The sequence below is a fragment of the Centroberyx gerrardi genome, chromosome 6, assembly GCF_048128805.1.
Source record: "Centroberyx gerrardi isolate f3 chromosome 6, fCenGer3.hap1.cur.20231027, whole genome shotgun sequence".
Lineage (NCBI taxonomy): Eukaryota > Metazoa > Chordata > Actinopteri > Beryciformes > Berycidae > Centroberyx > Centroberyx gerrardi.
In genome coordinates this window covers 4,854,269-4,958,867 of record NC_136002.1, presented here as the reverse complement: position 1 = coordinate 4,958,867, position 104,599 = coordinate 4,854,269, and the positions used below count along the sequence as shown (strand labels likewise).

Here is a 104,599-nt window from a genome sequence, read left to right as displayed (position 1 = left end):
TGTTGCTGAAGCAGCCTCCTAGGTTCTTTAGGCTATACCCCTTCACTAGTCTCATCTGCATTTCATTTTTAATAGCGCTGTAATCCTCCTCCTAGCTTTCCATAATCAAGTCGATTACTGTGTTTTTTCAGCCATAGAGTTGCTCACAAGGGGAAAGCCCTGTCATCACTGAAATTGTCTCTTCAATGATGTTGGGGACGTTTTGGGGCATGTACCATTTGCTGTGGGTGTGGCCAGTAGTGAGCTGGTTGTGGCTACCAAGGTGAGGCTTGCGGCCACAGAACAGGGAAGTCACAGCATCAACATTTGTGGAAAGCAGTAAGAAAATAAAGTACAAAATACTACAACATAAAACTACAAAATAATTAGACTTTTGCGCAGCATAAATCCTTGATAAAAACATGATGTTGTTTTCTTGGTCAAACACATGCCAGCCATGACCTGCTGCCAAGACACTACTGTTTCAGTTTCTGATTCTTGTGGTCTTTCTTTTGTTTTTGCCAATGCAGTTATACCTTATCTAACTTGCAACTTAACTTCATTCAACCTGATGACACAGCTTGCTGTTTTCAACTCACACACTACTGAGAGGCAGAACTACTGATGTTGGAGCCATGTCAAAGCACACACCAATCAAAACCTCAGTATTGTGGAGGCCTTGGCAAACTATAGAGGTAATTTTCATACAGAATATAGATCAGATTATGTCCTATGGCTGGTAGGAATGACAGTTGCCCACCACTGCCAAATTCTACCTGCATTTGGCAGGTTGGTTGGATTTGTCTAAGCCTTGCTGCTTCTCAAGGTTTTGGTATGATGGCAGCACATCATAGATTGCTCCACTAATGAATCTAATCCTACAGTAAACCAACATATTCCAAAATTCTTTTCAATTAAGCTTCTTCTTCTTTCCCCATTCATCCATTATCTGTGCTTAGCTTCAGAAACTGCTTCCTCCACTCCCAGCTTCCTCTCTTCTAATGGTTGTTTTGTACAGGTTTCAGGCTTGCTTATGCCAAGACCAAGGACCCACTTGCCCCACAACATTCCTGTGTCTACATGCCAATTGTGCTTGCCTACTGCTTCTTTAGTGGTTCATTTCCACCCATTTGCTGGAATAGGTGCTACAGTACTTATTGTTCTATCTTAAGCATCAACTCCAATCTTACTTTTGCGCATTTGAATTCCTTAGGCTAAAAGGAGGTAACTCAGGGACAACTTCCCATACAGTGCTGCACTGCCAAGAGAACACAGGACTCCTAGCCATTTCATATCAAAAGTGCTATTCCCTCTATTTTCACTAAACTGGCTATGAGTATCACGCCACCAATGGCTACTTCCAATTGTTGAATAACTTTACCACCAGAGTAGGTATCTGGGGGACATAGGCTCCTTGTTTCATATCATATTTTGTATCATCCACTATGACCACCAAGTTGAATACATCACTGGTTTTGAAAATGAGATTGTGGGGGCGTCCTGGTGGCTCAGTGGTCTAAGGCGCATACCCTTTAACCGCAACTTCCTGGGTTTGAATCCGGCCTGGGAACTTTGTTGCATGTCATCCCCATCTCTCTCCTGATCTTTCCTGTCTATCTCCACTGTCGAACAAAAAAAGGCAAGAATGCCACAATAAATCAATCTATAAAAAAAAAGAGAAAATGGGATTGTGATACAGTGAACAGGCTCTTAATGGTAAGAAGGACACTATAGGTCTTATTCTGTCTGTGCGTTTTATTTCGGCAGTCAACATAAAGTGATAGCAAACACACACTATGCACCAACAGTGCTGGCTATTGTCCTTGTTGAAAGGGAGAAACAGATAAGAGATAAGGAGCCTGCAGGAGTGGCCCCAACAAAAGACGTTTTATCACTCACAAAAGCCTGTTGGCACTGCTCCATCCACTAGACTGGATCTGAGGCAAGGAACTAGTCAATTCAGGAAAGGCCTGGTATAAACCACTTAGCCTGCCATCCCCAAAAACTGTCTCACCTCATTTTTGCCCTGTTGCACTTGCCCCACAACATTCCTGTGTCTACATGCCAACTGTGCTTGCCTACTGCTTCTTTCCACTGCCATCAGGCTTTAGCAGAAGCATGCTGGGGCTACATCAGTCATTGTGTGCAATCAATAGGGTAGAAGTGTCTTCATTTGGAGATTTTCGAACTTCTGGTCCTAGCTTATCTCTCTCAATTACTGTAGTAGCCAGAAAAACTGGGACCTCTTCAACCTAGAAGACTGAGATGGCAAATCTGTGGTGTATCGCCCCAGTCAGATTGCACTTCGTCATAATCAACATCCCATGGGCACCGTCACTCTTATGTGTCCTTTCCATACTGTATGTTCCCTCAGTACATTTTTGCTGGACTCATCAAGCCTATAACAACTCAGCACCACTCACCAAATTATAACTCAGTGGGTCTTTCTCAAAATACGTTCTTGTCGTTCTTGTGTCCTCCATGACGCATTTGATGTAATATCTGATGGCCGAAGTATGTTTCCGAAACAAAAGCATGGAAGGACAGAGGATGGATTTACTTGTCACCCGAGGATACGTCGGATGGTGACTTGACCAAGAGAATGAATGAGAAGCCCTGAGATTCATTGCAAGAACAAGGCATCACATCCTTTGGCATTCTTGGATTTGATATTCACCCACTCACTGAATTTTAACTTCATGTAGGACAAAGTTTACCTGCGACCACCAGAGAATGTCACTGAATGCAAAACACATATGGCCCCTCGGTCACTCAGTGAGTTGAAACTTTGCCAGTATGCCAGGCTATGGATCTAGGGTTAAGTGCATCCTGGTACCATGGTGGGGGCCACTAGAGGACACTGCTTTACTGCCAGTCACTGGGGTCTAACTGGACCAGGAAAAGATCTTTTGCCTCTCTCATCCCTTTGGTATCCTGTGGTGTAAAGTAATCACAGTTGATAGTTGACAGTTGATCGTAAATTTGGCACACATGAGCATTCAGATACTTCTGTCTGCAGTTTGGAGCTGCCAATGTGCAAACTTGCCTAGTGCAGTTTTAAAGGTCAACTTTGAAAGGCCATGGCTGCATCGCAAAGCTCCAAAAATCACTCCTCCACTTTACTCCACTACCTCTTCCATTCCACCATGACACAGAAACTGATGTTCATGCCACCATGTTGCTTGCTGTTCTAATAGTAGAAGAGCCGAGAGACGCTTCCTCCCCAGGAAGTCTGACCTCACTGTATATCATTGACAAAACTTGAAAACCCATAAGGGAAAGATAAGAGCGTAAGGGATTATGATGTGTAGGATGGGCCTATTTTAATTCTAACATCTCACAAAAGTGACATTTGCTGGAATTCGGCCCATTAAAAATTAATTCTATATTCTATTGATTCCTATGTTGTTTGCCAATTTGGGATGATGTTGTTTTTTTAACTGATTGTTGGAGCATGAAATGCAGGAAAGATTTTGGTGCAAACCAAATTCACTAATGTAGGCTGAGGAAAAAGGTTCATCCATGAATGTATGTTAAGACTACATAGACCTACTGTATAGACTATTTTAATTATCAAGTGAACATTGTCAGATGGCAGTGCATGCAAAATATGAATATTCTATTCATATTTTGTGGTAGGTGTGCATAAAAACTTCATCAAAAGCAGATGTCCATTTTTCAGTTTCCAAACAGCTGCTCCTTAGTGGCTCAAACTTTCACCCTTCCTCCAAGGCCTTAGCATCGTGTAGACCATCAAAGTTCCAGTAAAGTCTTTTTTTCCCAGAAATGCAGCTTTCGAAAGCTGTGTTTTTCAAATTTGACAATTTGACGTTTCTCAAATTCTTGCGTCGCAAGAAACGCCCCTTGTGTTGCCCTTTGCGTTGTTGCATGCGTTGTGCGGAAAAGTCAGCCCATAAACCGCCTCCCAATGCCGAGTCAGAGCCAAGTGCCCCGACACTGGGTTTGATGGAAACACAACAATTTATATTGGACTCCAACTAGCCCCAGTCATTGAACTCAACTGCTTCTGTATTGTTGGCCCAGTTCACTACAAGGTATATACTGCAGTTCGTTGTAGCCAAATTTTCAAACACTTCAAAAATTGCACTTTTCAAAAACATATTGCCTCCCGTTGCACCTATATCCATGGAACTTCCTCCAAATTTATATCTCCTCATACTGAGCAACTTTGTTCATTGTCCACCATTGTGAATTCCCATAGTTTTAAATGTTGTTGAAAATGCTTAGGGCCCTCCTGCTCCGATAAATTTGATTTGCATGGTCTTTGGATATGTCTTGAGGGCCACTCCAAAGGACAAGTTGCTATGTTAAAGTTTGAGCAGAACACAACAATTTAGATTTGGCCACAACTATTCACTACTCGTTTAGCTCGCAAGCAGGCTATGCATGGTGTTTTGACAATGCTTGCAGTCCATTTTGGCAATACAAGTTGCCACAACAAATTTTGGCTGAACAACAGCTATTTGTTTTTGGATACAAAAACATAACTGTCTCTGTGTTCCTCTGTGTCTGCCTAACCCGACTCCCCCTCCCATATACACACACTATGTCTTAGGAGTGCTGAAAGAACTGTAGGTTTGGAGATTTTCATACTGTCACTTTACACTTATTTTTGCCACTGTTTCTCTGAGTGTCTGTCTCACACAACAATGCAGTGGATTAAATAAATGGACATACACTTACAAATGCCAACAACAACAGAGTTCAAAATGCCCTCAAATTCACAAACCTGCCAAAAAACCTTGACTGGTTTAATAAAAAAACAAATTCAATCTCTCTCTTCTCTCTGTCTCTCATTCTCTTTTTCTCTGTCTTGCTCTCTCTCACTGACAAACTCTCTAGCAGTTTATATGCTTTTATCACATATGTGCAAATCAAATTATAATGATGCCCTTTCCCCACAGCCTAAAGAGCATACGCTAATGCTGCACCACAAATGGCTATATTACTGTACTCCTTAAATTGACAAGCAATAAGTTGACTATGTATATGTGTTTTGTATAACAGCTGTCCTCCATATTACAATGTTTGTGAGTTGACGTAAATGTCTACCTCTGTAGCATACTGTACCTGATCTGGGTTCATCAGAAGCTTGTTAATTATCAGATTAATAGAATCAGGGACATTACAGCACAGCATATGACATTCTTCAGAGCTCTGAAGAATGTCATATGTGGGCAAGTAGAAGATTGATGCACAGTTATTAACATATTTTCCAAAGTGTCAGTTATCTTGTCCAAGTTTGCCATGGGCAGGTGATAACCTAAAGGAAAAATAAAATAAAGATAAAAATAAATAGCAAATAAATAAGTTGTCAGGTCATGGGTAAACTGAAAATTAAATACATACATGTCTTATCACAGTGAGCATCAATGTGTTGATAAAGACTTGCTTTGGGTGCTTCTGGGGTTGATTTGTGGAGAGTCCATTGGCCTGTTGGGACTGTGTTGGAGAGCTGCACCCAGGCCAGCAAGTAAGCTGTATAGTGAAACAATTGATGAGATTTTGGTCTGAATCAATCAGTATGATGGAAAAAGAAGGGAAAATACGGTCCAGGTTCTTTTCCTTTCAGTGTCTTTGTTAGCACAATCCCTCTCCTGACAGTGACAGCCTGTATATATGAAAACATTTAGGAGTTGGTTAGAGGTTTTCTCTGTAGTCGTAGGCATAGCTACTATAGATTTGTAAAAGCCTGTGTTACCGTAATTTTACATTTATACTGTATAAACGAAAGGAAATAATTATTTCACTAGAGTAGGATCACAACACTAAATAGTATGAGGAATAATTTATTATATGCCATTGTAGCACATCATTCATATGGCAAAAGATTGTTCTTGATTCAATCTGGACTGGAAATGGTCTTGATCTTATTTTTAGTCTTGAATGTGGTGGTCTTGACGACAACACTCTGTCAGATTCTGTCTGAATGAAAGTCCAAATATTCAAGATCAGTATGATAAAAAGACCTGAGATTGTAAAGTGACTGGATTCTATAAGAAGCAACAGACCAAGTGGGGCAGAACCCAACAGTCCCAATAAAATGCTGGGGGAATTTGTACAACAGAATTCAAATCTTGCTTAGCGCTGTCACTACTCTCCTCTCTATCCTGTCTCTTTTCACTACACTGTCTCAATAAATAATACAAAGGTAAAGGAGGGTGGATTCCCTCCTCAAGCATAGGTAATATTGGACTATGGGAGCACAGGATTGAGTGAACATAGGAGCTGATTTCTTTTGAAATGCAAGATAACAGGGTTGACATTTTATGATCGTTACCATCAGTTAAACATTTTAAAACATTCAAGAACAGGCAAAATATAGCTGGGAAGCTTATTTTCCTTCTCACTGTTGTTTTTGCTTCATGAAAATGATGTCACTACCTGAAAATCATATTTTTCTTTTTTTCGTTTCATTGGAGTAACAGGGTTGACACAAATGTATTTAATCTTTTTTTATTATTATTCAAAATGCATTAATTATGATAAATTATATTATGAGAGAGACAGTACAATATTTATTCAAGTGTTATATTATTTGTAGAATTTTTTGGTTTTATTTCTATTAGAAGTTGAATGAACATACTGAGGGACATTGTAGAATGGCTTAGTTTCAATCAAAAAAAGTGGTTAGAATGAACAAAATACACTCTCAGGTAAAACAAATTGTGCTTTATTAAAGGAAATATGTAATAATTTAGAGCAAGCATTCTGAAGGTATGTCAGTAAACATTTTACACAATTATACTGAGATACAATGTACTGCTTTTGGCTGTGTATTGTCCAGATAGGGACTACTCTCTAGAATTTTGGTATTCAACTTAAATGCAACAAAAATATTGCATAATACTGGCTAGCTAACCCATTGCTCTTTCCTGGTGCATGACTACACCTTCATCCTAATATTCCAGTATCATGCTAATATTCAAATATCATTTCTATGAACTGGATTAAGTCCAGTGGGGCACTGTCTGGGCAAACTTGATAAATTCCAAACCTTTTATGCAGAACACAGTTCTGCTAGCTCAGTCCAGTTGTTACTGAAACATTAGGAACATGTAATTGAGGAAAAGAAACTTTGAATTTTGCGCACATGACAAAGCATTAAGTCCCACCCCATTAACCATAACCACAATTAGCCATAAATGGTTAATGAAACGCCCTTCGTGAATACTGATATGCATATAAATGTGCTTGTCATTTCGTCTTTGTGTGAGAAAATGGCAAAGTATGGAAAACTAAAAAGACAATGACAATACTAAGTCAGATATATGTCCTTTCAAATGCGTAGGTTCTTTTAACACACCAAGCTAAATTAAAAGACCTAAAAGAGAACAACCACAACCAGATATTTCGGGTTGGTGAAAGTATGAGTAATGTTGGGGAGTGGCTTCAATCAATGGGGCAAAGTCTCCCTCACTCAGCCAGGTTTCAGTTCAATCATAAATCATTAAGCATAATCATAAACCATTACTCATAAAAAAGTCTAGTAAATTGGGGGTAATGGCATTTTGGCAGAGACCTCATCCAGAGTTTACTGTTAAACAATTGGTGAAACACGCAGTGAACAACATATCAAAAGACAGCTACAATGTGAAATAGCTAAAAATAGGACGAAACCCACCAGAAGGCTCAATATAATAGTCAAATTTGCTATTATTCAGTGTAAACCGGCTTGAGAAGTGGCAGCCATTTTGCACTAGCGTCCTCTCCTTCCGGAAGTTGATAAGGAAGGGAAGCTGTTTTCGCAATATCGCTATGAGTCATTTTATCTTTCTGCTTGTGATTTAATGTTTTAAACTGTACTTTGCCTCATGCTGTGAAGCATCTTTGAGAATAGTTGAGCAATAGTTCACCCCAAAATGAAAATTCACTCATTATCTATTTAGTTGCTTTGGAGAAGGCTGACATTTAGCTGCGCTAGCTAACTCACTGTTTGTCATGTGAACATACAAACTTCACCGGTGTTTTGACTGACATGAGGGTTAGTAGATAATGACAGAATTTTCATTTTAGGGGGAACTATTCCTTTAAGCTGTGGCATATTCACAGTTTCTAATTAATAACATTAATAACATAATGGAATTCATTTGAATTCATGCTTACTTTCAGTGCTATGCAGATGATACACAGATTTATTTGCCTGTAAAACATAGTAATACACGTAGCCTTGATATATGAAGAGATTGATAAAACATTGCCTATCAGATACAACATTTTGTTTAGTATTTGTTTCTATGTATTTTATATATTTATTTTCTTTTTTCAAATAAAATGTATTATTATTATTATTATTATTATTATTATTATTATTATTATTATCATTATTATTATTATTATTTTGGATGTCTGGAAACATTATTCAATGTAATGATAATACATTTGAGTTTGTTATTTTTGAGTGATAGTTTGTCCGACTTGAAAGATAGTTTCAACTGGTTATGTCATTTAAGCCCCTCCCCCTTTCCTGATTGGCTGTATTGATCCTGAATTGTGAGATCATTGGCTGTTCTGATCATTAAGATGTGTGATTGTCCTTTTGTCTTGATCCCAGATGGACTCATCGGACAATGCTGAACCCACATTGAGATAGGTGGACTCAGAGGAAAGTTTCAATGCTACAAATTACTTTTTTTTCTTGCTGTTTTTCATCATCTATATCTATTGATCCCAAAGTTGCACTGACATGAGTGATGGCTCACCAGACTTGAGACAGACTGTTCTGTAGATTGGCAGATTGGTCATTCAAACCCCTCCCCCTTTCCTGATTGGCTGGTTTTCCATTGTTTATTTTTATTCATCCCAAAATCACATTGAGATGTGTGACAGCTCGTTGAACTCAGGAACTCCTGGTTGGCTGTTTTAATTATTCATTTCTGTTGATTCCACAGTCACATTGACATGACTGATGGCTTGATTGGCTGTTTCTTGATAATCTATATCTATTTATCCAAAAGTTGCATTGAAATCAGTGATGGCTTGTTGGACTCAGCAGAGCATTTCCTATTGATCAGTGATGTTTTTGATGACTCTCCCTCTTTCCTGATTGGCTGTTTTTCATTTTCTATATCTTTGATCCCATATTGATCCCAATTATATATTTATCCCAAAATTGCATGAATGATAACTATGATGAACCCAGTATGCTTGTGTATTTGGTTTCATAGAACCAAATAGGTTGCAGTTTATCACAAATTATGTGCTTGTTAAACTTGATAATTTATATAATACAGGCTACCAGAAATTTGGAAGTCACTTTTGATTCTGTCATAAATTACGAGAATCAAGTTAGTCTTGTTTCGTTTTGTTTCTATCATTTGAGAAAAATCACTAAAATCAGGTCATTTTTATCCTTGTATGACTTTGAGAAAATGATTGACTATTATATTGACTTTTCTAACTCTTTATTCTTGCCTCCACAATAAAGCTCTTTCTCATCTGCATTTGCAGCAACTATGCTTTTAACAAGCACTAAGAGGAGAGATAATATAATTCCTGTCTTAGCTACCTTACATTGGCTTCAAGTTGAATTTAGAATTGATTTTAAGATTTCATCAATTACTTCTGAACATTAACAGATTTATTCCAGCTGATATTACGGAGCGTTTAACTCCCTGTATAGGAAAGTCGTTTTTGATCTCTAAAGCTCATTTCACCATTCAAAACTCTAAATACCACTTCAAAACCTTGTGCATTCATTTAAGAAACAACTGAAAAACCTGTTTTCATAAACTTGCATTTAATTGGTAACTGTGCCAACTAAACCTTTCACTTTTTTAGCATAGGTCGCCCTAGTGGAAAAAGGACAAAAGCTTCTTATTTGCGACCTCTAAAATGCTCTGCACTCTTTTATCCTCTAAATTTCCTCATTCTCTGCAAATTCTTTCTCCCCCAAACATTCATTATCCTCTGCAACATCATTTGCATCTCCAAACCATTCAAGAAAAGACTGTTTCAGCATTTAGCCCTCCTGGACCCAACTGTCGTATATCAGTGTGCATGAAGAATTCATCTTCTTTTGAGGAAATCAGTGATCATAATGCTTACATTTTGTCCAGAGTGCCTGGAACCTGAATACCACTGAATTTCGGATTTGAAAGTTACTCTTATTTCCTCAGGCAGTTCAACCAATGCCAGTGAACATCAACCACTGTCTCCATATAGAAACAGGAGAGAAAAGTTTGTCCTTAACCCTGATCATGTCACATGCACAGCTCTAGAAGGACCAGGATAAGATGGACAGGGTGATTTTCTAGGCATAAGGGTACATTTCCTGGTTAATACTGCTATATTGCAAAGCTCATTTTTATGTAATATTTAGACAAAATTGAGTACACAAAGTCAGATTAGAGTCTTGGGTTTCAGGTGTCTAGCTCACAGTTAAAAATTATTCACTTTTAATTAACACTAAATGGGGCTCCATAAGAAAAATGTACACTATGTTGATTTTTAAATTGTTTGGTGTTCTCTCTTTGGGATTTTCCCATTAGAACCAAGGTTAATATTGGTAGACCTGACCATTTACTGTATTTGGCTATTGAGGCAGACATCAGTACAATACCTGATATTCTATAATTTCAACATTCCTAAAGAATCAGTGGAATGGAATCCCACCTCTTCCACCAGTTGAAGATCATTAAGTGGGATATACAGTATAACTTTGTGGTTTATGGGGGAGTGTATCTCACAGGAGCTAGTAGCCTATAGGTCACTTTGGACTGAATAACAGTAAAATATTACCTAGTTTATTGTGGCTTAAATGTTGTAGTTTGAATGATGTCATGTATTAAATTGTCTGGATTTATACATTCAGTGTATACACTGCCCATTAAAAGTTTGGGGACACCTCATTGAATGTACTATATCTTTTTCATGATCTTAAAGCCATTTTGATCTAAAGGCTTATGCTTAAATTGAAAATTGAAATTGAAATTGAATTGCTTGAAATTTGTTTCTTAGACAAATAGAAATAGTAAAGTTGATGCCTATGTGTGAATTTCTTTCCAAAGCCTTTGCCTTTCCATCAAGGCAAAGGGCAGCTACTTTAAAGAATCTAAAATATAAGATAGTTTTGATTTGTTTAACACTTTTTTGGTCACTGCATAATTCCATTTGTGTTATTTCATAGTTTTGATATCTTTACTATTATTCTAAAATGTGGAAAATAGTAAAAATAAAGAAAAATGTGGTGTGTCCAAACTTTTGACGGGCAGTGTACATTGTCATATTATTTCAGATACTCATGTCACTGCAGAACACAAATCAGAACACAATTTATAGCCATCCAAACTCACTACCAACAAAAAAACAATAAATGAACGAACAAGTGTCCAGGGCTTTTGTATTATAAAGTCCTAGATAGAGGAAATGAGTCAGTTTATTATTGATTTTACATTTATTGTAAAATAGATGGCATATCTTTATATTTCTTACTCCTTTTATTCCATTAGGTGTATTTTTGCTCAATCAGGAGGTATTAGAGTGACCTCCTGTGGTCACATTTCAACCTCACAACTCGACTCATTCAAACACAGTACAGAAGTAACTGAAAATGTCCCCTAAGTTTTAAAAGGACCATGGTACACCCTCAAAAAAGGGTATCCTTTTCTTAACCACCAAAATAACCACTCAGCTACCAAAGCACCAGAGTATATCTTTCACCAGAGGTTAAAGATCCAGATTCATTTTGATCACCATGAAAACAGATTCAATTTACAAATCATGATCCAAATCTCATTTTGAAAAGATGAAAACACCCTCATGGTGTTTGTTACAGCATGGAGAGCCACATATATTTAATGGAACAACTTGTCAAAACTTGTCAGAGGTCTTAGTTTTTCAGAATGGCATCTAGGATGTAATTTAGATGTTCAGGATGACATTTTAAATTTTTATAAGTGTTTGTTGCATATGGTTTCAGAAGTAATGTACATCAGCGTTGATGAATCAGGAATTAATGGCTACCAAATATCTCAGCCATACAGTAAGGCACCCAAGAACAGCTCTGAGGAATAAACTGCAAGTTAATAGCAAGAACTCATTTGACAGTATAAAATATACAGAAATCACTATGATTCAGTTCCATTAAAATACATGTGAACAAAACAAATTGTTTGTAAGATACCATGAAGGTTAAGGTTAAGAATTTAAATATGTCTTTGTACCCAATTTTAACGGAATATAAACCTTTCTAGCTATTAGGTACATAAAACTGTTCCATGAAAAAAGGAAAGTAAGGGTGACATTACAAATATTCAGAGCAAAAGAAAAAGATCTTCCCCTTTTCACAACACACTAGAAGCCAGTAAAAAATGAATCTGGTGTGGTATTCCAAATGTACAAGTTAAATCCATAAAGTTACTCTCTAGAAACATGTTTCTAAAAAAAGAGTTTCTGTCTTTAATGCAGTTAAAGAAAATGAATTAGAAGCCCATACATAATTCATGTGCCACAAATGAGTAAATATGCCATCTTAGAGTGCACTCTCTCAGTCCTTCTTCACAAATACTACTGCAGTACACAAAATGTGACTTTCATAACCAAGACTTCTTAGTCCGTCCTAGCTTGGCCATGTTGGCCAGCTTGACCTTCACTTTGTCCTCTGGACTCCGCTTGGAGGTGCACTCCACAGTAGAGTCCGTCTCAAAGGAGATCGCTGGGGCATGGGTGAGCAGAACTCCAGCTTTCTCCTGGGCCATGGGCGCTGGGGTCTGCAGAACCAGCCGGCCCCTCAGCGAATGCTTCAGCTGCAGCAGGAGGGGGTTGTGGTTCGAATACAGTCCCACCGTGTCCCTCTCCCGACTGCAGCAGGTGGAACAGGCTGAGCAGAGGACGCGGAAGATGTAGACCCAGCCCAGATAGTGGAGCTCTGCAATGTTGAGCACAAAGCAGCCCAGGCTGATGCTGAACATGAAGTTGAGGAAGATGGTCTTCTCAGTGGCACGCGACACAAAGCAGTCTGTGCGGGTGGGGCAGGGGTAGGTCTCGCAGCGGTACAGGTGAGGCACCTCGAACCCAAACAAGTAGTACTGGCCCACCAGAAAAGTGATCTCCATGACAGAGCGTAGTAATACATGAAGGATGTAGATAAGCAGAACCTGGCAGGACAGCTGGGTAGGATCCTCCCCTACCTCGCCATAGTCCTCCTCCAGGAGGCTTTGTTCCACTCCTTCTTTCTCCTTGGCATTCCATTCCTCGCTATACTGAGGACAGTAGGTGGGCATGCCAACCTCAAGGGCCTCCATGCCATCTCTCCTCAACTGTCCATAGCCCCTTCTGGGAGGCCTTTGGGCCAGCACCTGCCCCCTCTGGACCTCCAGCTTCTCGTCCTTAGCAATCTTATGCAGAACAAAAACAATGTAGAAGATGGAGGGGGTGGAGACGAGCACAATTTGGAAGACCCAGAAGCGTAGATGCGAAACGGGAGCGAAGGTGTCGTAACAGACGTTGTTGCATCCGGGCTGCTGGGTGTTGCAGGTGAACTTGGACTGCTCATCGCTGTAGACGGCGTCACCCACCAAGGTCACCAGCAGGATGCGGAAGATGAGCAGCATGGTGAGCCAGATCTTGCCTATCACCGTGGAGTGGTTCTGTACCTCAGACAGAAAACGACCAAGTATGGACCAGTCGCCCATAGCTTAACCTTAGTAAAAAAAGAAAACATTAGGGTCATGAGTTATGGTCTAGGATAATAATGACAAGGTAGAGAATGGGGTTTCTGCGTGCATTCTGATAAAGAGGCAAAAATTTGTATCTGATAAAACTATGATATTTAAAAAAATATTTGATGGATTAGACTTTCCTATATGGAACATTGTGAGCTTATAACTCCTCATTTGCAATCCTCATCCTCCTAAGACATTCTAGAAATGCATAACTCATTTGTATTGTATAGACATAGGGGAGTACGTACATAAAACTGAAGGGTAATGCAATGCAATTTCTAAAGCAGTAAGACAGTGAAAAGTCAACTCACCTCAGTATAATCTGCGTCTTTCCAAAGCAAATCTGGAGAAAGTAGTCTTTGCCATGCAATCTGCATGGCTATTTTTAATGTTGTAGCAGCTTGATGGATGAAATGAATCCTGCTGAGCGTGGTGTGGGAGAATAGGCTGACCACACATATTCAGCCACACTATCTGAAACTGGCATTGTGCTATGGGGCTACAAAGACAGGCAATATACAGTGCAACAAAGATTTAAAAACACAATGAGGGGTACCTTTTCTGAACAGCCGGGAATAGTCAAACAAAAACTGTATGGAACAAGCTGGAAAAGGGACACAATGCCGGTTTATGCAAAGGTTCTGTACTTAGCCTGTTTGAAAAGTACAACTTAGAGAGGAATAAATCATTCAATATTTCATACTGTTTCCAGATGATGCCTCAAACGTTTTAGAATGAAAAGGTGATATCAGAGCAGAGACTTGCAGTGGGCGAGCCCAGCAGCTTTCTGCTGGCCTCTCTGTAGTCCTCGGTCCAATCAACATACACTGGACCCAATTGAGTAACAACTTGTTTCAAACAGTTTCTTACATGAGTGTTCCAGTCCCAGGTAGATCGCACTGTACAATCATTCAAAATACATTAAGATTGTCTTCTGGAGACAATCATTGTTGGTAGTAAGTAGATTGCAGAAACGGCACATCCAGGAATCCAATCCAAGTCCAGAAACAGAAACCTTAGTATATATCCCCCAATACTTTGTCACTGATGGTCTTATCAAATCCTCTGAGTCTGTTCACCCACTTGAGCGATTATTGTCTCGTCAATTTCAGAATCTTCACCAACATCTGTACCACTGCTTCATCTGCAGCCCTTCAACTCTGCCACTAATGTACAGCGCACTGGTCTAGGACCATTCCCCTGCAGTTTGCTAGGGGCTGGAATTCAATTGTCACTCTATGCAGATGGAGTGAAAGGCTGGATTAGTTTCAGTGTGCAAGGTCATAAGTAAACACCACAGGGCAGCCAGACGTAATCCATACCTGAATAACTAATAGTCAAGCAGAATGAAATGAGAATATTGAGTAGTCTATCTTGATGAAATACACCTTGAGACTGTGGATTTTTGATGCTATATTTCTGTTTCACAGATCTGCTCTTTGTGTCTATGGGTTGGGTTTCTATGTTTCCCGACTCCATGGGACTACAGAAAAACAATGTTTTTGTCAGGGATGCAGGCCCATAGGGCTGAAACCCTATTTTTATCCTGGTGTTTAGTTCTTTTTCCTCCAAAATTACTTTTTTCTTTACTGTGACATGCTACACGCTAGAGAAATGAAACTTTACAACTCAACAGTTGGTGCCAGCACAATTACATATGCAGATGAGATTGCTATAATGGAATTGCAAATTTTAAATTATAAAAGGTTATCTCCCCCACACATTTGCATCTTGGACTGTCAGTGTCTGCCATGCTGGAATATTTTGAAAAACAATTATTTTCCCTGGCCTATGTTTTTTTTGTTCTTTGACCTAAAAACATCAAACTTTACACAGGGCATTTATTTGCAAATACACTAGCCTGAACAACAGGGCCACTACTATCAAATGAACTTGCAAGTGTGCATAGCCTATTACTAAATTGTATAGAGACTTACTTCAATCCATTTTTATTTGACAAATAAGGGCACCATACATGCAAAAAAAAAAACAACAAATAAAAAAAAGCCTATTAGTAAATACATAAAGTTTGTTTTTGATTGGGAAATGGGTTGTAGGCCTAATAGCTTGTAACTCAAAGTGGGAGAGCATGATCAGTTGGATACTTGGCAGGCATGTCAGCACCTTCATTTGAAGCATGCATGCTACATTTAATGCATATCCATCAAAAGTGGGACCAAATGGCAGCACAGCAAAGTTAAAAAGATAAATGTCCTAACTGTCACAATCTCATTAGATTGATGTCCCTATATTAAATTGCTTGTAGCTAAAGGCAATTTCATTACAGAATTCACTGTTGATGTGAATAAAATCCATATCAAGTGATTCAAATTAGTTATATAGTTATAAGTTATATAGGACTGACTTGGAACCTCAGAGTCATTTTATTATATAATTGGAGACCTTTGGGAGTTTGGGAACTGACAGTCAGACATAATGCCTAGTCCATGCAGCCATTAAGAATTTTATGGTGAAAAATTGTTGAGGGTTTTATGACTTAAAGCTGTTTAATATTAGTCTATTACTTTATTTTTGTAATACTGTAGACTGACAGACTTATTGAAATACTTAGGTTGGTTTATTGTAAAAATAAATCAAAAGCTTGTCTGTCACACAATGTTGCCAGGATGGGATATACAAGAAATTCAGTGGAACATTTTATCCAGATGCTACAAGTGTTGAGAAAGGCATTTTTGGAAACTTTTTAGACAGTAACTTGTTCACAAAACATTTAACATAAATTGTCAGCTTTTGCTTTTAAAATAGGCTTATCATGTACATGTTTTGGATCTTGATAAATACCTTGCCTAAAATTAAGTCAGATAGTATGTTCCATCTTTTCAAATATTTCAGACGACATAATTGGTAAGCTCAAATTATTTACATAATCAAAAACAGATTTTGACTTTCTTTTACTAGATCATTTAGGCGCAATATTCTTAGACATTTTTTTCTGTCTGTAAAAACACACTAAAAATATGTTTAGTAATTCACTAAATTTATTATCTGTATAAAAGAGCGCTATGCCTTTTTTGCTCAAATATAGTAGTTTTGTCTAACCGTAGTGTCTCTAGGAAAGGGATTTGGAATGTGATTTATTGTAAATTCCAGACGTCCTGAAAAAGTCCATTGGACATGGTTCAGCCCTGAGGGTTACAGGAAGTTGTAGCTGCCATGTTTAGCTGCTTTGTTGTAGATTCCTTGTAGGTTTCCTGCAGATTTTAAGTGTTGCAATGGAACCGAGCTGGAGTACGTTTTTATTCCAAGTAAGTGGCACAATTCGTAGGGAATTTGATAAACTGTATAGGCATTTTCGAAATTGTGTAAGCGTTGTTGGCCAAACAAATTGTACTTAGTGAAATGAAGTGGAGCTAGCCAAGCAAAACAATGGTGGTAGCGTTAGCCTGCTAGCTAGCTCGCTGTTTGGCTCGCTGAAGCAAACTGCTAGCCAGCTTTATCAAACCTGAGACCCCCGGCTGAGCCTGGTCTACCGAGACACTCCGTGGCTGCTTTCTTACCCTTCTTTTAATTATTTGCGTTGCGTATTATATTTTATTGCGACGTTTGTGCTAATCGGCACAATTATTCATAGTTGAAGCTAATTTCTGGTGTCAGAACAGTAACTGCTGTTGACGCGCGCGCTAGTAAATTAGCTAGTAGCTCGGGCTATTGCTGTGTTAGCTATGCTAAGCTAAGTGGCTAACGGGTTAGCTAACCAGGCTAGTTTCTTGTCTGGTACAGAACAATCCTCACTATACTACAGATAGCGATTATTGATGGGCAGTGATTTAATGGGATTTCCAAACTTAATTCTTTTTATGAAGATCAGTAATTGAAAGGGATTTGGCTACATCACCCCCTTAACGAGAACCTAGCTAACATTGTAAAATGTAGACTGCTTGGCACGCGGACAGGAGGGAATAAGCCGTACTTCCGACTCCAAACTTTCCTCCTTTACCAGAAATCTGGAGCCGCGGCTCGCAGGCAAGAATGTAAACTATGTTAAGCTGCAGTCAGCATAGACCCGATACGTTCCCTTTTCTGTATGGAGAGAACATTATGCCAAACCCCATTTAAAAATCTGGAAGTTTAACGCGGCCTTGCTTATTGGCAAACATAACATACCTTGTACAACTTGACTTAAGACCTTTTCTGAATCGTTAGGAGCCACTCTTCAAATCGACATGGGTCCAATACACTAAGTACAACTTTAATTTAGTAAAATGCCAACTTTTATAACTGTGTTGCCTGTTATTGCCACAATCCTCTGCCACCAAAATACACAGTGGTGGACGGTAGCGAACAGTGCGAGCCATTTCTAAAAGTTGAGATTTTATTGAAATTAAGTGCTACTTAGTGGATCATCTGTATGCCGAATTTACCAGAAGACCCGAACCATCCGTGAAATGTTCCATTAGGTGTATACCTTTGCCGATAAGCAAGCCAGTATGTAATTGTCAGATTTGCGAATGGACTCTTGCGTGACGTTCTCTACATACGAGAACTGCTCGTATGGGGCTACAGTCAATACAAACAGCTTGCCCGCTTAATGTAATAGTCAGGACCTTGCTGGAGCACTGCATGTCAGACTTTAGATAATTTCAAGAGTAACCCTGGTTTTTCACCATCAGTGGAAAGCCTAGACTTTAAAATTTGTGTCCTCTTCTATTTGAATTAGTCAGCATCAACAACAGCATCAGCAACAACTCAGTTTATATTGAATCTGTGCATACTCGAATTATTGGCATACAATGACAAAATTGTGCATCACAGTTCTCTGGGAAGGATAAACATTTTGAATGCAAGAACAGATTCTTCTGCATCTTGAAAGTCCTCCTTAGTTGGATTAAACACTGTGCGGGTTATTACTTAAGACACTCAAACAGTGTTGGCATATTCTTAAAATGTCAGAAATTAACATTTTTATGCTTTTACACTTCAGACTGTCAGTGTCACTGACTGTAAGATACAGGTTCAAAGCCTGTAGGCACTGCTGTGCCCACCTGAGTGGCCTAGCCATTGTTTTCTGCAACTTAGCTTCAGATGCCATGGTAATGGTGATAGTTGTATTGTTATGCCCCCCTCCATTGGAATGTATTGCAGGTACACTTGTAGGCTACTACTGTGTTCCTCTGCTGAAGTCAAAAGTGCATCTGTTCCTGGTTAATTGGCAAGAGCTGGATAGCACTTGTGATCGTTTTATTTCATGCAAACTTGGCCAAAATACCTGGAGCTGGTGCGTGAGAGAGTAGGAGACTTATTTAGGGTCCGTTTGGTTCACCTCATGTGATGAGGCATCTAATGAGGCTACATTCTAGTGAGCGTCACTTGTTATTGTTCTGTAGGCGTTGTTTTGATGGCATTTGAATGGGTGGGGGTTGCTGTCAGGCTATGCTACTGTGGGCTATCCCTCAATGTTGCTATTAATTTCTAGGGTCTAGTCACACTTGTATCGTCATTTTTTGTGATTTACGACAAGATATTTCTGAAGAGTTGAGATATTTGATTCTTTTACTGTATTTAACAAGCATCTTTGGAAGCATAATTCATATCTAAGCTATATTAATCAAATATGCACCACAATGTTCAAGACAAATACCTTGTTAAAACAAATCAAATTTTAAGATTTTAGGTTTTTAGTCATTTCTCCTGTCACCTTAAGTGCGGCGTATTTGATATAGTATCGGCTAATTTGGAGTGAATGTATACAGAACAATTGGAAGCCATCCCATAACCACCTCACTCAGGGACAGATTTGTAGACAGATTAACATTCTATTGAATGGGGCTCTCTATCACAGTGAATCCATGCCCCGCCTTGCAGTGAAAGAAACACAGAACGGGCTACTTTTATTTGCGCTGTGTTTCTTGTTATTTTCCACGCCCCCGACTCTGTTTCAGTACTATTTATCTTGGAAGGGACCTCAGCCTTCAGAGCGCATTTGTATCAAAATCATCAGAGCAGCGTGATGGCACAGCAGGCTGCTCTCCCTATGCCTCAGTGTCTGTGTGTCTGTGTGTGTGTGTGTGTGTGTGTGTGAGGGAGAGGGAGAGCGCACACACTTGGCTGTCACACACACACACACACACGCACACAGACACACAGAGACTACATACACATCCGCTAGAAGAAATGCTAATTGCAGTAACAATTCCAGTCTGAGTCCTGCTACAGTGTGGAGGATATAAAGGGGAGTCGACAACCTGTGACGGCCCCCAGCTTTTTCCACCATGCTAACACACAGTTCCACAGTGTGGCCGCCTGCACTAAGCAGGGACGCGGCCGGCAGCTGAACAGACCCCCCTGAGGGCCATAAGTGCATCAGCGCTTGGATTTGTGTCCTCCACAAAAGAACACACTGCAAAAAAAAAGGAGCAATTTGGGATCTTTGGCCCCCTCAGACCACGTTCCCTGCCTGGCTGACCGGGTTGGGATGCTTGGCTGAACCTGAAAAGCCATGGGTCAGGTCTTTAACCCTGCCCTATGGTGATTACAGAAAAGAACAAGGCCGTCTCAATCGCCATGTCTTTGGGCCGACCTGTTGTAAAGTTGTTGGTTACAATGTGAACCTCTGCTCACCCCCTGGCCAAAATATTCATACACCCCCTCCCCCTCTGTTCATCATATCCCTTTGGGGATCTGCCATGACCAATTGGACAATGCCAGCAGCTGCAGACTTAAGATGTCCTCCGCACGCTGATTTATTACCGCTGTTGGGTCATTTTTTGTGTGCCTGTCATTGCTTTATTTATTTAAAATGGTGCATTTTTCAATCCTCCATTGTCTACATTATTTTGGTAGTGGCAGAAGATTTTGGAGTTCTTTCAAAAGGATGATTATGTAGTTTTATGTACCCTTCTGAGAAACACCTGCTTCACCATCCTTATCCGAGTATGGGATAAGACAGTCTAGCCCCCATTTTGACTAAGTTATTGTTAAGAAAAACGATATTCTGACAGTAGGTTTGATTATCTGTATTTGACTTTTCTGGATTACAAGTGCAGTGATGAGAAATCGAGATGAAAACATGATCAAGAAAAAGACATTTGTCAATAAGATACCACCTAGATATGTCCCCAGTGTCAGTTTTTTCCCAGTACCATTTGTTGTTAGTGATGACTTAGTTGAGGGGGAATTTGAATGTGTGCTGAATGTGGTTAGGGAAATGACAGAAGTATGAAACAGTGACACTTGCGACAAGCTGCATGGCATGGTGTGAAGTCATCAAAAAGGACAAATTAACGGAAAAACCACATGAAAAAGGCCTTAACTTTGAAGTCAGTTACAAAGGCAGCTACTGTACACCGCAAGTTTGTTTGCTCCATGAGGCTTTGCACAAGTTCACCTTTTTGCATGGCACCATTATGAATCTCACCAGGTGTTTGAGAAATTAAACTCTGATGTCAAACTTCTCAAACTAACCTGTAGACTTGGAAGCTGCTAGCCTAACTTGTGCCATTAGTTCTCTAGCGTGTCTTGTCTCTGTTTCCAGGTTGGGGAACCAGTTTAGTTCTCTGACGTGTATATGGAAGATTATACAAGGCTTAGTTCAAAAGTCTCTCACTGAATGGCTAATGTCCACTCTTGGCCATCCTGAAATATGAACTATACCATGAATCAAGCATATGCACATGAATCTCTGAAAGGTTTGATGTGCGTAGGGGTGCAATCACACTTAAAGTTGGTTCTCTTTGGTCCAAACCATAGTGGAAAAGTTTACTTTGTTGCATTTTTTTGGTTCATTTAGGTTCACACTTACCAATTCCGAGTGAATCAGGACTTATTGTAAACAAAAGTGCTTTGAGTTTTAGTAACCTGCCATCCCGCAGCCAGGTTAGAGATTTTGATAGTGGGAGAGTCAAAACAAATCTGATTCAGTCTCTTTTAACTTAAGCTAAGCATGATGGACTCGTCTGCCTTCTTCTTGCGTTTTGGGGTTGTTTCCTGTAGTTGATTCGGATTATGCTATCACTCCTAATGAACCGCACCGCAGTTCATTTGGAAGAGGACTGAGGCTTGCATTTTCAGTAGTCTTGATGAAGTTATTTGGTGTCAGCTGAGTTTGAATGACATTGTTCTCACCTGGCCAAAGGAAACTAAAGGAGTAAAAGCTCCCGGAGTTTGACTAAACCACTCCAAACATGCTTGCTGTGAACACACCCTAGGTAGAGCTACTGCACAGGTTGTGCTCTTCTCTGCTTTCCCAGAACGCACTGTGCCAGACGACGACTGGTCACATGAAGAAACGGCTCCATCACCATGGCAGATCGCCTTACATGCTACAAATTTAGATTGTGGAATAGGGGCAAGGAGCTGAGTGTGTCCTCTGGACCAGAGTGCAAGTCTGCTTCAACACAGGGCTTTCAGTTACTCTCAGCTGTAGTTGGGCTTAGGTGAATATTGTGCACCATAACACGTTATCATTGAACAGCATGACACACCTTGTTGGGATTTCACATAGTATACAAGAGACAAAAACCGTCAAAGTAACCAGAGAATGCTAGCATGAAGAGGAGATAATAAGACCATTTATTTTGTTCATATTGCATTCTGGGTTTATGTGACTGACCTTACATCATCACACTGAGCTCACAGAAAACTTTCCCTCTGTCTCCTGTGTCTTATTAGTCATTCGGCACCTTGCTGAACAGCTGCCTTCTAAACCCCCCTGCGAGAGCTGCATTCACGGCTGCTCTTGTTGTACGAGTCACCCGTGCCCAGGAAATGAGTCACTTTCTATTTCAGATAAATTAAAGGCTATGTTAAAAGTGAGGGCTTGCTCGTAGTATACATCGATTTCATCAGTCAGGGGTATTTGGTGGTTTAGTGGCCTGATTGTGATTTGCAGGAGAAAGATCTCTGAAAGACATGAATCTTACAGACTCAAGATGAAATAATTGTTTTTGTGGTCTGTATTATATGATGTGATCATTGAACTGGGTTCCTCAGCATGTAACCGAACATACTCACATTTCAATGTTCATTTCTAAAACTGATTTATATTTTTGTTGAAATCGTGCTTTTTTCAGTGGGAAGTTGGCAAATTTAAAATATGTCTGTCAGATACATTTAGACTGTGTTGGATTAAGACTTGTGGAATACTTAAGGAATACACAAAATTCTTCTCAAGAAAAGTAAAAAAAAAAAAATTCTAGCAGACTGCCAAGTATGCTTTTAAAAAGTGTGATCTAAGAAATGAGTTAAGCTGTTGCTCCTCCGACAAGATTGATGCCACCTTCATCCCCTTTGCCAAATTAGAGAGCATATCTTAGATGCAGTAGTTCTGCTGACATGGCAGCCCATTATAACTCTCTGGAGCAGAAACATGTATCCCTCTCCACTCTCTCTTTGTCTTTGCTTTGCTTCATGTTGTGGCAAAAGCTTTGAGGATGTGTACTGATTTGTTTTTCTGTGGCTGTGTCTTGTCACCACAGCAGGCCAATGAGGCCCTGCATCACCAGCACCAAGTGGCTGGGAACAGCCTCCTGCCTCTCCTCAACTCTGGAACAGAGCCGCCTGATCAGAAACCAGTGCTGCCCATACCCTTGGACCAGAAGCCCCCAGTCAGCGCCGCGGAGCTCCTTAAAGACAATGTGGCCAGCGGGACCGGGGGAGGGGGCGGAGGGCCTCCTATTGCTGTGGTCAAGAAGGAGCCTAAATCCAAGACGCCCTTCATCTGCGGCTACTGCAACAAGGCCTTCCGGGACAGCTACCACCTGCGGCGGCACGAGTCCTGCCACACCGGCATCAAGATGGTGTCGCGGCCCAAGAAGACACAAACAGCCCCCACCATGGTGCCGCTCATCTCCACCGTACCACGGGAGAACAGCGGCAACCCCTCGTACATCTCTACTGTGGCCGGCATCCTGACTACAGCCACCACCTCCACATCCACGGGCACTAGCATCATGACCCCTATGCAGCACCAGCAGCAGCAGAGCATCCCTAAGAAGCCCCCCAAGCCGGTGAAAAAGAATCACGGGTGCGACATGTGTGGTAAGGCCTTCCGCGACGTCTACCACCTCAACCGCCACAAGCTGTCGCACTCTGACGAGAAGCCGTTCGAGTGTCCGATCTGCCAGCAGAGGTTCAAGAGGAAGGATCGCATGACGTACCATGTCCGCTCCCATGATGGCGGCGTTCACAAGCCTTACATCTGCTCTGTTTGTGGGAAGGGGTTCTCCAGGTATGTGGACATCATTTCTGAATCTGTCTTATTGTACATGAATATATCTACAATTTTCCATTTCCAATAATTGACATTTTTAAAATGTAAAAAAAAGTTTTACTTTTACTTTATTAGGAGAGCAAAGAACAACCACCTTTGGACAATGGTGGCTTTTAATCACTGCTTTAATCTCAATGGGCTCCAAAATTTTAATTTTACAAAAGAAGCGAAACAAGAATTTGTGAAACAACTTTGCTAAATATATTTTTACACTGGCACAGAAAGTATTCTCTGTTGCAGAGCTAAGTTGGCAACTCTGTAGAGGAATAGTTTCTTTTTCAAGCTGTAGTTTCTGACCCACTGAACACGTACGCCTGGGTCATAAGGCCAGGATAGCACCTTGTTGTCACTTGGTAATGTGGGCTTTGAGCCGATTGCAATGAACAACTACGATTAAAATCAATTGCAAATCACTTAGTCACTATTGGGCTTTTCACACTGGTGGCAGCCAGAGACCAAGTTTTTGGACGGAAAAATCCGTTCAAGATAGACTGGGTTAAAATAACCCTAGGCCAAGCATGTGCTGTTTGAAAGGCCTTTGAGATTATCCAAGGTAAATGCTAAAACCTGTCTTTTATGTATAACTGGTGGTTTGGCTAAAAAAAGAATGACTCAGTGGCTGCATCAGACAATCTGAAAACAAGCTTGTAAACAACAGTATCCCATCTCTCCTAATTGAGACGCTGTAGAGTCGCCCTATTTGCCCAAATGAAATTCTGGTGTCAGTATGGTCACTGGTGGGAAATCTTCTCCACACAGGAAGTGACGAATCAAAACTTAAGAGTGAAATACAAACTGTCACCTAAATAGCAGTGAGCGATGACTTTATCCACAGAAAGCTGGATTCACCAACTTGGCAACCGTGTGTCATGGAGGGCTAAGAGTATGCAGGTTTTCATTCCAACCAAAGACTACACTAGGTGATTTCACCGCCAATGTGTGATTTTGCCCTAGTGCAGCTTTAAAGTTGAAGTAAACCACACAATATTTCATTGAGGAAATGTGAAGTGTTTAAAGGACATCACCTGGTTCTTAGTAATGTATAACTCTGCATAGAAGAGCTCTTACTCTTGAGTTCCAGTAACCGCGGCATTCATTTGCAGGGTTGGTAGTTTCGAAAGAGGTTATCCGTTGCGTCTTAAATGAAACAAGGAACCATGAGTGGGAGGGGGATGTGAGCTTTTCAGCTCCACTGCACTCCTGAGAAGATGGGATCAGACGCCTGCTTGCCATCGTGAAAAGCCCTGCCAGTGTGAAATGGCCTTCTTACAGATATTTTGCGCCACTCTCTTGTTGGAGGGAAAATCTCTGGCATGTCCATTTGGCGCTCGGTGCAGTCAGCCAAGGCAGAACTGATAACTGCTGTTGTGCCAAGATGTCTCAGCATGTAGTCCAGGATCATGGAGAGCAGACATATGATTTTATTTAATATGAGCTGTCTCTATATTTAATATGACGGAACTGACTTGAAATTGAGTCTGAAAGTCTAAATGTAGATGGGACACAAATCAGTGATTTCAGAGACTTCCTGCTGCCTAAAATATGTAGCAAATATTTGCTACACAAATGTTTTTGCTAGTAGTTGATATTATGTGACTAGGTCAAATGATCTCTGGGACTGGATTTGAATGTTTGCTTTACTTGGGTGCTATTTTCTTTTAATTAGAAATGGAACTGTGAAGGGACAAGGTTTGTGTTTAACCATTTTCCATCACAAAGAGGATTTGGACAATGTCACCCTTTGTGACAAAACACAATTTTGAGTTTTCATATATACATATACGTATATATAATTGAAAATTTAATCGTGGACAGCTCAGAAAAATTGATGGCATTCAACTCTTGAATAGAATAGACATGCCACATTAAAGCTTTTGTTTGGTGTGATAAGATTCTTTGCGGAAAGAATCCCCTTTCTGTTTTTCCACAGCCCTATTGAGCTTGCAAATATAACATTGTTGATGTAATGTGTGCCTATCTGGTAATTGTGTGAGTGAAACTCCACTACTACTAAGACTTGCGCCCTCCTAAGTTTAAGCTTTTCCATTATCTTCTGTGTCCTCTCACCCTGTAGACCTGACCACCTAAGCTGTCACGTCAAGCATGTTCATTCCTCAGAGAGGCCATTCAAGTGCCAAGTAACGGTAAGAGTTCTGACCCAAAATATCGTCCTCTCAATTGCATTTTATTTTCATGTTCAGTCTCCGTTTTAAGATAATCCATATATGCCAGGAGGAATATCATTCAGACTCAAACAAACATGCAAGAAAGCTTAGTACTCACCGTGTCAAGTAGCTTTCATGTTGAATGTATGAAGACACCCTTCGTTCTAGAGGGAACATGTTTTATTCCTACCTTTTTCATTATTGAAAACCAATATGTGGTAACAACAAACTTTTTGTTATGAAAACGGATATTCTGTTGACTTGCATAATGGAGAGATTTTTTTGTTTGCAATTTGCAATCCCATAAACCAGTGCTGAGATTTGTGTTTTTGTCACTTTTGGCTATTTTAGCGTTCTGTTAACAAAGCAGAGTTTTGAAAAATGCAAATTATCCGCCATCCATTGGCAAGCGGAACAGACAGCCACTAGGGAAGCTAATCCCTTTCTGACCGTCAAAATATTAACAGTTGTTATGCTTAGATTTGTGTTTGGTCGTTGTGCTCGTCATGCGTTAAAAGAACGAACGCCAATGATCACTGCTTGTCTGCCTCAGGCCTGTACCTCGGCCTTCGCCACCAAAGACCGTCTGCGCTCCCACATGATCAGGCATGAGGGCAAAGTGACCTGCAACATCTGCGGCAAGATGCTGAGCGCTGCCTACATCACCAGTCACCTCAAGACGCACGGCCAGGCCAGCTTCAACAGCCCATGTAATAATAAAGGTAGGCCACGCGTCTCCTTTTAACTCCATCCCTCCTTTGCTTCTCCGTTTTACTTACCACATTTTCTTTTCATCCTCCACTCTTACCTCCTTCCTGCCCCAACTAGCTTTCAGCTCTGTCTTAACATGAGGTGTATATAGAAGGCTTCAACTGATATGGGTTTTTGAAGGCCAATACTGATATTCGCTGATATTTTGTGCCAATATCTTTGAATTTGACCATTTGCCTGCCAAAAAATTGCAAGTATTCAGTGTTTCCCCCAGATATTTAGTCCTGTAAGGATGGAAAAGCCTCTGAAATGACATTTAGACCACGGGACACTAAAACTCTCCATTGAACCCCAGGATGACAGTAATGATAAAACACATCCATACATACTTTTGTGGAATCTGATCAAAAGGTTAAGGGCTTCCCATAGACAACCAGTGTAGTATTGATCAATTCTACAGTAAACATGTAATCAATCAAACTGCATCATATCCATTATATCAGTGGTAGACTACACTGACTGTACCAGATCCCATTTTTAATAAACTGCAAATATTGGCCCCATGTATCAGTCTAACCCGATTATACAGGCCTACAGACGAAAGGGGGCATCGTCTGCCTGCAGCTGTGACCTGGAGTTCAGGCTTCAGTCAGGAGCAGGTTATCATGCAGTGTGTCATTGCTGCAGTACTTTCATTGTTTATGAGAGGTTTGCAGATTTACCATCTTACTCACCAACTAAGTCACAGGAAATGAGTCGGTGCAGCATTAGCCACCAAGATGTAGGCTACCTTAGAAGGATTGTTCAGTTCAGAAAGTGACACAGAGTTGAATGGTCTTTAAAGGAAGGTGACACCAGGAGAGTTGATGGACATAAACGGGCTTAACCATGCCTATATATTCCGTAACAGTCTGGATTGTGCACCGTTTTTTTTAGAAACTGTGCGAAGAAAGTGGGAGACAGAGTAGCCACTTTACTGAAATTGTTTAGATATTGAAGTGCAGATAGGTTGCAATGTGAAGGCAATTTGCACATTTTTTTGCACCTCGGTTGCTTGAGCTAAGAGCAAGTTTTCGTTGTAATTAACTAGGAAATTTATGCAAACCAAGATGTGGGATAAAATGTGGTTGAAACACACATGAATGTTGTCGTCCATAAAATTTTCGGCAATGGCATTCCTCTCTGCAGCCACAGTTCCCTTGCCTTTTGAGCAGAGTTCACTTGCTAACTGCCTAATATGTGAACCTGCAACAAGTGATTTTCTAAGGTTTTGTGCACTCCCATAACAAACAACCCCTCCCCTGAGAGGCAGGAGGGCTGGAGCCGACAGAGAGCCATCCCCTAACAGTTGTAGTTTTCAACATCACTGTGCTAGGATTCATGACCCAATTTTGACATAACAAATCCTGAAACCCAGACTTAGGAAAACAAAAATACCAGGCGAGCACAGTTGGTATTTCCATTCAGAAGCACTGACACTCCGATGTTAACCTAAGGAAATATTAAATTAGATATATGTTATATTGTTTTGTTGTCTTTGTTTAATATGCCTGCTTCTAATGGCAGCTTTCAGTGAATGGCAATAGAGGGCTGTATGCATCATAATCCCCAGGCAGCCGGGAACCAAATCCAATCCTGTGCGTTTTCAATAAGAGAAGTGCAAGGCTAGCCATGATTTAATATCACAGGTCTCAGCTACTTTATCCTGGATGATTTCAATCTTACTTGTCCTATGAAGGTTGCATCAAGTTTTGCATCAAAACTGAATCACTGGACACTTCAATATATATTTTTGTAAGCATTCATTACCTATCAAATTGAAACACTGCAGCATTCCTCAGCTTGCAGCAGTGACAGTTGTTTGCTGCAGCAATCGGGTGTTAGCATTGTTTTGTCCTTGTCTGGGTGATGAGTATAAGCTGACGAAACAGAAGAGGACAAAAAGATGCAGATCCCAATCTTCCATCTTAACTGAATCCAAAATGGACTATTTTGTTCTTTGACAAAACAGATCTGATGACAAAAGACATCTGCTTTAAAATTAAAGGGCCTTGCACATTGAATACATTTGACACACGTTGCAAACTGGTAGTAATGCAAGCTACCAAAAGCTGCTGCGATTTGACTCTAAGGATAAAAACTATCCCCTCCATTGATAGTGCTGATTTGTCTCAGTGTGTTTTGTTTCTTGTGTCTGGAGTCGGGCTTTCACATCCCTTTTTAGATGCAAAGCACCTCTTGGATCCAGAAAGTAACTCGCTCACATATGCATTCATTCACTCACTCAGCCTATCTGCCCCTAGTGGCTGTTAGCAGGCATGGATGCTGAGAATCACTGGTCTGCAGTACTGCTGAACTGTGCAGGGTGCTTCACGTCTATGACACTGTGTCAACGTAACAAAAGCAATCTCCACACTTACTAGAAAAGGCTTAATGCACAGCAGCAGGCGGAAACATGAGTATTTCAGAATTTTCTTGATGAAAGTCAGGTGCAAATATACATTTCTTTATGACTGCTGCTGTGCAGTAAAAACCACTGAAACTTACTTTTGTAAGTGCAGACATTCGTTCTGTTCCAGATTATGTGTCTCGTCAGTGATTCAACTCACTTCAGCGCCTCTGGGAGTTGGATTCCAGTTGTAGCTACCAAAGACAGAGAACTTTGTTTTTGTTTTCCTGACAGCACTGGATGCAGTAAAACCTATGAAAAGATGTCTAAAAGTATATTCCCGTACCCACTCCCCACCCCTCCTTCCCTCACACACACACAAACACACACACACACACACACACACACACACACAGCTCCTCTACCCCAACTGTTGAAGCTGATGGCCAGATGATGGCACTGCTGCCCTGTGCTCTTGTAACCCCCTATGTGTCTGTATTTCTGAATAGGCATAAGTGACTGGCAGTGGAACCACTCAGGGCCACGAAAAGGTAATCCAGTAGCTAGTAGCAGAAACCCCCAAACCTTCAAATTTGACGTGTACAAAGCCATAAAGCATAAGTGGCCAATTCTTGTTCATATTATGCCATTGCATTCAAGTACAGAAGCCTTTAAATTCAATGAGGACTGGTGCCTTAATTGAGCTTCTGTATTTACTGTTGTGCTGACATGTATAGTTTTGCTTATGTGTAGTGGCAAGGGTTAAATTTCATGAAGCAGGATCAATTAATTAATCAGATAACAGCCTTGAACATAGTTAATAGTGTTCAAAAAAGCCACAACCTAAACTGTAACACACAGGCCAACACAGATCTTGAAATGCCCATGATAGCATGTTAAGGATTAAAAGTAATGTTTTGAATAGAAATAAATGTAGAATAATGAGGAAGGTTAGCTGGTTAGTCTGTTGATCCTGCTTTTTGAATTTACCCCTCAGGTGAGTTGACGGTAGGAGAGATTTTAAATAACTCCTTCCAAGTCCTAATTGACAACTCTCGCATCCAAGGTAGGTTTCTTTAACAGTACTACCACAGTTGACATGATGTATTAATGCTGTATTGACCTTTTCAGTGACCCAGCTAAGCAACCAAAACCAAAGGAGCTGAGTGGGATATTGGCTTTCCTTGTTTAGGTAGTACATTCATACTCCCAGCCTCGAAATTCACTCGTCTCATTCTTTCTACTCTCCGTCTTTGTCTTTCTTTTCAACCCAGATGCCAACAATGTGCACAACTCGGCCTCCGCGACGCCGGTCACCAACTCAGCGGCCATCACCTCGGCCGTAAACCGCGGCATCGCCAGCAACCCGGTCACCATCGCCGCTCAGATGAACATCACCACCAGCACGGTCAACATCACCTCGCCGGTCAACCTGCAGCACCCGGTCACCATCACCGGCCCCGTGAACCTGGCCTCGGTCAACATCCCCACGACGGCACACATGAATATCGCCCATCCGGTGGCCATCACCACCCCCATGCCCATGAATATCACCGGGCCGCTCAACATCGCCATGAGGCCCATGGAGAGCATGCCTTTTCTATCCCAAGTCCTGCCTTCCTCCCCCCCTTGGTAGAGCCTTTGTAGCCCCTGTAGGTACTGATAACGTAATAACTGCCTGATAATGGAAGAACTTGTCAAATTGTAATAAAACGTCCTTCTAAATCGGTTGAAAATGCAGTCAAAGCTGTTAAGGTGATACATTTCCAGATAATGTAATAACATCATTATTACATTATATATAATGTAATAATGATATGATGATATATTTATTATTAGGATTTTACGCATATGGGTTTTTGAAGGCTGATAATGATAGCTGATATTTTATGCTAATATTCAGTATCTTCCACCTATTTCCCCCCAGAATTTTATGCTGGTCGGGATGGAAAAGCCTCTGAAACGGCATTTAGACCATCATGGGACACTAAAACTCTCCACTGAAACCCAGACTGATGACATTTTTTTAAGGCAAGGAGAGCCCTCCACCTGTTCAATGGTAGGAGAACTCTGGGATACATTAGGCGCTCACGTAAAGAATTATTTCACCAAAACATAATTGAACAATTCAATGAATAAATAAAACGTGTAGATAATGTGTTTTTGTGTAGCTGTGGTCAGGGAGGTACCTTCATATCAGAGGTGGACGACAGGGCTGCACGATATAGGGAAAATACGCGATAATGATATAGGATATTTCAATGGCAATATGAAACTCAATAAAAAATATTTGAGCGAGGGAGAGGGGGGCGTGGACTAACAATGTCGGTCTGACCGCGTCTGACACTTCATATCGCAGTCCTTTGTGATGTGTTTATCATGGAAATTCATATCGCAATGACAATAAAAATACAATATATCGTGCAGCCCTCGTGCAGATATCAAATATTTAATAAAAGGCCAATATCGGCCCCATGTATCGGTCTAACTTGAATTGTGACCTAATATTGAGTTATTACATTCTTCTTACTCTTATGAGTTACTAAATTACTATTACATCATAAGATAAAAATGTGTTACACAGTAATAATTGCAGGTTAATGCATACACCTGTTTTATTACATTTTCAACCCATGTAGAGGGATATTTCATTACATTTTGACAAGTTCAAACCGTTTCCGGCCGTAACACCTATCAGCTCCTACAGCCCCTTACATAGTGTCCACCCGTTTAGTTCCTATTTCTCCCCACCCACCCGTTCCAGCTTCAGTAGTTTATGTTGTAGTACTACAGATAGTAGAGGGTGAGCCGGCTCATTGCAGCAGTGAACGCGACATGAGATGTGGAGTGGCGAGCCCTTTAGATCTCTTTTTTCTGATTCTTTAGTTTCTCTCTAGCCGCTGAAGGACAGTGTCAGGCTCGTAGAAGTGACCAGTTGAAAACGATTCGTCAACTCGGACGTCTGACTTCAAACATGGGTGACGCGTGACAACTTACTGTACCATAGGCATTGGAAACGAAATCGAAAAACGGAAGGGCGTTGCTGGTATTGTTCTTAAATGCTCTCCTATAGAGCAGATTTTGTTTTATATTCTTTTTTTTTCTATTTGTTATTTTAGCTGACTTATCAGTATTTAATAGTTTTATGTATTTTAAAGACTAAAAGTACAACAAAAGGGACAAAGGCTTCCATTTCCGGGGAGGGGGAGTGATATTTTGGAAAACAATATTTTGCTGATGGGGAGATGGTTCAGAGGCCATTTGGATGTATCGTACACAAATGCTTTTGACCCACCCACCCTCCCCATGTCTTTTCTCCATTTTAAAATTGCTGGAAAACAGACACTCCTCACTGCTGGATACTGTATACTGTATTTTTGATTTTCTGTGAGATTTGTTTTGGAATTTTTTGTATGTATTTAAATGAGGACATAACAGATCAAGGTACAGGAAAAACAAGGAGGAAATGTCTTGTACTGAAAGCATGTCCCCTTGGCTATGCCCTGAAAATGGCAGTATTATCAAAGGTCAAATAATTTTAAGTTTTGATTACTGAAGACGTTTTTTTTTTTTTTTTTTATGTAGAGGTCAAGAGAGCCACCTAGTGGCTTAGAAGACACTATGCTATAAAAGCGGTCCCAAAGTACACTTTTGTGATATGTTATGTTGGTTAGATGTTTTAGTTTTGTTAGAATAATTTATCCCCTTTGGTCTCTTATTGCAGGTATAGGATCCCATCGCTGTCAGTCTCGACTCAGGAAGCTTACTGAGAATAGTCTTTTAAAAGCAAGTTCACCAATTTACACACTTTGACCCTTTCTTTGTAAATATTAAACACTATTTTATTGCCTTTACCTGTGGGAGAGGGAACCTAGCTATCTGCCACAGGTTAGCAATGCAAGTACTTTATCACCACTGATGTGGCCGTCCATCCCTAAGAGGAGAGCGAAATGATCTGACATACTTTAAGCTGAGTTTTCTCCGTAGATCTCACTAGTATAGTAGCTCTGGGTGTTTTTTATCCTGGCAGCTTTTCATTACTGGACAAATAAGGCTGTAATCAGATAGGATGTTTTTTTTCTCTCCTGCTGAAATGCAAAGCTCAGCCGTAAGCATCACTAGTAACATAGGGAGCAAGAGCTCAAAGGGCAAGAGGAGTGTTACATCATTGAAAACACAAACTTTGACAAATTGTAAGTTAGCGAATTAGCTTTAGCTAGCTAACCTGAAGTAACAGAAGGGAAAACCTTGTTGAAAATAAAAATGGACAAGAGAAAGTTACGTCCACCTAGGAACAACCGACCACCGACAGGTTTATCATCTCCAAGAGCTCCACCTAGATAGAGCTATTTTATCATTGACCTAATGTGGCTAAAGTTGAGACATGTTTGACTTGGAGCGCCACAAAACGCTCCGTGTCCAATAGCGCCTGTCACAACCAAACCATTGAGAGTACTTGGGAAAAAAAGGTGCAGGCACATTCAAAAAAAGCGTCCTATGTGATCACAGCCTAAAACTGTTCCTGTGCCCAGGTTCCCAAACAGTCACGGAGTTTCCTGGCTTTGTGCGTCTTGGGAAACAGAACTAAATAAGAATGAAATGTAGAGCGGGGGGCATCGTCCAAATGCACCAGATGAAAGTCATAGTTTCTAGATGTGAAGCCTGTTTTCAGTAAAGGGCCTTTCTCAGTTCAGGGACTCCGAAGCACTTGCAGCAAACTGTAGTACGTGCACACTGCAGAAGAGTGGTACTCGGCGGGGCATTTCAGTTTGGTGGAATGAGAGAATGATGGGTGTTGAAGATATCTGGCCTTACGGTTCACCTGCCCACGTCTGCATTCTGGCAGCCGAGGTGTTTGAGGCCTTTGGTAGTATTGTATGCATGCCAACACTGTCATCCAAGGGAATTGCTCAAACGTGGAATGGCATTATGATCTTGGAAATGGATTCCCTTCCCATCAGTTTTTTAATGTTGCATGTGGACGACTGAGCTCGTCCAGTATAGGATTGAGTTCAAAAACTGTCATTAGAAGGCTAGTGACTTTTTTTTTTTTTTTATTGAAACAAAACACTAAAAAAAAAATTAGGTCGAAAGAAAGCGTGTGGTGTCATTTGTCCTTCTCCAGTGGCCGAAACAAGTGTGCCTGAACTACTTTGCAAGACTTTTCCACACTTCGATGCTTCCTCCTCTAGATGTGCTGTGATGGAGTTGTTTTGTGAAGGAAGCCTTCATCAATTCAGACGGCCGCAGGCCCGACGGGCCTGGCAACCAAACTATGTTCTGATTAGTTTGTTTTGTTCGGTAGTTTGTTTTTATCTCATGGTCGTGAAGTGATTCTATTCTACTTTCTAAACCGGCATCGTGATCGCGAACAACCTAGAAACATAAATTGGTTACTTTTTTTTTTTTTTTTGTAATACATGTATTATTGACATTTAACCATGTGCTTTAATTTGACTGCAACCTAATGTGAAAAACAAAACATTTCTTTGGCCAAATTATGCTTTGGAAGATGATTTTTTTTTTTTTTTAAAGCAATCTTCCCTGTATTTTTCATGATGAATTTGGCAGATATTGTGAAGGCAAATGAATGTATATCTTTGTACAAACCATTTAGTTCAGAGGACGTGTTAGTTATGATAGACACATGCAAGGAAAAAAAACAAGATAACCTTTTATAAATCTTTTTGTATTAGAACATTAACAATGGTAATTTTTTGTATATACGAAGACTAGGCTTTCTGATTAGCAGAAAGGTAAAACATTCCTACATTTTTTTTTAAATGTACGTCTGTCGAGAATAATTATGTAAACATGCGCAATGTTTTATGTGCCTTTTATTTGGGTTTGTCTAAATAAAAGAAAACGATAAAACATGATTGTGGACTGTCCATGCTGAGTCCCAGATTTAGGAGGAAAGTCAATACTGTATGCCTCATCCAACACTTGGAAAATAAATCTCCATTTTGACCCCCTGCACCCAAGACACTCCTCTAGATCAGAAAGGATGTGATAGTTTCTCACATTGGTTTTAGATGCTTTTTCTAGTTTTAGTTGACTTTTTTTTTTTTTCTTTTTTTTTGGAAAGCTGATCCGGTTAGTAAAGTCCCCGGTCTGTCTAGTTGTTTCTGATCTACAGGCTCCTCAGTGTCTTCACTGGCTCGCTGACTCACAGTTGGCCTGCTGACTATAGAAGTGCCTCTGTGACTGTTTGCATATTGGAGAGGATTGTGGGGTATTTTTGTGCCAAACCATGCTCTGTATGTGACAACAAAAAAAATATTTGGGTGTTTTTTCATTCTTTTACTTTAACTATTAAACTTGGAAACTTTGACGGGCTGCGTGAAGTTGTCTCTTTGCATGACATTTAGTGGGTTTTGCTTGGAATGCAAGATGAAACTTTATTGATCACCCTGGGGAAATACGATAGAAGCACACAACTAGAATATAAAAATAGCATGAAATAAAACATAAGAAATAAAATAGTATTTGAACAATTGTGGAGTTATGGAAAGGTATGCTGCTGCCAATTTCAACAGTAGGTTGTAAACCCATACGTATGGGAGAGAAATGGATTACTAACATTTATGGATTTAAAGGATAAGTTTGTACATTTTGGACCCATATATAATTTGTCTCTTACATACCTGTAGTACTTGGACCCGCAGAGAATATTGGCCCTAGAGTCAGTTGTCTGTTGAAACAGCGAGCTCCGTTGCCTCTTGCTGCTAATAATGAGTCCAAATGGGGTTTGTCAAAATATCTAAAAAAACAAGCACAGATCCTGCACAGACCCACGGCACCTGTGTTCAATTCAATGCACTGAAGCATTACGACACTGGTATCGGTTAAATAATTCCACTAACGTCACTTAAATACCACAGGAAATAACGTTACCTAACGTTAAAGTTTATAGGGCAACGTGGAGAGGATGTGGATGTATGTAAATTAACGGCAGAGAAGCAGGGCCCAGTGTGTGCGGGAGCAATGCTCGGCGCGAGACGTTTATCAATTAAATTACCTATTCCACCAATGTCACATACCACAGGTAATAACGTTACCCAATGTTAAGGTTTGCAGGACAGCAGAAGATGTGGATGTCTGTAAATTGACGGCGAAGATTGAGGCTCGTGTGAGATCCAGTATGGCATTATTAGTATGGGAGTCAATGTGGGATTTAGCCCGTAGGCAAGAGGCCATCTCTTACGGCCCTGCTCCACTACAGCCATCGGGCATCAGGCATTGCCATCAGCCGTCAGCCATCGAAGGAATAATTCCTTTACCAGCACTGAAAGATGCTCCACTGCTCGCTTTGTGTTGCGTTGCGTCCGATGGCTGCGTCCAAGCTAAAAAATCGCCCAGGTTCAATTCTCAATGGCTGACGCACGCGTTCTCCCTCATTGAAATAAAGTTGAATTGATTGTTTTCTGGTGTATCCATTCAAAAGTCAACACGCTCTGTGGAGCAGGAAGAACGTCACATTGGCGCAACGCTGATGGCAACGCAACGCTGGTAGTGGAGCTCTAACGTTCTCACGAAGCGTTACTTGACTGACTGACTGACTGGCTGACCTGAATTTGCCTCGTGATAAACTCTGCTGCGCTGTGGGAAAAAACAGTCTGTGATAACGATATTGCGACCAACTGATGTATTTATATCCACAGCCTGGAAAACAGCAGCACTGCACCATTTCCACTCAGTAGATAGTTTCCTACCAAACTCTACTGTTTACAATCTGACCTGATCGTTTTCAAAACTAGATCACTCCGCCAGTAATGCACTTTCACCCCACAGCAGTCTGCGCTGCAGCACAGGAAAATAGTGCTGTGATTTCTTGATTAGTGAAAGTGTGCGTAATGGTGGAATTATGTCATGTTTACTCTCAACTCCCCTGTGGAGCCTACAAATGGCTTTTTTTGAGATATTTTGACAAACAGTTTGGACTCATTGTTAGCAGCAAGAGGCAACAGAGCTCGCTGTTTCAACCGACAGCTGACTCTGGAGCCAATATTGTCTGTGGGTCCAAGTACTACAGGTATGTAAGAGACAAATTATATATAGGTCCAAAATTGCCAAACTTATCCTTTAACATGTTACTAATACCTGTGATGTAAGTATGACGTTTCTGTCATGTGCTGTTCTTGAGATATTATGTTCCCAAGAATGTTAGACGCCACCGTGACGACATGATGTCCTGCATACCTTGTAGGCTACATAAAAAAAAAAGTTTTGTTATAGACTTAATTTAAAATGGATTGAATTTATTTTATTTATTTTTTTTCTAATCTACACACAATACCCCATAATGACAAAGCCAAAACACGTTTTGATTTTTTTTTGTGTAAATTTATTAAAAATAAAAAACTGAAACATCTCATTTATATAAGAATTGTATTCAGACCCTTTGCTGTGACACTCCAAAAGTCCACCTGTGGCAAATTCAATTGATTGAACATGATTTAGAAAGGCACACACCTGTCTATATAAAGCCCCAAACATCACAGTGCATGTCAGAGCAAAAACTAAGCCATAGGCTGATTATCAATATGCGTTCTTGTGCATTCTTGTGTCCTCCATGATGTGTTTTACGTAATATATAACCGCCGAAGTGTGATTCCAAAACAAAAGAACGATAGATGACTAATAGAAAACCCAGAAGTTTCCTGGCCAACCTCAAAATATCGAGGATGCATCAGATGGTGACTTGACCAACGAGAACGCATTGAAAGACCCAAGATTCATTGCGACAACGGCGCATCACGTCCGAGCAGTAAGAGACCTCCAAGATAGAATTGTGTCGAGGCATAGATCTGGGAAAGGGTATAAAATAATTTCTAAAGCATTTAAAGTTCCCATCATTGTGAAATGGAAGACGTTTGGAACCACCAAGACTCTTCCTAGAGCTGGCCGTGGGCCTTGGTCAGGGATGTGACCAAGAATCCAGTGGCCACTCCAACAGAGCTTCAGAGTTCCTGTGCAGAGATGGGAGAACCTGTCATAAGGACAACCATCTCTGCAGCACTCCATCAGTCATGTCTTTATGGTAGAGTGGCTAGTAGACAAAAGCCACTCCTGAGTAAAAGACATATGAAAGCCTGCCTAGAGTTCGCCAAAGGCACTTAAAGGACTCGGAGAGCATGACGAAAAGATTCTCTGGTCTTATGAGATAAAGATTTAACTCTGGCCTGACTGCAAAGAGCTACGTCTGGTGAAAACCAGGTACCGCTCATCCCCTAATACTATCCATAGGGTGAAGCATGGTGGTGGCAGCATCATGCCAGAAAACCTGCTCCAGAACACACACAACCTCAAACTGAGGTGAAGACCAAGCTGGAGTTTGCGAGGACCTGCGAGGAAGAATCCAATTCCAGGTGTGCAAAGCTGGTAGAGGCATACCCAAGAAGACTCAAGTCTGCAATTGCTGCCAAAGGCTCTTCTTGAGATTATGCTGCAATCCATTGTACTCGGAACTCGGAGAAAAGCGACTTGCGACACGGAGAAGTGCAACAGAACGGTCGTTCAAGTCGGAGTTCCCAGTCGGATATTCAGGCAAGATTCATTCCAACCTAGTTCTCCCACATAAACACAGCTGACGTCACAGCAGTATGGCGGGACACACGGTGAAAAGTAAACTGAATTCCCTTTGCATCAATTTGTACTTAATAAAACTTGATTTTACTTGATATGATTAGTTTTTGTGTTATGAAAACGTGTTGTAACAACTTTGTACTTTCCATTTGTAACGTAATTCAGTTGACTTGTGCTTTGTTACTAGATTGCTATAGAGCATTGCGAGATAGCTAACGTTAACATTAGTAGGCAAAGGGTGTTGCATCGATGTTTTCCTGAGCAGACACACTAGAACGTATTTAGATCGGAAGCCGGTAATTCCAACTCGGAACTATCGACTTCCGACTTCCAATGGAATGCAGCATTAGCATGGAATTTTTACAACCACTAGAGGGTGACAGAAACCGCAACATATTTGTAAACACACACAGCAAAGCTACTGGGCGACGGAAGCCCTTAAGGACAAACCGTGCATAAAGGCTAATGGCTAAAATAAATGTACCTACGGAGAAGTGTTGCCGCTCACCAGACTCGCTTTGCCAGATTTTTCTCCCGCTGAAGGTTACATGTCCCACAATGACAAGTGAAGAGGTAGGTAGCAAGTTTACAAGTTTAACAAGTTTACTCGCTCGCTTCATCGATTCTGCCATTACGAGAATTTTTTTTCAGGGATGGGAGGGGGAGAGCGCCGCTGTTAAACAGCAAGGACAAGCTAGAGAGAGAGCAAGAGACAAGCAAGAGACAAGCTAGTTTTTAAAAAAGGAAAAGCTACTGGATGGGTCGGGAGGAGCTTCGATTCGGTCCGACTTTGACAACAAGCTTTAGAAAAGAGGTGAAAACAACAACACAGCTGGCCCGAGTGTGTGGCTATTTGTTTATATCATTACGTCTCAAAAAAATCTCCACATAGCACACTTAGCTTCAGGATTGGTTATAGGGTCTGAAATCGCTTATTGCAGGTTTAATCTAATACAAGTTCTATAATTTTAAGTTCAACACTATCAGTGCTAATGTAAGTATAAACTTGGTTCAAAAAAATGACTTTCTTACCTGAAAATCTGTTTTTTCATGGTGCAGATGAGATCAGGAAGGAAGTGGGTGTGTACAGTAGTATGTGACTATCTTATCCCTGATTGGTGGAACTGGTGTTGTTACCCCATGTTACAACCATCCCTGGTCTCCCCTATATGCCGAAAGTGTGTAGCATGTAGACTAGGCCTATGCCCATAATCCTTAATGTTGGTCTTGGGGTTTTGGACCAAACAGTTGAATTAAGCCTAATTTCTAAACAGACAGAGATTGAAATTCTCTGGTTCTGTTTAAATGATATTAGCCTCATCATATCTATAGGTAGAGAACCGTTGTAAGAAGGTTGTTTACAGCAGTGGTACAAGCCTAAAGAACCGTTTTCTGTTGCTATAAAGTTAACTAAATAAAATAAAATAATGCTACACTGGCACTATATAGTCCGTGATGTAATGAGAAATTAAAAGGTTGTATGACCTCCAGTCGCAATCATCAGAAGGCAAAACAACAACAACAAAAAACACCAGTATGTACAAAATCAATTCGGCTATGTTTTCAGAAAAGCACAATTGCTTTTTTTTTAATGTTATCTTCAAAGGCCATTAGTTTGGTACTATCTGGTATGATGTCAGCCTACAAAGGTGGTAAACTGAGTTTAGGTGGGTTTACCCTCCACTAGATTTCTGTACGCTATAGCCTATGCTATCTAAATAACTATTTATTTAACATATTCGTCTCTCAGAGGAAAATAAAAAGCCTTTAAAATGAGGTGCTGCAGATTAAAATCCATGTCATTTTTTCCAATTTCCCATCCATTTGAGGCCAGACTGATACCGCTTGTCTCGGTGTATTTCATTCATCTGCTGGACGGCTGTTTAAAGGACCTGGTAGGCCTCTGAAGCTGCGTCAAGCTTGACACACTTAGACACAGTAACACCGGAACTAAGACGATTTGGTCTTCAAAATAAAAGCGCAAAATTTGTCTCACTGAAAAAACAAGAAAAGTGATGTAGTGTACATAACAAAATTCGTATTAAAATACTCAGTGTATTTTAATTACATCAAATATGGAGTGAAACTAATTGTTAAATAGATTTGTTTTGTTTTGCAAAATGTCATTTTTACAGTATTTTCAACAGGACATTTTTCTGTACTGGATACCTGTCCAGATTGTAGATAATTATCACAACCATATTAGAGACTATTTAAGTCCAAGGTATTAATTGAGAGAGTAAGTTAAATTCTACCTACTGGCAGCAAAATGGCGGCCGGGACCAGCTTAGCCATTTAGTATTGAGGAAAAAAAGTAAAAAGTAAAGAACAGGTGGATGCAGTGTAAACATTTCCCCTCAAGTGGCGGGCTTTGTTGCCATACAAGGCTGATTCAATGTGTGATGGTCAGTGGTGGGAAGAGTACTAGAATGTCCCACTCAAGTAGCAGTACTGTTATGCTGCTGATATTTTACTTAAGTAGAAGTAAACATAATGTTGTAAAAATCTACTTAAGTAAAAGTAAAAAGTAGTTAATTTACGTTGTTAGCTGTGATCTTTTCCATGTGATTTTAAAAGGACGAGAGGACAGAATTCAAAGTAGATTATTTTAACTGGAAACATTAGAAATTAGAAAATAAAGTGCACAAACAAAGTAAAGCCAGATTACTCTGGTCTTTTTTGCTGACTGACCGTTCACTATGAATGGCTCCACATTTTTCCACGATTTGTCAATTTATGATTGTGCTGATGGAGAGCCACATAATTACTAACGGATGTGATTTAAAATGTAGTGAAGTACAACACTTCCGTAAAAACATACTTAAGTAAAAGTAAAATGATTGACTTCTGAGTCTCATTTTATTATTAAGTGTTTTATTTTGAAGGTTATGACCGGAAGTCCTATATTATATTCTGGCTAACTTGACACTGGTGGCCTCACACTGCTGGTTGAATTTCCATGGCAGTGCTCCTGGTGTGGTGAGGGACAGTCTCCTCCTGGTTCCCATTACAATGAGAAAACACACCGTCCCGCTGCTCCGCTGTGTTTCTGCTCGACACTTTACCGGACTGTGGATATTATCTGTTCAACTGGACCATCTGCTCCTCTGTCAGTGAGTAACCCTAACATTACTCCATTGTTTTTCCAGCCTGGAAGGACGTGTTTGACAATATCACAGCCTTGTCTTGAGCTGGCTTGGAGATTTAGCCTAGTACGTTAACTCCTCTTTGCAGACAGCAATACAGCGATGGAAAAGTGCAGCAGTATACACCTTTAACACTGAAAATGGGTAACGTGTAAGATTTTTGTCTTGCACCGCGAAGGTTTTGCCCTATTGTAGGTTGAATGCTGGTATTGACAATCACTAACCGAGGCCTTCTGGTTGACAATTCACTGTCCGGAGCACTTTGTCTGTCGGCTGTGAATAGTTAGCTTAAACCAGCCAAATCGTATTTAACCAAAGGTTGCAGCTATTGCACAATATAGTATGGTTTTAAACTGCGTATGGGTGACATTTAATATGGTTTAAATCAATGTTTGACACTTCTGAGTTGGCTACTAGCTGAGGAGTAGCTATAGTAGCTAGTTAGCAGCGACCTAGCCCCAATACGTGCTTGTTCTTGTATTGAGAGAACCGTACGCCAAACTCGCTTCAAAAAGTGAGAATTTAATGTGACCTTGCTTATCGGCGAAGTTGCGTAACTGGTAGAACATTATTAAATATATTTTGCTAATCCTTAGTATCCACTCTTGAATTCGGCATACATCCGATCCACCAAGCAGCAAGTATTTTAATAAAACGTAAACTTTTTAGAATTGGTGCGCCTGCTATCACCACGTCCCTCTCCGACCAAAATACACCGTAGTGGTGGTAGCGAGCAGAGTAAACCACTTCGAAAAGTTGAATTTTGAATAAAATAAAGCACTGCTTGGTCGATCACTTATATGCCGAATTTACCTGAAAACTACAATGATTATAAAAAGCTCTTGAACCATGCTCTAACCTTTGTACACATTTGCACCGATAAGCAAGGCAGCTTGAATTGCCAGATTTTGAATGAACTTTGGGGTAAAGTTCTCTCCATACAAAAGAGAACGGAACGTACCGTTGCTAACAGCGACCCAACAATGTAAAAGAGCTAGCTGTTAGGTGGCTACTAGTAGTAGCTAGCGTTAGTAGCGCTTTAGCTTAGCCTGCAAAATATGTTGATGTGATTCATCATAATATGAAAATGTTAGGGAATATACCCACTAGCGTAATATTCATAAGCAGTGATGTAGGTAGATGAAACGGAAGGTGAACTATAACGTCCAGTTGGCGAGCATCATAAGACAAACAACCACCAATATGAACAAACATCAGTATTTTCAGAAAAGCTTTTTCTTTAAAGACCCTGTCTTCATATAAGTCACATCAGTGATAGTATTTACCATGGTATGTTCAGTGAATTTACATCATAAAATGTTTTTGTCCAACTAATAAGGTGGATAAACTCTATTCCACATCTAAAAAGGTGGGTAAACGGAGTTAAAATGGGTTTACCCTCCACATACAGTTACTGTTTAAGCTAGGGTAGGCAACTTTCTTTTTGTATTATTTGGAGAAAATTCCGTAACACCTTTTCAGCTATTAGTAATTCAAATGGTCTGAGAGAAGACCGGGCCTCTGTGATAGCACCTGCCTCTGTTTTCACGCTCTCCAAAGTGTTCGTGTTCGCCAGTGTTCGGCTACTACTGTGTACGTATTCTAACCTAGTCCCAACAGCCTCTAGGTGGCGCTGTTATTCATTTCTATTCATACACTTTAACTATACTACTCTAAATGCGAACGATATAAACCCTTGGCAGAAAGTTGACAGCGGCTGGTCAAAATTGGTTTCTGATATGATCCTTCCTCTTGCCGATATTAAAGACGCATAACTGTAAAGAAAAATCACTCAAAAATCCCCATTTTGTTAGGGTTCACCAATACAGGCTTTTGAAGGCCGATGTCGATTCTGATAATCTTGTATCAAAGCTGCCGATAGCTAAATTTTTCAGTAGTAGGGATACTCTGGGATACATTACTGCCTTTTTAAACGAAGAATTCATTTACACAAAACATTATTGAACAATGAAAAAAATAAATACAGTGTGCAAAGAAAATTAAATGTCATGTCAGGTTTTGCAGACATTTCATGCAGCTGTGGTCAGGAGGAACCTCCATTATATCAGAGTTGGACGACATGAGTGGCTGTTATCTGATATTTAATATAAGGCTAATATTGGCCACATATATTGGTCTAACCCTAGTTTTAATATCTATTTCGGGCATTCAGCCAAGCCCGGTTATGAATAATGCTTAATGGCTATTGACCATACAGCAATGGCATCACTTTCAGTTTCTTCCACAATTTGATTGCCCATTAATACAAGGCTTAGGAGCCAGGAACACAGTAGTAACCACAACCGCAGATTGCTCATGCAGCGCTAGCTTAGATGGATGCGCCTGTCAAATTGACTTTGTGTTCCGAACTAGTGTGTATTAGGGTTGGGCCATATGACCTGAAATCCATATCATGATTTATTGTCACATTTGCCTCTAATGATTAATGAAACAAGAATTTGTTTCTATTTTTTACCTTGATGCACAAATGTTTCATTCTCCATTAGTGTCATAGTCATTAGTGTCTAGTTGTAACTAACATTCGCCTGGATAATAGGATTCACACTCCCAACTTTATGTTCAACATAAAACAGACCAGGGTCAGAAACTGTGTCCCCAATAATTTGGATTAGCCTTTTTTGCGTTTCATCCTGTTCACATTTTGTTTGTTGAATTTGGAGCGTATTATGGCGGATTCTTTCTAGGAGAGAAAAATTTAGCGTTTTTGATCAGAAAACAATCGCAGCCTGAAGCAGCAGAAAATGTTTGCACCCTGCAGCCAACAGTAGAAAAAATGCAGACCCCCACCCAAACCACTGGACCAACAACAACTAAAACAACCAATATGGTAAAAAAAATCTCAACAACGGAGGGGTGCAAGATGGACTGGTTGGGGACAGAGATGGGAAAATGGCACCATCCTCTTATGTAAGGCTGCCAGTTTTCAGCAGTGGGAAAGAAGTTAAAACAAATGTTAGTGCTAAAAATTGAGTGTTTATTTGCCAATATGAAATGCAAATGTATTATTTTATAGTTAAAAAATAGTTATCCCTAAAAATCATATCAAGGGGGCAAAAAGTGACTTCATAGGCTTACCAAGTGCAGCCTGCTTTTGACCAATTCTTAATTTTATTGTGCTGAATTTTAAACAGGCCTAGCCAAGGCCCTATCAACTATTTGTATGTAATATTAACTAGATTCTTTAAAAGGACATGCAAAACAAGATCCAAACAACACCACAGGGTGCTGTTATTTTTTACCTGTTCGTTAGGAGGATTTTATCATGGTGATTGAGAGCATGCATGTCTCATTGTTTTTTACATGGAAAATGTTTTGATAGGTAAGACATGGGATCTGAAATTGTCACCCACCAAGCACCACATGGCAGTCAAATTAGTCTTTGGTCTTTGATTTGGAGAAATCAAAAAGTGTCACCTGCCACTCTGATTGCTACTTTTTTGAGACGATAACATTTGGTTCGGTTATATAAAGTCTTTGGTCTTTACCTGTTCTCAGCCTTTGAAGTTATGATTCAAAATGCTTTGCGGTCATTTCAGTTCTGCTGCACTTTGTGGTGAATTACGAACCTGATCCATTGTATAAGTGACTGGGCAAGTTTTAAACGCGCAGTAGCTGATTCTATACAGGAAACAGCATTGAGAAAAATTATTCTAAGCACCTAAATTATTTGACTTTACCAGCCCTTGGCAGGTGAGCCAAAAAGTCTCATTTATCTCTGTGTGGCCTCCATACCTGGCTATGTTGCTCATAATGAGGCATCTTGTCAGCGTTTCTGTGATTCCATTAACACATCAACACAGCCCCTGTGTCTGCATAAGGACACAGGACAAAGCTGCTAATGATGGCGATGGCACGACGACGCGAATCGGGTTCCTAACTCGTCTTTGATCGACACTTGTCCCTGCCAGCTGGTGCCACTCCCTTCTTCTTCAGCAGGTTTTCCCAGCTCGCGTTTAGCTGCTGACCCGCTGCTTGGCCTCTCCCAGGGTATGCTGGGAAACGGCAGACGGCCCAGAGCGAGGCCCATCTGGACACTCCCCATCACCGCCATCCACCAGTGCAGCCCTCTCCCCTGTCCCAGAAGTCTCTTGTGTGTATTTATACAAGATTGAATAGGGCTATTGGTCTGGTGGATGCTTGTCTTTCAGACTGCCTCTGCTACATCTATAGGGCTTTTTCACTATACACTATGCATCAATCACAGTGCTTTCAATAAAGCTCTGTAACCATGGTAGGAAAACATCCCAAGGGGAGCTAGTCATTGAAATTCTAGACTGTTGTAGCTTTTGACAGGATTTTTGCCTCCCCTGATTCTTTCTTGACTTAAACACCCGTCCAAAATATAATTCTGATACGGACAAATGCTTGCAAAATGCTCGAAATTCAGACATAGTTTCCATCTAAACTGCACGCTGCTCTTTGCTGAGGCGCTGGAAAGAGCAACCGGGGGTTTGAACAATTTTCTTTTGATGTGTAAAATGAGATCCATGAATGTGTGCGTATTTGATGTGTGAACTGTAGTGATTTTGGCTGCACAAAGTCCATCAGTCCGTTCCCTCTGTGCGGCAGATGGCTCAGCAAGGCGGCCTGCTCCAGTCATCGCCATTATTAGTTTTATAGCATGTGTTCAGACAGACGCAGCAGAATCGCACATTATGCTCGACATTGCAGACAGCGATGTGCCCCCCACCCCTTCTCTGTCTCTCGCTCTCTCTCTCTTGCTCTCTCACTTTCTTCTCCCTTCTTTGTTTCTCTTCCTCTTCTCAAAACCAGGTCAGTGAGCAGGAGGATTATGGGTCGTCAGCATAGTCACAGGCTTGGGTTCATTGCTGGGCACTATGGGTTTTCTGTATTCTTATTGGTAACAAATGACCACCATAATTGGTTCAGGTCCAGTCTGCCTGGATATTTTTGACTCTCTACCCCAACGACCCAGAATATTTCACGGCAGTTATATTTTTTCACGAGGGCGTCATGGTGTCTCAGTGGTTGGCACTGTGTCCTCACTAGGGGTGCAGTGGTACAGGACTTAACGGTTCGGCACGCCCTACCAACCGAACAGTTGTAGCCTATGTCTTGCTAAGCGCGTATGGGGAACTTGAATTCAAAACGGCATATATGTATTGCTTTATTACTCCATAAATTACTGAGGAGCGTGCCATTCCCATCAGATTCCAGAATACATCTATTTGTAATTTATGAATCGCATAGCATCGATCTGGATGGTAACATTACTAGAACTGACGTGGGAGTTTGCTGAAAAACAGTACAGGTAACTATTACTCCTGCAGGGACGTGCGCTCTGTAATAATCACAGATAAACTTGATTGGTAACGGGATGGAAATCACTGAATGACTTCAGTAAAAAACGACATTACCAGACCTCCTCTAGTAATAAGACTGCTGTCCAGACAGGGCCAGTGATTTTCTCTGGCTACCCAGCAAGGTTAGCTAAAAACACTGTTTACATTCTGGGGCATATCATTTTATAAATCCTCTTGCACAGCCGCGAGAGGGTGCACACAAGTACAAATCACAGATTGTAGCTTTAACTTTGAATAAGCTGCACTTATCCAAATGGAGTGGACATTTATTTTTATTTATGATTTGAGAAACCAGTATTTACTTTTGAGAGTACATCTGCAGCAATACTACCATAGTTATTTTTTGGAATTTCTTTATGTCTGTATTTATGAAAGTGTTGACGATATGCAAGTATTTGTGTGCCTTATTTTGTCATGAGCCACTGTTTACATTTTTCTAAATAAATGGAAAGCTATGTTATTTTTTTCCTTTTTTTTTCCTACTGTACCGAAAACATACTAAACCGTTACCCAAAACCGTGACAGAACCCCTAGTCCTCACAGCCAGAAGGTTGCAGGTTCGATTCCCGCTCCTTTTTTTGCGTGCTCTCCTCGTGTTCTCCGGGGTTTTCTCCTGTCAATCAGTGAATTGAAGACTCTGCATTGGTCCATCGTGTCTGTGTATCTGTGTTAACCCTGTGATGGACTGGACCTGTCCAGGGTGTCCCAGTGCATGCTGGGATAGGCTCCAGCACCCCAACACTTCAAAGAGCGATAAGCGGGTAATGAAAATGAATGAATCAATATAGTTCTCACTGCTTTGAGCCTGGATAAGTGGGCCCAACTATAATATCACAGGAAATATCATCTAGTTTTTGCTAACACAGGGAACGCGCAATGAATGTAACCTATGGAATGGAAATGAGCAGCCTGCACTGTTGGGGGGAGCTTATGGTTTGTAATGTACAGGGAGCACCTGGCAATACATTAGTTGGCAAGACTCTACCACTTGGGGTAGAGCTGCGTAAAAGGCAGCCAATAAGGAGCCTGTTTGATACAGAGCCATTGTTTTGTTTTGTTTTGCTTTGCTTTGATTGGCTGATGGTCAGAGATAGTGTATGGTGACCAGCAGGGACAAATATGTTGAATAATATGTATGAATGAATATGTGTGCTTGAAAACGACGTGATTTTCGTGTTTTTGTTGTTGAACAGGGATCCACTTTGCTCACTAGCGCTACTAGTAGCTCAAAACTCTATTGTTAATCTTTAAGTCTTCTCTGGGTGGCATTAGTATTACAAGGGGAGGTCAGTAATTTGATTTTGCCCGTGCGCACCAGTTAGAGAGAGACGGTAAAGGCGGTTTGACCCCATTGACCTAACTACAGTGATGCTCCATTGGTACAAAGTGGCCTTATAGTACGATTCACTACGTTTTGGTGCTGCACACCAAGGTGCACAGATTAACATATCATAGAGAAACAGGCTATATCTTGGCTAGCAGCATAATGTAGGTATTACTTTTTTACAATTCGGCTAATGGGTAGGAGGATGGCTGTTTAGGGTAATTGCCTCAGTTCTTAATGGTACATCTGGAAAGTCATTGCCCATTCACTTAAAGCATGACTAAAAGCCTCCGTATCCTATCTTCTGCATCCTGTCTCCATATTTCCATGTTCCCCCCATGGCTGCTAAAAGCCTGAGTGCTAGGCCACATATTCTAGCCAGACACGACAGATTGCGTGTGATTTATTAAAATATCTCGCTATCATGGGCTCTTGGCTCCACGTCCCTGTCACTTCTGTCATCCTGCTGCCAGGGCGTTATGCTTGGCGCTGGAGGTGCATCATGAACAAGGTGTAAATTATGCCACCTCAGTGAGTGGAATACCTCCCTTTTCATCAGGACAGCCTTTTTATCTGCCTTTGATGACAATGTACCAGCTGTGCATGGTAGATAATTTGGCTGTTTTTTTCCTGTCTCATACCTCTACATTTTTGAGTTATATTACCATGTTCCCAATTTATAATTACTATTAGAAATGTTGATTTGTGGTATATCGTGCTTAGGCTTGTTGGCCCTTGTAAAAGTTCCTTCATCTTATACAATTATTGTTTCATTTCATGCCCGCATTTAATTTAATTCAGGCAATAAGAAACAGTACATGGCCTTGATCGTGACGCGGACAGACTATGAGCTGTTATGCACCACATCAATTCACCAGCATGATGCTGTTGATCAAGGAAAATTGTGGTCTTATACAGAAAAATATCACCCATCTCCCGTGAGGTTCCAGCTGGATGCAGACTACTTTGATTGGGCCTTTTGCTAAGAGATCTACAATGAAGGATTTTGAGTGGTCTCCGTGTTTTGCTTTTGTCGAGGAAGTCTGTCTTCCTGTTATGTGACCTCCTCATTCCTACTTCCTGTTCTGTGATTTAGAGCCTCCCCTATGGCACCAAAGACTCATAAAATCAATGACTGGTAGGCCTAATTGTTTCCTTTGGGGATTATCAGATTTCATTCTTGAGAAATGTTTCCATTGATCATCAGCTACGCTTAAAAGCTATTGAGTGTTAGGATTAGACGGTAGCCTAATAATTTGCCTACATAGGGTGCACTGAAACAGATCATTGAAAATCTGACTGCTGAAGGGCTTGCACTTAAAACTTAAAAAGTGTGGGTAAAAAAAAGTTCACCCTCTGAAACCCCTATCCTGTTAGCTATCATCAATCTGCTATGTTCACTGCATTCCAGGAGTTACTTTGTGGTGGAGTTAAGTAATTCACTTTTTTTTTTAATGTTTGTACTAGGGGTGTAACGGTACACGTATTCGTACCGGACCGTTTCGGTACAGGACTTTAGGTACGGTGCAGATGTGTACCGAATGCAATCTTAGTAGGCTTGTTTTGCGTGCGGAACATACTTCAAATCCGAGTTCCCACACGAACATATTAAGTGGCGGACCGGAAGTTTGTTTAGTCTCCGCCTCGCACTTTGAGCGCACTACACAGACAGCACGCTTAGCTTAGCCTAGCCTAGCCTAGCCTCTGGCTAGCGAACGTCATGGCCAATGCAAACGATAAGCCAGAGCTTGAAGACCCTCCCTTACCGTTAAGGTCTCCTTTGTTCAGTAGTGATCGGGTATGTTTCTGGCAACACGTCAAAACTTGATAACTCATTTGAAATGGCACCACGCGAATGTGAATATCACTGCTGCAAGGAAAAAAACGAGCGTAGTGCAAACGCTGCTCCCTTCGTCATTTAAACAGCCTTTCACTGGTAATTCAGATCGGGCCAAAGCAATAACAAATGCTGCACTTTAGTCAACGTGGAAAAGTTCATTTCCTAAAAAAAGAAAAGATTATTCTAGTTATTTATATTTTTTATTATATTTTATATATTTCTTATTATATTTTATATTTTGTTTCATTTATTTGAGAATATTTTATTTATTGGATAACTTATTAGTAGTAGTTTGCAGCAGTATTCTATTTTTTATTCTATTTTATTTTTATATATTTTATTTTTTATTATGTTTCATTTAAAATTTTATAAAAAAAAATTATAAACTGTTGATGTTTACAAAAGTTCATAATAAACGACAAGCAATTTTATGTTTTGCATTTTTTCCCCTTACTGTACCGAAAATGAACCGAACCGTGACTTCAAAACCGAGGTACGTACCGAACCGTGATATTTGTGTACCGTTACACCCCTAGTTTGTACCCACTTTCCCTCAACCTGCCTCGTCTGCTTTTACTTCAGTTAGTGATTTCCCAGAGAGCCTTTCGACAGCCCCCAGAGAAGGGGCATGAACTTGTTGCTTTCAAATAACTAGCCAACAAGTTCGTGAGCATTGGGGCGTGTCTATTATTGTGGCCATACCCCTTACTCACAGATACAGCACAACTATTGTAGCTGCGCCGGAAATGAGAGTGGATTTTTCCTTTTTACATATGTGACACAATGAAAGTAGGGCGATGCCTTTCTATTGCCTTTGTCTTACAACTGTTGGAATGTAGAATAGGATGATGGTCTGCTCCTGCCCAGTTGAAATGGCGCCTTTTAAGCTGGCTTCTTGTTGCCTTTGCCAGCTGTCAAAACAAGATGGGAAAGAGAGAGGCCTTTTTCAGAGGGACAGTGCTGTCCTCCCATCCCATAGAAGAATTTCCATTACAAATCTTGACAACCCCCCGGTCTGACGCTACAGGGAAAAAGTGTCAGCAGAGGAGCAAGAGCGCAGTGGGAAATGAATGGATGATATGGCGTAGATGTTTGGCTTTTTGTATCCGAGATGTGTAAGCCCTATGTCGGTTATTTACGCGAAGCAGTAAAGCAGTGGTCGAAGCAGAGTTTGTTCTGTCAACCTGAATCTGAGTGAGGATTTCATTAATACTACTCAATTATTACTACATACAACAGTTTGTTTTATGAGCAATTGGGTTGATGACGGGCCAAAGCACTGGATATCAAGCCTTCACTTCAAAATGGTGTTTTAAGAGCGTGCAACATCTGGCTGTCCTTCCTGGCCTGCAGCCAAGGATATGATCCCTTTTTTAATTCACATCATGTGCAGCTGCAGGATCTGAGGACTGACTCTACATGCGCCCGTCTAAATCCATCTGTTCCCATGTGTATGTGTATATGATGGGCCTTGTGTATGACATAGTGCTGTAGCTGTGACATAGACCCTGCCGCAGATAAGTTCAAAGAGCTTTTTAAATACCTAGCAGTGCTCTGGCTCCTATGCCCAGATGGCTCACGATGGTCTGCTACGCGACCAGGCAGCATGTTGTTCTCATTCGTCATATTGTTGTTCAGCAAGCAGAGGAGGAGGGGGAGGGGAGACTGACTGAAGACCTTGGCTTGCTGGCCCTTTATAAGTCACAGTGAAATGAAAACTTTGTTAGCCAATTCTCCAAATCTTGATGTACATGCAAAAATGTTAATTCCTCAGTTTTATATCAAAAATGGTGTATTTTTAGTGGTTACTTCATGGCGTTCCAGTAGGCGTATATAAAAATTCCAACCAATAATACCATTACAGTTTTTAGCAATCCACCCTCTGCCTGCAAGTTTCAAAGTGATACCAGTGGCAGCATTGTACAGCGGTGCATTTTTGTTCACCTCCAAAAACCCGGTTTTACAACAACTTGGTTGCATCCAGGCGGCTAGAATTTAAATTGATTTTGAAGAATCTGGAATTATGACACTCAAGATTATAAACAAAGCACTTAGTCCCTTTCCATGTCTGTTCTGCCTAGTTTGTTAGTAACAAACAAACAAACTATGTCGAACACATTGAACAGACCCGTCATGTCACAGGAAGATTCTAGGGTAATTGAATTTGGTGTTTTGCCCGTCTTCCCCCTGCTTCTATAATTACATTGGGAGGATTAGCCTCAGCTGAAAGGATAGCTACTGTATGTTCGCCAGCTAGCAGTGGGACTCTGAAGCTCTGAATAATGTGATGTAGCAGAGGTCAGAGGTCAACCCAGGAGATTACTGTGTCACACCTGTGATGGCCCCAGATGGACCACGTGAGCCTGGTTGCCATGGGGACAGACGAGCAGATGATGAATCGTGATTGGACGGAATCGCTGCCTCCAGACAGTGTTAGGAGTCTAATGAGAAGCAGGGAGTTCCCAAGCAGGACCAAGACATCAGAAATCATCCCTCTCTGGCCTGTTTGTTTACTTGTCTTTATGAATGTTCCATTTATTTTGGTGATTATGATTGCCACCTCCCCTCTACTATTTTTAAATAGTTTTACACCTAGCTTGTTGTTAGCTGGCAGGAGTGGAAGCCGGCATGGTCTTCTGCTGCTGTAGCCCATCCACTTCAAGGTTGGAGAGCTGCCAGAGTAATGTTACATGTGAATGGGAAAGGCTATCAAGATTCTGTACAGTTCAGGTAAGTGCCAGATGAAGAAATGGTCCCCAGTTCTGTCAGAATCTTTCTTGTGATTCAGGCTTGTTGTTGTGCAGCCTTTCCATCTGAATGATTCAGCCATTTTTCAAAACACGGTGGAGTGGGAGACTTCCAGTCCTTGGAGTTTCTGAGAGCTCCGGTTTCCCCTCGCCCCCACCAGTGGCACTGACACTGTCGATGCGCAGCAGTGTGCTTCTTGGCGTCAACCTTTATACCAGACAATTTCCTTTTTTAATGGTCCAGCTCTCAGAGCTGGCAGCATTAACTGCTGCAGTGACATGTTGTCACTCAACAAACCTTTTTTGGTTGGTACCAGAACTGAAGACCGGGGAAATTTGTCTCTTTGTTCTGGCTTTGCCATTTTCTCACACAAAGACAATGGAATGACAAGCATATCAATATTCATTATGGTACCATATGAGATGGTATGAATGTATAGGCCTAGTTATGACATGTAGGTGTATGGACAGAGATATCTTGCATAAACACTCTTAATCTGATTGAAACCACTCTTGCCATTTTCCTCTGACCTCTTGACCTCTTTCTTCCATGAGGCATTTTGGCTGACCAGATGATTTTGGTTCATGTCATCATTATCTGTAAACTCTAACACCAGCCATTATGCCACGTTCATGTCATATCAGAAAAAGCGGAAGTACGGTATAACGTCAAGTCAGATTTTTATTGCCTCTTACTAGTGCTGACATTGGTGGATTCACTACCAGGTTTGCTGCTTGTGTTGACAAGCTTCCACAATTCAAGACGTCATGCAGGAGATATTGGAGCCCACAAAAAAATCACGTCCTACTTGTAATAACCATTAGGAAGCAGACATTAATGGGTTTTTTTTTACAATAGGCAGGTTGTATTTACAGTAAATCCAATATAACGTGGCATTATACCACATGTAAAGTGTAAAATGGCTTAAATCAGCATCATTGTAATGTTTAGTCGAAAAGTAACTCAACCTCCCCTCTCTGTCTGCATGCTTTATACTTTATTTATATGTCACTCTGTCTGGAGGAGGAAGCTGTTTGTGTTAATGGGGAGGTGTACCTAATAAAGTGGACACTGTGCGTATTAGCCACCTTACAATGCAATATGAATGGCTGCTCTGTGTACAGTTTGACATATAACCAAACGTCTCATAACTTGTTCAGACAAGTACAATCCAGAGCTGTCAGCGCGTCCCCAGTGATGCTTTGACATTAATGTGGGTTTTTGTTGGTCATGTACTGATAGAGCTGGTCAAGGGAGAGAGACAACTCTGTTCTTTTTTTGCCTGAGCTGGTAAGCAAGCAACCTCCCTCCAAAACACATACACACACACACTCAGAGGACAGAGAGTCCTGGATTCCGTGCTATATATAGCCTGGTTCTTAGGTGCAGATTAATATGATGTTGTTGGGAAGATGTCTTTGTGAGTCCATGGCCGGAGCACCGTAACTAACACACACGCACACGCACACACACACACACACACACACACACACACACACACTTTCATTCTGTGCCAGAACTGGGCTAAAAGCCTTTGAGTGTGTACTCAATGGAATATTGAGTGTTTTGGTCCAAGGAAAACGGAGGTACGTTTTTAAGGGGAATTTGAAATGGTCTCAAGTTGAACACATCAAACGAAAAAAAGATGTGAATGAACATTAGGTTGGATACCATTGTTAACTGTTGAGCTTATCATGTATATTTTAAACAGCATTTGCAGTGTTATTTAGCCAGTTTGGGACTATGTATATCAGTCACTCTTTGTAGTAATGGTACCAAAGTTGCAGGTTTTTATGATGGGAGGGGCAGAGAGGGGATTGATCAGAAATCTGTGATGGTATTATTGGTTGGAATTTTTATGTACGCCTACTGGTAGGCTACACCATGAAGTAACCACGAAAAATACAGTTTTCCACAAAGTAAAAGTAATGGGATTTTGATATAAAAATGTGAGAATATAAAATAGTTGAAATTGTATGTTCACCATGCATTTCCCCAATATGTTAATATATGTAAACATTTTGTGCTAAAATGAAAAAAAAAAATTGTATTAGTATCTTATGAATGTAAGCCAGATGAACTGCTGGTGCAGAAACAGGCTGACATGGGGAAACTAACCTATATTTTAGGGAAGTTAGGGGCTATTAGAGGGCAGGAAAAACAGGGGCAGACGAGAAGTTGGCAAGTTTGATATCCTTGTTGTTTTGATAGGTCAGTAACCATTTTTGAAATGGTTTCAACTTTAAGATAAGATAGCACTTTGAAATCCCAGGTAAATGACTGCAGGGAAAGAACTGACTCTGATTCACATTGTCATTGAATAGGAGAGATTTAATTTCAGGCTATTCTATTTTCACCATCTGGCTGGAAATATGCAGGTATTCATGTGTGTTCTTGGAATGTAAACGTGCAAAACTTCATGCCTGTAAGCCTAACATTCCTACTGGTCAGAACTAGATTACTGGTCAGAGCTACATCTGGAGCAAGGCGCCTATAGAATGGAAAATGGGCCTCATATGCCTTTAGTTGAGGATTGTCTATCGGTGTTTCATCATTGTCTGACACCCTATTTCCTGGCTGACCAATCAAGGCCTGGGGAACTGGAGTATTTCCATACCACTGATGACACATTTTGTTACCAGATAGAAGCATTTGCTCTCCACCGCACAGATTTACATTAAAAAATATTGAAACAGTACCTTTATTTGTTGTTGAGCTTTGGTGTAAGCTGTAGCAAGAAGGCCCACTAGTAAATTGATACAGTCAAATCATTCAGCAGATCAGATGTTTTGCATTGCAGAAATACTTAGGATATCCTTTTCAGACAATATCCATTCTGGAAAGGACACATTAGGATGTTGTCAGCCTATATTTGCAGTGTTTTGTCTCTGTAACTGAAGATGGCCTCTCTAGATTGTCCTCACCATGAGCTGAATAACAATTTCCCTCTAGATGCTATAGATTGGATGATGGATGTTGGGCTGGCTCCTTCCAATTAGTCTATATCAAATTTACTAGATGAGCCAGATACAGAGGCTTTGCAGTTCCATTGCAGATGTCCCAGCAACAACAGCTGGTGCCATCATGGAGGTCTATTAGAGAATTGGCTGTGTGAAATAACGTCTAAATATAAAGAACCAGGCCAGAAAAAGAGAGATACCTGAAAAAGATGGTTGTGGTGTGAGTGTAAGCCAATTCAGTAACGTTATAAGTAAAAGTGAATAGTCTGATAAGGTATATTTGTTTCCAAATGTAGGTTACTGTTTGAGAATGAGCTTGAGAATGGTTAGCTCAGTTCACCCGAACAGTTTGTTTTTAGCTTTGTTAGCTAGCAAACTAGCCAGCAGGCTAATGTAACAGATGTTAACATGCAACTGCTAACCACCACTAACACTAGCTTCAACCAGACATGCTAGCCATGTGCCAACCAGCTTAACAAGACACTGATGGTTAACTGACCAGACACTATGGTTAGCTAGCTAACAAGCTGACATTATCTAAACACTAAATCGATCAGATCAGTGATGCAGTGACCAGTTTCTAGTCAAAAACAACACAGAAATTAACCATGTCTATTGCTGGCTGAACTAATGGAATTCTTCACACAGCAGACCCCACTGTGTGTGACCATCTGCAATTAGTCTAAAATGTCACGTGATTGGTTCATTGACTTTGTCTCCATCTCCATGCTAACATCTGGTGGTCAACTCTTCAAAATGAATGGTTTGGAGGCTCGGCTTGCTGAGCTTGTTGAACAAAACCTGCATCTTTATGACTGATCAAATGGTTTCTAAATCCTCATATTCCCTCAGCTGCCTTTGTCGCTCTCAAATTTGTATATGACAGCATCTTTGACTGTTTCTATTTTGGGCAAGTTCGACTTTGTTATAAGTATACAAGCCTTAAGTGGCCAACAGAAGAAGTCACTGGTTGTACTGTGCAGCTCCCAGGTGTCTGACTGAGTGAGTAGCAGGGTGTTGGAGAAAAAGCAGGCAAGCAGAACACTAAAATCCTTCTTGTGAATACACAATGATTTAACAACTAAAACAGTGATTAATGATTAACATATCAATCCATTTTGCAACAGCACAACCTGCAGGCAAGTATGGTCTGTTGCGAGATTTGTGTTCCTGGAATTTCATTGGCAGGAAACTTGAAAATATTATGAGCTGGTAGAATCTAAATTGATACCTAAAAATAATCAAAGTTGTTGAAGTGCTTTTGTCATTTCTGGACCTTGGAGGCATGTGGTTGTGGTTTTGCAAAGCTGGAGCATGTCAGTAATTTTCCATGGTTGACGATAGCTGGCTTCACAAAACCAAACAATGTCAGTCCTGGCTAACTGGTCTCATGAAAGTGGTTATCAACTCACTCTGTCAACCCAGGACTTTCAAATCCAGCTACATGCAACATGGATAGATCCATGGAGCAGTTTTTTTAAGATAAGATAAAAGTATTGATCCCTGTGGGGAAATTAGGTTGTTGCTTTACTTCAGCATGTTGCTTCAACATTTTATTGTTATATACTTTCCACTGATACAATATTGTGTCATCACATTGAGGCTGTAAACAGATTTTCTTTTAACAAAGTCGCTTCATGTTCAGGAATATGGGTGCAATTTACTGCACCAATCACTCTCGGGAATGCTATGAAAGAATTTCAGCACACTTAATATGCAACAGGAAATTCATTCATTATTAATTACTATAGTGAACTAATGTAAGCTACCTGCTGTTTGTTAGAAGCCCTCTTTTATAGCCAGAGTGGGCAAATGGCCTGGAAACGCTACAAACATTTATTATATCTGATATAATAAATCATCGCAGAAAACAAAGTGGTTCTGCCGGTCTCTAAACACCACTGCCCTGCCAACAGCCCTTTTTACTATCTGTTAATTCAGTAGTATCCCCCTGCACAGTTATTTTTGTTACTTGTCTCATTCATTTGAATGCAATGTTTTTTGTTCATACCTGGTTTTGTAGATGGTTATTTTAATGAAGTCCACGGGATCCTCTTGGACTAGTGATGCCGTTTTTTCCAGAGAGCTGATTGGTGAGGAGGTGGACTTTTCATACATGTGGATCCGATGCTAGAAACTTCGTACTTACACCACAGGTTCCCCCGATAGAGTAGATGATCAGATTTTGGAGCAACTTACTGCATAAATGTGTATATTAATGAGGAATATCTGATTTTCTTGAAACTACAATAACCTCCTTAATGCTTTAAGATACAGAGTTCATATTAATACCACCCATGTGTTATGTGAAGACAAGTATTTGCTTTGGTGATTATGGCAGGATGGTCAGCTCAAATGTCTGTTACAGTTGGGTTAGGGTTAGTGAGTTTGATGCAAGCTGGCAATAGTAGTTTTGTCTTTGGTTGTCCCTACCCCAAAAATAAAGATGTCATTGGTATTCATTTGGTTTTACTTGCATCTGACAATGTACATCTTAAGACAAAATCTTGTCCGCATATTCTTTCTGCTCAAGGCATCGTAGAAGAATCCTTTTTGACCAGCTGCTTTTTGCTGCATAATGTGCTGCCCAGATTTCCAAGGTTTTACACTGTCCACATTCAGGCTCAAGATAGAAATGAACAGCAGTGACATCTTGAGGCTGTTCAGCCCATGTTGGCCCACAAATACAGGTGCAAGGTGTTGAAGTTTAAACCATAAAGATGTACCAATGCGTGGCTGCTAATGGAGCATTGAGTGACCCACTTGATGATTAATCAGATGCAAACGCTGTGACATGATCCCAGAATTCAGCGGGGCCCTTGAACAGTGCCTTTAGAGATGGGTGTCATTCCATAGGTAATTTTCTAAACATGCAAATTTCCCTAAACTGCGAAGACTCCCTGCGTGTCTTCACACCCTTACTACTGTATCTGTGTGGGTCTCATTCCCTCACGCGCATGAGTTTGCACTCAAGCATGCAATTTATTCGCTTTTTTCTTTTTTTTATCCTGTATCACACTCAGTCAATCTCTCTTGTTCTTTGTCTCTGTTGCGTTCACACACACAGAGCTGCAGTGTGGCACGAAGGCAAGGCTATATGAGGCATCTTGTTTACATCAGAGCCTGTCTCTTAGTAAATGGGAGGCTAAGAGAGGGGCTCTGTTTATGCCACTTGGCCCATTGACGGGGCCTGGCACTACCATGTGGCTCAGGGCAGCCACCAGCTACAATGTGTGCCCAGTGCAAGGGGAAGGAGGGGGAGGTGAGGAAGAGAAAGGGAGGTGTTGCAAGGACATCAAAGGAAAGTTCCAGCTTGTCTGACTAGACTTCCACATTTCTGGAATTCCATATTTTTCTCCCCTTGCTTGTATGTATGTGAGTTCATATGATTGCCAGGTCCACAGTATGCACAAGAATGATAGTGGGCCACTGGCCTGAAGATTTGAAATCACAATCCTTGCCTTTTAAATTTGATTGGAATTTGGGAAAATGTGAGCCAGTAGTATGGTCAAAAGACCAGAGCAGGAGACTTGCATATTGGATTGCTCCTAGCAAATCTCTCTCTCTCATTCTCAAACTATAGCTTCATTTTTCCTAATATTTGAGAATAAAAATGACTCAAGAAATTATTAAAAAACAAAGTTCTGAATGTTGTCAGAGCGAAATATTGACCCTCGCTGTCAGGTTTCATAAAGAAACAGACGGAGCTAACTAGCTAGTAGGAGTAGCTAGCTAGCTCGGTCGGTTTCTGTTGTATAAAAACAGCCTGGTCTGTCAGCCCATTTTGTTAATGTGATTAATACATTTTAAGATGGAATCAGATGTCATCATGCTATGATAAATCAGACATGCTTTTTTTGCCAAAATGTTTCCCCCCCCCATTTTTTCTCCTGACTTATTTTGGAAATTCTTCATTATAACTATAACTACAACATACAATAAATGAACAAATTCCTCAGATGTGTAACTAGAACATCAAAAAAAAAAAAAAAAAAAAATTATTCGGGCATGAGGTACTACATGGAGTCACATTTCTATTGGCCCTTGATCGCCTTGCTCCCGCCTCCCTTTCATGCGCTTATGTGATTGGCTGAGTGGCTTGACTGTCTGAAGTTAGCTACTGTAATTAATAAAAAATGTGGTAAAAAATAAATGGAAGTAATGGAATCAATAAAAATACAAATAATGGAATTAATTATTTTCAGTAAACCTTGTGCTCGAAGCATGTAAGATCATAACCTTGTGCATCCAAGGAACTAACTAATCTGATGGCATAGCTGTTGTGATGTAGTGGTAGCTTGCTATCGGCTGGAAAGATCCCTTCTGTCACGACTGATAAAATAACATGCGCCCTCTGTCTGTGGAAGACTTAATCGCATCACAGCCTACTCTTGCAGCCCTCCTGAATCGGCTTTTATTTAAATGCAATTTAACGATTAAAAAAAAAAAAAATTTTTTTTATTTCGGTTGCTCAAAATTACTCTTAGGCGGCCCACCCAGGATTTCACAATGCAGGAAAAACCCTGCCAGATTTGGATAAATGTGACATGGAAGTGGGGCTAATAACAAGAAACATCTATTTATTTATTGACCTCGCATCTCAGTTCAGACTAATGAAAAAACAATCCTCCTGTCAAGATCCACAAGGTTAAAGGGTTACATTCCCCCCTCGCCCCCTCTGCACATACAAATATGCAACTCTTTATCTCTAAATCCTCACAAAAACATGGATGCAGTGTGTGGATTTAGCCTTCATTATTTCCAGGCTTTCCAGGCCTTTCAGTGTTCAGAGAGTCAAAGGGCAGGTTTCCGTTGTCCTCTCATCCTATTGGTTTACCTTGCTTCCTGCTTTATTGGCGTGTCTGTGTGGCTCTGCATTAAGGTAGCTGGTCATGCATTTCCTGTGGCAGCTTGTTCTTGACCCCAGTCACTCCTGCACAGTCATACAGTGCTCTCAGTCAACTTCCATTAGTGTTAATCTTCAAAAGCTGGATGTTGTCTAAGGTAAGTTAGGGCTACAGTGGATTTGGTAGTTTGTGTGTGTGTGTGTTTGTTGTGCACCTTATAACCAATTTTTTGTTAAAATGGCAGCTCTGTATTTCATTATTATTATTATTATTATTATTATTATGAACTCCATTAATTCTAATGTTACTAAACGCTCTGTTGTAGCTTGAGAAGAGTCAGCTCAGTCAACCTGAACAAATTGTTAGCTAGCTAACTAGTCAGCAGGCTAATTCGCTAATAACGAAAGCTTCTATTAGATACGTTGGCTAGAGCGCATTAGTGATACAAAATGATATGTAAGCTGACCAGATACTACAGTTAGCTAGCTAACATTATCTAAACACAAAATCAGCCAGATTTATTAGTGATTAATTATCAGTTCCCAGTCAAAAACAGCACTGAAATTAACCATGTGTATTGAATTCTGTTGAGATGACAAATGATGGAAGCGTGGAGAAATTCTCGTCATAAAATGTGGGATAACAAGACCTCACTGATTGGCTCTGAATTTGAAACAGGACTCTTGCACAAGCCCCTGGAAATGGCACTTCTGGTTTGTTTTTCTGCCTGTGCAGAACAAATTTCCATCGCTGAGTAAATTTGAGTTAATATGCAAACTCTTAGAGTAAATTAAACAAATTCAAACTTTTTTTATCAATACTTATTTCTATTTTGGCAGAAGTATGCATTACCACAGATTGAGTTTCTAATGTCGTCCATTGTTATTTGTGCCTTGCCAAAGGTTCTATTTTACTAGCTAGCAAGCAACTTCCTAGTTGTTCCTACGACCGTAAACAAGCGAGCACCAGTGTTGAATTCCGCCGAAATTTGACTAGTTTGAACAGCCCACAGTGTTGCTGCCCCTTTCTAACCAACTATTGTGTTTAAATTTCAACAGATCTCTATCATTTGAGCCGGAGGTGTGGCTACGCAAAATTAACACAGTCAAGTTGTACATTTAGCGCCAGCCAGCTGGTCACTATTGTTGCTCTAGAGTTGAGTACCTTCAATATGGCCACCAGAGGGTGTGTTGCATCATCTGAAAGCATCGTACATTAGTGGTGTCCAGTTATGTGCTGTGGAGGACTGAGGGGTGGCAGATTTTCTTTCCAAGCAAAGACTACACCAGAAGATTTCACTGATTAGCTGCTCTCTCTCTCTGGTTGAAGGTGTGCTAATCGGTGAAATCACCTGGTGTAGCCTTTGGTTGGAAGGAAAACCTGCAGACTCTTGGCCCTCCATGGCACATGATTGGACACCACTGCTCTACAGGATCAACTGGATGCCTATCAAGCTCCATTGTCTTGGCTACATTCAGCAATTGAAAGGGGATGCGTGTGTGTTTGGGTCCATGTATGTGTTTGTTTGTGTCTGCCAAATGTTTTTCCTTTGACACTCCCCCATACTGGCACTCAGTGGATCTGCTCTGCCATCTGGATCTGGACGTTGTTGGGTTCCCCTCTTGGCAGCGGGCGTCTGCATCCTTCTCCATCGCTCTGCTAGCATCTGAGGGGCTTTTTGCTTAGTAATGTCAGCGTCTGGCATAGCTGAACAGTAGACACTGTTAATGTGATAGTGTGACAGGATATCTGTCCCCTGGCTCATGCAGAGATATTGCCCTCCACTCCCTGCTACAGCCTTCTGCCTGTCACCCCCTCAACCTTTGCGTGGGCAGGACATCTAAAATTACCTTTTTGCCCACCAGCTCGAGTGTTTTAACAAGACTAATTATTCAAGGAGACAGGGAATCACTGACATTTATGTTGGCCTTTTCAACCTCTTGCAATTTTTGTGAATTTTGTGACGGCACCTCTGGCCGCATCACAATAGTGTGATTTTCTTTTTCATGTTTACATTATATTTTCTTATACCAGTACATGTACTAAGATGTGAATTTTGTAAAATCTGGTTCTGTATGCAAGAGTAACTTTCTGTGTACAGTGGGCAGTCGGTTCCTGTCAGTGCATAAAGCATGTTGTCCTCTTATATTGACATCATTCAGGCTACATTCACACTACAGGTGGAAGTGGCCCAAATCCGAATTTTATTTATTTATTTTTTGGGGCCTACATGTTTGTTTGTTTTTTGTTTTTTCTGAGCAGTGTAAACACCAAAAAACCTATTGGTGTGATAGGCCGACCGGTCAGATCGGAATTTATGTGGTTTTTATTCCTTAAAATTAACACGATTTCACCGGCTTCCATGATGTAAAGTCTCACAAATATGATGTCATTTGTTGTGTTTCATTTGCGCATGTGGGTCTTTTCACGGTAGAGGTCTGTTCAAACTGATGTCAGATATGGGTCACTTTCAAACATGAATGAGTTAAAAAAAAAAATGTCGGATCTGAACAAAAAATCACAATTGATCATTAAGGCCTGTAATGTGAACATAGCCTCAGTCCTCCTGAACAATTCTAAAGTGCAGTCTCTGCTCTTCCTGTTCAGTGCAAGACAGCTAGACTAGAAATGTCATTCCTGAGGCAGGCCTCGGGCTGTTCCACAAAGGAGGCGAAGAAAAACGGGGCTTAATATGAAAAGCCTGACTTGGGTTAACCTAACAAATCAATCCGGGATCAAGCAGTTCCCAAAACCAAGTGGTGACAAGTGGAAAATGTCCTCCCAGTACTTAACTATTTTGGGGTAAGATAAGAAAAGATGTACAAGAGTCTCACTTTTGAGAGTCTCACCGTCTGAGGACCTGCACCTGTCACATAAAGGGAAGATAGATGGATAAATCTTCGTCATTTTGTTTTTGAATAGTACAGCCGATGCATTACCTTTTTAAATTGTGTGAGCTGGGCCCATGTATTAATAGAGCATGGATGTATCCCTTTAAGACCCTACTCAGATATCTCTTTGTTTAGTTCAGAGCGCCAGGCCATTCTAAGATGATTACAGGAAACGGCTGAATTACTTGGAAAAAAACAAAAGGAAACAAACTGACATTAGATGTTTGGTTTCCGGTGGCTGGTTGCAAATTATATCGTAGAAGGAATGATGGGTGGGGAAGGGTGGGAAAATTAGGTTTTGTCTCACAAATGGAGGCAGACTGACGGAAATTCTCTATCCATATATGAATCTTTTACAGTGGATAGGCCTTTCTCCCTCCAGCTATCGAAATCATTATCATTAAGGGCTGGCACAAAGCTATGATCATGACAAATATTGAGAACTCAGTCACTTTAATCTGACCCAGTATTCTCAGAACATTCCCAGGAATGAAGCTCTTACCAGCTAACTCATGATTCAACTTTTGAAAAAAGACGTGCTGGAAGTGAGGTCTTTTATGTTTATATTGGCTTCTATATCTAAACACGTTGGGGAATCCCTGACTGCAGTGATTGTCCCGTAGGGATAATCTTTCCAACATGTCAGAGCTCTTGCATTTGCAGCCAGTAATAGTATCTGAAGTATCTGAATCTAATTATAATTCTATTGGGATAGTTTGGTAAGTAAGCCAATAAAATGAAGCTAAGCCTGAAAATTGGCCTGACCAGGCTAGTCTGGAAGAATAGGTTTCCATGGTAACTTAGATCCGGCTTAAATAAACCTGCTTTGTAGAACTGAATTCCCTGAAAAATAAGCCTGACTTACTGAAATAAGGAACCAGAGTGCTGCTGGTTTTCTATCCTACCACGTAGTTAGTTACGTTCACCTTGCATCTCAGGTGTAAACCAGTCCCTGATGAGATGGATTAGATTAGAATGAAAACCAGCAGGGCTCAGGTACCACGATTGAGAACCACTGTTGTCAAGTACCGGTAATATGTATTCAATCATTGGTTTTTGTGCTAGCTCTTGCTAACATGCATCTTGTCTCTGTCTGTAGGTGCTGATGAATGTGACCTAGCTATGCAGGCTCCCTGTTGGATCTTGGCTGTAACATCCACCTGCTGACAGGACCTCGGTCTCAGCTTTAACTTCTGTCACCCCCCTGACCATTTCATTCCCTTCACGGCCCATAACACAGTTAGCCATGTTGGATGCCGCTGAATAACAAGTCGAATTGGGGGAAGAAACGAAAACTCCCAACTTTTTCTAAACTCCCCTCAAAGGACTGCTATGTTTGTGTTAGAATGAGAAACTGAGCGAGGGAAAAATTGGAAAGCAAGGGAAACCGAGGGGGCTGGAGCGCTTGTGTCGGTGACAGAAGAGAAGAGCCGTGGGGAGGGTGCCGTCCTGTCTGTAGGTTGGCGGCACCGCAGCCGGCCGGGCCCTGAGGATGACCAGCCTGTTCAGGCGCAGCAGCAGCAATGGAGGCTCCAGAAGCGGCGGAAGCGGTGGTGGTGGGGGCGGCGACTCGACCCCGGGGCAGCTCAACAACAGCAGGTCCAACCGTCAGGTCCGACGCCTGGAGTTCAACCAGGCCATGGAGGACTTCAAGACCATGTTTCCCACGATGGACTACGAGGTGATCGAGTGCGTGCTGCGCTCCAACAACGGGGCGGTGGATGCCACCATCGACCAGCTGCTGCAGATGAGCATTGACGGACAGGGCTCAGATGACAGCTCCGACTCGGATGACAGCATCCCACCAGAGGTCAGTAGAGTGGGTCAAAGGTCACCAACACCACAGGGGAATCTAAAAACAGCCCTAGCTAAATAGGTTCTTAATATTGACAACATACTTCAAACCCTTCCTCTTTTATTTCAACCATTTTTTTTTACATTCTGACAGGGGTTTGACCAATATGGGTATTTGAACGCCGATATTGATATTTTTGGATTGAAGCTGCCAATAGCAGATATCTTAAATTGGATCATTTTCATGCCATAAAAGCTCAAACCTAGACATGGTATTGTGTGAGCTGCACTGTACCAGGTTATCCTGTGTCTGACACCCTTTACCTTGTCCAGGACAGGACAGCTAGAATGTTTGCTTCAGACACAGTGCATTAACCCAGGGCTTCATGACCCACGAGAGATGCTGCTGACTCAAGCACTGATTGAATTCGATCCCAACTCAAGCGTGAAAACCATAATGCATTACTTAGACCCCCCCCTCCCCCCAACCTTGTCTCCCACTGCATCTCCCTTATAGCAGCGCTGCTGTTGAGTTAATAGAACAACGTTAATTTAAGGAATGATCCACACAATTTGAAAAAATGTCATATTTCATATCTTTTTTTTGTTTCTGAGTTTGTGTGTGTGTTGTATTTTTAAGCAGTGCTTATCATGGTCTGTAGCACAACCATTGTCCACGCAGCTAAATTTAACATCAATGACAGGAAGGACTTTGGATCCCATTCCTGCAGGGAGCGTTTTCAGCACTGTAACCTCCAGTCCTTCTACCAGAATAGAAAAAAATCACAGCGAGGTGTCTAAATCTAGCATGTGTTTGTGTCCCAGTTAGGTTGTCTGACACTATAGCCTTAACCCAGATATGAATAACTCTAATTTGGAATGACAGTGAAGTGCTTTCAGAAGTGCAGACCCATGGCCAAACAATTGTCACATTTGTTTTTTTTCAAGCTTGGAATGCCTGTAGGTTAGTGTTTGTAAAATTAAATTCTCGTCAGGGTTAAACATGTTAAAAAGTTTGCTCTCTGGTTTTTGCTAGATTCTGGAGCGAACGTTGGAACCAGACAGTTCGGATGAGGAACCCCCTCCTGTCTACTCTCCACCGACGTACGATATGCACATCTATGACAGGAAATACCCAGAAGCCCCGCCGACACCCCCGCCAAGGTAAGGAGGAGGGCTTAGATCCTGATTGGGAGCAGCTGAGACCTTGACGACGCAATTATCAAATTAAGAGCTACAGAAAGGATTTTTTGTTAGAGTGCTGCTAAGAGTGGATGTTTTCCAAAGTCTTTTTAACGTTGCTGACACAGAGTAGAACCTAGAATCAAAATTATTCTGAATAAGCTCGGGGGCCCAGAATGTCAGTGCCTTTCAGTGTTCCGAACATTTCACTCTTCTAAACAACCTCCATCCCTGGGGGGGTTCACGAAAACAAGATTCTACTGTTTATTCCATTTGGCTGCTAAATTTTCACTGATTCAACACAGTGTGGGAAGACAGTCTGACAGGGCAGACAAAGGCAAATTCAGGGCAAATTCACTTATTCACATTGAGGAGTACTACAGTGCTAAATTCTCACCTAGAGCCTTTGCTCAAATGGTTTTACAAAGCCTAAATTCCTTCTCTTTGCTTCTATGCTGCCTTGTGGATTTGCATGCTCTGAATATGAATCACAGGAGCCTTTGTGAACCCCAACTCCCACCCCCAACCCCTGTCCCTGTTGTTATCATTACTTGCTCCACCTGGTGGTCACTGTAAACACTGCAGATTGTCTTTCAGCTCCCCAAACAGCCCCATTGATGTGCATAGACCATTAGCACTGATCATAACCATCTGACATGTGACATGTGGATTGGCAACACCCAGACTATCAAGATATATTTAAAGGATAATTCTGGTTATTTTCAACCTGGGCCTTATTTTCCTAGTTTTTGCCATCGTGACGATTGATTGCATCACTGCAGAGCTTTACGTTATTGTGTTGAAAAGACTTTAAACGCTTTCCAGGGACAACTGTTAGAACTTGCTTTGGCCCTCGAGTGTGTACTGGAGGTATGCAAAGCTCTACATTGTGCATTGGCGCCTGCTAACAGATGAAGATAATACAAGGGGAACGAAACAAAACTGGAGTGGAGTCCTTTAAAATTCAAGAGATAAGGCAAGGAAATAAAAACGTCTCTAAAAAGTGACTCAAACTGCTGAAATCAACCATGGTCTGGCTTCAGGAGCTTTAACCGATGGAGTGTTCTCATGCATTACAGAGACTAAAGAACATATCAACACTACAGAAGATGAACTAGGGCAATCAAATGTACAATTTTCTTCAACTGCACAAACAGAATGATTTCTTGCATGAAAAGGTCAACCAGCTTGAAAACTACAGCAGATGCAATATAGTAGTAGTATCAAAGCTAGATTTAAGATGACTCATAACATTGTCCATTTCTATATCATACATGGCATGACATGTGTGAGGGTGAAAGCAACACACTGACCAAAATTCTCCTTATCCACTGGATATTGCAGTTTAGGTAACTTCACTAGTGTTAATGCAAATCTCAGGAACAGTTTTAAAGATAAATTCACAGATATTGTGTTTTGTGTTGCTAGAAAGTCCACCGCAACTTCAAAGGCTGATTCTCCTCTCTCCAATGCAAAATGCTTCTCAGAGATTAATATAGGTTACCTCAAAAGAAAATGACATCTGTTTTGAGAAATCGGCTGAATCATTTCTTTAAGATCTGGCAACCACGCACAGATTATTTAGAAACGATATCTGTACCCATAATGTAAATGCTATTATACTGTTATCACTGCAGAACCACTGTAGCTCAGCTGTAATATCTGTTCGAGATCATATGTTTGTCTTTATTATTTTTTTCTATATATACTTTCTTCTTCCAATGGTTGTAGTTGGGGGTTGAGGGGATTATGTCCATTTGTTAATTGAAAATAGAATAGTGCCAAAAAAGAGAGATTAAAGTAAGTGGTTTCCAGGAAAATGCCTTTTTTAATGTGTAGATATGAGGGAATCACTTGTCAATCAAACAGTGTGGCCAGTTCTGTGACGTCTTTTTCCTTGATTTTCTGTTGATGAACCTGCTCATGCTAACTACCCAGTTCTTCTTCTATTTATTTCAAACAAACTAGAAATGCAAAACACTTCCTATGCGCCACAGGATTTTTTCCCCCTATCAGACACCGGGTGCTCAGAACAGCAAATGTGAAAGCTTTCATGAACTGGCTATAGAGTGAATCACCATTGGGTATATCAATCAGTAATAGAAAGTAGCAAAACAGACATTTATTCATATGAAAATATGTTGCATATTATTAGTTTTAAGAATTGGCTTTCAGAGGGCGTTACATCTCAGGGCAAACTCTAAAAAGGCAGTCCTTCCCTCATAAGATCCTCTTTGCAATTCAAATTCTGTAAATCAAGAATAGTTTCAAATGCCAATGGTTATTAAATTGCTAATATACCTAATGCTATTGGTAATATTGCTAATGTATCCCGTTATTTCACATTACTCCCATAGATTTGAAGCTCAGCCACCTCCGGGCCACCGACAGGTCGGAAGCTACCGGAACTGGAACCCTCCCTTGCTTGGAAATCTCCCAGACGATTTCCTGCGGATCTTGCCACAGCAGTTAGACAGTATTAAGGTAAAGAGATCCCGGCATGTAGATGCCAAATTGAAGCTCTTACTCAGAAATGAGACTAAACTGGATACATACTGGGTCAAATCCACATGAAGAGATCTCTCCGATGTCACAATCACATTTCCTCAACACTTCAGTAATTAACCCTCATCATCACACACTCCAGTGCACATCAGAGGTGTAGAGGCTTTGCAGTTGTCACAAATCCTTTATCAACCATGTGTGGCTCCATCATGGAGGTCCATTGCAGAATTAGCTGTGTTCAGATTATGTCTAAATTTAGAAGAACTGGGCTACAAAGAGCGATAACTAAAAATAATGTTGTGGGGTATATGTAATGTTGTGTAGGTTAATTCAGTAATATTATAAGTAAAAGACTCTGATAAGGTGGATTTGTTTCCAAATGTAGGTTACTGTGACACAGTAAACTGTCTTGTCTTTAGCCCTAGTCTCTACTCCAAAACACTCCGAGTTGTAGCATGAGAAGAGTCAGCTCAGTCAACCTGAAAAATGTTTTTTTTTTTGGCTTTGTTAGCTAGCAAACTAGCTAGCAGGCTAACTTAGCAAAGCAACCAATGTTAATGTTAACATCCCACTATGAAGGCTAGCTTCTGTTAGACATATTAGCTAGTGTGCTAATCAGATGTGTTAACAAGACAGTGATGGTTAGCTGACCAGATACTGTGGTTAGCTAGCTAACATGCTAACATTATGTAAACACAAAATTGATTTCTCAATGGTGAAATGATCAGTTCCCCGACAAAAATGACACAGAAATGAATCATGTCTATTCAATTCTGTTGCACAGCCAAGTGGTATATTCAGAAATGCAACCAGCTGTTCACTATAGAGTGTAAATGACGTCTAAAAAACTGAATGTTCTGAATTTGCATCACAGCCTGTAACCTCTGCTCCCCCCCCAGCAGAGCTCACAGAGCAGTCTGTCCCAGCCTTCGTCCTCCTCCTCCTCCTCAGTCTCTTCCATAAGCCAGTGGACGGCCCCGCCCGGTTCTCAGTCCGGAGCTGCAGGCACCAGCGGAGGTCCGGGGCCGGCGGCGGCGGGAGCGTCCGAGCAAGAGAAAAAGCTGAAGCAGTACCTGGAAGATGAGCGCATCGCCCTGTTCCTGCAGAACGAGGAGTTCATGAGGGAGCTGCAGCGCAACCGCGAGTTCCTCATTGCCTTAGAGAGAGGTACAGCTTTTAATATCCACGCCACACAGTATGCACATAGCGCTTACACTCATGACACTTAAGCATTTTGATCAGTGTCCATAGTTGTACTTTTTTTGGTGGCATAGTGTGTTATGCACAGGATGTAGGCAACTGTAAAATAATAATAATCGTAGAATACACGCACATATTTACATCTTGAGGTTGCAACATACTTTACAGTTTGTACTTAGATACTGACAAGTGCTTTGATAGTCCTTGTCTCATTAAAGCCCTTTGTCTTTTACTGTTATTCCTATAGTTTGCCTCGATGCAAAAGTCCTATGGTTGTCTCCGTCTCTCATAGTCTCACATCCCTCAGCTTATGACCAAGGCACTTGCTTCCATGCTTGTAGAGAATATCTAAAATAAACCAACCTCTCAGCTATTAACATGATGGTATATTCATCAGTACTCTTAACAGGGTAATGTTTGCAGACCTGAGAAAAATAGTAGTAGTAGAAAAATATAAAGTTTTAGATTAAACACGTGAGTGAAGTTCACATTGTTCCATGGGTTGCAACAGGATATTTGGCCAGTGACTGATTTTACATTGATTTTCTAAGGCACAGGAACATTCCCAAGGGCACAGAGTTTAACAGAATGAAATTGTTGGAAAAAACATGGTGGGAATAATGCCTCAGAGTGCCACTGAAATGCAAGCTTTTCTAGCCAAGACGAGGATTCAAGATGCAGTCCAACAATGCAATCATCCTCAAACTGTTTCCCCTTCTCATCGAACACAAAATGTGACCATAGGCTGCTCAAGATGGATGGACACGCAGGAATCTAAGTTCCTGCTCCATCCTGCCAGAGCTCCATCATCACACCTTTGTTCCTCACATCAGTGGTCATAACATCTGCTCTCTGTTTTTAGATCGCTTGAAGTATGAATCAAAGAAATCAAAGTCCAATCATTCATCTAGCATGGAGAATTCCACAGGTAGATATCACTCATCAAGCTTCCTCTGCCAAGCTATTTGTAACTTTGTCTGTGCACATTGAATTCTACTGAATACTGGTCTGCGTGTGTGTGTCTATGCATTCACTGTGATTTTTGTCGGCCGTGTCAAGGATTTGTGTGTTACGGACATGGTACTATAAATACTTGTGCATCTATGTTTGACGTGTTTGATCTTGTGCATGTTTGTACATTAGCACATGTGCAGTGCAGCAGTGTTGCTGTGTGTCTGTCTGCAGGAGAACACTGCGCTTCAGCTTCAATGGAGGCCGTCTCAGACGACGCCATGTTCAGAGACAAACTCAAACACATGGGCAAATGTAAGGCTTCCGATTTCAAATGCTATTTGTGTTTCCCGAATAATTCTATCAGCCTCTGAGAGCATAATGTCTACCTACTTGGTTAATGACCTTCATTGTTTCCCCCCATTCAGCGACGAGAAAGAAGCTGTTTGAAATTGCCAGAACATTCTCAGAAAAGACAAAGAGGAGAAAGTCTAAAAGGAGGACACTCCTGAAGCACCATTCGTATCCTTCATTTTAGCTTGCTCACTATTAAAGTTCCTTTTTTCTGTTGTAACGCCAAGTTGAATCCTCTATGGGTGTCTGTGCTTGTATAGGAAAGTAACTTGCACATTTTCTCCTGAAAGTAGCCAAATCGTATGGTTTAATCACCACGTTCATTTGCCATGTAAAAAGTGGAAACTCTGTAATTCTCAGTAATTATCTGAATTTCCCAATTTTAGTAACTGAGTTTTATTGTTCTTAACCAAGCTCTTCTCCAGATTGGGCACAGCCAACTCCACAGCCAACCTCCTCGATGATGTGGAGGGAAACCCCTGCGGTAAGATGGATTCACGTGACATGACCCAGAAAATATGATACATCACCGCTTTGTTCATCTGTCCAGTCACTCTTATCTGTCCAGTCACTCTGTTTATACGGTGCCACATGAATAGCACCATAAAAACAGAGTGTGTCATGCCCAACATCCTACCTGCTTTACTAAACACTAGGGACTTCATGTCCCTTAACAGTTCATTTCCTATTGTCTTTTTCTTATACTACCAATTTATAGTTTCACAACATGTATCAGCTATGTTCAGTCAGAAGTCAGAAATCCTGAGCCTTAATGTCAAGCGGTTTGTCAGTAGTCGCAAAACTGCTCCAAACACTAGTAGCACTCCATGTGCATTTGTTGCTCTGACTGGAGACAAGCAGCTTGAACGGAATGAAGGTGAAACAAACACACTTCCTAATCCTCAACCAAATGAAATCCAACCAAGCAAAGATGAGGAGACGTCCTCCATCATGTGGGCATGGTTTGGCTGTAAAATGTCAAACACTGAGCAGGAGAGTATCATCTGCAAGCTTTGTTGAGCAACTGTCATTGCCAGAAACCTATTTTAAGCGTGCACAAGCACGAAGAAAGCTCCAAAATGGGCTCTTTTGTAAGATAATACTGTAAGCTTTTCTTTTGCTTCAGCATTATCAAAATGTTTAAAGCTACACTAGGCAACTTTGCACTTGGTGGCTCCAAGAAGCAGCGAGAGGTAACTATTTGAAAGATTGTAACTTCAGTGCCCAGACGTCAAGGTGACGCTCATGTTCACCAACCCGGCCGGTCTGTGATGTTTTATACCAAAAGATACCAAAGAGACGAGAGAAGGATCTAATGTTGGCGAGTCCAGCTTTCTCTGGGCCGTGCGCTACTCACTGCTGACAGTTTGTATTTCACTCTTAAGTTTGGATTCTTGACTTCCTGTGTGGAGAAGATTTCCCACCAGTGACCATACTGACACCAGAATTTAATTTGGGCAAACAGGGAGAATCTACAGCGTCTCAATTAGTCTGTATGGGACGTGCTTACCTGTTGTAACTCCACTTTGTGATTCAGGCTCCTAAGACAGGGGGATATTTACATAAAAATCTTGCCCGGTGCAGCTTTAAGTGAGTTTTCCAAATAACATATCAAAATATTATACCAGCCCTTAACTTAACACAATGTAACTGCACTGTTGAAATCTTAGGCAAAAAGCGGGCATTCCCACAGTGTTCAAATTAGTTTTTTTTTTTTTTTTTGCTAGTTTCTTTCTGATTTTTATGATTACATGCCACTGTAAATATCTGCAACATGGATCAGATTAAAAAGACTTTACTGTATTACTGGAGATGCAGATCTAACCCTGAGTGTCTTTTTCTTGTATGCTCATATCTTTCTGTATCTTCATCCAGAGGAAGACGGTCGACCTAGAAGAGCAGCCACTCAGGAAGAGAACGAACCAGGCAAAGAGCCGATATCATGGTGAGCATCCACAAATAAATCATTTCAATGTAAAATGTCTTACATCTAGTTATTAGAGGTCTTATATTTTTTCACCATGCAATGACAGGTTTGTTTGTGCTGCATGTCCACTCTTAGGGTTAGGGTGTGTGTGTGTGTGTGTGTGTGTGTGTGTGTGTGTGTGTGTGTGTGGACATGGCTAAGGCTTATGCATAAGGTGTAGTAGAGAATGTCTTCACTCTTAGTGTATCCGGTTTATTTTAAGCTCAGCCGTTCTGCTAAACTCCTAATCAACCAGACTCTGTCCTGCCTTTCAGATCCTCCCGTGCTGCACTGCATCAGGGTTACCATGGCGACCGCAGCATGACCCATGGGTGGTGGCCTTGCAGCTCTTCCTACCCCCAACCCCAACCCCTCCTCTCTCTCTCTCTAATACGAACCAGCCAATCCAAGGCCCAGCGATGGGTTGAGACCCCCACCCAGGGAGAGGAACTGGACTGTTCCCCATACACTGGGCTTATAACTGTCCATAACTGCATTATCTCTGTATTATAACACTTCATTAATATATAATTTCAAAATGTAAAGGAAAGATGCATTAGTCCTTACCAATATTTTTTACTTGTTTCCTTTTAAATCTCCATTGTGATAGGTGCATTAGCCGTAGTGATGATCTTGCCATATTAACCCATGGTATTTTTTTCCCAGTCCTATACAGCAGCACACTGTATGTATGCCTATGATTAGGGTCCCTCAGGCTGGGCATTTAAAAGCCAAAGTGTGCACATGCCCCTTTATATACTCTAACCACGTAGAGCGCTTTTCTACCACGTTTTTTTTTTTTTTTTTTTTAAACGAATAGTAATATTTTGCCGTTTCTGGAGCGTCACCCCCCACACAGATCCACCCGACCTCCACTGTCATATAAGTCTGAAAATGAAAGGAACTTCTCCTGGAAGTGTGAAGCGGGAGTAACACACACACACACACTTAAGGCCGAGGTAGGCAGTAAGCAGTTTTGACTCAGGGGGACGGGGGTTATGTAACTGAAATTCTTGTGTGTCAGAACACCGTGGCGGTTCAAATTGTACCTGCTCAAATGTCAACACAGTCTCCATGGCTGTAATAACACACAGCTTATCACATGTCGGGGGGCGGGGAGGGAGGGTGAGGGTGGGAGTGGGGGCGTTCACAGCAAGCACGTTGGGAGCAGTTTAGTGGAACACGGGAACGTTTTCTCCTTTTAGTTTGGTCGGGTTTGGCCAGATAAGAACGGTGCCATTCGAAATCAGCGGCACCAAATAACTGCTGAGGAAATCAGGACTCAGCTCAGGTTCGGAGTGTCCAAGAGTATTAGCATATGAAGTCGGAGCATCTCCGACAAGCAGGCTCCACCTAATATAGAAGTGCAGTTGAATTTATACTGTGAAACAAACTGCTGTGTATTTGGCCTTGAAAGAGATAATTCTAAAGGTTAAAGGTGCATATGATTCAAACAGGTTAAAGGTAAATGTTACTCTTCTACGTTATCACACCTCCAGTTGGTTTTCTTTGGTCCAAACCACAGTGGAAAAGTTGACTTTGTTGCATTTTTTGTATTTGATTTGTTTAGGTTCACACTGACCAATTACAATTGAACCAGGGCTTGTAAACTAAAGTCACAGTCTTGCCTGTGCTCTTCTTCTCTGGTGTTCATACCAGTTAAGAACACATGAAGAAATAGCTGCATATGAGCATCAGTCCAGACTTCAGTTTGTTATGCTAGGCACTGAGACTCACATTTTCAGGAGTCTCGGTGCGGTTATTTGGTTCCACCACAGTTGGAATGACATTGGTCAAACGAACCAAACTAAAGAGTCTGAATAAACGGCTCCAGACATGCTTGGAGTGAACGTACCCTTTAAGTGCAAGCTTCATTCCCCCATTCCAAAGCTTTGCTAATATCCTGCCAGATTTCAAGAACTCTTGTAATAAACCTAAACGAAATCTAAGCACGATATTATGGAAATGAAAATATCACTCCAACTACACTGCCATATCTCAAACTGTCCCTGTAGTCTTTTTCAACGCATCATTTCTATATTGATCTCGTCTCCTTGAGTGAAGGGGAACGCATATTTCTAAATGCCAGTGTTATTACTGTAAACGATGTCGTCATTTTTAGACACGCTAGAACGAATGGCTGTGATTTACGCTTCAGTGACGGACGTGTGTGTCTGTTAAGGAAGATAATAATTCTCGGCGTGTGATCGGAAGTGGGCTGGGGGAGAAAACGGATCCGGAACGCGATTGGATGATCCCACTGTGAGGACCCACGCTGATAGGCTGCTAATAAAACTGAAGACTAAAGTTGGCCCCGTGCTTTATCTGACACTACGACTCTGTAGACGGAACTATTTGAGAATCATGGATTTGATTTTTTTTTTTTTTTTTTTTTAAAGCTTGTGATCCAAAAGGTTTTTCCGTCTCCAATTGCGTTTTTGTGCAGAGACTGCCTATCCCCCCTTTTTCATTGTACTGTAGATCTTTAAAAGTATAGCATGGATTAAAGCAATAGTAAAAGTTTAATGTAGCCCGTCTGAATGCAAGGTGAAGAAGAAGAAGAAGAAGCTGATGTTCTGGACACATCAAGAAGGTCACAAGAAAACTGTTGGATTCTCTTCTGACTCAGATGAATTAACTTTCAATCAATGAATGGTAATTTCCTTCTTCCCTTGTGTTTTTTTTTATTTTGTTGTCTCTTAAGAACTTAGTTCATTTTCTTGTAATTGAGAGTGAAATTAATATCTGCCACCATTAAAATATGTGAAGGTGCTATTCACTTATTTAAAGATGAACAAAGTGAGGGATATTGATTAAGGAGCGTGTCGAGACTTGTAATGTGATGGTGATGTAAACAGATGAAAGGTGAGCAGGTTCAGATATCGATGGAGAAAAGAAGCAGGGTTTTGTTTGAAGGATAAAACTCTGAAGTTCTGTGGTGATCAGGATTAGATGAAATGCTGACTCATGTTGACCGCGCGCATTGTCATTTTGTCATTTTTCTGGGTTTTCACCAGCTTTAACAATGCAAAAAATCAGTGACATCTCTAATATTGCAATGGCACACAAGGGGGCGCTGTTGTTAATATATATTGTCATCAGGCTGGAAATGCCCAACTTTGATTTCTCTTGTTTTTGTTGTATTATGATAACTGATATGTAGAAACGCATTTTGAATTGGAGTTTTATGTTTAAAGTACATAAATGCCACTAAAGCAGGAGTTTGTACAGCGAAAATAGTGTGTCACTGAGAAGAAGTCAGCTGTTTGAATGAATTTGCTGACTCTAATTGGAGTTAAAAGTAATAACGAAACTAACAGCTGCAGTCAACATGAGTCACAGGAAACCTGACCGGATGGCTCGTGTTTGTTTAAGTCCGTGACATTTCACCCACTTTCCAGTAAGCCTGTCAATTTTTATATATTCCAGACTCAGACTCAGACTCATGTGATATCAGTCAGCCACCAGGTACTTGCATATCCTTGGTTCACAATACTCAGTTCTCTCTGGAGGAAAAAAAATGGAATGAAACAAAATCCTTCATGGTCTTTAGTATTCAGTTCTCGGCTTTTGAAAGGCATCTCTATGAGCCGGTTTGATTGTTTAGAGCGACGTTTCTCTATGTGTTTTTTTTTTGCTGTGATGTGGAAATGGGTTGATGTTTAATTTTTCTTCTAGAAACGATGTTCTCCTCTCAGGGAAGCCCAGCCCCACCCACCCCTCCCCCGCTATGACGACTCTTCTCATTTACAATTTGTCGGACATACTGTACAAGCACAATGACAAAAAAAAAATTCCCGTTCAGGAAAGACGTTTCTTTTCCAAAGGCTAAAGCATCACTCTAGGGGTACCATTCACTCCACATTGGAAACCAAAATGACATTCTTCACATTTAATGAAATTTCAATACAGTATGGCAACATATTTCTCTTTCTGTTTGATCTTTGCACGTTCATAGTCGCCAAACACACTTAGTCTTCCAAAACGGAGAGAACAACGGTTTGAAATAGACTTGGAGTTTGCCTGGAAGGAATACTTCACTTTACTTTGTAAATGTAAAACCTGCCACCCACATCTGACACACCATTAAAGGAGAAATCCACCCTAACACCTAAACACTGTTAAAAACAGCTATTGGCAATGCACCTTGCATTTCCGGGTCCACTTTGTTATGTGGTGGTGTGTTTGTTTTTTTTATTCCCGTGGATAACTGGCCAATCGTAGGCGATGTGTCATGTTGAGATATTTCCAGCAGCTACAATGGAGTCTGATAGCAGAAAATCAGCGATCTAAAACATCAACATAAGCGTCAGGTTTTGGTGACAGCACCTCAGAATCAAAGAGCGAGGGCTTCTTTCTAGAGCCGCCATTTTGCACCGAGAGACGTTCAACAATCATACAGGGAGAAATCCATCGTAGAAGAGGAGAGAGACCAGTTTCTCCACCAAGAGTAGCCTCAAAAGACCAGAATGCAATGCAGCCACAAAATCACTAAGGCAGGTTGAGGGAAATGTCAGGTTCACCAAAAAGTAAAATTACAACACTTCATCACAAAATTCCTGGAATGTGTTGATCATCACAGATTGATGTAGACCAGGGTAAGAGGATCCAAGGGTGGACTTCTCCTTTAATGCTTATGAAGAACCTGATTTACTCAACATTTTTGCCGCTCAGCAGTAGCCTACTGAAAGGATTTATGATGAGCTGTCAGAACGCCAAGATGTTCCTGTACAATATTAGATGTGTGTGTGTCATGAATGTACACGAATTGAGGTTAGGCCATTGAATATTCTTGTTTACAATGCACATGTGAGCTTCTGGCCCCGCTCATAACAACCCTATCATAAGAATGTATGCCATAAGCACGGAACAGAAGAACCATCCCGAGTCTGATAGTGTTCAGTCCTTGGACACCAAGCAGGAAGAAAAACATCAGCCATCATTAGAACTGATATTGTTTTGAGGAACTTTGTATGACAAACAGTTGATTTGGTTTCGGGGGGGGGGGGGGGGTCAAATTTAGAGGAGTTTACCGGGAAAATGTATTTTCTTCCCACAGATGTGTAAAGGTTGTTCAAGTGATTGTTGATTTTATTTCCAGAGCAGAGTTTTCTTATATGTGAGGACGTTTCTTAGCCATTGAAATAATTGTGTTGTACCCTGTCTGATTTGTTTGTGAATTATATTTGTAAAAGACATTAACATGACCATTAAAGTTTTTTCTATAAATTCAACCGGAAGTAAATCTGAGAATTAATAATAATAAATGTCTTTTTCAGAATGGGTCTGGGCCTTTTAAACAATGATGCCAAAAGATGGAAGTAGAAAAGGCTTAGGTCTCCTCTTAATTTTTTGGGTCTTATTTTAGAGCGTTAAGGATTTTAGATTTGGATTTTGTGAGCAGTCTATAATCTGACTTCTATTCTATACTCAAGACAAATTACTCAGTACTTTGCATGTTTTCTAACATCCTAGAACTACCAGAACCACATTGTTCTCAAAAGCAGCATTTTTTTTTTTTTATCTTTGAGAATAGTCCAAACTACGGTTTGACTGATATGGGTTTTGAATAAAAATAATAGATAAAAACACAATCCTGCGTCTTATATGGAATCTGATCAAAATGTCTCAGAGTCAGGCTTCCCTTACACAACCAGTGTAGTATTGATCAACTCTACAATAAATATGTAATCAATCAAACCTCATCATATAGAGTCATCATATAGGTAGATTATACTGACTGGGTGATAACTGATTTTTAATAAAAAGCCAACCTTGGCTCCATATATCTAACACTGATTCCTAGGGACACTGTTACACTTTTCTATATCAAAAAGTGTAACACGAGACTACATGGGAATGCTACCTCACAAATGCTAGATAGTAGATACTAGGAAACACCGTTCACCTCAGCTGTCAGATGGTAAATACTAGAAAATACTGTTCACCTCAGTCGCAGATGGTAAATACTAGAAAATACTGTTCACCTCAGCTTTCAGCTGGTAAATACTCCTTGGAACTCGCAGGTTGGGAGCAGACCCAGATTTCTGGTAGTATTTACCATGTGAAAGTTGAGCTGAACGGTATTTTCAAGCAGTGTAGTCATCGTATTTACCATCTTTCTTATGGGACCTGAATGCAGCATAACAGGGGGCGGTGTAGTATTACTATGGCAACTGTGCTGACGTGTAATGAAAACCCTCCCACAGTTTATCATCGGCCCTCCTCTCTCTGGATGAAAATAGATGCTATCCAGTTAGAAGCCATTGTATTTCGATAGACGTTTACGAGGTCGACACTGCTCAATACTATAATCACGTAGAGAACCGTTCTGTAGCATAGGAGGTGTCATCACACGCGTTCCATTATTACAACTGAACAGCAAAACAACGTGAATTTTGTTCGAAGAAATAAAGGAAAATAGATCTATTTAAGTGCAACGACGACTGCATTTTTCTGTACGGGATCCAATCGACTATTCTAGACATCGGAAGAGGAAAAACCCGCCGACATTTCGCATTGAATATCTTCGTTATTCAATAAATACTAGGCTTTTCTCTTAGGTCCCCGCCCTTATTTAGATGGCAAGCTTCCCAGATTCTGTAAACGAAAATGAAATAGGTAAGTTGAGTCGCTTCTTTTTCTGTTTCTGTCAGGGATTGGAAGCAGCGTGGTGTTGTAGACCGTTAACAGATAGCCTTGTCTCGATGTCGTTTCGCTCACTCGTACAGAGAGAATGTCATACCAAACCGGCTAATTTAGTGCTGCCTTGCCTTAAATTGTGTCTACATGTCTACGGAGAATATGACTGAACATCTTTTACGAATCGTTAGGATCCACTCTCCAATTCGGCATACATCTGATACACAAAGCAGCAGTTATTTCCAATAAAATGTCATTCTTTATTATCAATTCGCCTGTTAGTCTTCCACCAAAATACACCGTGGTGGGCAGTAGTGAGCATTTCTAACCAATTGTAATAATTGAGATTTTGTTGAAATAAAGTGCTGCATGGCGGCTCATCTATATGCCGAAGTTACCAAAATACCCTATTGCATAATAAAAAATGTCTGAAGTTATGTTCTACGAGGTATGTACATTTGTTTATAAGCAAGAAGCATTAATTCACTGACTTGTGACAGGCGTCACGTAGCTACGGTATGTCTGAAGCAACGTCTTGAAAGGTTCCATGCATCGTTTCATTTTGAGTTTATAGGATTAATAAACCCATTCTGTGTCTTAACCTACTATTCCGATAGGGCTTTGTATGATTACTTAATTTGCTATGATTTCGTCATTATTTACGTTCCTTGTTTTTCATATTTCGAGGGTGAAAATCGATTTCCTTCTCGCCTGATCTCCCCTCCCCCACACACAGCGGTTCATACTGTATGTTACATTGCGTTGCATAGGAGGGAGGAGACGCTGGCACAGATAGGTGCAGTCAGGCCACACTATTCAGCGACGTGGGGGGATTTAATCTGGCCTTGCTTATCGGCAAACGATACCTTATAAAATATGTCTGAAAGCATTTCTGAATCGCTGGGATCCACACATTAAATTCGGCATACATCCAATTACACCAAAGACTATATTTCAATTTAAAAAATAAACTTTTAGAAATGCTTCACGCTGCTAACTACTGCCCACCATGGAGTACAGTATAGGCTAACCTGTTATAAAAGTTGAAATTTTATTGAAACAAGTGCTTTTTGATGTATTCAATGCATGCCGAATTGAAGAGTGGATCCTAAAGATTGGTAAAAGGTGTTGAGGAATGCTGTGGGACGTGATATCAGAGATAGAAGGACCGCTGCAGGATGAGTCACTGAGGAAAGTAAAGTTCGACATAAACGTTACATGTCTGTGGCTTCCATGGCTGCTGAGCGAAACAGGAAAACGATTCATGTTTTTGCATTATGTCAAAGCCACCCATAATTAACCGGTTTGTGCGGGCAAATTAAGTTACAACAAATCCAAAATTACCTATACAGTAGTTAGTAATTACATGATGACAATAAACAGACTAGTAACCTCATCACACTCTGTAGGATCTCTCTCTAGGATCTAGCCTATCTGACTTTTTATTTACTCAAAATTGAGTCATCGTCGAATTCATGGACTTTGATTGTTACCTTATGTAACTTGTAACTTTTTTAAAGAATCTCTTGTGGTTAAATATTTAAAAAGATAGTCTGCACATTATAATGCTTTTAACTGTATTTTTGTAGCTCTTCAAGTTACATAATACTTTAAATTTAACTGAACAACAGCATTATTCTCTAACATAATATGTAGCAATAATAAACTTAAATGATCAATCAAATGGAAGTTTGTAATTAAATGGAAGTTTATACAAAAATAGTTTTCAGGTATGTCTTAAAAGGATACAGAGTTTTTTAATAACATATATTTTCTGGCAGGTTCCAAAGTTTCAGGACCCTGATGACAAATGCTCAGGTCAATTAAAGATTAGGGATCAGAAGTGTGCATATATTTCCCTATTGATTTATTACGCTGACCGCTTAATAAACCTATATGTATGTCCATGATGATTTTTCTCGTAAACATTACAGGACATTTAACCTATTTATCTTATCTTATCAACTATGCTAACCAAACCCCTGTTATTCTCTTATCAGCTGTGCTAACTGCACAGTTGGCCAATCAGATGACTGCATTGCCGACAAGCCCACTTGTTTGTGTGTGTGTGTGTATGTGTGTGTGTGGAGGGGGTAATTCTGGGATCGTTGAGATTCCTGTTGGCCAGGTTGGGTTGAGTAAAGGAATCCTAATGTGATAATAAATAATGCCGTTCAGTGCCGTCTATGAAGTTGCAGTGTTCTTGTGTTTCCAGGTAAGGCTAAGTTCATTGGTGAACTCCTGGTGCCTGTCGCTCCCTTCGACCAGAAGTCCGGGCGTGAGGCCTGGACTGTAGCCTTCGCACCCGATGGTTCCTACTTTGCTTGGTCTCAAGGGCATCGCATCGTCAGGCTCATTCCCTGGTCAAAATGCCTGAAGGATTTGTAAGTAGTCCCCTAAGCCTGAAATGCATCCAGTTAGACCGATGTATCGCTTAGCCGATGTAGGGCTTTCTGTAAAAATCTGATATGAGCCGGTGAGTGTCATCCACCGCCGATATGATAGAGGAGAGGATAGGATTTTCCTCAATAGCTTCAAGCGTGTTGGTCTGTAAAACCTGCTGTGAAACCTGACTCACTCTGCCTTAAGGAGCTGCTAACACACCTTAAAGAATTTCATTAGTCTGGCTTTCAGTGGGGAGTTTTAGTGTCCCATGATGGTCTAAAATGCTGTTTCAGAGGCTTTTCCATCCCGACGAATAAAATTCTGGGGGAAACATTGAATAGTTGTCATTTTTGGCATACCAGTAGAATTTGAAACTCCTTCCCGGCACCTATTGCACACTGAGCCGTCCCGTTGGGGAATTCCCCTTTGACTTGGCCCACTCAAGGTTTCTTCCATTTTTTCCTAATAAGGTTTGTCCTTGCATGCACTGAGGGGCAAAGCTAGGCTAGGCTATGTAGGATAGGCTTACTTTGTCTTGCTATTGTGTGTCTTGTGCTTTGTTCTGTTTCCTTCCTTCCTTTGTCTTACATCATTCTGTTCAACGATTGATTGTTGATCAGCTAGATCTAGGTAGGCCCATTCTCTTGAACTTGAACTTGAAATTGACTCCCTTGAACTTGAACTTGACTCCCTTGGTGGTAGTATTTTACATCAGGCCCATCTTTTGTGCTGCAAGTCAGTCCTGCACATTTCTGCCAAATGTGCCCGACCCGCAGACACATAGAATAAACACATAGAAAGCAACACATGGAATAAACCAATTTTCACAGTGATGGTCTCATGTTTCTCCGCCTATTATACTATGCTATCAAAATTAATTTGAGAATTGACATATTGAGGTACATATTCTACGCATAGGGTCTATAAATATACAGAATATCAGCGAAAAATATCAGCTATCGGCAGCTTCAGTCCAAAATATCACAAGGGTTAGAGGGGATACCAGAGTGCATTCTTGCTTTATGCTTTACCAAACAATTGAAGTGTGTTTTGCAAAAAAGCTGCTCATCAGAGTTGAGGTTAAAAACATATTTGAAAAAGGGAATCTAAGGCACTCTTCTTAAAAACTCCTTAGCTTTAAAATCTTTCTTTGGAGCTGGGGTATAATTTGGTGAAACGGTTGTAGCAGGGAGAGGGACACTGGATGAGTGCTGTACTGTTGCTGGGAAACCACTGGGCTGCAATTAGACTTTTACAATAACTGTTAGAGAAATGAAATGCACTTTTCAGAAGCTATAACGCTTTAACTTAAGCTGAGTTGGTAGGTGGTGCTCTTTGCTTCATTACTTTTAGGATATTTAGGATTGAGTTGTTGATTCAATGTCAAGGCATTATTATCTACAGTGGAAATCATTGGATCATTGGAAATATGCTAACCAGTGAATTCCCGGGAGATTAACAGGCGCTTGAACGTGATGTTATTAGCCCTGTGCTACTTATTGGCCTGTTGTCCAAGGTTAGCAGTGAGCATCATCATTTTACCTACACCTTTCTAAAAGGTGCTTTTGAAGGTGTAAATCTTTAACAATCATTTGCCCGGCTGTGGAAAACTTTGGCAGGAGAAATCAAAACATAGCAGCTTGAGGATCTTATCACTGTATGTTCCTGCTGTAAAAATGAAATTGCTATGAAGCGTTCACTGTGTGTTATCTGCATTGTTCCCGGTGTGAGGCTGTAAAGCTGTTAAAAAGGAAGATAAAAGACAGAGGATTGCATCAAGTTACACAAAAAAAAAATCATAATCATAAAATCAGTGCATTATAGTATTTATTCACTTAGTAAATGAGTCTTACAGATTCACATGCATAGTGTTGGCGTCTGTCAAATCTATCTCCCTGGCGAATTTTCTACAAGTTTATTTCCTCTCATTATCCCTCCCCGCCCAAGGCAGGGAGCATAAGCAACACAAAGAGCTGCTCCTCGATGCCAAGGACACGTGGCTCGTATTATCTGCTGCCTTTCTGCTGAACAGGCTCTTTTTCCACTCAATAGGGCCTTGTGACTCTCAGAGCCACAGTTTGAAATTGTCTGTGGAACAAGTGGTCGTTGTTACTAACCTGCAGGCTGGGACTGGTGAGCTGCTTTTTCCCCTGAAATGGCAGAGTATAGCGAAGTTCCTCATTGAGTAATACCTCTGATAAAACCCACTGACAATACTGGCCCTCAGCTCTTCCTTTTTAACCATTTAGGACTGGTTTATCAGTTTTCAAATCTCAAAAAAACCCAAATCAAGAACTATTGCGGTCAGCCTGCTTCGACTTGTTTGCTAAGTTAAAGAATGCCATGTGTGGTGATGTATTCTTGCAACCAGCCAAGGTGGTTTGTTTTTAAGGTGTTTCATCCATGCTAATGTGTGCTAGTGGCCTGTGCATATACAGTTGTTACTGTAGATTGCTCATTGTTTTCAGCACAGAATGAGTCACTCACTTCTCTCCCCTTTTTAACTAGTTGCCCTCTTGCACTTCTGTTTTACTTTCACCTCTTTGTCTCTTGTTGACCTCCTCTTCTGTGTTTCTCTTCATCCATCCTCATTTGCTGTAGCTCTATGGGCCAGGGTGGGGAGGGCACCAATGCATCGAGCCCACGCCGCTTGTCCTGCCAGAACAGCGACAGAGGTCAGGTGGTCGCGGTGGCCGGCGAGCTCCGCGAGCACACCATCGACTGCGGTGACATCGTCTGGGGCCTGGCCTTCGGCTCGTCTGTGCCGGAAAAGCAGAGTCGCTGTGTTAACATTGAGTGGCACCGATTCAAGTTTGGCCAGGACCAACTGCTGCTGGCAACGGGCCTCAACAACGGCCGCATCAAGATCTGGGATGTGTACACAGGTGAGGACAAATTCTAGTGCTTTCAAAACCGGAAAGTGTCTCAGTGTGTACAAGCTGTTTGAAATGGCTTGACACATTTTGCAGTGGCTTGACAGATTTGAACAGATTCCCTCCTTGGGCTCATCTGATTGGTGGAAGCATGATGCCGAAGTTGAATTGGGTTGTTTAGATGTAGCCTATATGCTGTTAGTTTGCCTTCTCATGTCAAGATGCACCTCACTTCTACATATCAACATTTATGATAGCATTAGTCTGTTGGTAGCTCTAACCTAATGGTACCCTGTACCCAGAACAGATCCCTCTTTATAAGTTGGGCTTTTTAACATAACATCGTAACACCACTGGCATGCAGCACAGCTGCCCAGTTGCAGGAATTTGAATCGTAATATTAATAGCAGTCATTAACAAGGGATGATTTATCCTATTATGGTTATGTAAGAACTCCCAATTAAAAAGTAGCTGTAAAAATATTTACTCTGATAGTGAATGTGCAGAGTTTTTTTTTTCTTTTCTTTTCCCCCCCAGAAGTTAAATAGCTTGGTTGTTGCGATTATGCCCTTCTTCTCATTTTCCATTCCTTTTTCCATCCCTGGCTGATTTTCTGTAAACACACAAACAAAGGTGAAGTCTCCAGCTTTAGCCCTACTGGTTGTTTTTTTCTCCATCCGGTTCATTTATTTGACAGACCATTGATGTTGTTTGCGCTCCTTCCCCCTGCAATTCATTGCGGATGTTGCAAGTTTTAAAAAAGGCACACTGAAGGTCAAAACATCAGATCAAAAATATCCCTATTTGTCTTTGAACATTTTGAAAATTCCACCATTCACCACTGTCTTTTTTTAATCTACAGTAGAAAAAGATGGTTTGCACTCAAAAACAAGTAGGTTATCCAAATCTTTTATGTTCTCATTATGCTAATTGCATTTTTTTTTTTACATCTGTAGTAGGGCTGAACAATTAATCGAAATTTTATCGAAATCACAATATGGTCTACTGCAATTTTCAAATCGCAGGAGGCGCAATATTTGTTAAAGGCGAAATGTGTGTCAAAATACCATTTTAAATTAAATATTGTCGTGCTGCAGAGATGTCCTGGCCTACACATCATATTCTACAGACTTAAGAAAATATCTTTGTTTGGTACAGATCCCCGCAAAAATCACACCATAATCATTTTAATATGTTTTTCAATGAAAATAAGAATAATGATGTAAAAATGACCATTCCCTCTAATATCGCAAATCATATCACAATTGCAATATCAGTCAAAATAATCGCAATTAGATATTGTTTCAAAATCGTTCAGTCCTAATCTGTAGTGGCTGCTTGCGGATTCCAATGCACCAACATGTTTTTATAATTATTTTATTACATATAGGCCTATGTAACCTGAATGTACCTGTGGCTATGGGGGTGACTGCTCTGTGTCTATGATAACTCTTATACATAATTGCCTCTCTCTGCATTTATAAAAAAAAAATTTGCAAAATGAGAACATAAAAGGTTTGGAAAACGTACTTCTTTTTGAGTGCGAACCATCTTTTTTCTACCAAAGATATTCTACCAATTTTTATGCACCAAACAAAGCAAGGGTGAGAGCGGTGATTCCTTCTACAGATCTGAATCTATGCTAACTTTCAGTTAACGCTTATTTTGTCTAAATGCATTGGAAAGGTGGAAGTTGTCGTTTATACACTAAAAAAATAAAACTATTATATTAATGTAGCCCTGTTTTAAACAAAGTGCTGTCAAGTAAATTAATAAAACGGCTATAATAAAGATTGTACTGCTAAGGTGGTTTTTTGTATAAATGAAATATCACTATAGGCTTGAAGTTGCACCCAACACTAGTATCCGCTAAGGGCATCACCAAAATGAAACCAAAAGGACAACTGATACTGTAGGTTTGTGAGGGGCCACTGAGCAAACCATATTGGCCTCCTAGCAAACCAAATTAACCATACTTCAAAATATTCAGCATGATAACAAGTTAGCATTGTAATGCAAGTTTAGAAAAATGTTAGCCATAGCCATGAGAGGAAATGTTAAGTCTAACTGGGAGCTTATCCGTAGAAAACAAAATACCCAGGACCCAGGATGGAACCTTGAGGCACTCCACAGCAAAATTTTGCTGTGCAGGGTATAGAACTGCACAAGCAGCAGAGAGAGAACTACTTATGAGAGATATGATATATACCAATTAAGTGTGGTGTCTAAAATGTACAAAAAATCTCTTGGCTGATGAGATGTTGTGATCCACAGTGCCAAAGGCAGTACTAACATTAATCTGAACTCGAAAAGAACATTCACCACCAGCAGCTGCTGCTAAGAGGATCATTTATAATTTTAGGTATAGCAGTTTCTGTGCTATGTATTGTTTGGAAAGCAGTTTGTTTTTCTGCTCATGTAATTGGTTATTTCTTTGTATCCAACTTTCCCTTCAACTTGAGACAGATACAGGAGTTTAGACATGATTGGGTAATTGGTGAGGATAAAGGAATCTAGGCTAGGCTAGCTGGACAAGTGCACATTTGAAATGGAACAGACTGAGAGAACACTAGAGCAAACAATTACCGTGATCTCTGTATTTAGTTATTTTTGGAGCTCTTGTAAAATTCACCACTTCCACTTGACGGTAAACACATTTCATTTATCTTATTTGAATTCACATTATGCATTCTTTAAAATTTTGACTTTGTTGTATGATCTCATTGTGGGTGTCGGAATGTGCAATACTGATTTTGTCGACCTGAATTGCTTAACCTGTAATTTGTTTAGCAATGGTGGATTTGTGTGATGTTGTTATAATTAACCTTTTGGCACACTGACAGTTGACATCATTGGTACACTGCCAATGAATAGCTATTCCAGTGAGGCTGTGGTTAGAGCTTACCTTTGGAAAAAAGCCAATGCTTAACATGGGGTATCAGTAATCAGAAAATAGCAGGTATTACATTCAGATTACTTTGCTGGATTGCATGTCTTGTAGATTGATATAACTACATGGCATTCTGTAGGGCGTTGCACTCGGATTACTGTCGATCAGTGCTAATGCTCTTGTGAAATACTTTTTAGGGTTCAAAGAAGAGTCAATCCTTCTTTCATTCCAGGCTATACTTTTGTATTTTTGTTTCACTTGATTCATTCTTTTTCTTTTCTTCGCATTTTTCCCTCATACTTCTCTATCATGCTTGTCAAGCCACACCTCCTGCTGGGCCCATACAAGTTATCTCTGACATCGTTCTCAGACTTGACAAACAGAACAAGGGAGGGGTTGACCTAGAGTAGCTTTTCCACTGCTTTACTGTGTCCCATGAGTTTTTAATTAATCCTGTTTGTTTTGATCGGCCGTTGCAGGAAAGCTGTTGCTGAATCTGATGGACCATACCGATATAGTGCGAGACCTGACCTTTGCTCCTGATGGCAGCCTCATGCTGGTCTCGGCATCAAGAGATAAGACCCTCCGTGTATGGGACCTAAAAGATGACGGTATGGATAGGTGTCCTTGGTGGAAAGCCTTCATTTAAACTGAAATATTCCCTGGAGCCACAAGGATCCTGCCACTGGTTAAAATTATTCTCATGCTGTCAGAAGGCTTTCATTTTCATAGGTGTTTACATATGTAGAAATGGGCCAGCCAAATGCTGGTTTCATTATATTCTTAGACTATCAGATGTGCAGAACACACACAATTGTACATGGACATGAGGAATGGATGGGCGAGCCGACTTTTTCCCGAAGTCCCTGATCATGTCTGGGCAAATCCACCTCTGCCCTTTGCTTCAGTGGCACATAAAACCACACAATCCCCAACAAACATGCAAAGATCATGTGAGCCTTGGTGTTTAAAAGAGGCCCTTGAAAGAAAACACACGCCGCTGTAACCTAAATTCCCTCTGCCAAATGTTTCCATTGGCAAACACTGGTACTCTCTCTAATTGCATGTGCGGTTGAAAACAGCCGCACATGCTGAGGTATGACTCACTGTTTGCCATCACCTGAATCTGTCACCTGAATCAATACAGAAATAAAATTTGATTTGATGCACTTCTCCCAACTTAACCACAAAAAGGCTAGGCCTATTATGAATTACCTAATTGTCCTGACTGAGAGCACCTGTGGAAAATGTAATTAATCAGAGCAAGAATCTAGGGTTTGTGATAGTTGTGCAACAACTTGTGAATAATAGCCGTGGTCTGCTGCTTCATTAGCAATATTTCTGTTTTTTTCTGTCTTGTAGGTAACATGGTGAAGGTTTTGCGGGGGCATCAAAACTGGGTGTACTGCAGCTCCTTCTCCCCCGACTCCTCCATCCTGTGCTCAGTGGGCGCCGGTAAAGCGGTACATACACAAGTTCTATTTCACCCTCCTTTACTTTCCGGGTTTGCTAGCTACTCTGTGTGCTATTGCTTGTGCCCAGTTATGCTCAATGAACCTACAAATGAAACACTCCCCACCCACCTACCCTCCCATTTCCACCTCAATAGAAACTTGCTCAGTGTCATGACAAGCTGTACTACCTGCTTCTAGATTTTGCTTGGTTTTGTTTGCAGTGGAAAAAAGGTTTTTGGTATTATGAAGTTTGCATGCAGAGTAGAGAACTGTTTTCACAATGGTTTTGTAGAAACCTTGTCGTACCACTCCAATATTATCCAAGTACTTTCTAGTGTATTTATGTTTTGAAGCGGTGGAGACTGAATTACAAATTATTTTGTGATCACAGCAGGGACGTCTTGACATGAGAATTAATTGAAATGACTCCCAAACAACACCCTTATTTCAATTTCAAAAAACAAAGCTGACTTTTGGTAAGCCTTGCGTATTATCAAAGGTCAGAGAAGAAAAATATTTTCTTCTATTTTGATTGAGCACTTTTTTAAGTGACTTTCCAGTCTGTGCAGCCCTTAAGGCAGGCATGTTTCTGAATATTGAGTCCATAGACTGACCACCCTAAGTTCACCATATCTTCATACTTGGCAACCATTGGAAAAAAATGAACATGGTGGTAATGGTAGACATCTCTCAACTGATGGTCCTAGGTTTGTTAGGCTGTGTGTGTCCCTACAGTGTGTGTCTTGCTCTCCCTGTCACAGGTGGTGGCAGAGCTCAGTGTGTGATTGGTTTTGAACGGAGCGCCGCGCTGACATTTTGAGCAGCCGGTGCAAACCGGGGACGCACAGTGCCCAATGCCCTGGCCAGGGGCAGCCTGGCCCCTGACCCGCAAGGTCAATCCGTACGTAGGTGCTGCTCCGTGTCTGTCTACCTCTGCTGTTGCAGTTCCTCTTTTTATTTATTTCCGTTTTAAAACTCTCATTAAAGTGGTGGTAAAATCCTCCTTCTGTCCCTCCCCTCCCCTCCCCTCTCTCCCTCCCGAACCCCCCAACCCACCCCCCACCCTTATCTGTACTTAATTAGCACTGCCCTAGCGTTAGTATACACCTAGCTTTTATTTTGTTTCTTGGTTAGGTTTTCTGTGACTGTCAGTTTAAATGTCTCTCCCAATATCGCATACAATATAACATTGTAATACTATCAATTGAAAGTTATAGCGCACCCATCAGCCAGCCACAACAGTTTTAAAATCAAGCTGCCCCCTCTCGCTGGGCCCGCATGTATGCTGCACGTTCAGTTTTAGTCAACAACACACCAATGCTCTGTTATGTTACACCAGCCCCTTTTGTAATGGAATTAGTGTGCAGAGCTCAGATCATTGTTGACGTAATAACATATGAAAGGATTCTTTGTGCCTTTGCAGACTGCCTGTATCTCTATAAATGTCTGCCTTTGCCCCAAACACTCTTCCAAATATAGGAAGAACAACGCTACTATTGAAAAATATGATGCAAGATGGTAAATTCCCTGTTGTCCACAAATTGGCCAAATAGATGGTAACTTTTACATCTGCAGGTCTTTTGTGGCTTTTTCTGCTTTTATGATTAGCATTTGAGTGTTTTGCCATTAGCAACAAAAACACAACTTGGCCAAAACTGTGCTAGCTGCTAGCTAGAATTACCACAGAGAAAATGGCTGCTACTATTGTCTTAATGAAATGAGGAAACGGCTAGGAGGTTGGTGTCAGCCAAAAAGTCCTTACAGTTGGTAGCAGCTGGTAGTCCTGTCATGTCAACAACATGGGAAATGTGCAGATGGTTTAGAGTGCAGGCAGTTGCCTCAAGCACAGGAACACTTCAAGCACTTCACACTGCAGCGAGAGGAGGGAGGAAACTGTATCAACTGAAGAAACTCTACGTTAAGTTCAGTTTAACTGAATTAGTTTGCTCATGTGCAATGTTTGCAGTACTGCTTTTTAAATGTAAGTTTATCTGTTTAAGTTTATCAATTGCTAATGACATAAAAGCGGTTAGCTGCAAGAGTTATCAAGGGCAGTGTTAAAAATTGAATTGCAAATCCTTATTAGATTTTTTTTTATTTGCACATTTCTTGTATTGCCCTAGAGCAAAGACAACATTACTGAACAGTTAAAACCATGGCTGACTGTTAAAAGCAAAAGGCATCTACAGATTATCACATTTTTGCAAGTGTGTGTGAGTGTGTGTGTGTGCTTTGCCAAAGGTATCAACCCTTTGGCCATGAAATGTTCTTTTCTCTTGCAGTATCTGTCTCTCTTCGTAGGCTTCTGCCGGAGGTGCGAGCCTATTGTAAACACAGTGAACTAAAACTCTGAAAGGGGAAACCAGTGGAGTAACATTATGTTACCTTAAGTTACTACTTGTTTTATTTTCTCTTTTATGTGTAGACTTTTTTGTTAAATGTATTGATTTCAAAAGCTATATAGCTTATTTAACAATGTATTTAAACATGTATAAATATTAATCATAATGTTTAAGACTATTTAGATAAAAATGTATGAATGTTAGTCATAATGTTATAGTCGGTGAAATACATCTCAGTATCATCAATTTAGGTGAAGTGATGCATTTTGACAGATAGCCTTGCTGCTTGTATAGCATGTGCTGATTTATGTTTGTTTGGTCTGGTTTAAGGTTACGAAGCCTTACAGTGACACTGAGCATAACTTTCTGTTTAATTCATGTTTAATTGCTGTTGCTTAATCTAATTTCTAATTGATGTTTTATATGCATTTAGTAGTCATAAGTGTGAGATAATGCATCTAGTCAAAATCATTCCATGGGCTATAACAAGCGTCTCTTCCCTTCACAGGTGTTCCTATGGAACATGGATAAGTATACGTTGATCAGGAGGTTGGAGGGGCACCACAACGACGTGGTGTCTTGTGAGTTTTCGCCAGATGGGGCGCTGTTGGCCACCGCCTCCTACGATACCCGGGTCATCGTATGGGACCCCCACAAGGCCACCATCCTGCTGGAGCTGGGGTGAGACCTGTGCACATGCAGTATTTGTTTTGCTTTGACTAGCAGTGGTTATTTCTTAATAGTTGTTTAGAGGCTTTACAGTTGCATCACAAATCTCCTATCAAACCACGTCTGGCTCCATCATGGAGGTCCGTTGGAGAGTTGGCTGTTGGTTAATAATGTCAAAATATATAACAACCGGACTAGACAAAGTAAGCCCTGAAAAAGCTTGTTGTGGTGTGGCTGTAGATCCAAGTTCTAAGTAAAAGCGAGTAGTCTGATAAAGTAGATTTGTTTCCAAATGTAGGTTACTGTGACACAGTAAACTGTCTTGTCTTTAGCCCTAGTCCAAAACACTCTGATTTTTAGCTTGAGAAGAGTCAGCTCAGTTAACCTGAACAAACAGTTAGCTAGCTAACTAGCCACCTGGCTAAAGACACTGATGTATATGTTAATATGCGACTACTAGCTGCTATTAACACTAGCTTCTACTAAACACATTAGCTAGTGTGCTAATCAGATGTGTTAACAAAACAGTGGTGGTTAGATAGAATCTGGTTAGCTAGCTAACAATCTCACATTATCTAAACACAAAATCAGTCAGATGTATCAGTGATGAAATGATCAGTTCCCAGTCAAAACAGTACCAAAATGAACCGTGTCTACTGAATTCTGCTGACACAGCAGTGTCGTACATTTAGAAACACAGTCAGCTGTTCACAGCTACTGTTGCCAAGAGCTGAGGGCCTCCAGTATGGCTGCCAGAGGGGTATTACATAGCCTGAAAGTGCTCTATGGAACTAAAGAAGAGTCTGCACAATGACACCTGCTCCCAAGATGTATACATTTCTGAACACCTAGACAGGCGACATTTCAAGCTCAGTGCTCTTCATCAGACAAAAGACGATTGAAAGCCCAAACTAGGCTTGGGGCGATATCCAAAATGTAATATTGCAGTGCTGAGGAAAATATCAATATCGCGACATTCAATATTATCAAATATCGGCCCAAACCTAGCCCAAACCATTAAATAAACACACTTACCTCCCTTCATCTGACTAGCCACAGGACTCAAAAAGAGAAAAATATACAATGAATGAAAATTCACAGTAACCATGATATGTGTAAGAACATGACTGTATAATGAGTACATAATAAGCTTTCAACCGTGAATGTTTGTTTTTACCTGAGAAATGTAATTCACGCGCTGTTTCTGAAATCTCGCCCCCGCCTTTCTCCAGCCATCTCTTCCCTCCGCCATCACCAATTTTTGCCGGAGGGGCGAACGACCGCTGGGTTCGCTCTGTGAGCTTCTGCCACGACGGCCGCCACATCGCCAGCATCACCGACGACAGGTGAGGAACTGAATAACCGCAGTGTTACAGTAATAACCATTCCAGAGTGATTTGTGTTTTTTGCTATTTTTTTTTACATTTTCCATCACTTTAATGTTCATTCCGACTGTTTTTACACCGATGTACAACGATTAAAGATATTTTTAAATCAGTTTTGCCAAACCTCTCAGGCTCATTCACTCCCATTCAATTCCAAATGGCATAGAAAACAACTCCGGAGACTTTTAATTTGGTTTAGTAATCCATCGCTGTGAATAAGAAGCCAGCAATTGCATGCATTTGCATCAGAACGCTAATATCAGGCTATAAACTTTTACATTTTAAAAGAAGTTCCGGTCAGGGCGGAACAGGCGGCGTCTTAAAATGGCATGGGAATTAGGACTAACTCATAATATTTAGATGGAAGTAAATATTTGAAACAAATGCGAAGATGACAGAAAAATAGCAAATATCATAACATGTCAACATCTGAACATAACATGATAAGAGTATTGGAAAATGATCTACAGTAAGGGAATGCAGGAAATGAGCAAAAACTCCAGGTATTGATATTGTTATCAGCCTTCTAAAACTCCTATGGGTGTAACCCTATTTATTGTTTTGCTGTGCGTCTCAGGGTTGATTTTTCTCCCCTAAAGCCTCTTCAGATGCCCGTTAGCCCACACAGTCATCAGGTTATATGTAAACAGCCGTCTGCAGCAGAAAGGCATTAGTGTTTGCTGCAGTTTGTTTTCAGTCTCGCAGGGAGTCATGAGTCTTAATGGGTCTGAGAGCAGAGAGCTGTGTTTTTGGTCTGTCGGGGATTGATCACATGACCGTCACAAGGCAGCCATTAATCAGCCCTGGCCGCCGGCTGGCCGAGTGCAAAGTGTGTTGAGAGCAGAAGAGAGGCAGAGGGTAAGCGGGCTCCATAAAATGCAGGATGGAAAAGAAGCTTTCCACTGCAGCCCCTCCTCTAAGACTCTGAAAATGTTGTGAAATAGATTTGGCTGAATAGGAGAAATACAAAGTTGGTTGTTTTTATGCTAAGATGAGATGAAACTTAAATGATCCCTTTGGGTAGAATTGGACCGTTGCTGCAGCAAATGGTAACAGAATACAGCAAGGAAAATGGAATTTAAATACAAATGGAGCAAATGATGAGAAAGAAAAAATGAATGGAATGAAAATTACATGACATGAAAAACAAAAATGAATTTATAGCTTATATACATGATGGCCATGATGGACTACAGACGCCCATACATATGTACAGAAAGTCTTTAGACATGCCTTGTAAAAAACAAATTTTAATAATAAATCAAAAACAAAGCTTTTTTATAAAATAATTCACTTGATAAGTGTACCTGGAAACAGAAATAATATTTAGTACTATGTTTATGTAAAAATGTTTACCTACTTTTGAAACGGGCTATATATTCACTTTACAGATGTAGATAACATGTACAGAATGTGCAGGTTTGCATATGTGCATGGCTAGCTGTTCACATGATCAAAAACTCAAGATGGGAGGAGCCGTATGATCGAAATAGCTTAGAAACGGAAGCAAAGTGTTCTGTGGAACAGGATGAATCATAGTTTTGTTCTGTTCACATTGTGGTCATGTGTTTGTACTGTAGCTGTACTGTATTGCTGCTGTGTCAGTGCTGTGTGTCAGTGTATTTTTTACAGCTGATTAATGCAAAGCACATGTGAGAAGTGCTAACCAGCAGATCCTTTCCTCTCTTCTTTTCCTTGCCGTTTTCCCTCACCGCTCAGACTGGTGCGTTTCTGGAGTATCGAGGAAAGGGCTCCTCAGGCCATCGCCTCCCTGCCCAACGGCCTCTGCTGTGCCTTCTCTACTGAAGGAAGTGTCCTTGCTGCTGGGTAAGACACTAAAACACACACCGACACACACATTTCTGAGCAGATGCATTATGTTACATACCATAGAACACACCTTAGTGACTCTTCATTATGGTAAAGCAACCAAGGAAACCTGCTTTAGAAGTTTTATTTATAGTGTATCCTCACCCTGATGCCTCGATAAGCACACTGTATTCACAACACTCAATTTTCACATTGGGAAAGGATATCGCAGAAAACTTAAAGGAAAAATCCAAACAAAACACAAATATGGAAGCGCAAAGTTAGCTATTTTCAAATGTTGCAAATTGGAAAATGATAATGCAATCCCACAATAGCATTTTTATTTTCCACTTTTGGATGCATTAAAAATTCAAATGCAAAATCAAATTCGTATTTGAATTTTCATGTACCAATATGCACATTTGCTGACAATACTAAAATGTTAATGAAAAGTCTATTTGACATTTCATTTTCGAAGGCATGCCCCACTTTATGGTTAACAATATTCAAATGTTAATTCAAACTTGAAAATTCAAATGCAACAAAAAATGTTTTTCATATGCGTGCAACATTTAAGTCATAATTAAAATTAAAAAGCAGTAACCCCATTGCATTTTCATGCTCCTACTATGTGCAGCGACTGTGTTTCAGCACCAACCGCAACTAGCGCTGTTACAAAACATCAGAAAATGACATTCAGTTTAATATGATGTCATTAACTATACAATTGTACCATAAAGTTTTCAAATTTTTGGCACATTATATCATGCTCTGATTACAATAATTATCATGTACTCACATTGTGCTTATAATGTGCTAATGCAGCATCATTTGTAGTCTTTAACTTTTGTATTTTTTATTTATTTATGTATTTATAAATGTTTTTAATTGCAGGACTCGGGACGGCAGCGTACACTTCTGGGAGTGTCCCCGTAGCATCTCCAGTCTGCAGCACTTGTGCCGGATGGCACTACGACGGGTCATGGCCACACAGCAGGTGGAGGCGCTGGCCATCCCCACCCCGCTATGCGACTACCTGGCCTACAAAGTCATCTAAACCACCACCACCACCCAAACCCACTGCTCCCGCCGCAGCATGCTGGAAAACCAATGAATCATTTACTGTCCTGAAAAAGCGTGGACTTTTTCCAGAGAACTTCCAGAGAGGGGGAAACAAACCAGTACAAGAGGAAAACCCAGAACTTGATTTTGTTTTGATTGAAGCCGTAGAGCCCCGTCCCCGTCTCAACCCCCCCCCCCACACACCACGCCATCCTCTATCGTTTTGTATATATTTATTTTTGTACGTGCTTTAATAAATGAGCGTGTTGGGGTCCGGTGCAGTGTCCATAGCTACAGGGTCAAGTTATTTTGGGGGCCCGCGTCACCTCCACCATATCGGTGTCGCACATTTCTAGCTTCCTCCTCAGTGCTGATGCAGCGGTTTCCTCTGCCAGGCCACACACTGGGTCCGGCTGTAGAGAATCCAGCTCTCCAGACGGATCAGTGAACACATTAACGTCGCTATCTCTCTTCTTCTGACTTGAAATGGCTGTTGCACTTATTTGAGAAACTTTGCAATGATGCTGGCTCTTGCGTCGGGTGTTTTATTTTCTAGCGGGAGAGAGAGTGAGCTAAAGGGAAGGAAGGTTGTTGATGTTTGGGTTCGACCGATGTGGGGTTTCATAGGCCAATACTGATGTTTTTGGATTGAAACTGCTGATATTTTGTGCCGATATTACAATATCTTTAAATTAATAAGTATTCAGAGATCCCCAGAATAATTAAATTATTTTATGTGGATTGTAGCTCTGATATTTATTATAAAGCCAATATTGGCCTGATATATCAGCAACCTGATGTGTCGGTAACCCAATACTATACACTTTTTTGCACAACATCAGTGCCATTTTTCTGCAAATCGGGCTAACCTGAATTGATGTGAGTGAGTAAAAGTCCCAAACCTGATTCCAAATGCAGGTGTAGCCACAGTACGGCAGAACATTGGATTACAGACATTTTCCCCCCCAAAAAAATCTGATTGGGGATTTAAATGGTGAGAGAATTCAGTGTGCTGTATGTATATGTATCCTCAGGGACAGGGGGCAGTGCTGCCCCCCCCCCCCCCCCCCCCCTCCCATGTGCCTGTGTGAAGAACCTGTAAACCCTCGCTGCCCAGCTCCCACTGCGCTCTATCCTGCCCCCTACAGGGCAAGGAGAGGCCGGCGTTGTGTTTCATTATCTCACACTATAGCAAAGCACCTCTGCCGCTAGCTTACTGCTGTCTATATTTTAATGTGTACAAAAAACTATGTACAGACAATTCCATGTGTTTTGTAAATATATATAAATATATATAAGTCTATCAAGTATATAAACATATCAAAGTTTAGAGCGTTTTTTCACTGCTTTTTGTTATCCATATCCAGTACTTGTGTTAAACGTGTATTTTTGTTTGTGTTCTTTTTTTTTTTTTTCCTTTCTCTAAATGTGAAACTGTATATGAATAACTAAAGATGTCTTATTGCTAAGAGACCAGACTGACAGAATGATTTCATGTCTTTTTACAGGTTAGACCTAGACTGTGCAGGTGTGAATGGCAGTGTGCCCCATGACTTACATACATGCTGTATAAAGAAATGACTATATAAGCAATGCCAGCAACCCCTCAAAGAAATCCGCTTTCTCCTATCTTTTCCTCACAAGAGCAAATGTTTTTCTCCGCATTTCAATCACTTCGGTCCTTTTGGGCCGACCTCAACAGTCTGGCGTTACAGATCTTCATGTTAGCCTTTGAACTGGATTCTAGATACAAATATGCACAGTTGTCTAAAATACCTCTTAAGATGCAGCATTGTCGGAATGGCCATTTGACGAATAGTATATTTCTTGATTGTCAGTTCCAGTGTGTATACATGCCTTGTAAGTTTCTTTAGGGCTAATGATGTTAGGTGCAGATGAGTGCCTGTGATTGGATGAAAGGAGGTGTTGTCAAGAAGGGGAAATGAACGTATGGTATTCTATTAAGTTTGTTTTGTATAATGTTTATGTAGAGAGGAGGATGCAGAGCGGCTGTCAATTATTCTTGGCAATAAGTTCTCTGTTAACAGTCGGTGCTGATGCCAAAGGTTCCCCTGAACTTAGTAAAGCCTCTGGGCTGGTAGTCTGTAAATGGTTGGGTTTGATGTGTCCTCATTACTTTTTGCTGAGAGATGATGTCTGTATGACGAAGGGGCTGCAGTGTTTTGTTCTTCTACATACAAAACACTGATAAGAGTTGCATTGAAACGGTGTTTGTAATCCCACAACCATTGCAATTGGAAAAACAGTCCTGCCTCATGTAGAAGCAGTGAATATATCAAAAATATATATGATTGTATAAAGTTATTTCATTTTTCTGTTAATGTATTTTTGCATTTGTAGTTTCAATAAAGGCTTTTTGGAAAATAAGAATGCAATCATTTCTCTATCTGTATGAAAGTCTTGCTTTAGCAATGATCCCTCAGATGACAGACGACCTCGGTTTTGGCAGAGTGAATTTGTTGTTTTGTTTGTCCAGTTTGAGTCTATTTCAGTGGTGCGCTTCTGTTTGGGACAGAGGCCAAACCCCCCCAGTGGTCAGAGGGCAGCAGGCCCCCCCCGCCTCAGCTGTGGTAACTCTCTTTGCAGGGATCCACGACCTAAACAGGCCTCTGGTAGACTGATAGAGAGGGGATGGCCTTCAGCTCCACCAAAGGTATTAGGCAGAAAAACATTTGAATGTGGTAACACAGCTGTGAATAATGTCCAAGGTTTGAACTGAGACACTGATAGCAAAGTATTCTCTAACTGTGCCTGCATTGTTAGCTAAATGTCACTTGTATTTTATTTTGTGCCACACACACCATAGACCACATAGCGAATAAAAAGTTAATTATTCATTTTCCAAGAAAGGCTTCTATTCTAATGGCACAGCACATGCATAATGTTTTGCACTGAATTTCAGCTATGCAGGGCGTAGAAATAAATAAGGCAGTAAATACTTTACTGTCACTACTGGGACCTTTGACAGTGACCTAATGTTCCCTTTTATCATCTACTGAATACTTTACTGCCATTTCAGTCTGTGTAATGTTACTGGTTACTGTCATAACTCCAGTTCTCTGAAACATCAAGTGGAGAGATCCACCTGTGGGGTATGACAGCCGGTCATGAATTCCATAGAGGTATCCAATTCCACCAAGTCTGGCTTTGACAGTCAGTAGAGCGTCCTATGCCCATGGAGGCCCCGCTCCTCCTGAGGGCATTTAGGACACTGCAGCGCAGTGAACATATTTACTTCTCATGCAAGCAGAGCGGTCTTGGTGGATTTCACTACTTGATGTTTCAGAGAACTGGGGTTTTGACAGTGACCTAATGTTCTCTTTCATCATCTTGTTGTGATCACGATCCACCTATGGGGAGATATATGGATAACTCCCAGATTGCCCTTTGGCTCACAGCTGAGACGCTGTCAAGCCAACAGGGGACGGTCCCCTCATGGGGGGTGGTGGCGCGAGACACATCACATGTAATGAAAAACCATCGGAGTGCTGGTAACATCCAGGTATACGGTAGAACATCACAAAGGTATGTGGAGAAGCCCAGCTTGCGGCTGAACAGGTTTTCTGCAAAAAGACCCCATGGAATAGGGCCCACAATGCAGCCATGCCCCTCGTAGAATGAGGAAGGAAGGCGGTAACCCCTTTAAATTGTATGCCCTGGCAATAACTTACACAAGCCAATGGGACAGCTGCTGCTTAGAGGTGGTGAATGCAGGGTGAACACGTGAACGCATGGAAGCATTTAGGCATAAAGCTGGATTGGTCTTAAGAAACGCCTTATCTGTATTAGGGGTGCATATTGCGCACGTGGGATGGACTGAGAGCGCATGGAGGTCACCGACCCAGTTCAAATCTATCCTGTTTATAGGCTCAAATGGCCGTTGAGACAGAACCTCCAGCACCAATATTAAGAGAGAAGAACATATGACAATGGGTGTTTTCGTGCGAGGTGAAGAAATCTACGGCTGCATGACTGAATCTCTGCAACAACATATCCGCAATTTGGGGATGGAGACGCCATTCCCCATATAGTGGGTCATATGATGGGGAGAAACCATCTGAGAGCTATCCATATGGTTAGGAGCTCCAGATAGTTGATACGAGCAGAGCGCAGCTGGGTTGGCCACTGTTGATCCTCCCTGGGTGGCCCCACACCCAGAGAGGGATGCATCTGTCATTAAAATGTTCCTCATGACAAAGGAGCCGAGAGGTTCCCTGAGCATAAAAGTCTGTGTTTTCCCAGTGGCACAGAGCTGTAGTGCACTCGTGCCTAACTGTGACATGGCGATGGAGATGGAGATGGAGATGGAGAGCTTGAAGCCCTCATCCTCCTCCTTCTTATGGTTGCACTGCTGCTGCATGAGGGTCAGCGCAGGGCCAAAGACAGCCTGGCCTGGCTCAACAGGGTGCCCACAATGTGCCTTTTCTCACTGTCCGGCAAACCAGAGAGATTGTGACTATTGTGACCCGACTACAGACAACGCCATGGATCGACCGCAGGCCTGGACTCATCCTGGTACATTGGACATTGAGGGCCCTAATACTGAGGGCTGAGGCCCTGAAGGAAGCCCGGTAGACAACCACTTTAAGCCTCCATCACCTGAGCTTCTTAGGCAACATGAGGCAGTGGTTGCAGTTCTCGGGAGTGTCAATAGCCTCCTGAACGTGCTTTAAGCCCATGCACATGACACAAAAATGGTGAGAGTCCTTGGCAGCAATGAGGGCACTGCAAGCAGCCGGCCAGGCACGCGACGAAGGTCCTCTAGCTAGCGGAGAGCTAGGCCAACCGGAGTGCAGAACCTCGACAACAAGGCTAGCCAAAGGACCGATACCAAGGAAGGAAGCGTGGGCGGCTGGCAAGTTGCGTGGGTGACTAGATTTGGAGACAACGCAGTCCTGTTCTGCGTTAGGGGGTGCAGGGGAGTGGAAGGTAACTGAGGCGGGGAGCCTGGTACCGAAGGGGGCTAGCGGGCATGGGGAGCAGGCTAGCGAACGAGTGAAGCTTAGCGGCACTAACCTGATTTCCCCAATCGTTCACGCCCTGCATAGGCTCATCTAAAGGATAAGTGTGAAGGTCCAAATGGGAATGTAGGTTGAAGCTGTCTCGCAGGGTACTCGTAAGGCTGCAAGAAGCAAATGTCAACTGAAGGGGAGTAGCGCTGCAGTGTGTATATGCCCTTCAGGAGGGGGCAAAGGGCCGTCTGACTTTGTCTGACTATTGTCTGACTATTGTCTGACTATTGTCTGTCAAACTCAGACTTGGTGCAATTGGATTCTTCTACAGAGGTCCATGACTGGATTTCCCTGTAGGTGGATCTCAAACATGAGATGATGAAAGAGAGTAATCTGTATACTGTACTCAAGTCTGTATAACATTCACTACACTACTGCCGTCCCATAGCCATGGGCATAGTAAACAGAGGGGACACAGGGGACATGTCCCCTCCAGTATTGAAGAGGACAGCCTTGTCCCCCACAAAAACAAACGTGGTGCTGGGAATCAAATCCCCAAAGAAATCAAGTCCATAGAAAATCTTCTTCTTCCACCTCCACAACATGTAATGAAATGATAGAGCAAGATCTAGGAGGAGTGTGTCATGTGTTGGCTTAATGCAGGACAGAGACAGCCCCCCTCCCCCCCACCCCGATGAAACCGGAGATGGAACAGAGAACGACAGAGAGAAGGATAGGTAAAAACAGTGTGATGTATTCTCTTACTAGAATACACTTCCAAAACAAGCACAAAGGAAGGGTTTATGCCATCTTTCTGCCACTTGACCAGAATAGGAGGAAGCTCATTCATGATCTGATTTGATCAGATTTCAGTATATACCCACCCACCCCCACCACCACCACCACCACCACCCCCACACCCTCCGCCTGCCATACACACACACACCAATCTCAAACTCCTACCTACGCCCTCGCCCCTAGCCAGAAACAAAAGAAAGGATGTCCTTAATCTATGTGTCACAGCTCCATAGAAAACTGGTTGCAAAAGACGGAATGCGACAGTGACAGTGAACGAGATTTCCTGTTTTGGAAACGCTGGTTATAAAAAACCAGACAAATCATGTCACAACTCATCTCTCACCCGGTCTATCTGTGGTGTTACGAGAGCAGGAAGTGGAAAAATACTTTATCGCTGCTAGAGATCCTCCTGTTTGCTGGGTGGAAATCTACCAGCAGCCAAAGCACACATGCCTCTCGGCGGCTTGGTGGAAAATGAGCTGTGATCAGGTTTATTATTGACCTGGGCTGTTAATACAACACAGTTACACGCTGGAGATGTGGACAGCAAACTGAAGCAGAATGGCTGAGAAAAGTAGGACTATAGCAGATCAAAACAAGGAATTAAAACTGTTATGTACTTTCTCACACTGTCTATAGAATGATTTACTCCATAAACGCATGATCTTTTCCTGCTCTTATTTTATTCTTTGTGATTATTCATGAATTCACACATTACTTTGCTGAATTCACATTACCTGTTTGTTTTCTTCATATTCCGATATCCAGTCTAATTTGTATATATTACATATGTCTTCATAGTTGCATTCATCTTTCATTCATTTTTTCTTGTTCTTAGTGTGTTCTACAGGTATTATTTTGTACACCCTCATAATGCTGTAACACATATTTTTGTTATACTTTTCATTGATACATTTTTAACTTCATTTCTTCTTAACACACGCTCATTGTGATCTGAAAATAAAAAGATCCTTCCAGTCTGTTGTTCTGGGTCTTGAGTGTATGGTTACACCCACAGACACGTGGCATTTTTTTAGTTTTTTAGTTTTTGTTTTTCTTGTCATCACTTCTCGACTGACACGCTGTGCACAAGCTTTTCCCTCTTTTCCATGATCTTAAATTTTAATCATCGGTTGCATTATGTTTAATACCCCCATTTGTTGCATCCTGTTATTGTTTTGCTCCTGCCGCGACCCAGTTTCCCCACATGGATCATTAAAGTTTCATCTTATCTCAGCGTGTGGAGAAGGTTTAACTGTGATTGGGGTCTTCAGAACAGTGTGTGTGTGTGTGTGTGTGTGTGGGTGGGCGGGTAGGTGTGTGTGTTTCTCAGCTTGCTCAACAACATGACCTTGAATAACTCAGTGTTTATTCTCGTGTTGGGAACGCCTCCCTCCCCGTATGGAGAATCGAGACGAAAATAAGGGGAAGGAAGGGATAAAAGGAAGGGAGGGAAAAAAGCTAAGAAAGAAGAAGAGAAAGAGGAGGAGGGAGGGAACGAGTGTGGGAGGGACACGAA

At 41.1% G+C, this 104,599-nt stretch overlaps 4 protein-coding genes across 8 annotated transcripts; 3 read left to right on the top strand and 1 right to left on the bottom strand.

The window, feature by feature from the left end:
* Positions 1-12,533: 12,533 nt before the first annotated feature.
* On the bottom strand, positions 12,534-13,634 carry LOC139923570 (gap junction delta-2 protein). Its single transcript, XM_071914375.2, has one exon. The coding sequence runs from the start codon at positions 13,632-13,634 to the stop codon at positions 12,534-12,536; it is 1,101 nt and encodes a 366-aa protein (XP_071770476.1).
* A 3,232-nt stretch (positions 13,635-16,866) lies between these two features.
* LOC139923574 (vascular endothelial zinc finger 1-like) lies at positions 16,867-30,893 on the top strand. Of its 3 annotated transcripts, XM_071914381.2 has the most exons (7): positions 16,867-16,930; positions 23,099-23,850; positions 25,967-26,036; positions 26,611-26,779; positions 29,667-29,708; positions 30,155-30,223; positions 30,432-30,893. In XM_071914381.2, exons 1-7 carry the CDS (start codon positions 16,898-16,900, stop codon positions 30,791-30,793), a joined length of 1,497 nt encoding a protein of 498 aa, XP_071770482.1. In that variant the 5' UTR covers positions 16,867-16,897; the 3' UTR covers positions 30,794-30,893. The 3 variants fall into 3 exon arrangements, with proteins under 3 accessions (XP_071770482.1, XP_071770483.1, XP_071770484.1); XM_071914382.2 differs by lacking the exon at positions 30,155-30,223; XM_071914383.2 differs by lacking the exons at positions 29,667-29,708; positions 30,155-30,223.
* A 10,818-nt stretch (positions 30,894-41,711) lies between these two features.
* Positions 41,712-74,896, top strand: cuedc1b (CUE domain containing 1b). Of its 3 annotated transcripts, none has more exons than XM_071914378.2 (11): positions 41,712-41,858; positions 64,946-65,656; positions 66,677-66,804; positions 69,180-69,306; positions 70,230-70,494; positions 71,390-71,455; positions 71,671-71,793; positions 71,907-72,000; positions 72,258-72,316; positions 73,708-73,777; positions 74,074-74,896. In XM_071914378.2, coding segments are annotated over exons 2-11 (1,251 nt in total). In that variant the 5' UTR covers positions 41,712-41,858; positions 64,946-65,338; the 3' UTR covers positions 74,075-74,896. The 3 variants fall into 3 exon arrangements, with proteins under 3 accessions (XP_071770479.1, XP_071770481.1, XP_071770480.1); XM_071914379.2 differs by lacking the exon at positions 41,712-41,858 and adding an exon at positions 41,965-42,035; XM_071914380.2 differs by lacking the exon at positions 74,074-74,896 and having other exon boundaries at positions 71,713-71,793; positions 73,708-73,781.
* A 5,173-nt stretch (positions 74,897-80,069) lies between these two features.
* Positions 80,070-99,694, top strand: wsb1 (WD repeat and SOCS box containing 1). The gene is made up of 9 exons (XM_071914370.2): positions 80,070-80,419; positions 82,656-82,824; positions 85,427-85,710; positions 89,068-89,199; positions 89,951-90,051; positions 92,893-93,065; positions 94,286-94,399; positions 96,158-96,265; positions 97,142-99,694. The coding sequence occupies exons 1-9, from the start codon at positions 80,380-80,382 to the stop codon at positions 97,302-97,304; spliced, it is 1,284 nt and encodes a 427-aa protein (XP_071770471.1). The 5' UTR covers positions 80,070-80,379; the 3' UTR covers positions 97,305-99,694.
* The last annotated feature ends 4,905 nt before the right edge of the window (positions 99,695-104,599 follow it).

Bases quoted from the DNA above. Each gene is read 5' to 3' on its own strand.
- LOC139923570 (XM_071914375.2), bottom strand. From the start codon at position 13,634: ATGGGCGACTGGTCCATACTTGGTCGTTTTCTGTCTGAGGTACAGAAC.
- LOC139923574 (XM_071914381.2), top strand. From the start codon at position 16,898: ATGGAACCGAGCTGGAGTACGTTTTTATTCCAA. The intron at 16,931-23,098 runs GTAAGTGGCACA...TTGTCACCACAG, and splicing joins GGAGTACGTTTTTATTCCAA to CAGGCCAATGAGGCCCTGCA. The intron at 30,224-30,431 runs GTAGGTTTCTTT...TTTTCAACCCAG, and splicing joins TGACAACTCTCGCATCCAAG to ATGCCAACAATGTGCACAAC.
- cuedc1b (XM_071914378.2), top strand. From the start codon at position 65,339: ATGACCAGCCTGTTCAGGCGCAGCAGCAGCAATGGAGGCTCCAGAAGC. The intron at 70,495-71,389 runs GTACAGCTTTTA...CTCTGTTTTTAG, and splicing joins CCTCATTGCCTTAGAGAGAG to ATCGCTTGAAGTATGAATCA. The intron at 71,456-71,670 runs GTAGATATCACT...TTTGTACATTAG, and splicing joins TAGCATGGAGAATTCCACAG to CACATGTGCAGTGCAGCAGT.
- wsb1 (XM_071914370.2), top strand. From the start codon at position 80,380: ATGGCAAGCTTCCCAGATTCTGTAAACGAAAATGAAATAG. The intron at 89,200-89,950 runs GTATGGATAGGT...TCTGTCTTGTAG, and splicing joins ATGGGACCTAAAAGATGACG to GTAACATGGTGAAGGTTTTG. The intron at 93,066-94,285 runs GTGAGACCTGTG...GCCTTTCTCCAG, and splicing joins ACCATCCTGCTGGAGCTGGG to CCATCTCTTCCCTCCGCCAT.